The 127,586-nt window shown below is 49.4% G+C and overlaps 2 protein-coding genes and 1 long non-coding RNA gene across 3 annotated transcripts; all 3 read left to right on the top strand.

Moving 5' to 3' along the window:
• The first annotated feature begins 68,207 nt into the window (after positions 1 to 68,207).
• MRPS6 (mitochondrial ribosomal protein S6) lies at positions 68,208 to 116,265 on the top strand. The gene is made up of 3 exons (XM_071431110.1): positions 68,208 to 68,873; positions 100,205 to 100,344; positions 115,631 to 116,265. Exons 1-3 carry the CDS (start codon positions 68,208 to 68,210, stop codon positions 115,812 to 115,814), a joined length of 990 nt encoding a protein of 329 aa, XP_071287211.1. The 3' UTR covers positions 115,815 to 116,265.
• On the top strand, positions 68,736 to 90,398 carry SLC5A3 (solute carrier family 5 member 3). The gene is made up of 2 exons (XM_071430099.1): positions 68,736 to 68,873; positions 82,019 to 90,398. Exon 2 carries the CDS (start codon positions 82,313 to 82,315, stop codon positions 84,458 to 84,460), a length of 2,148 nt encoding a protein of 715 aa, XP_071286200.1. The 5' UTR covers positions 68,736 to 68,873; positions 82,019 to 82,312; the 3' UTR covers positions 84,461 to 90,398.
• Positions 102,491 to 115,619, top strand: LOC139591487 (uncharacterized). Its single transcript, XR_011679655.1, has 3 exons — positions 102,491 to 114,002; positions 114,083 to 114,134; positions 114,243 to 115,619. It is a non-coding gene; the product is annotated as an uncharacterized lncRNA (long non-coding RNA).
• Positions 116,266 to 127,586: the final 11,321 nt, after the last annotated feature.

Here is a 127,586-nt window from a genome sequence, read left to right as displayed (position 1 = left end):
CCTCACCTGCCAGTTTCCATTGCTGTGTTTATGGAGGGATAAAAGCCAGGCCTGTGCCTGGCTGGGGGCAATTCAGGATCCTTTGTGTCCTTCAGGACAGGGCTGTGCCCCTGGAGCTCCAGCAGAGCTGTGTTCCCCCTGTCCCCATAGCCCAGGCAGTGCCACAGGGGTGGCTGGGGTGACAATCAGAGCAGGTCCTGCCACTGCCCTGTGGCCTTCTCATGGGACAGGAGCCCCTCTTGTCTTGCTTGGCCTCTTGGCTGCTCCTCTTGGTGTCCTGCACCGGTTTCAAACAGCTGGGAGGTGAACACTGAAATAAAAGTGTAATAAGGCACCAGGACATCTCTCCTCAGAACGTTTCTCCCTCTTTTCCGTGGCCAGGTGCCCACGTGGTGCTTTTTGGGAGCCCCCAGGCTGTGCCACAGTGACTCCAGCAAGGCCAAACTCACTCTCATTGCAGTCCCCCTGTTGTCCTGCCGATCCCAAAGCTGTGCCACACCCTCTCCCGGGAATCCCCAAACCTGGGCACTTTGGGGGGCAGAAAATCCCACCCCAAAGCAGAGCCCGGGCAAGCAGCCCCGTGCACCTCCTGAGGGATCTCTGACAGATCTATCTTTAGTGCCACAGTGAGTCACACCATTGTGATCTGACTTTAGCCTTTGTCGGAGCTATGAGCCAGGCCATGGGACCGGCTGCGGGCGAGAGCATTATGGGATGGAGCTGTAAAATTCCACTGCTGCCTCCTCTCCCAGCCAGCAGCGAGCGAGCGAGGAGCGGGGGGTGTGAGGCTGGCACAGCATCGCGGGGCATCCTCGGCACGGGGAGGCTGCCGGGCACAGCTGGGCACAGCTGGGCACAGCTGGGCACCCGGGGCCGGCCCGGGGTGCCCGCAGTGGCGGGGTGCTCGCCGCGGATGCTGCCGCGTTGCTAAGCGACAGCGACAGGCAGAGATGCTCCTGCATCCCGCACAGCCGCGGGGTAGCCGGGCTGGGCCGGGCCGTTCTGCTGGAAAAAAATTCATTTTCTGCTGGCCAGATGGGCGCAGGGGTGCTGCTGCCTCCTCCCCGGGTGGGATGGGAGTCACGGGATTGCCGGGATAGCGGCTCCTGCCGTGCCCCGGGGGCTGGGCAGCTCGGGGAAAATGGGAATAAACAACCGGGGGGTGGCGGGGATGTGACAGCCAGAATGGTCCCATTAGCACAGAGCCCCTGCCAATGGTTCTCTCGCGGATTCATGGGGTCACCGAGGGTGGCAAAGCCCTCCCAGACCACCGAGATCCCCCCTTTGTCACCGAGTGCCACCTCCAGCCTTCCTTGGGCACCTCCAGGGCTGGGGACTCCAAACCTCCCCCTGCCAATAAAATCCTCTGTGAGTCCCACGTGTTGGTGGGATGAACACAGACATTGACTGGACATTCTGGGACAGTTTTGAGGCCCTCAGCACCCCAGAACATTGGATGGTCCCACCACAAACCCGTGGGGAGTTTTTAGCCTGATGAGTGCGGTTTTGGCAGAGCCTCCCTGCCGAGCCCCCTCCTTGAAATGATTCCAGGACCAGCTGTTGCACACAGAAAGAGAAGCCCAATCCCATTGTGGAGGAAGATGAGGGGTTGTTCTAGAAGGCAAAGAGCAGCCAGCCTGGTCCCCAGGGCCACAGAGAAGGTGGCACCGCAGTGTCCTGGCCCAGGGCAGCAGAGGCCTCTGCACAGGCCAGGCTTTGAGCACAGCCCAAATGCCCAGGGCTGAAACGTTCATTTTTTGGGCAGATCGTGGCTGGCAGCAGGTGCTGAGAGGGGAGGGATGCAGAGGAGCTGATAAAAGGCAGCAGACAGCTCCTGGCACGTGAGCCTGGCTGGGTTTTTCCGCTGCGCGGGGCGGGAGCCGAGCAGGGAGGGAAGCAGGGCAGGAAAACCACGCTGGCAGCATCGCCAGGGGTCTGGGGACAGAGATCAGCAGCTGCCCTGCCCTTGGCTGGCACCTGAGGACACCCCAGCAGCTGCCAGAGCAGGGCCTTGCTTGGACACATTTTGGGGGAGCAGCAGTTTCGTGGTGGCTGAGCCCCTCCTGTCCCTGCACAGCCTCCTGCTCCGGGGGTGGAACCAGGTAAATCAGGCACAAATCTGAAATGATCTCCCAGTTCAGGCATGGGCTGGGATGAGATAGATCAGAGCAGGCTCTGGAGGAGCCGAGGCACTGCAGCTCGAGGCAGAAACGCTCTCGTGGCGCTCGGTGGCGTCGGGCCAGGAGCAGAACAAAGGCAGCCACAGAACTTCCATTTTTCACCAAATTGCAGCAGACTGAGGCAGATTTGGCACTCGAGGCTCCTCAGCCCCTCCCTTCAGGCTCCTCGGTTTTTGTTTGTACAGAAGGCAAATTTAATAATTTAATTGCAGGAGAAGATGCTCAGAATTTGCACTGAGTGTAGGAAACCCCCTGAGCACTTTGAAGGGAAAACCACTGCTACAGCCACACAAAATTCATCCTTCAGGGATGGCACCTTTTTTTTTTTTGTCAGGTGAGATAAAAAAGAATACAATCTGTCCTTTTATTTATTTTTTTTTAATTTACTTGGAATGGTTGCCCAGATGGATTTTCAGCAAGATATTTCCTCCACAAAACACTTCCACAAAAGCAGCCACAGTAGAACACAAGGGGTAGGAAAAAGGCGCAGAATTTCACCATAAGTTTGCAAATCTTCCTGTCACCTCGTGAAGAACAGAGCTGTGAGTGTGGGGAGGTCCTGGAGTTGGTTATCCAGGAAAATTTTGGACTCCCCATCCCTGGAAGTGTCCAAGACCAGGCTGGACAGGGCTTGGAGCAACCTGGGATTGTGGAAAGTGTCCCTGGCTGTGGCAGGGGCTGGAACTGGATGAGCTTTTAGGTCCCTCCTAACCCAAACCTTGTGTGATTCCATGGTTAATACAAAAGATGACTTATCCCAGCTCTTCCTGAGGGCTGAGAGTCACCACAAGGAAATTTAGAGGATAAATTGCTCCTTGCCCCCAAACGGTGCCAGATTAAGGGCACAGGAAGGAGAGCAGTGTTCAGCTGGGCAGAAGCAAAAACAGAAACAAGACAATCTCTAATGAGATTGGAAATGAAAAACAGCCTGGGGGTGTTTTCTCTGGGAGTTTCAGGGTAAATACCACTGGGTTTTGGGTATCATTAATATCTGATCATTGCAGCTCCTATTTAGCAGTGGCCCCACCCAGCCCTGTCTCTGTTTCACGGGCACGTCCCAGCAATTTGCCAGCTGCAGGTTGTGCTGAGGCTGGAAATAACTGTATCATCATTTCATTAGCACCTGGCTGGGGGAGAGGATCCATTAATGCAGCTCTGGAGGCACCTCCTGTGACAAATGAGGGAGGAGGCCCCACTCCAGCCTCTCCTGTAGCGAAAGGGAAGCTGCAATTATGTCTTGACATTTTTCTACTTCCTCAAACAGATCACCACAGCTTCTTCTACTTCTTCTTCTTCTTATTATTATTTTTCTTTTCCTTTTTCTTTTTTTTATTTTTTTTTTTAATTCTCTTCTCTTTCCTTGCAAGAAATAAGGTTTGATTGTTTGTTTTGTGCTACAAGAGATGGCACAGCCTCCTTTTTGCTCCAAGTGACTCGGGGTCAATGTAATCTGAAAAAACAACTCCAGCAGAACAAACTTGTCTCAGATGAATCCCCAGGGACTGAATCTGCTGCTGCTCTGCCTCAAAAGCCATTTCTATGTTGCATGTTTCCCTTTCCCTTGTGCCCATCCTGGTGGATAAGGGAGAAGTCAGCTCGTCCTTTAGCCCTGCATGTGGGGGGTGTTCCTGGATAAAGGAATTTCTGTGCTGGGAATAAAAGGAGTTGATCATCCAAAAAATCTTCTTGAACCTGTTTGGCCCATCAGGATCATCTCCTCAGCTTTCCTGCAACACTCAGGCCACTGATCCTCAAATCCAGGCCCAAATTCCTCTCCCCAGCCTCTGACAAGTGTTAAAAGGTGCTTTTTGGGTTAATTTGCTTTTTATGTCCATTTCAAATCTGGCCCTTGGATTTTGCCTTTGGGTTTGCTGGTGAGGGGTAGCCAGGTTTGCTTACAAAGACATCTACAAAGATTTATTTTAAATATTGCCAGAAGCAGGATCACATTTATAACTTTTATTAATATATTTATTTGATAGATTTAGAATTACTGGATACATTTGGGATCACAGAATGGTTTGGGTTAAAGACCCTCTGATTCCAACAACCCCTGTCAAGAGCAGGGATGGCATTCACAGATCAGCTTGCTCAGGGCCCCATTTACTGTTATTTATGTTTACTTTGAATTCCACTGAAACATTTATTTATGCCTATGTTTCAAATTGCAGTGAATTGAAAAATGAACCAAAAAAAGGAGTTCATTTTTGTGATCTTTTAATCTTTGTTTGTTTGAAGAAACATTCCCCCTAAGCAGAGAAGAAAAAGAAATCAGGATTTTAATTTTTTTTTGGTAGATGTAGACATTTCAAGATGTTTTTCCCTTTTTTTATTTTTTACAATGAAGGGAAAATGAAAACAAAAATAGTATAACTCCTTCCTTTGTCCAGTCATTTTTAACAGCAGAGCCCTAAAATCTGGTTTGGAAGAGGGAAGATGCGTTACAGAAATATCTCAGCAGGGATTTTTTGCCCTGCTCCTGGCCCAGTGACAGTAACACCCTCCTGAATGTTTTTCCAGCCCAGGGAAAGCTGCTGATGGCTGCTTCAGAGGCCAATCTTTGTTTGTCCCTTGCAGTCGTGTCAGAACCACCTGACAGCACCAAACCGCGAGTGAAGAATGCACCCCAAAATTCAGGGATGGGGGAAAATCCAGGGGAATGTCCCTGCCTGAGGCTTGAGCTGCCACAGGAGCTCCTGGCTGGGCATGGATCTGTGGGGATAACAGGAGCCAGCCCTGGATGCTCCCCTTGTTGTGTAGCTGTGCTCCAGGGACTCCTGCAGCCCTGAAACTGCCCTGCAGCCCAGGCTGTTCCCTCTCTTCTGGCCTGGGGAAAAGGCAGAGCTTGACCCTGAGCTGCTGGGGCTGAGGTGGCCCCAAAGATCACAGGGGATTCTGATCTGTCACAGCTCTGGAGCTGGAGAAGGGCTTGAGGAATTAATTCGTGGCTTAATTCACACAGGAGGTGTTGTCTTGCAGCTCTGGTCCCTGTGTTGGTGTGTGGAGGACAGAAGGACAGACAAGAGGACAGAATTCCCAGCTCCTTGCCCAGGCTCCTGTCACATGAACAAACTGAAATTTGTTCTGGCTCCTTGTCACAGACTCCCCTGGATGAGCTTTGGGCTCCTGCTCACTCCTTGACAGGTCACTAAAATTCCTGTGAGGTCCTGCCTTGAGTCTGGAGGGATCCCCTGCACCTCCCTGGCACAGAATCCCCAAATCCCTGGGGCTGGCCCAGCCCTGCCAGCCCATGCAGTGCCAGCTGTGCCCCATGGGCACCTTGTCCCCAGCCCAGAGCACTCAGTGCCACCTGCAGGGGACACCTGCAAACCCCCAAAGCTCCCTGGGCACCTCTTTCCAAGGCCTGGGCACCTTTTCCATGGGGAAATTCCTGCTGAGCTCCTTCCTCCCAGCTGCTTTCATCTCCTCCCACAGCTTCTGTTTGTATTTGCTGAACCTTTTCAGAGGACTCTCATTTGGTTTCTCTTTAAAACATCTTTCAAACCGCTGCAATGGTATGAAAACCAACAAAAAAATATTAAATAATTAATATTTATGAGTTGCATCTTTTAATTCACTGAGCAGCTCTGAGGAGCAAGTCACAGGAAACGGGGTTGGGAAAATCGATTTGCTCATCAGTGCTGAGCTGCTTCTCCACGGGACATTGTCAAATGCTTTTTCCAGCTCATGTTGGACTGGCCAGATGAAACATTCCCATGTGGGTTCCCATCTGGGGGGAGTGGGTATTGCAGGAAATGCTGAGAATCCCCCCCTCACTGAGCTCTGCTGCCTCGGGGGAAGGTGCCAGCAAAGGAAAACCAACCCAGAGCACAAAAAATCCCTGCCCAGAGGTTTGGAATAGCAGCTGATGGCAAGGAGAGGGACAGAGACACCATTTGTGGGTGACATTTTTCCAGTCTTTAAATTTAAACAGGGTTAATTTAGAAAGTTCTAGAATGGCCATATCTGTTTCCAGGGAAAGAAAAAAAAATAAAGAAAAAAAAGCCTGGATTTCTCAATCAGCTCAAATGTCCCTGGCCATATGTATTGGCATTGGGACTCCTCTTTCCACACAAAACTAACCCCAGGATTAGGAACACCAGTAATTATTTGCTCAAAGTGAAGTCTAGAAATAAACCTCATCAGGATCCAAATCTTGTTAAATATTTTGTGGTGCTGCTGGACAGAAGGAAGGCATTTCAGATTTGTAGTTATAATTAACTATCAGGAGGGAGAAAATGCTCCCAAAGTTTCCTTCTCTTTTTCTCTCATTTTTCAGAGACTTTTATGTGGGCAAATTCTACAGCTGGAGAATTGGAGAAAATATTGGAAGAGGGATGGGAGTTAAGAAATGGAATTGTTCAAGTGCTAATGAGATGTAAATTGATGTATAGGAAAACAGGAAACACTGGCTGCCAGCATATGGCAAAACAAGGAAATCCAGGTTGGACTTTTTGAGATTTAAACAGGATTTTAAGAGAATCTCTTTATTTGCAACAGAATTAGACGAGTTCAAATGTGGCCCAGAAGTTGTTTAATGAAAGTGGGGATGGGATCACCACAGCAGGATCCACAGGAAGTTTTCCAGGGCTACAAAGGGGAAAAGAGAGGTTGGAGAGAGCCAAGGTGGCAGAGTCTGCAGTGCCTGCTTGTAGGATTTGGATTTTGGCAGAATGTTGCATTGTTTGATGGGGTTTTTCTGTTGATTGTGAAGAGGGCTACATCCACATCTATATCTGTATCTATTTATTCCATATCATCTATAACCTCTATGTCTATGCCTGCCTATATATCAGTATCTATATATCTATATAGCTATGTATCTCTGTATCTCTATATCTACATTATTTCTATCTTCTACCTCTATCATCTATATATCTCTATGTCTATGTCTATATCTATATATCAACATCTATATACCTGTATATAGCTATAATCTATATACCTCTATATATCCATATTTATATCTATATTCTATATCCATATTTGTATTGGATATACAATATCCAATACAGATATGGATATAAAATATAGATATAAATATGGATATATAGAGATATTTATATCTGTCTCTCTATCTATAACTATATATCTATATTTAAATCCATATCTATATTGATATACCTGTATCTATATCTCTTTATCTCTATCTCTAGATCTATCTATATACCTATATTTATATATCTATATATCTACATATCCCTATCTCTATATCATCTGTATAGCTCTATGTCTATGTCTACATGTACATATCAATATCTATAACTATATATCTATATCTAAATCCATTTCTATATTGATATACCTGTATCTATATATCTACATATCTACATATCTACATATATCTATATCTATATCATCTATATATATATCTATGCCTATGTCTAGATCTATATATCAATGTCTTTATATCTATATCTAAATCCATGTCTATATTGATATATCTGTGTACATATATATCTTTATACCTCAATATCTCTATCTATATATCTGTATATCTTTATATCTATATATGTATATATCCATTTAGCTATATATCTACATATCTACATATATCTATCTATATTGATCTATATTGATCTATATCTATATCTATATCTATATCTATATCTATATATATCTATATCTTTATATCTATATCTAAATCCATATCTATATTGATATATCTGCATCTATATCTCTTTATACCTTATATCTCTATCTTTATACCTCTATATCTCTATCTTTATATCTATATATGTATATATCCATTTAGCTATATATCTACATATCTACATATATCTATCTATATCTATCTATATTGATCTATATTGATCTATATTGATCTATATTGATCTATATCTATATCTATATCTATATCTTTATATCTAAGTCCATATCTATATTGATATATCTGCATCTATATCTCTTTATACCTCTATATCTCTATCTTTATATCTATATATGTATATATCCATTTAGCTATATATCTACATATCTACATATATCTATCTATATCTATCTATATCGATCTATATCTCTATCTTTGTCTATATCTATATCTATATCTATATCTATATCTATATCTATATCTATATCTATATCTATATCTATATCTATATCTCTATATCTGTATCTAAATCCATATCTATATTGATATATCTGCATCTATAGTCTTTATACCTCTATATCTCTATCTTTATATCTATATATCTATATCTATATCTAGATATCAATATCTATATATCTATATCTAAATCCATACCTATATTGATATATCTGTCTCTATATCTCTTTATACCTCTATATTTCTATGTCTATATCTATATATCTACATATCTATATATCTATATCTATACCTAATCTATCTCTATCTCTATCTCTATCTCTATCTCTATCTCTATCTCTATCATCCATATATCTCTATATCCATATATCCATATATCTATATATCTACATCTCTCCATCTCTGTATATCTCTATCAATATCCCAGTATCTCTATCCATACAATCTCCCCATCCCTCTCCCCAGCAGCAGCAGGCCCTGTGCAGGGAATGCTTTCCAAGCTGTGCCTTTCCCCCTTCTCCAGGTGCTCCCTGATCCCTGTGCACCCCCTGTGTGTGGAGAGACCTTTGGAGTTTCAGAAGGGATGAGCCCCTTTGGGTCACACAGAAACCAGCCCTGCGATTTCAGCCTTTACTCATGACACCCCTGCTTCCCACCTTCTGTCACCTGCCTTTCCCAAATGCCACGAGGAGCAGGGTGAGCCCCTCCAGCTCCTCCTGCCAGGCCAGGAAATCACAGCTGACTCAAATCTCTCTGTCCTTGTCCCCCCTGAGAGCAGCTCTGACAATTGTTTAAATTATTCTTCTGCTTGTTACTTGCCCCAGGCAGTTCTGACATCAAGGCTCTCTTGTGCAGCTTTCCAACACTTCTTGGAGGAAGAGGTTGGAGAACCTGCTGGAATTAACCCAGAGGAGCTCTGGAGCCAGGCTGGGAGAGCTGGCAGTGTTCAACCTGCAGAGAAAAAGCTCCAGGGAGAGCTCAGAAGGGCCTGCAGGGGCTCCAGGAGAGCTGCAGAGGGACTGGGGACAAGGCCTGCAGGGACAGCACCCAGGGAATGGCTGCCAGTGCCAGAGGGCAGGGCTGGGTGGGATCTTGGCAATGAGGAATTGTTCCCTGGCAGGGTGGGCAGGCCCTGGCACAGGGTGCCCAGAGCAGCTGGGGCTGCCCCTGCATCCCTGGAAGAAAATATGAAAGTGCTCATTTCTACAGCTCAGCTACAGAAGTGAAAGAGGAAACAATTGGTTGGTTTGATTTGAATTTCTCTTCTGTTATTCCTTCTGGCTGTTCCAGAACTTTCCTCTGCCCTCACTGGGAGCAGAAAGAGGCCCCTTTCCCCCTCTGCTTTTTTGTTATCATTTTGTCACCTCACCAGTGCGTCCATCAGTTTGTTGGTGATTTTACAGCACAGCTCCAGAGCTGTTTTCTGGAAATGAGTAAAACAAACATCAGGAAGAAAGTTGACACAACATATTTTGGTTGGGTTTTTTTTTTATTATTTCTTTCTTTTAATCACAAAATCTTGCTGGGCATTGATCAATGGTTTTTTTTTTTTAAACAAGAATTGCTCCAGATTAAACAAGAAAAGAGACCAAACCACCCAGGGTTTGCTTGTTTTGGACACTGTTGTTGCAGAGGTGTAGCTGCTGAGCATTGTGCCACTTTGATCAGCTGCACAGAGAAAACACACAGCAAGTTCACAATTTATTCTGCCAGCTGCCCAGGCAATTATTTGAAGCTCCTTAGTTCACCTGACCTTTAAAACTTCTTTTAACACACAATCACATCTGATCAAGTGGAGTGTTAAGGTCAGTTCTTACTCTCAGAGCAGAGCAGAGCAGAGCCAGCCTGTTGTGCAAGCAGAGCTGGACATTTAAAGGATATCATTGTTCTGTGATTGCAAGAGAAGATGACTTCAAAAATCCAAGACTAAAGGTGATGTGGAATTAAATTGTGGTTGAGAGCCAAACAAACTGAGCCAAAACAGGGCCAAAGATAAAAGTGCTGCCATTTGGCCAGGCCATGGCCACTTCAGCTCAGCTCTGGCTGCTCTGTGCTCGGGCCCTGAGGAAATGAAACCTGTAAAAAACACGTGCAGAACCTGCTGGAATGTTCCATGACCCCAGACTGGAACACTCCAGCCCCATGGAGCACCTGAAGCGCTTTTCACACACAACTGAGGTCAGGCCTAATGGCCAGGGGGGAAATGCTCCCCTGTTCCAGCCCTGCTTCCCTCTCAGATTAAACTCCCACTGACTTCACTGGCAGCTTTTCATGGAATAACAATTGGATAAACCCCAAGGTCTGACTCAGACAATGGCCCCAGTGGCTCCTGAGGCTGTTCAGGAAAAAAAAGCCTCTTTGGGGTGATGTTGTCTTTGAGGACAAAGACTTTGTCCTTTGGCAGCTGCTGCTGTGAGAAGGTTCCAGTCCTGTCCATGCTGGTATTCCAGCTCAGGACCTTGGGATGTTCTTCCTTTGGAGATGTGGGAGCTCAAGGTGTGGCAGAGGGACAAGGAAGTGCCTTGGTCTTGGTTTTCCATGGCCCAGTGACAGCAGAGATGTTGGTTTTGACCAGAAGGGAAGCCAAAAATCTGCTGGCTGCAAGGTCTGGGGGTGGATTCCAAAGGCTGGACCAATCTTAAATCTCACCAATCCCCCTTATTCAATTCACCGAGGAGAGAACAACCTGCAGGGAGTAAACAGGGAGTAAACAGGGAGTAAAACATCCTCCATTTGTTTCAACTCCTTGTGCCATGAGACAAATGACACCTGGGATTGAATCTCCTGAGGGATGAGAACTGGACCTGCCCCATCCCATCCTATCCCATCCCATGCCCTGGGCTGAACCCCAGCAGGGATCAAGAGAGGGATTGGGATTGGGATTGGGATTGGGATTGGGATTGGGATTGGGATTGTGCCCCTGTGCCCCTGTCTCAGGTGATTCCCCACCTGCAGAGCTGCCCCAGGCCTGGGCCCAGCGCAGGGAGGAGCTGGAGCTGCTGCAGAGAGCCCAGAGGAGGCTCCAGGATGGGCAGAGGGATGGAGCAGCTCTGCTGGGAGGAAAGGCTGGCACAGCTGGGATTGTTCACCTGCACAGGAGAAGCTTTGGGCTGAGCTCAGGGTGGCCTTGCAGGGCCTGCAGGAGCCCTAGGAAAGCTGGAGAGAGACAATTTCCAGGGGATGCAGGGACAGCACCCAGGGAATGGCTGCCAGTGCCAGAGGGCAGGGCTGGGTGGGATCTTGGCAATGAGGAATTGTTCCCTGGCAGGGTGGGCAGGGCTGGCATGGAATTCCATCCCTGGCAGTGCCCAAGGCCAGGCTGGACACTGGGGACAGTGGGAGGTGTCCCTGCCATGGCAGGGGTGGCACTGGGTGGGCTCTGGGGTCCCTCCCAACCCAAACCCTGCTGGGATTCCATGACCATCAGCCCCAAGGGCAGGCAGGCAGAATTCAGGAATGGCTCAAAGGTGGTGGAAAGGATGGAAATGTGTCCTTGGGGAAGGGCTGGGAGAGCTGGGACTGGGGGAAGGCTCCAGGATCCCATCCATGCCCATGGACACTGCAGGGAGGGGCAAAGGGACAAAAACTGCCCTGGAATTCCCAAGGAATTGTATTTGCTTCCACATGAAACCCAGGGTAATTGATCCCCTTTAATGATGTTCCAAGGAATCCTGGCATGGGGTGAAACACTTCCCTGATCTAGGAGTGGGAGAAAAAGGAAAGAGGCAGGACCAGGCTGTGCACAGTGCCAGAGCTGGGGCACAAAGGGGAGCAGAGGAGGCTCCCTGGAGCATCTGGGAATGCTTTTCCCTGTGGTGGAAAGCCCAGGTTGCCCAGAGGAGCTGTTGGGAGCTTTCCATCCCTGGAGATCCCCAAAACCCAGCTGGACACAATCCTGGGCAAACAGGGGGCCTGGGCCAGGTGCTGGTGCCACCTCAGCCCCTCTGAGCCTGGGACAAACGGCCAGGATTGATTTCCCAGCCCCTGCCTTGCAATAAATGTCCCAGCCCTTGCCAGCCAACAGAGAGTTCCAGAGCCACCCAGCAGTGCCTGAAAACAAGCTGCAATCTCCCAAATTGCCCCAGATAAGAGGCAGGGTTATCTCACAGGTATCAGCACTACCTCACGTGCAGGTACAACGGAACGGGAGCGAATCTATTTCTCCTCCAAAGCAGGAAGGATTACTCAATGAATTAATCTGCAGTGAGTCACAGGGTAAATTTAAGTAGTTGCTCACTGTTTTGTGTCATAAAAGTGGCAAGAAGAGATTTATGGATAACTGAAGATCTGCTGTTTGATAGCAGGGAACAATGGAGCCCTGCCAGGTGCCACCGTTTGTGTCCCCTGGCAAGGAGAGCCCTGGCCAAGGTGTGGCAGTGCCAGGGGACACAAAGGGCTGGAAAAGCTGAGGGTGGGAATGCCCCTGTCCCACTGTGACAGCCCTGAGGGTGCTCAGCCTGGAGCAAAGGAGACTCAGGGCTGCCCTCCTCACTCTGCACAGCTCCTGAAAGGGGCCTGTGCTCAGCTGGCCCTGGGCTCTTTCTCCAGCAGCACTGACACAACCAGAGCACACAGCCTCGAGCTGCACCAAGGGAAATCCAGGCTGGAGAGCAGGGAAAAGGTTTTTCCAGCAAGGGTGAGAAAGTTCTGGAATGGCTGCCCAGGGAGGTGGTGGAGTCCCCATGCCTGGGTGTGTTTAACAAAGCCTGGATGTGGCACTGGGTGCCAGGGTTCAGTTGAGGGGTTGGGGCTGGGCTGGACTCGATGGCCTTGAAGGTCTCTCCCAACCTGGTCACTCTGGGAATTCTGAGAGTTCTGTGTGAACCAGAGGTGACAGCAATCCCAGCTGGTCCCTGAGGTGCTGCTCTGGTGCCATCACAGCCAGAATCCTCTGCCCTTCCCAGCTCTCTGCATCCTCTGATTTCAGCTGCAGGGGACAGCAGGAAAGGGTTTTCAAAGATATGAAATTCCTACCAGGGTCATGAAAATTAGAAACTGGACAGGAGAAGCTTTGGGCTGAGCTCAGGGTGGCCTTGCAGGGCCTGCAGGAGCCCCAGGAAAGCTGGAGAGAGACAATTTCCAGGGCATGCAGGGACAGCACCCAGGGAATGGCTGCCAGTGCCAGAGGGCAGGGCTGGATGGGATCTTGGCAATGAGGAATTGTTCCCTGGCAGGGTGGGCAGGGGCTGGGATGGAATTCCATCCCTGGATCCCTGGCAGTGCCCAAGGCCAGGCTGGACACTGGGGACAGTGGGAGGTGTCCCTGCCATGGCAGGGGTGGCACTGGGTGGGCTTTGGGGTCCCTCCCAACCCAAACCCTGCTGGGATTCCATGACCATCAGCCCCAAGGGCAGGCAGGCAGAATTCAGGGATCTGGTTGTATGATAATGAGCATTTTAAGGCTGATCAACCCCAAGTAGCTCTGGATGAGCTGCATTCCAGGCTGCTTCTTGCTTGACAGGGATCTTAGTGCTGGGAATTGGTTTGGATAGAGGATAAAGGGCAAAAAATGGCAGAACCATTGAATGATTGAATGATGGAATGGTTTGGGTTGGGGGAGACCCTAAAGTCCATCCCATTCCACCCCCTGCCATGGCAGGGACACCTTCCACTGTCCCAGGCTGCTCCATCCTGGCCCTGAGCCCTTCCACAAAACCTGGCTGTGCTCACACCACAGCTGCACAATGACCTGTGGAGTTTCCCCCTGGGATGTTTTCCTTCTCCAAAGTCAATTTTTCTAAACCAGGGATTTACTTCAGGGCTTCAAGGAGCTGAACTTAAGGTCATTCCCTGAATCTGTGCTCAGCCTTTGCTGATATTCACAGGAGAATGGTAGAGGGAACAACAAAACAAAAATCTGGAGCCTTTTGAGAAGTGCTCCTATTTTTCCTCACAAACCTGAGCGCTCCCAAGATCCCAAATCCTGCTTCTGACCTCACTGGCGCCATCATTTTTTTTCCTCTAGGGAATGTTTCCCTCCCAGGCTGGGTGTTGGGGCTTGATGGACACGCTGCCTCATCCGTTGTGGCAGAGCCAGCATCTTCTCCCAGAAACATTCCCCACATCCAGCGTGGCCAGCAGAGCCGAGCTGCGTCAGGGAGGTGACGCAGGGAGAGACGCGCGCAGCCCCCCTGGCTAAGGATGCCTCAATCCCAGCTCCCAAACGCACAGCGACGCGCCCAGGACGCATTTGGAGGTCTATTATCTAAGCCTGCCATGAATAAAGATTTGTTTTTCCCTTCTTGAGCACCGTCCTTCCCATTGGAGGGCAGAGCTTTGGGGCAGTGGAAAATTTTTTCGGCGGCGCAGTGGAAATTTTCTTCCTCTTTTTCTTAGGCTGCTTCAAACAAATCTGCACTTTGGTCTTTCCACACAGATTACTTCAGTTGTTGCCCTCAGGAAGCTTCTTTAAGCAGAAACTTATGTTGTGCTCATGGTTTTTGCAAATTCCAAGGACTTCTGCTGGTTTCCAGCAGGTCAAGGGAGATGATTCCACCCCGGTGCCCCCTCAGGTGATTTCCCACCTGCAGAGCTGCCCCAGGCCTGGGCCCAGCCCAGGGAGGAGCTGGAGCTGCTGCAGAGAGCCCAGAGGAGGCTCCAGGATGGGCAGAGGGATGGAGCAGCTCTGCTGGGAGGAAAGGCTGGCACAGCTGGGATTGTTCACCTGCACAGGAGAAGCTTTGGGCTGAGCTCAGGGTGGCCTTGCAGGGCCTGCAGGAGCCCCAGGAAAGCTGGAGAGAGACAATTTCCAGGGGATGCAGGGACAGCACCCAGGGAATGGCTTCAGACTGAACATTTTCCAGGTTTAGATCAGACATTAGGAACAATTTCCTCCCTGTGAGGATGGGGAGACCCTGGGATGGAATTCCCAGAGCAGCTGGGGCTGCCCCTGGATCCCTGGCAGTGCCCAAGGCCAGGTTGGACCCTGGGGCTGGAGCAGCCTGGGACAGTGGGAGGTGTCCCTGCCATGGCAGGGGTGGACTGAGATGATCTTTAATGTCCCTTCCATCCCCAACCACTCTGGGATTCCATGATCCCCCACCAAAATGAGGGAAGGAGGGAATGGCTTTGTTGCTGTGCCTTTCCCAGAGAACACCCGGTGTTGCTGGTCCCAGTCTCTGGAACTCCCTCACTTTGATTTGCAGGAGTGATAATTTGTGGTGCTTGAAGTTAAGTGCAGAACACCATAGAAAGCAGCTGGAGATGGAGGATTTTGGGTGCTTCATCCAGGACTGAGGATCAAAATTCCCAAGGGAGAGGCTGGGGCAGAGAGAGGAGCCTGGGGAGAGGTTTTGGTGCTGTCCCATGTGCCCAGCAAGGGGAGGATTCGTGGCTCTCACTGAGGACGAGCTGGCAGTGCCAGTTAATTCCTAACAGGAATGAATGAGGGGCTGAAAAAGCAACAAACACAAACGTAAAGAAAGCAATATGAAAGAAATGAAATGTTCCACTTTGTGACTCCCCAAGAGAACCTGGGGGAACTGCAGAAAAGCAGGATTGAAAGGGAAAGGGAGTTTGTAGCAGAGTAAGTACAAATTAACATTAAACTGCTGTGAAATTCCCAAGGAATTATATTTTGCATCCACATGAAAACCAGGGTAATTCATCACCTTTAATGATGTTACAAGGAATCCTGGCATGGCTTGAAATACTTCCCTGCTCTAAGAGTGGGAGAAAAATGTTTACCATGAGCACTAAATATGGACATTCATCATTATGTCTAATGCCAGGGCAAAACCACTTCCATGCTGTGAATGTTCAGCCCAGTATTGTAATATTTAGAGTGAATAGACTGACTGAGACAAGTCTAAAATTCCTAAGGAGCTCATGCAACTGAAGGCAGAGAAAACCTCAGACCTCCTCAAATGTTTGGGCAGTGGCTGCTGCTGCTGCTCAGTTTTTGTGAGGAGGAAAATGCTTGGAGGAGCAAGAAATGGAACATGAGGTGAGCTGAGAGTGATTCCACAAAATCTTTTGGGGCTGAGACAAGGAATGGCAATCCCAGAGTCACATTTGCTGTGTCTGGGAAGGACAGCACAGCCTCTGGGTCAATGGGTGCAATTTTCCCAGCTGGGAGAGAGCTCAGAGCCCTTCCAGGGACTGAAGAGGCTCCAGGAGAGCTGCAGAGGGACTGGGGACAAGGATGGAGGGACAGCACCCAGGGAATGGCTGCCAGTGCCAGAGGGCAGGGCTGGGTGGGACACTGGGAATCAGGAATTGTTCCCTGGCAGGGTGGGCAGGGCTGGCATGGAATTCCACCCCTGGATCCCTGGCAGTGCCCAAGGCCAGGCTGGACACTGGGGACAGTGGGAGGTGTCCCTGCCATGGCAGGATGAGCTTCAAGCTCCCTGCCAAGGCAGGAATTCCCTGATTCTGAGCTCCCTGAGTGCCTCTGTCCCTGTGATCCCCCCGTCCCTGAGCTCAGCTCCCCCAGGGGTGTTGGAGAGGCTCCTCTCCTGCTGGGGTGGTTTTTCTGTTGAGGGGAAATTGCCCTGCCAGGCACATGCCCAGATCTGCCTGTTTACATTTTGAAGATTCTGGGGCTGTGTCCAAAGTCTACTGAAATCATTGGGAGCCTTCCTGTTTGTTCCAATGAACTCAGATCGAGCTGAGCATCAACAAAAATCGAGATTTACCCAGGCCCTTCCTCCTCCTCCTCCTCCTCCTTCCCTTCCCTGGCTTCTCCTCTCCCTCCTCCTCCTCCTCCTCCTCTCCCTGTGACACCATCACCACATAAACCCTGCAAGGCTTAACCAAGATTTGGGATATCAGTGACATTTAAAGCCTCCAGGAATCAGGAGCTGCATTACAACAAGGAGCCTCTCCTAATCCCAGGCTCTGTAATCCCCCTGATTATCCAGGTAATGAGAGGCTGGAGCCAAAATCATCTCAGCCTGCTCAGGGTGTTAATTCATGGACTAGAAAATTAATGATCCCTTTATATCTGCACGTTTACCTGGCTGGAATATCTCAGGGGCTGGAATATTGGGTGTTCTTCACTGGATTTCTTTTATCAGCCTTATTTTTTTTTAATTTTTTTTTTTATTTTAAAGGTAAAAGTGGTGAATTTTTGCAGCATAATTGGCTGAAGTAAAAATTACCAGGCAAATAAATAGAAGTAGGAAAAGGGCAGGGAGGTGAAGCTGCATTTCAACTTTTTTTAATGTTTCAGGTTCCAGGCTCTGGGTTTAACCCAGGCTGTAGAATCATGGAATGATTTTGGTCAGAAAGGACTTTAAAGATCATGGGCAGGGGCACCTTCCACCATCCCAGGCTGCTCCAACCTGGCCTTGGAAACCTCCAGGGATCCAGAGGCAGCCACAGCTTCTCTGGGAAATGTGGAAGTGATTTAGGAACCATGGAGAGGCTGTGGAGAAGGGGACCAGTGAGGCTGGCAGTGCTTCTCTTGCCTCAGCCTGTGGATTTCTCCCCTTTCTTAGCCCTGGGGATCCTTTGGAGCTCCCACGTGTGCTGTTTGTCCTGGCTGGTGATGTCTGGGGATGTTTTATGTGCTGGAACAGGAGTTCTGTCTGCCCCAAGAGGGGCAGAGCAGCAGAAGTGGCCCTGGCAGGGGCTGTAAGACACAACCATGGCTTGGGGCCACCTTTGTCCCTGCCCTGGTGTCCCCTCTGCTGTGCCCAGGAGTGCAGGAGCTCAGGGATTTGGGATGGGAGCTGTGAGTGGCCAGGAATCCCTGGAGACATGGGGACATTGGGGCAGTGATGGTTCTGGTCAGAGCTGGGTGGGTTTGATCCAGTCCTGGCTCTGGTCAGAGCTGGGTGGGTTTGATCCAATCCTGGTTCTGGTCAGAGCTGGGTGGGTTTAACCAAACCGTGGTTCTGGTCAGAGCTGTCTGGGTTTGATCCAGTCCTGGTTCTGGTCAGAGCTGGGTGGGTTTGATCCAATCCTGGCTCTGGTCAGAGCTGGGTGGGTTTAATCCAGTCCTGGTTCTGGTCAGAGCTGGGTGGGTTTGATCAAACCCTGGTTCTGGTCAGAGCTGGGTGGGTTTGATCCAATCCTGGTTCTGCTCAGAGCTGGGTGGGTTTGATCCAATCCTGGTTCTGGTCAGAGCTGGGTGGGTTTGATCCAATCCTGGCTCTGGTCAGAGCTGGGTGGGTTTAATCCAGTCCTGGTTCTGGTCAGAGCTGGGTGGGTTTAATCCAGTCCTGGTTCTGGTCAGAGCTGGGTGGGTTTGATCCAATCCTGGTTCTGCTCAGAGCTGGGTGGGTTTGATCCAATCCTGGCTCTGGTCAGAGCTGGGTGGGTTTAATCCAGTCCTGGTTCTGGTCAGAGCTGGGTGGGTTTGATCAAACCCTGGTTCTGGTCAGAGCTGGGTGGGTTTGATCCAATCCAATCCTTACAAGGCCTTGCAGAGACCAATGGCCTGCGTGGTGTGATCCTGAGCAGAGGATTTTGTTTAATTTAGTGGGGATGCTCAGGGGGCAGGGCTTTGGGAATTGGATAAAATTCAGCAGATCTGGAGCAGCTCTGTTTATGTGTGTGTGTAAATCCTGGAGCTTGGGCTGAGCCAGCTCAGGGCTGCAAAGGCCTCATAAACTGTAGATTATCCTGACTTTATTCCAGCACTTTTTATCCTAGGAGTGGCTTATTTCTGAGTCATTTCTAAACATGATCCAAAATGTTGGTACAAATGTATCCAAATGGTTTTACTTATTTACAATAATCTTCACCCCATGGTTTCAGGCCTGGCTTTCTGGAATTAGGAACCTGAGCCAAGGGAATGCTCCTGTGCCATCTTTGTCTGCTCACATAAAGCTAAGCAGGTTTGCAGGAACAGGCCTGGCAGGGCCCATGGGAAGGGTTAATTACATCCTCCCTATCACCAGGATGTAAAAACTTGATAACCAGGCTTGAAGATGTAAAAGGGGAGAGGTTTTCCTAATTTAAAGCAAGAACTTGTGATTTAGCACAGCTTATTCCCTAAAAAAGCCTTGGGAAAGGGAGTTTCACTGACAGGGTGCCCCCCCTGGGGCACAGCACCACCTCAAACGAGCATTTATGTTTTTCATAAGCAGCTGCCTTAAATTTTTAATCAACCTTTGGCAGCTGCTTTCATGTTGCCGAGCGTTTCATCAATGTTTCAGCAGTGTCACATTTCCCAGGCACTGCTTGGCCACAGGTGGGGCAGCCAGAGCCAGGAGGGTGCCAGGGACGGGGGAGGGATGCAGGGATGCAGGGATTGAGGGGTGCAGGGATGCAGGGATGCAGGGATTGAGGGGTGCAGGGATGCAGGGATTGAGGGGTGCAGGGATTGAGGGGTGCAGGGATACAGGATGCAGGGATACAGGAATGCAGGGTGTGCAGGGATTGAGGGGTGCAGGGATACAGGATGCAGGGATACAGGAATGCAGGGTGTGCAGGGATTGAGGGGTGCTGGGATTGAGGGGTGCAGGGACACAGGGGTGCAGGGATTGAGGGGTGCAGGGATTGAGGGGTGCAGGGATTGAGGAGTGCAGGGATGCTGGGATGCAGGGATGCAGGAATGGGGCAGGGACACAGGGGTGCAGAGATTGAGGGGTGCAGGGGTGCAGGGATTATGGGATGCAGGGATTATGGGATTATGGGATGCAGGGATTGTGGGATGTAGGAATACAGGGATGCAGGGATGCAGGAATGCAGGGATGCAGAGGTGCAGGCATTCAGGGGTGCAGGCATTCAGGGATGCAGGCATGTAGGGATTATGGGATTATGGGATGCAGGAGTGCAGGCATACAGGGATGCAGGGTTGCTGGGATGCAGGGATTGAAGGGTACAGGGATGCAGGGATTGAGGGGTGCAGGGATTGAGGGGTGCTGGGATGCAGGGATACAGGGTTGCTGGGATGCACGGATGCAGGGATTATGGGATGCAGGGGTGCAGGCATACAGGGATGCAGGGATACAGGATGCAGGGATGCAGGGATTGAGGGATGCAGGGATTGAGGGGTGCAGGGATACAGGATGCAGGGATGCAGGGATTATGGGATGTAGGGATGCAGGGATGGAGCACTCAGGGATGCAGGGATACAGAGGTGCAGGCATTCAGGGATGCAGGCATGCAGGGATTATGGGATTATGGGATGCAGGGTTGCAGGCATACAGGGATGCAAGGATACAGGATGCAGGGTTGCTGGGATGCAGGGATTGAGGGGTGCTGGGATGCAGGGATACAGGATGCAGGGATACAGGATGCAGCATTCAGGGATGCAGGGATGCAGGGATACAGGGATTGAAGGGTGCAGGGATGCAGGGAAAGCCACCCTGGGCCAGCCTGCTGGAGGGGAAGCCCCTGAGAGCTGCTGCAGTGGGAACTGAGGAGTTTTCCCTGCTGGAGGGTTATAGGAATGTGCTCCTTGTGGATGGAGGGACAAAATTATCTTTTGTGCCTTTAAAAAGGAAATAAGCTTAGAAGTTTTGGTGGTCTTTTTTTTCAATTAGGTGAAAAGACATCTCATAGGCTTGGGGGACTTCACCTGAAACGTAAGGATGGCCAATTGGACAGGGACCAAAAAGTCCCACCTGAGCAATTTACTAAAAAAGAAGAGAACAAAGAAACCAAAGGCTTTTGTGAGGTGTTTTACCAGGAGCAAGAGCCTCTTGCACCCGGATTGGTTTTTCTCTGTAAAGAGTTTTGTTATTTTGCCTTTATTAAAACTTTTCTGTTTCCAACACTGCCACAGAACCCATCCTGCTGATTTTATGCTTTCTAAGGTAGCTGAGCTATCTTGGGTGTGATATAAATCTCCAAGAGCTTATGAGACCTGGCTTGAGGAGCCCCTTATTTCAGAGGGTGACAGTGGCAGGGATTTTGCAGGAGCACAAAAAGCACAGATAAGACAACAGCAGGGACTGGAGCAGGATGTCCTGGATGTGCTGGGAAGTGGAGGAGCAGCAGAGCAGCAGTGCAGGCACAGAAGATCCCAAAAACCCCCCCAGGGAATGGGGGATCAGCTGCGGCCCGAGGCAGAGCAGCTCCTGCAGGGCTGCGAGGATGAGGTGGGAGTGAGTGATGAGGGATTGTGCTCAGCAGGAGGGAAGCAGTTTGCTTCCCTCATTGCTCATTCCCAAGCACTCGAATGTTTGGGTGGTATTTCAGTGGCAGGGTTTCTGTAAGGGAAGTGTGATGTTGTTTTATGGGGTGCCAGCCAGATCCCACTGAGCCGCGCTCTCGATCCTCAGCCTTCTTAGTCACAGCTTTTTCCAACAGGGAATTCAGCTGCTCAGAAAGTTGCCAGTGTTTCAACATTATCACTGCTGAGGACAGGCCTGCACTTCCATTTTCGTGCCAAAAGGGCTGCCTCAGTCACAAATGTGGGGTTTTATGGGTTGCTATTGCTGTGATAAAGGAGCAGCCCTTCGTGCTGCCCCAAAGCTTTTGTGTTCTACCAGAAGGCACAAATTTTCCAGGCAGTCCACACATTTCATCTGCACTCATTGCTGAGCACTTCAGGACAGCCCAGAGAGGCATTTAGAGCACTTTTCCTCAGCTGCACAGAAGCAGCAGCGCAGAGAGTGGAGTTTGAAAGGAACACTTCATTCCCCCCTCTCCTCGCTGTCCTCGCCCAGCTTGAGGGAGCAGGAGATTGTTCAGCACCATGTCAGCAAAGTCTTCTGGTTATTGCTTCCCCATGAAGAAAAAAACAGTTCTGAGCCCTCAGAAATAGTTTTTCCTCGATGGCCCAGCTTTTAATCCATGATTTCGGGCTCCAGTGGTCGGCCTGAGCCATAATAAACCACACTTGGAACCACAATAAACCACACTTGGAACCACAATAAACCACACTTGGAACCAGATGGCTCCAGGTGGAGGTCCTGAAACCGAACCTGTGTGATTTAAAACCAAAACACCTGCCCAGGACAGAGGCTTTGAGAGCAGCAATAATGACCTGATAGAGGGAAGGAGCTGAAGGCCAAGCAGGTGCCAGCTCTGGGGCAGGATTTGGTTCCATCCCCTCTCAGAGATTTTGGGATGTGCTCTGCATCCCACTCCTGGCTGCAGTGGTCACTCAGGAGTGGTGTTTTCCCTGGGAACAGGGAAACTGTTTCCTGCCCAAGGAGTTCCTTTGCATCCACTGCTGTTTCTGACTGCTGGAAACGAGCGGGTTGGATTTTAGACCTGATTCTGCCAGAGCAGACTTCAGGGCTCTGGAGGAACTGGAATGTGCCATTCTCCGGTGTGGACACCGTGACCCTGCCCAGCTCCCCTGCAGCAGCTGCACTCACACCCTGCGCTGGCAAGGTCCAAAAATGGGTCACATTTCAGACTCTTAATTGTCATTAATTTTTCAGAGGGCTCCATGTGCCAAGGGTCACCTTCCCCAGGCTGCCAGGGGCGCCCAGGGAGGGAATGTTGGGGGGTCTGGGCAGGAACAGGGGCTGGAATTTCATGGAATTTCATAGAATTTCATGAAAATTCACTGAATTTCATAAAATTTCATTGAATTTCATTTCCTTGTGGGTCTCCCTTCCAGCTCTGTGATTCCATGAGCAGTTGGATTCTGAGCAGACCCACCTGGGGATGAACTGGGAGAATTGGGAAAGATCTGTGCAGCATTCTGGAGGCTCTGATCCCTCTGGTTTGCTCTGCAGGTAAATTTCAAGGCCAAGATTTTGACAGTTTCTCTGATTTTGCAAGAAATTCAGTTTCCAGAAATTCAAGAAATTCAAGAAATTTCGTTTCTCTGATTCTGCAAGAAATCCAGTTTCTTTGATTTTGAGGCTAAATTGCAGTGATAAGTGAAGAGGGTGCTGCTTGTCAGGACTAAAGTGACTCTGTGTTCCTTCTAACTGTGGTCATTGCCTGAAGAATGAGCTCCTAATTCTGTTTATAAAATGATGAACAGCCTCCAGCTCCCCTTTGGGACAGGGGCAAGGCTGAGGTGGGATAGTGCAAGAAATCCAATTTCTCTGATTTTGCAAGAAATTCAGTTTCCAGAAATTCAAGAAATTCAAGAAATTCAAGAAATTCAGAAATCCAGTTTCTCTGATTTTGCAAGAAATTCAGAAATCCAGTTTTTCTGATTTTGCAAGAAATCCAGTTTCCAGAAATTCAAGAAATTCAGAAATCCAGTTTCTCTGATTTTGCAAGAAATTAAAGAAATTAAAGAAAGCCTCCAACTCCCCTTTGGGAGAGGGGCAAGGCTGAGGTGGGATACAGCAAGAAATCCAGGGAGTCCCTGGCAGGAGAGAGGGAACCAGGGCCCCAAAATTAACAAACCAGGGCCCCAAAATTATTTAATGCTCACTTTAAATACAGGAGCAAAATATAAAACCAGCAAAAAGCCCCAGTTCCCTGGGGAATGTGGTGAGCTGGAAACCTGGGCTCTGTACCCTGTGGTAGTCTGGACCTGTGTTACACAGTGAAATAAAAGTGACTCAGTGCCAGAATTTATTTTAGAAATGCCATTAAAATGCTCAATAAAAGCAAAATAAAACCAAGAGACACATGATCAGCATGGAGCAGTTATTAGGGAAACAACACCAATCCAGCATAAAATACTTTATTAAAGACAAAGCAAATCAATCTTCCCTGTGAGTAAGAATTCAGTCACCAAATGAATTCCAGCCATAGAAGGCAGAATAGGAAGTTTTGCTCTAAATTTCACCTACATGATTGTAAGTGAGTATTTAAGGATTGGGAACTGCTGGATGTTTAATTCCTGGTTCAAAGGGTTCTTTTGGGTACCCCTTGGCTTTGACGAAAATTCTGTTTTTCAAATCTGTCATGGTTGTACAGGGGTCAAACAAATGGCTCTGCCTTTCATTCTGTACCTTAAAAATTGAGAAAGATTGGGTTGCCCACACAACAACAGGGTAAAACAAAAGGTCACAGAATCCTGGAATGGTTTGGGTTGCAAGGGACCTTAAAGATAATTCAATTCCAACTCTCCACCATGGCAGGGACACCTCCCACTGTCCCCAGGGTCCAGCCTGGCCTTGGGCACTGCCAGGGATCCAGGGATGGAATTCCATGCCAGCCCTGCCCACCCTGCCAGGGAACAATTCCTCATTGCCAAGATCCCACCCAGCCCTGCCCTCTGGCACTGGCAGCCATTCCCTGGGTGCTGTCCCTGCATCCCCTGGAAATTGTCTCTCTCCAGCTTTCCTGGGGCTCCTGCAGGCCCTGCAAGGCCACCCTGAGCTCAGCCCAAAGCTTCTCCTGTGCAGGTGAACAATCCCAGCTGTGCCAGCCTTTCCTCCCAGCAGAGCTGCTCCATCCCTCTAAAGGGATGAAGATTTTATATTTAAGATCCGTTATAGTTGTCCTTGGGTCAAGCAAAGACCTCCACTTTCACTTTTGCACCTTAAAAATCAAGAGATTAAATTGCACACAGGTCTGGTTAAAATAAAATACCAGTGAATCATGAAAGATCACAGAATGATGGAATAGTTTGGGTTGGAAGGGACCTCAGAGCCCACCCAGAGCCACCCCTGCCATGGCAGGGACACCTCCCACTGTCCCAGGCTGCTCCAAATCCCGAGATCCAACCTGGCCTTGGGCACTGCCAGGGATCCAGGGGCAGCCCCAGCCCCCACTGTGCCAGAGCAAGGTGAGAGGAGCAGTTCTATGAAGAAGAAGCAGAAGCAGAAGAAGAAGAAGCAGAAGAAGAAGAAGAAGCAGAAGAAGAAGAAGAAGAAGAAGAAGAAGCAGAAGAAGCAGAAGAAGCAGAAAAAGCAGAAGCAGAAGCAGAAGCAGAAGAAGCAGAAGAAGAAGAAGAAGCAGAAGAAGAAGCAGAAGAAGCAGAAGAAGAAGAAGAAGAAGAAGAAGAAGAAGAAGAAGAAGAAGAAGAAGAAGAAGAAGGAGAAGAAGAAGAAGGAGAAGAAGAAGGAGAAGAAGAAGAAGAAGAAGAAGAAGCCCCACAGCTCTCCCTTGCTATTGGAACCCAGGACATTTCTCTGGCTGCCCTGGAGGACTCAAGACCCTGGCAGGGGGCTCAGAGACCTTGGCACAGAGTCAAAACCACCTGTGCCTTGGATTTTAACCCATGGAAAAAATGACCAGCTTTGTGTGAGGAGTTACAAGCCATGAGAGTTTGAATAGAATGATAGTGAATTTGTCACAGGGTGAAAAAGTAGAATTTTTGGGATTTAGGATGGGAGTTCAAAAACCAAGATGGAGGAATCTGGGAGTGTCCTGTCCTTCTTCTCCTTCTTCTTGTCCTCCATCTTCTGCTGGGATGGTGGCACTTTTGGATTGGTTTAGGGTAGAGACAGACTGTCTAACATAGGTGACAGGTATTGGAAAATGATTGTAAATAAAGTACACACAGTTCTCAGTATAAAAAGCCAACACCACCCTAAGGGCAGTGGCTGTGCCTCAACCCGACCTGCAGGACAGATCTCAGCAGGTCAGAGAAGGAATGGAACAGATAACAGAAAATAAACAGCCTTGAAAAGCAGAGCCAAGGAATCCTGTCTTCTTCTTCAGTCTTGGGGCTGGGATAAAGAGACTTTCCAACACCTCAGGGTCATCTGGACACCAGAGACCTCATCATCACCTGGCCACCAGAAGGAAGCCACAGAAACCTCAGCTCTCACCCTTTGAACTGGGCTCCCTGGCCCAGTTTGAGCAGAACTGGAGCACAGCCTGGCCAGATTTTTGTGAGGATCACTGGGGCACAGCCTGGCCAGATTTTTGTGGGGATCACCAGAGCTGGAGCACAGCTTGGCCAGATTTTTGTGGGGATCACCAGAGCTGGAGGACGAAAATCTGATCCCCAGATTTTTGTGAGGATCACCAGAGCTGGAGCACAGCCTGGCCAGATTTTTGTGGGGATCACTGGAGCACAGCTTGGTAATATTTTTGTGGGGATCTCCAGAACTGGAGCACAGCTTGGCCAGATTTTTGTGGGGATCACTGGAGCACAGCTTGGTAATATTTTTGTGGGGATCAGATGAGCTGGAGCACAGCCTGGCCAGATTTTTGTGGGGATCTCCAGAACTGGAGCACAGCTTGGCCGGATTTTTGTGGGGATCACCAGAGCTTGGTGCTCTCAGGAAAGCAGAATCAGGGAGAGAAAAGGACCCTTAAAATGTGATGGGAGTGCAAACCCTTCAGTGCTCAGTGCCTTCCCTTCACCTCTGGAGCAGGGCTGGCCATGCAGAGCACATGGGGCTGTTTTCCTGGCACCGCTTCCTGGAGTTTTCAGCCTGGAGAAGGCAGGTGATGGATTGCTCAGCTACTGGAAATGTGGAAATGTGTTTGCAGCAAGCTGCTCTTCCCTGAGCAGCCCTGGGATCCCAGAGGAGCAGGAATCCCTGGGGGTGTTTGCTGACCCGAAAGTCTTCCCTGCCTCACCCTTAAATTCGGGGGCTGCTTTGCTCTGTCTCCCTCAGGGCCAGGCATCTTTGGCTTGAATTAGGTCACTCTCAACCAGTGTCAGCTTGGAGGAGCCTTGCTGAAGCTGGCAGTCTAAAAAAACAACATCCAAAAAAAAAAAAAAAGAAAAAAAATTGGAAATATTTTCCATGCCACAGAGACTATTGGTCTGTGACCCACCAAAATATCCAAAATCCAGATGCATCAGACCAATTCTGATGAAGTTGGCATGGTCTTATCTGGGTCAATTGTCTTAACAAGACATTATGTCACCCGTTAGGGGAAAATACAATCTAAACCCCCTAAAAATAACTAATGGGAAAAACCTTGCACAACAAAGCCAGTGGCACATCAGAAAAATAAAAATAAATTCAGACTCATGATATATTTAATCATCTGTATTTATTCCTCTGCTAATCTAAATACAGGCAAATGTTCTTTTTCTTCTTGGAAACGAGGCAATTCTGGAAAATTTCATATTTTAGGCAGTTCTTTGAACAGCTTTTCTCCCCAAACTTCAATTTTGTTATTTGTTAGGAGGAAAGCCATTGGAATGAAAGACATTTGCATTGTATATAAGTTATTTTGCCATAGCAGCTCTGTCCTCTGGGCTCTCAGAACAGGCACCAGAGGAATCTCATTTTTGTTTTTTGCCACAGAAGGAGAATTTGGATTTTAAGCCAATCCCTCTGAAGAAGATGGGAGCAAAGACAAGGAAGGGCCAGGAAGACGGGAAAGGCAGAGGGATCTCCAGGTGTGTGGTGTCCATGCAGAGCATCCTGCACGGAGGTGGATTATCCTGCAGTGGTGATGGATTAAGCCTTCAAAATTGGGAAGTTCTCCAGCCACCAACTCCCAGGGCTTTTGTGTGAAAAATCCAGTGGTGGAAAAACCTGAGGGGGGAAAGCTCCAAAGCAGCATCCTGCAGGTTCCTGCTGAGGGACAACTTCTGCTCTGGGACAGGGAGAGGGACAGGGACAGATCCTGTCTGGGGCTGGGCCAGGAGGGATTTAGGTTGGATTTTAGGGCAAGGTTGTTGCCCAGAGGGTGCTGGCACTGCCCAGGCTGCCCAGGGAATGGGCACGGCCCCGAGGCTGCCACAGCTCCAGGAGCCTTTGGCCAGCGCTGCCAGGGATGCCCAGGCTGGGCTTGCTGGGCTCTGGGACTGGGGGATCCCTGGGGGTTTATTCCCATCAGGATATTCCATCATTCCATGAAACAGGTGTTGAACCCAACCGTGTGGGGAGTTTTTCCAGCCCAGTCTGAATTTGAGAGGAAAAAGGCAAAGCAGTGAGAGCTGCACAGAGGGTTCTGTGTGTGAGACACTGTGGAGACCAAAGGGATCCTGTGGTCCTTCATCCCAGCAGAACCCAGACAAGCCAGGAAGTTTTCCTTGAGGAGATACCTTGGAGCACAGAGATGATGGAATCACAGCAGGGTTTGGGTTGGGAGGGACCTCAGAGCCCACCCAGTGCCACCCCTGCCATGGCAGGGACACCTCCCACTGTCCCCAGTGTCCAGCCTGGCCTTGGGCACTGCCAGGGATCCAGGGCTGGAATTGCATCCCAGCCCCTGCCCACCCTGCCAGGGAACAATTCCTGCCCCAAATCCCATCTAAAGCTCCTGTCAGCTCAAGGCCATTCCCTGTGTCCTATCACTACAAAGATAAAACATTTCAGTTGTCTTGGACTTCTTGAGCCTCCTGAAAATGGTTGTTTGAAGCTTTTTTCTTTTGCTAAATGGATTTGAGATTTAGTTGGATTAGAGCCTTAATAAATACCTACAGTGTTTGCCTTTCATCTGGGAAATGTTTGCCTGCTTTTAAATAGGCTGTTCTTGTTTGCTCCAGTGTTGTCATGTTGATGGGAGCCTTTGGAAACAGGAATCCTGCCCTTGATTCAATGAAAGGATTTGGAAACCTGAGGCTCCAGCTCGCCTCAAATATAACTGGGAGAAATCCAGAGTAGCAGGACTTCATTTCATTGCTGGGGAAGCAGCAGGGGAGCAGCTCCTTGACAATTTCTGATGTCTGGATGACTTCTTTATGTGCCTCAGGACAGTTTGTGGTAGTGTAGCTATTATTTTTAAAGCTCAGCCCTGGCCAGAGGGCAGCTGTGCTGTTCCACGTGGTGGGAAAACCCAGCAGAGCTTCCCTGGGAGGAGAAGATTCCTCCTGGTGCCCCTGTGCTCCATCCTCCTGGGATGCACCTGGAGTGCAGCTTCCAGCCCTGGAACCAGCCCAGGGAGGAGCTGGAGCTGCTGCAGAGAGCCCAGAGGAGGCTCCAGGATGAGCAGAGGGATGGAGCAGCTCTGCTGGGAGGAAAGGCTGGCACAGCTGGGATTGTTCACCTGCACAGGAGAAGCTTTGGGCTGAGCTCAGGGTGGCCTTGCAGGGCCTGCAGGAGCCCCAGGAAAGCTGGAGAGAGACAATTTCCAGGGCATGCAGGGACAGCACCCAGGGAATGGCTCCAAACTGAACATTTTCCAGGTTCAGATCAATATTAGGAACAATTTCATTGCTCTGTGGGTGGGCAGGGCCTGGCACAGGGTGTCCCTGGATCCCTGGCAGTGCCCAAGGCCAGGTTGGACACTGGGGCTGGGAGCACCTGGGACAGTGGGAGGTGTCCCTGCCATGGCAGGGGTGGCACTGGGTGGGCTCTGAGGCCTTCCCAACCCAATCCAACCCATTCTCAAGTCCCCACGTGGGTTTATGGCCTGGCTGTCATGGGGAGGGTTTCTCACAACGAAGCCAAGGTGGAAGCTCCTGGTGGGAATGTCAGGATCTACTGCTGGGAATGCCAAAACGTTGCTGGTGGCACTGTCAGGACCTTCTGGTGGCACTGTCAGGACCTTCTGGTGGCACTGTCAGGAGCTGCTGGTGCGTGGTGGGCTGGAAGGTGCCCAAGGGTGAGCAGAGCTGGGACATTCCCAGCCTGGGGAAGGGACAGGGCCGTGCCAGCCCTGCAGGGAGGTGCCTTTGGCAGGGGCACTGCCTTGGCAGGGCAGGTGAGCCCAACAATGAGATAAATCTATTTATCCTGGGGATAAATCTGTGCTGGGACAGCTCCTGGACCTGGGATTTTCCATCCTGGGCAGCTCCCAGGTGGTCAGCAGCAGGACACAGGGACACAGGGACAGCAGGAACAGCAGGATGGGCTTTCCCTCCCCCTTGGAAAATGCTCATGGAGCCAATTGGGCTCTGCTTCAGCCCAGGACTGTGACCTTTCCCCTCCAAGGGACACTCGGGCAGGCTCTCAGTGTCCTCCAGGGCGGTGGTTCTGCTCCAAGGAGCTGTGAAGGTCGCAGGGCAGCTCAGGTGCCACCCCCTGCCCTCAGCAGTGCCGCCTGTGTCACCCGATCCCCGGGGACTGCGGGACGGGGCTGGGTTTCCTGGGGCCCGATGAAAACAGTTGGCAGAGGAGGGTTTGTTCCTGCTCTCCCCGTCTCATCAAAGACTGCATTGAGCTTTGAAAAGGAGAACCGGGAGGCTGTGACAGGATTTTCACACCGAACTGGGGTGGCTGCAGCCCTTCTGGAGAGGTCAGGGCTGGCAGTGAAGGTGAATTTTGGATCTGGAGTGTGCAAATCTCACGAGATAACGAATAGGAATTAATGAGATTTATTGCTCGCTTTTGAAGAACCCTCTCTCTCTGGTTACAATAATAATAAAAAGAATCCCCTTTGCCCAGCCCTTATCTACTCATATGACCCAAAACCAGATGGAAAAAGCAAGGAGAAAAGAGGGAAACAAGGGACGTGAAAGGATCCTGATCACCAGCAGTCCCTGGTGTTGATGTATTGCCCACCTGCTCCTTCTCAGGTGATTTGCAGGCACAAACAATAGTTCAGCTCCTGTTTTTCCACAAAAATCTCTCTGGTTACAGCCTTCAGTTGCCTTTTTTCCCTCCATTCCCCCCGCCAGAGCAGGAGAGCAGCTGCCAGGTCGGTATCAGGCACACAAAGAAGGATCCAGAAGCTCCATGCCAGAGTGGGAAGCACTCAGGGATCTGTCCTGTGATCCTGAGAGCTGTCAGGTGTGCCAGGCTGAGCACTTTGGGCAAATGGAGGTGTTATTCTCCGTGTCACTTTAATAGCTGATGATTAAATCAGAAGGAAAAGAGGGCAGGCAAGAAGGTTTTGTTATTAAAAGGGATGAGAAGGAAAAAATTGTGTGATCTCCTAGGACAGATCACACACCCAGGGCTAAACTTGTCACAACAGAATCAGGTTGATTCATGGGGCCGTGTGCTGGGTGCAATTAGACCTTAGTTAAAAATGAAACAAAAAAAAAAAGAGAATGGTTTTAAGGTTGAGCCACACCAGAGCTCAATCCTGCCCAAATTAGGGAGGAAGGAGCTCAGCTGAAGGGCCCTGAGTCTCGTGGCCAAACCCAGATTCCTCAGGATGGTCCAGGCAGAACGTTCTGGAAATAAAACACACCCAGAGGCACCAGAGCAGCTACCCCCAGACCACGGGGGCTCTGCAGTGTCCCCAGGACAGGCAGGGATTTGGGATTGCCCAGGAGCTGGGCAGGGCTGGGACAGAGGCCCCTCCATCTGCTGAGCAGCCCTGGGCAGGGTGGAGCCAGGGATGATTTCATTGCTGTGAAAATAACCCAAGATTTTCCACAGTGCCTGAGCATCCCCCTGGGAACAGGGCAGGGGCAATGCCCAGCCCCACTGGGACCCCAAGGGCTGAGCTCTTCCCTGGGCTCAGGAGCTGCTCAACTTCATCCCCAATCCCTGCAAAATCCCAGCTCTTCCCGTGCTCAGGAGCTGCCCTGGGCTGCCAGATCCTGTTCAACTTCATCCCCAATTCCTGCAAAATCCCAGCTCTTCCTGTGCCCAGGAGCTGCTCAACCTTATTCCCAATCCCTGCAAAATCCCAGCTCTTCCTGTGCTCAGGAACTGCTCAACCTCATCCCCAATCCCTGCAAAATCCCAGCTCTTCCTGTGCTCAGGAGCTGGAAAAGACTGCCAGATCCTGCTCAACTTCATCCCCAATCCCTGCAAAATCCCAGCTCTTCCTGTGCTCAGGAGCTGCTCAATTTCATTCCCAATCCCTACAAAATCCCAGCTCTTCCCTGTGCTCAGGAGCTGCTCAATTTCAGTCCCAATCCCTACAAAATCCCAGCTCTTCCCTGTGCTCAGGAGCTGGGAAGGGCTGCCAGGACCTGCTCAGCCTCATTCCCCATCCCAGCAAAATCCTGATCCTGCTCTTCCCTGTGCTCAGGAGCTGGGAAGGGCTGCCAGGACCTGCTCAGCCTCATTCCCCATCCCAGCAAAATCCTGATCCTGCTCTTCCCTGTGCTCAGGAGCTGGAAAAGGCTGCCAGGTCCTGCTCAATCTCATTCCCCATCCCTGCAAAATCCCAGCTCTTCCCTGTGCTCAGAAAGGGCTGCCAGGCCCTGCTCAGCCTCACTCCCCATCCCCATCCCTGAAAGGATGCAGCCAAACCCTTCCTGCAGGCCAGGAACTTCAGCCTGAGCAGAGGATTGCTCCCAAATGTAGGGATGGGGATAATGGGATGGAAACACAGGGCCTGGGGTCTCTGCTGCCCCAGGGGTTTGTGAGCTGGGGTCAGGAGGGGGAGGCAAATGCAGCTGCTGGTGCCTCTGTCCCACCCTCACGTCTGGGTGTGGAATTCCTGAGTTTTCTCCATGGAACAGCAGAAGTTCAGTCCCTTCCACACTGCTAAATCCATGGATTTGTCCCCCTCTGTCCTGTCCTGGGTCAAGTGGTGATTATTGATAATGTGAGAAATGCTGCTCGCTTTCAAAGATTGGAAAGGTTTATTAAAACCTTATCAAAACACAACAGAAGACTGAATAAAATATTATGGGGCAGGGAGCAAAGGATTTTTCCCACCAGGTGCTCACCCACACAATGGAGGTTTCACCTTTTAACCCTTTAATCCCCTCCCAAAGCTCAGCCCATTGACTCCTCCTTCCCTGTCCAGTGATGGAGATCATTTCCTTAAATCTCAATTGGATGCCAGCTCTTGCCATAGCAACAATGCCACCCTCCCAAATGTCCCAAACCCAGGCCATCCCCTGATAACAACACAAGGGGGGTAAAACAGAACTATAAATCTATTAAAAACCCCAGAACTATAAATCTATAAAAAACCAGAACTATAAATCTATGAAAAAATATAACTACAAATCTATGAAACTTCTCCTAACATAAATACATGATATTTGCATTTTCATGGTGAGAGCCAGCCATGGCATTCCCCATTTATCCCACCCCTGGGGCAGCTCCAGCCACCCCTCTGAGGGAGGATTCCAGCTGGGTCACTCCTGCAAAGCTTCTGCTGTTCCCAATCCCATCTGGGAATGCACGGGAGGCACTGGCTGGGAAGGGACATAGACAGCCCTGGCTGCCAGCAGTGTTGGGAAATATCCTGATCCCTTTCCATGCTCACAGATGCCTGGCACAGCCTGGTGAAAATAAAAAACTAATTAAACATTTAAGTTCTATTTCTTTACATTAGCAATAAACAAGCAAACAAACAATTATAAAGAGAAGAAAAATATTCTAAGTGTTTTGTTCTAATTCTTATTACTCTTAATTACTGTTAATACATTTTTCTTTATACCCTTTTAAAGTTTTAAACCTACTTTACCTTTCTCCTAGCTCAGAACAAAAAATAAATACACTAATGATTCACCAAAAAAAAAAATCTAAAAATTAACAAAATCTCAAATTACCCAAACAAAACCACTGCACTGTGTCTTGCTGATGTCACCAGTGAGTGTCTGCAATTCAGGCAGTTGAAAATGTGCAAATCAGAGGTGTTTTCTGTCCCCACAGATCCCCAAATCCCTGGGGCTGGCAAAGCCCTCCCAGCCCATGGAGTCCCAGCTCCAACTGAACAGCCTCCAACTCCACTGTGGGAGAGGGGCAAGGCTGAGGTGGGATAGTGCAAGGAATCCAGTTTCTCTGATTTTGCAAGAAATTCAAGAAATGCAAGAAATTCAGAAATCCAGTTCGTCAGATTTTGCAAGAAATCCAGTTTTCAGAAATTCAAGAAATAATTCAAGAAATTCAAGAAATTCAAGAAATTCAAGAAATTCAAGAAATTCAGAAATCCAGTTTCTGTGATTTTGCAAGAAATCCACTTTCCAGAAATTCAAGACATTCAAGACATTCAAGACATTCAAGACATTCAAGACATTCAAGACATTCAAGAAATTCAGAAATCCAGTTTATCTGATTTTGCAAGAAATTCAAGAAATGCAAGAAATTCAGAAATCTAGTTCGTCAGATATTGCAAGAAATCCAGTTTCCAGATATTCAAGAAATTCAGAAATCCAGTTTCTCTGATTTTTGCAACAAATTCAAGAAATGCAAGAAATTCAAGAAATCCAGAAATTCAGAAGTCCATGGGCACCTTGTCCCCAGCCCAGAGCACTCAGTGCCACCTGCAGGGGACACCTGCAGGGCTGGGCACTGCAAAGCTCCCTGGGCAGCCCCTGCCAAGGCCTGAGCTCCCTTGCCATGGGCAAATTGCTGCTGCTGCTGAAGAAATCCTTCCCCACGAGTGAATTGCACCTTTCAACATCAAACACCTTTTGTCACCATTTTCTTCCAATAGAGAACCTGGTCCAAAAGGGTGTTTTGCCAAATTCTTCCTTCTTTTCTCACCATTTTCCCCTTCCATGTCTTGGCTCTTGCCTGTCTTTGGTGGTGTCATTGTCACAGCCCTGCCCGGGGCACATTTTTGCATGAACATTGTTGTCCCTCAGCCTGGTGACTTCCTGGGGGTGCTGGGCAGCAGAGAACAGAAATTGCTGATAATTCATGGTCTGGTTGTGCCAGTGCCAGCTGATTCTGTGCAGCCAGAATGGATAAAGCAGCAGCAACCTGGTGTTTGTGAGCCTGGAGAGGGATGGAAGGGGAAAGGAGGCTCAGGGGGGACCTCAGTGCTCTGCACAGCTCCTGACAGGAGGGGCAGGGAAAGGGGGAGAGGAAATGGCCTCAAATGGCACCAGGGCAGGCTCAGGTTGGAGACTGGGACAGAAAATTTCCCTGGCAGAGTGGTCAGGCCTTGGGCTGAGCTGCCCAGGGAGGTTTGGAGTCCCTGGAATTGTCCCAGAGCAGTCTGGATGTGGCCCTGGGGACAGGGATTGGGGTGATGCTGGTGGGGCTGGGGTGGCACTGGGTGATCCTGAAGGGTTTTCCCAGCCTTGATCCTGGGATTCTGAGAAGATCCAGCACTTTTTAAACTCCACCTTCAGGGCAGGTTGGATGAGTCAAAGCTCTGTGATGCTGCCCTGGGCCAGGTCTTGCTGCTCCCAGCCCATCAAACTCTCCCTCCATGACCATTCCCTGCTGATGTCCTGCTCTGCCTGGATGTCCTGGTGGTCACACCAGCGACCCTGAGGCCACCCAAGCACAGGAATGGCCACCAGGATGTCAGGGTGGAGGGGAACATCGATGGCAATGTGTGTGTGGGGGAAGAGGAGGAGCCAGGAATGTTCACCAGGGGAAAAGCTTGGTGACAATGTGGTGACAATGTGGTGTTCCCAGAGCCCCTCACACGCAGCTGGAGGGGCTGGTGGCATCTTGGAATCCCCAAATCCACGGGACCTGGGCCCAGCCACCTCTGCCTTGTGCCACACCATGGTTTGTGAGGGCAGTGAAGATGTCCTGGGGGTTTGGTGTCAGGGACAGGATGAATGTGAATGTGACAGGGATATGAGCAGAGGGATGGAGCAGCTCTGCTGGGAGGAAAGGCTGGCACAGCTGGGATTGTTCACCTGCACAGGAGCAGCTCCAGGGAGAGCTCAGAGCCCCTGGCAGGGCCTGCAGGGGCTCCAGGAGAGCTGCAGAGGGACTGGGGACAAGGCCTGCAGGGACAGCACCCAGGGAATGGCTTCAAAGTAGGATTTGATGGGATCTTAGGAATGAGGAATGGTTCCCTGGCAGGGTGGGCAGGGCTGGGATGGAATTCCCAGAGCAGCTGGGGCTGCCCCTGCATCCCTGGCAGTGCCCAAGGCCAGGCTGGGCACTGGGGACAGTGGGAGGTGTCCCTGCCATGGCAGGGGTGGCACTGGGTGGGATTTGGGATCCTTTCCAACCCAGGCCATGCTGTGACTCCAGGGTCCCTCTGGGGTTTTTTCAGTCCTTTTTAACCCCATAAATGCAGGGCTGATGCCAAGCTCTGTGTCCCTGCCCAGAGCTGGCTCTTTGGAAAATCAATGTTTACGCTCCACCAGCAGCACGGAACTGAATCCTGCTTTCTCCTCAGCATTGATCCTTAAATAGGAAAAGCACAAACCAGAAACTCCATATCCATGGAAACATGGTGCTTCAGCTCCTACGAGTCAACAAACACACCAGGAATTATTTTGCTGTCATTCTTACAACTTCATCACTTAATGGTGTTAAGAGACCCTTGGCTGCTCTGGCTGATTGTTATCTGTCATTTCTGGTTAAATCATTCTGTCAGGAGGAGATCACTGCCTGAAATTTCATGTTCTCATTTCCAAAGTAACACCTACCACACGCTGCTGGATTAAGTGTTATTTGAGGTTTAAAATTAGATGGATAGACAGATAAATAGATGGATATTTGGTCTCTTTGTTCCCTCTCAGATATTTGGTCTCTTTTTTTTCCCCTCCTCTCTGTCATTTTTTAGCTGGAGATACAAACGAGTTGTGTGGCTTTATTGTAACCCTGATAAAGCTTTTCACTCTTCTTTACTGTCAGGTTGGTGCTTCACTCTGAGGTGAAAGCAGCTTTTTGGAAATTACAAACAAAACCAGCATTTCAAAATGGAAAAGGCAGCCAGAATCTGGGTCTGGCAGGGTGATTTATACACAAACCTGCTTCTTTTTACTGGTGGAACTGGTCTGAACAGAGAGCAGAACTGCTCCTGGGAATGGTGGCTTTTCTGGTTATCTCAAACTTTTGGGGGACAAATTTGGAGAGGGACTTTGGGCAAGGGCATGGGATAGGATCAGGGGAATGGGTTTAAGGTGGAAGAGCGCAGGGTCAGATGGGATTTTGGGGGTAAATTCTTCCCTGGGAGGGTGGAGAGGCCCTGGCAGAGAGAAGCTGTGGCTGCCCCATCCCTGGAAGTGTCCAAGAACAGCTTGGATGGGGCTTGGAGCAGCCTGGCACAGTGGGAGGTGTCCCTGCCATGGCAGGGGTGGCACTGGGTGGGCTCTGAAGTCCCTTCCAACCCAAACCACTGTGGGATTCCCCCTATGGAACAAACTCGGTTTATCCATCAGCTGATGGCAGCCAAAGAAGTGTTGGAAAAGCCAAATCCCAGGGAGAAGGAATGAGACAGTCTGATGTCCTTAGCAGAGGCTGCAGGAGATTCCTGAGAGCACCGAGTGGTCCCACAAGTGCCACACAAAGGGCTCATAAACAAGGGAACCTTTATTGCAGAAAAGTTTCCACTGCAGCGAGTCCTCCCCTGGTCCATAAAAGGGCATAAATTGGCTCTTTCATTCCAGAAAAATAAAATGCCTTCCCACTTGATAGCACCCAGGGCAGGAGCCAGCTCTGCTTTAAGGTGTTTACAGGATTAGGCACCCGGGGAAGGCAGGGGAGGAGGAGGAGCCCAGGAGGTGCTGCCTCACCTGCCTGGCCCCACGTAATCCACTGTTTTTATTTCCCAAGAACCCCAAACAAAACCACCTTCGTGCTTTAAAAACCACTGGCAAAAGAGCCATGCTGAGAAATCCACTGGGTTTGCTGCAGCCTGACAAGAGGAGAGAAGGTCCTTAATTTTAAGGGTTGTTCTTTTTTTCTCCTTTTTGGTTTTTCGCATGAGAAAATAACTCGGCATTCCAACGGCATCCCTTGGCAGAGGGGGAACGGGAGTGCTCCAATTGGAGGTTCAATAAATCAGGACAAGAATTGGCTCTGTCACTCCATAAACTCTTGGGCATTTGCTTTTCCTACCCTTTGGAAGTGGCTGGCTGCTCTCTCAGGCACGCCGCCGGTGACGCAGCCACGGTTTCATCACGACCAAGGGAAAAGCAGCAGCACATTCTGTGCCACGGACACCCCTGCATTCTGCACAGGTTTCCTCACAGCCCAATGAAAATGGGAGAGTTTGTTTCCCATTTCCAGGATTCCCCTCGCTTCTCCTGCGCTTTAGTTTTTAATTATTTGGAAAAAGCCGGCGGCAATCTGACACCTCGCAGCGAACGTGATCCCTCTGTGCTGGTGTGTGGAAAGAATGCACAACAAAGGAGCTACAAAAGCTTTGTAAATATACATTGCCTGCCCTGACAGAGAATATTCTGTCTGATCAGCTCCCTGCTCCTGCTGTAAATTATATTCTCCTTTTATTGAACAGTTCAAGCCCTCCTGAACCCAATTAAAAGCTTCTCAGGTGTGCCCGGTGGGCAAAATTTGGATGCATGGGTGCATCAGGAATTTCTGTCACTACAGCTCTTAAACCTGACTATAATTCTGTGTCCATGGAGGGCCTGTGTGTTCTCAGAGGCCTGTGTGTCCCCAGCCTCAGAGGCTCTCAGTATATGAAAGCATCATTGTTTCTCCAAATGTTATGGCAAAAGCACGACTGGAATTGCAGCATTTCTAAATATTTTGCCTAATTAGTCTGTTGGGAAGAATTTGAACTCCACTTGTCCTGGATGTGAACGTGGAGTGTTGACCAAACCCCAAACATGTTTGCTGGCCAGCAGGGTCACTATCCCCAGGCAGCTGCAAATCCCAAGGGGTGCTTTTCAGGGATCCTTCCTTCCTTCCCAGCCTTCACATCTTGGGGTTTTGGACTCTGAACCAGGAGTGACTGTCATTCCAAGCCCAGGTCTTCCCCTCTTGGCTTAGAAACCAAACTGAAGGCATTTCCACAGCCAATAGCCCAGGGAAGGATTATAACCTGAAAATTCAGCTCTTTCCCTCTGCTGGGCCTGTCAGAGGAGCATCCCCTGATGTGTTATTCCTCACCTTATGCAACCCAAAATTTACTTTTTGTGGTAGAAAAAGCAGCTGCTTTCCCACAGAAGAGAAGGGCTGGAGCAAGGGGCTCTCCCTGCCCTTCCACAGGAATTCCTGGGAGGCCTGTGAAGCAAGAGGGGATCAAAGGGTTTTTGTGGTGGTCTGTAAGGTCCCCTCCAACCCAAGGCATTCCCCTTCTGCCCAGAATTGTCCTGGTCAGCTGAGACAGGGGCTGTGAGATACCCACAGAGCTCTGGACACCAAAACCTTTCCCAGGTGCCCCTTCTGGGCGGCTTTGGCTGCACACCTGGATCGTGGGCACCTGCAGGGGAATCTCTCTCAGCTGGGGCACTGATCCAGGCACTGATCCCTTCCAGGGGAGGCCCAGGATTCCCCACAATTTCCAGTCCATGGGTTAAATCCCTGTGCAAGCCCAAAGTCCCCGTGCTGAGGTGTGTGGGTGTGCAAGGATGCAGTGAGGGTCATGGAATCATGGAGTGCTTTGGGTGGGAAGGGACCCTAAATCCCACCCAGTGCCACCCCTGCCATGGCAGGGACACCTCCCACTGTCCCAGTGCCCAGCCTGGCCTTGGGCACTGCCAGGGATGCAGGGGCAGCCCCAGCTGCTCTGGGCACCCTGTGCCAGGGCCTGCCCACCCTGCCAGGGAACAATTCCTCATTGCCAAGATCCAGCCCTGCCCTCTTTCAGCTTTAAACCATTCCCTGTGTCCTGTCCCTCCATGCCAAACCCATGGGCTGAGCTGCTGTCACCTGGTGAATGAAGTAACAAATTCCCAATAAATTCTGTTCCCATTAGATTCATTCCTGTCCCCCACTGCTGTTCCCTCCTCCTGCCTGACCCCCCTTTGCCTCTCTCTGTTTTAACCCTTTCCCAGCTGAGGAGCAGAAAATGCCACCTTCCACCTCCTGCTTTCCATTTTCCTCTCCTCCCTCTCCACAAGGATCCTGCTCTGCAGAGGCAGGGCTGGCTGTGGAAAAGCAGGACAGGGCAGTGTTATCTCACTGATAGTGGGGCCAAGGTCAGCTGGGAATCTCAGCTCCAATGTGCACAGGAGACCAAAGGACCTCACTGGGCCCACAGGAAGATTTCCAGCTCCAGGGTTGTTTTCTGCTCCCATTTTCACAGCTGGACATGGATGGACTCGCAGGGCAGTGGTGATTCTCCATCACAGAGTCACAGAGTCACAGAATCACAAAATCATAGAGTGACAGAATCACAGAGTCACAGAATTCACAGAATCACAGTCACAGAATCACACAATCACAGAATTCACAGTCACAGAATCACAGAATTCATAGAATCACAGAATTCACAGTCACAGTCACATAATCACAGAATTCACTGAATTCGCTGAATTCACCAAATCAGAGTCACAGAATCACAAGTCACATAATCACAGAATTCACAGACTCACAAAGTCACAGATTCACAGAGCCACAATTCACAGAATTCATAGAATCACAGAATTCACAGAGTCACAGTCACAGAATCACATAATCACTGAATTCACTGAATTCACCAAATCAGACCAACAGAATCACAGAATTCACAGAGTCACAGAGTCACAGAGTCACAGTCACAGAATTAACTGAATCACAGAGTCACAGAATTCCCAGAATCCCAGAGTGACCAGGTTGGAAGAGACCTTCAAGGCCATCGAGTCCAGCCCAGCCCCAACCCCTCAACTGAACCCTGGCACCCAGTGCCACATCCAGGCTTTGTTAAACACACCCAGGCATGGGGACTCCACCACCTCCCCGGGCAGCCATTCCAGAACTTTCTCACCCTTGCTGGAAAAACCTTTTCCCTGCTCTCCAGCCTGGATTTCCCTTGGCCCAGCTTAAGATTGGGTCCTCTGGTCCTTCCAAGACACCTTTTTATGAGTCTCTGGAACACCTGGGGACAGAGGAAATGGGCCTGCCTGGCTCCCAGCTCAGGAGCCACGACATTTCTTCCTGAACATCCCAGCTCTAATTCCAGTCCCAGAGCCCAGCACTAATTCCAATCCCCCAGCCCAGCTCTAATTTTCCAGTCCCAGAGCCCTGGGGAGGGAAGAGGAGACAATGGAGCTGCTGCTCCAGAGGGGATGAGGAAGAGCTCTCAAGAGCAGGACAGCCTGGTTTGGAATTGCAGCTCTGGACACCCCTCCTGCCCCCAGGGCAAACCAGAGCCATTCCTGACTGCTCTCACCCCTGGGCAGCCTTGGCAGTGACCTGGGGCCACACCAGTGGCTCACAAGTTGTCACCTTGCTCTGGAAAGGTGCAGTCCCAAGCTGCACCAAGGGAAATCCAGGCTGGAGAGCAGGGAAAAGGTTTTTCCAGCAAGGGTGAGAAAGTTCTGGAATGGCTGCCCAGGGAGGTGGTGGAGTCCCCATGCCTGGGTTGTTTAACAAAGCCTGGATGTGGCACTGGGTGCCAGGGTTGAGTTGAGGGGCTGGGGCTGGGTTGGACTTGAAGGTCTCTTCCAACCTGGTCATTCTGGGATTCTGGGAATTCTGTGAGGAATTCTGGGAGGGTCAGGCTGGAAGGGCCCACAGCGCTCACCTGGAGCCACCTCTGGGTCACCCAGAGCAGAGGGCACAGGGTGGGCCCAGGTGGCTCTGGAATGTCCCAGGGAGGAGACTCCAGCCCCTCTCTGGGCTCTGCTCCAGCTCAGGTCCCTGCCCAGGGCAGAAGTTGTGCCTCCTGTGCAGGGGAATTGCTGGGCTCAGGCCCTGCCCGTGGCTCTGGGGCCATTGCTGGGCCTGGAGCAGAGCCTGGGCCTGCTCTGACCTCTGCACACAGGGACAGACACAGGGACAGGCACAGGGACAGACCCAGGGACAGACACAGGGACAGACACAGGGACAGAAACAGGGACAGACAGGGACAGACACAGGGACAGCCAGGGACAGACACAGGGACAGACACAGGGACAGACAGGGACAGACACGGGGACAGACACAGGGACAGACACGGGGACAGACACAGGGACAGACAGGGACAGACACAGGGACAGACAGGGCTGAGGCCCCTCTCTCTCCCTGGGGCTCCTCTCCAGGCTGAGCAGCCCCAGCTCCCTCAGCCTCTCCTGGGCATTCCAAGAGCCAAAACTCCTGTAATCCATGCTGGGGGTGTTGAGAATCCTGTGCACTGTGACAATGGATTGGTCACACACAAATAAATTAATACCTCGGGAATGAGAGTGTGGAAAATCCAGCAAAATGAGCGCCAGGCATCAAAATTAGCAACGAACTAAAATGGGGGGAAATTCCTCCTTAAGGGGAAAAAACAGCCAAGAAATCCTGCATTAGTGCAGCTTGTTAAATCAGCAACCTGTTGTGTCTGATCTTGCAAGGCTGGAGCAGCTCTCCCATTTCCCTGGTCTCCTCTGGGCTTGTTAACACAAGCTCTGCCATTCCTTCTGCAAGGAATTTTAATGCATGAATTTCTTCTTCATTTCCCTGTGGTCAGGGTTAATTCTCTGCAATGAGGGTGCTGCAGGTAAAGCATCCTTTAGCCCCAGCCCCCAGGTAATTTTATCCATCAGACATCCCTGCTTGGAGCAGGGAATAATTCTGAGATCTCTGAGGTCTCTGGGAGGTGCTGCTTAACAAATGCAGGAGAATTTCTGCCTCCAGAATCCCTTCTCCCCTGTCGATAAAGCACTGAGCAGTGTTATTCCTGCATGTAGCTCATGTTTGTGGTCAATTATTCCTTGGTTGTGTTCTCCTGTGCCCCAAGGCTCCTACCCAGGAGCTGCAATGTGCTCTTTTATTTCAGAAGGTTTGCAGAGAGGGCTGCAGCCAATGGCCCATGGCAAACCCTCCTGCTAATCTTTCACACGCTCCAGAACTTTGGGTTCAAGGCAGGACAAATCCCTTCCTCGTGGAATTGATGAGTTCCTCCTTTCACTTCTCCAAATTTGATTCATAAAAAACCAGAATCTGGCCAGAATCTTTGTTACAGCTGCTGGTGGCCCCGCCATGGCCTGTGTGAGTGTCACCCTTAAGGACAGCACTCACCAGCTTCTGCCCCTCGTGTCCCTCAGCATTCCCCAGCCTGGGATTGTCTTCCCAAGAGTCACCTGGGGTTTAGGATGTCTCATTTCTGAGGGGTCCTGTTCACATGGAGGATGGAATGGATGGAGGATGGAAAGTGGGCAGTGTGATGGTGTAGCCATGATATTTTATGAAAAATCCTTTCCTTAGGATTGTTCCTCCTGAGAAGCTGAGAAGCCTCAGGAACAAAATGCAGCCAATGATTATCTGCTGCTGTGGAATGCAACAGGTGCATCTGGGATTGGTCTCATGTGGTTGTTTCTAATTAATGGCCAATCACAGCTCAGCTGTCTGGACTGTGTCAGTCAGTCACAAGCCTTTGTTATTCATTCTTTTTCTATTCTTAGCTGGCCTTCTGCTGAAATCCTTTCTTCTATTCTTTTAGTATAGTCTTAATATAATATATATCATAAAATAATAAATCAGCCTTCTGAAACATGGAGTCAACATCCTCATCTCTTCCCTCATCCTGGGACCCCTGTGACCACCATCACATAATGGGAACAATTCATCCAGTGATTCCTGAGCAGCTCAAACTCCACCACAAATCCTGCAGGGACAGGAGCCAGGGAATGGCTGCCAGTGCCAGAGGGCAGGGCTGGATGGGATCTTGGCAATGGGGAATTGTTCCCTGGCAGGGTGGGCAGGGGCTGGCATGGAATTCCATCCCTGGATCCCTGGCAGTGCCCAAGGCCAGGCTGGACACTGGGGACAGTGGGAGGTGTCCCTGCCATGGCAGGGGTGGCACTGGGTGGGCTGTGAGGTCCCTCCCAGCCCAACCCAGTCTGGAATTCCAGGATTCCATCATTATGGGGTAGGGGCTGGTTTAGGAGTTTGTGATCAGCCTTTTTTCCAACCTTTTCTGGTACAGTTTTTGCCAAGATTCAACTGCTTATGACTGCCAGAGGCCTCAAAGTGGGTGAAACTCTGGAAGACCTCAGGATGGCTTAAAGCCCTGCATTTGTAGGGTGCTCCATGTGATCCATGCAAAACCCTACAAATCCATGTAGGTGTTCCATGGGATCGAGAGCCTTGGGCTTATCAAGCCAAACTTGTCTGTCCCACTGCTCCCTCTCTGTGGGGAGGAGCACAGGCTGCACTGTGCCTGTCAGCTGGGCCCTGGGGAGCTGCTCTTCCCTGGGACTGCCAGCACATCCCTGTTCCCTGCATCCCTGGCAGTGCCCAAGGCCAGGCTGGACACTGGGGCTGGGAGCACCTGGGACAGTGGGAGGTGTCCCTGCCATGGCAGGGGTGGCTCTGGATGGGCTTTGAGGTCCCTTCCCAACCCAAACCATTCCATGGCTCCCTGAGATCTCTGGGATTTCAATTTTGGAGCAAAGGAGTCCTCAGAGTGTCACCCACCCAGCAGAAGGCCAGGCTGCAGTGAGCCCTGCTTGAAGGGCTGCAGAGTGGCTGCTGTTCCTGGAACTTCTCACTTTTCTTCTTGGAAATCACTGCAGATATCAGAAACCCTCATCAGGGAAGTGGCACTTAGGGACAGGCTTTGGGGTGATGCTGGTGGTGCTGGGGTGGGACTGGCTGAGCCTGAAGGGCCCTTCCCACCCTGCTGATTCTGGGGTTGTGTCAGATCATTTGGCTGATCATGGTTTCAGTCTCTCTGGGATGTTTCTGTTTCATAGGCAAGGCGACAGGAAGTGGCAAACTCGAGCAAATTTAAATTTTCTCACTTCATACCAGCCTGGCTGTGAGTTCAAAGAGAGTCTTCCAATCCTTGGGTGTGCACCTGAGCTGTGGAGCACCTGCCTGCAGGCAGGGAATAGGGAACACAAATGGGCAGCAAGGGGAGGCATTGATTCATCTTAATTTGTAAAACTGTAATTTGTAAAAAACTGAGGCTTTGATAGCAGAGATTCCTGGGACTGAGTCCATCTGGGATGATGAACTCATAAATAACATTTGGGGTCTAAATTAAGAGCTGGACTGTGGCGTTGGCTGCCCCCTGAGAAAGAGGGCAGGGCAGCACAGATGGTGGAGATGCTGAGTGAGAAGTGGTGACCCTTCCTGCAGCCTCAGGCCCAGCCAGACTCTGCTCCTCCCTGCAAGGTCCTGCTGGGATCAGCCTGGGCTCTGAGGCTGCTCTTGGCACCTAAAAACCACCCAGTGGGGCATTTCTGGTGTCAGATGTGTGTCCTCAGCAGGGCAGGGATTGTCCCTCTGTGCTGGGACACCTCGAGGGCTGGGCCCAATTCTGCTCCTGCAGGAGAGGCCTGGAGGGGCTGGAGCGTGTCCAGGGCAGGGAACGGAGCTGGGCAGGGGCTGGAGAATCCCTGAGGGAGCTGGGCAGGGGCTGCAGAATCCCTGAGGGAGCTGGGCAGGGGCTGGAGAATCCCTGAGGGAGCTGGGCAGGGGCTGCAGAATCCCTGAGGGAGCTGGGCAGGGGCTGCAGAATCCCTGAGGGAGCTGGGCAGGGGCTGCAGAATCCCTGAGGGAGCTGGGCAGGGGCTGCAGAATCCCTGAGGGAGCTGGGCAGGGGCTGGGGCTGGAGCAAAGGAGGCTCAGGGGCCCTTGTGGCTCTGCACAAGTCCCTGCCAGGAGGGCACAGCCGGGGGGGTCGGGCTCTGCTCCCAGGGCACAGGGACAGGAGCAGAGGGAACGGCCTCAGGCTGGGCCAGGGCAGGCTCAGCTTGGACAGCAGCAGCAATTTGCCCATGGCAAGGGAGCTCAGGCCTTGGCAGGGGCTGCCCAGGGAGCTTTGCAGTGCCCAGCCCTGCAGGTGTCCCCTGCAGGTGGCACTGAGTGCTCTGGGCTGGGGACAAGGTGCCCATGGACTTCTGAATTTCTGGATTTCTTGAATTTCTTGCAAAATCAGAGAAACTGTATTTCTGAATTTCTTGAATTTCTTGAATTTCTGTATTTCTTGCAAAATCTGACAAACTAGATTTCTGAATTTCTTGCATTTCTTGAATTTGGGAAATTGGCTGAGTTTCCACTTCAGCTCCTTCCAGTTTGGAGTCCCCATGGCTGCAGGCACATTGCAGGTGGCTGAGTGTCCTCTCAGGGCTTCCTCAAACTGGGATTTCAATTGGGAATGAACTGGGAATGAAAAACTGGGAATGACCACTGGGGAGGAATCTGTGACCTCCCATCCTGTGGCTCTCCTGCCTTGTGCTGCTGGGAGGCTGCAGTAAAACTCCTCTGCTCGGGGCTCTGGGTGTCTTTAGGAACGCTGGGGACAGAATCCAGAGGCCAGGTTGGCACCAAAGCCCACATGAACACTTCTCAACAGCAGGAAAACCACGGGAAGTGAGCGCCCTGCAGGAGTTCTGTGTGGAAACTGGGCTGGAAGTGGAGGGATTTGGGATTTGGGATTTGGGATTTGGGGCCACGGTGACATAACCCACACCAGGGAGGGGCAGATTTTGCAAGAGCTGCGCATGAGCCAGGCCTGGGTGTGCTTAAGCTTGGCTTAAAGCAAAGCTCCAGATCCTCTCACTCCTTGCTCTGGGAGCAGGAGGAGCAGAGCAGCTCAGAGCAGCCTCAGCTTTGTCCCTGTCCCCTCCTGGCTGCTCCCAGAGTTTGGGGGAGCAGGGCCAGCCTGCTTAGGGCTGGCTTTGCACCTTCCTGGCTGCTGGGGTTCCAGCTGCACCCCAGGACTGCTCCTGGGGGTTCAATCCCTCGTGCTGGGGAAGAGAAAGGTGCATTTATTGATGGCAGGCCTGGATCCAAGCTTGGAATCCTGGAATCTCCTGAGCTGGAGGGACCCAGAGGGATCCCTGATCCAAGGCCTGGCCCTGCACAGACACCCCACCAATCCTCCCTGGGAGTGTTGTCCAAACCAGACCCTTCCCCATCCCCTGTCCCTCCTTTGGACACTCCCCAGGAGCTTCATTTTAACCCATTTTATGTCGAGGTGCCCAAAACTCCAGGCAGCTCTGGGCACTGAATGCAGCAGGGATCTCTCTGGGGGTGTCACAGCCCAGGTGTTCCAGCCCTGGAGGTGGCAGATGCAGAGTGGAAAATCCTTGTGGTGCTCAGCCAGCAGAGCCCCAGCTCCCTCCCCTCTCCCAGTGCCCCCATTCCTTTCCATAGACGAGGCTGGTGGAGAGGAGAAAAAAATAAATATTTTGGGCTAAGCTGCTGAGTCATTAACCATGTGATGGAAACAATGCCTGCAGTTCTCACCTCCTCCTCCTCCTCCTCCTCCTCCTCCTCCTCCTCCTCCTCCTCCTCCCAGGCTTTTGTGTTCCAAGGGCTCTGTCCACAGGCAGCAATGGGAATCTGCTCCATGACTCATCCCCTGGGCACTGCAGCCACTCTGATAATGCTCCCTGCTCAGGCCTTTCACATCTAGCACAGTTGGGAGAGCCTGAAATAAGGGTTTGGGGCAGGGGAGAGAGATTAGCTCCCAATGGCTGCTCTTTGATACATTTAAATCTATAAAAAATATAAATATAAAACGTGTAGTGAAATGAGGAGCTGAAAACTAACTTTGAAAGGGACCTCAGCGTGGCCTCTACAACTGCAAATCTGAATTTTCCATCTCTCCCTGCCCTTGCACCATCCTGGATAGAGGTGTGGACATCCTGCAGAGGTGCTTTGCATAGAGGAAAGCTGTTTGTGCACTTCAGGAGGTGCAGGAAGAGCTTTTGTGCATGCAAACCACCAGCTCCATTTGGCAAATGTGTCATTAAGTGGTGGTTTGTCACAGCTTTTTTGCCTTCCTCCCTTCCAAATGCCTGTGTACACAGGATTGAAATGCTCTGCGAGCTGCTGGGTGGAACAGGATTTTCAGATTCTCCAGTAATTTATATTTACTTCCATCTAACAATCAAAATTGCTTACAGTGCACAACTTCCAGCCTACTATGGATTAAAATGCATTTTGGAAACCTCTCCAGATTCCTGGCACATTTATTGCAGCAACTCCAAAGCACAGAGCATTTGGGATCTTTAATCTTGCCATTCCTGTAATAAGAAAAGTTGTATAATCCATCTCTGAAGGACAAATCCTTCTGAAAATCCTGTGAGTGTATCCTGAGAGCAGGATTTCTCCCTCTGAAACCACTCATCCATATCCAGCCAGGAAAAGCCTCTCATTTTCTCCCATTATCACATTTGTGTGTTTGTTCAAAAGCCCTCACAGAACTCGGCAGTCTCTCCCATTTCCCCTTCCACAGTCCCTTTTTCCTTCCAGCAGCTGCTTCAGGGTGGGCAAAGAGGTGCTGGGAATGAGGAGCTGGGGCTGCCCCGGATGGAATTCCATCCCTGGATCCCTGGCAGGTTGGACACTGGGGCTGGAGCAGCCTGGGACAGTGGGAGGGGTCCCTGCCATGGCAGGGCTGGGATGGGATGAACTTTGAGGTCCCTTCCAACCCAAACAGGCTTGGGATTCCATGATTCTATGAAAATGCCATTAAACTTTAGGAGTTTGGGATGGAAATGGCCCCTGAGGGCTCTGCCAGAGAAAAGTTCCTCCTTTCAGCACCACAATAAGTTCAGCAAACAGGGAAGAGGAGGAAGCTCCATTCTTTAACCCTGCCTTTCCACCTGCTTGTCCATCCCTGGGCTGCAGCTCTCTGCCCTCTGCCAGGTGGCACAGCACAGAATCATGGAATGGTTTGGGTGGGAAGGGACCTTAAAATTCACCCAGTGCCACCCCTGCCATGGCAGGGACACCTCCCACTGTCCCAGGGTGTCCAAGTGTCCAGCCTGGCCTTGGGCACTGCCAGGGATGCAGGGATGGAATTCCATCCCAGCCCCTGCCCACCCTGCCAGGGAACAATTCCTCATTGCCAAGATCCCACCCAGCCCTGCCCTCTGGCACTGGCAGCCATTCCCAGCTGGGTTTGGGCAGGGATCACCTTCCAGGGATGGCTCTGGAAGGAACCTGGACACAGGGAGTGAGTCCTGAGGGGATGGAATTCAAATCACAAGGGGAAAGCAGAGGGAATCAGACCAGGAATGATGAAATCTGGATTTGGGTTGGGAGGGAACTTAAAGCTCATCCCAATCTACCCCAGCCATGGCAGGGACACCTCCCACTGTCCCCAGTGTCCAGCCTGGCCTTGGGCACTGCCAGGGATGCAGGGGCAGCCCCAGCTGCTCTGGGCACCCTGTGCCAGGGCCTGCCCACCCTGCCAGGGAACAATTCCTCATTGCCAAGATCCCACCCAGCCCTGCCCTCTGGCACTGGCAGCCATTCCCTGGGTGCTGTCCCTGCAGGCCTTGTCCCCAGTCCCTCTGCAGCTCTCCTGGAGCCCCTGCAGGCCCTGCCAGGGGCTCTGAGCTCTCCCTGCAGCTTCTCCTCTGCAGGTTGAACATTCCCAGCTCTCCCAGCCTGGCTCCAGCCCTGGGGCAGTCCATGGCTCCTCTGGGCTCTCTCCAGCTGCTCCCTGATTCCCCAGGGCTGGGGCCCCTCTGCAGGTGGGCTCTCACCTGAGCAGGACAAAATCCCCTCCCTTGCCCTGCTGCAGCCCAGGATCCCTTTGCCCTCCAGGGCTGTCAGATTTTATTGTCTCTTTTCCAGCTCAGCCCCAAGAACTTGGCCCCTGCAGATCCAACAAATCCATGGAGGAAAATTCCACTGGGCAAAGGGGTTTTCACTTTCTCCCCGTTCCCAAACACCACTCTCAGGGCAGGTGGTGCCAGGTTACAGAATTGCAGATATTGGTCCTCCTTCTCCCATTCCTGGGTCCTGCACAAAAGGGATTTGGGGTGTGGAAGGGCAGCTGGAGAGCAAGAAACTCATGGATCATTCTGCAGGGGGGGGAACAGCTGGAGCTGGGCTGGGGTTAGAGAAAGACAAAACAGAATTTTCTGGAGAAAACAGAATTTTTTGGAGAGGTGAGTTGTTCCAGGATCATCTGTGGAGGGATCTTTGGATGTGACACAACATAAAAATGTCCAATTTGGATTCTCCCAGGCTTCAGCCATTGTGTGTTGCCCACTAAATTTGAGAAATCAAAGGGAATCTGCTGAAACTGGAACAGTTTCTCCTGAGTGAGGTGACATGATGGAAAAAAAAAACCCCAAAAAAACTGGGACTGAGCCTTGCAGGACTTCAAGACTTGGAGTGCCCTTTGCTGTGTGATATTTGTGTTTGTAATTTTAACTCGAGATAGAGCCAGAGCTGTTTCTCTGCCTGCCAAAGGAAACGATAGATATAAATCATCCACCAAAAAGTGAGGCCTGGGGCCCTTGTTTATGTGATATGGAACAATTTTATTATTGTTAATTATTTATTTTGGTAGGGCTACAAAGTGGTAAAAGCCTTTTTTCTTTTTTTCTTTTTTTTTTTTTTTAGGAAGACAGGATAGAAAGCAAACTTCAAGCATTCCAGTTTCTTTGGCATTTTCACACTGGTCAGTGTTCAGATTTCATGTGACAAGCCCAGGAATGGAAGTTGAAAAAGGCAAATTTTATCTTCCCCCTCTGCTAAAGGGCATTTGTTGCTTCCTGTGGGTTTCTAAGGGCAATTTTCCAGCGTGACTGTCAGAACCCATCCCCAAACAGGGCAGAGCTGCTGCTTCTTGCAGGAAGGGAAATTCTGATTTGTTTTCTTCATTGCTGTTGCATGGTGTGCTCATCCCCAGCCCACACTCACCTGCAGCATCCTGCCCACACCTTGCAGCAGGTGGAACACGGCTCCACCCCAGTTCAAGCCACCAAAATCCAAAATTCCAGCGCTGTTGCAGGTGATGCTGCCACCAAAGCTGTGGGGTGGCTCCTGTGTGTGCTGCTCCTTCACCCTCTGCTCATCCCACCCATCTCTGCTCGCAGTGCCAGCATTGATTGGTCCTGAAAATTAAATAAGGCCCAGAACTCCTCCAGGAGCACAGGATCGTGGAATATCTTGAGGAAATAAGGATGTGAGGATGTCACGATGGCAAATGTTCTCCAGGAGGTGCCACGTGTGACATGGAAACACACCAGGTCTCAACTGTGTTTCCAGGGGAAGCCTGTGGCACAAGAGGGACTCCTCTCCTCTTGATGAACTGAGAATTGATTATCTGAAGGGTGGTGATGGGCTGAGAGTCGGTGATCTGAGGGATGGTAATGAATTGAGGGGCCAAGGTTTTGTCTTACTGTGATGTGTTGGAAATTTGGTGGGGGGAGGAGGAATGTTTGGAAGGTTTTCATTCTGAGTTTTGGGTGTTTCTCTTATGTATTGAAAGTTAATAAAGTTTTTTTTTTCTTTTATTCCTAAGCTAGAGCCTGCTTTGTTCTACTCCTGCTCACATCTCACAGCAGACACCAGGGAGAATGTATTTTCATGGGGGCACTGGCATTGTGCCAGCCTCAAACCATGACAGGAGGAGAGATCAGCTCCGAGTGGCTTCTGTTTAATACATTTAAATCTATAAAATGGCCCCTCCTGCTTAAATCTATAAAAGGGACCCCCAGGATCATCAATCCCAGCCCTGCCCTGCCCAGCCTGGGCATCCCTGGCAGCGCTGGCCAAAGGCTCCTGGAGCTGTGGCAGCCTCGGGGCCGTGCCCATTCCCTGGGCAGCCTGGGCAGTGCCAGCACCCTCTGGGAAGAACCTTGCCCTGAAATCCAACCTAAATCCCTCCAGGTCCAGCTGCTGTCAGCTCCCAGGGAGCAGAGATGGATGCTGGCCCTCAGGAGGAGCTGCAGCCCCTGGTGGGTCTCTCTCAGCCCCCTCTGCCCCAGCTGGACACTCCAAGGTCCCTCAGCTGCTCTTGTTTGGCTCTTCCAGGTCCTTGCCCATCCCTGTGGCCTCTCCCTGTGTGTTACACACACGTGTGCCCACACCTGCCTGGGCATGAGGGCACAGATGCCCCCAGGGGCTGCAGGCCCAGGTCACCCTGCACAAAGGGTCTGGGCTTGGTGTCATTCCCGAGCTGCTGGCACGGGCAGAGCTGCAGACAAACGGCGCCATCGCCATGGAAATCGCTGGCACTCACATCCCCTGACAGCTCCTGCATCCCTGTGCCAGGGTCAGGAAAATTCAGCCACACACACCAGAGCTTTATGGCCAAACAGGAGCCAGAGGAGTCCTTTGGCTTTATTCCAATAAAGGGAGAGGCCATGGGCCATTCCCCTGGGGTCTCTCCAGTTTTTGGAGGATGCAGCCTCCTTTTTATCCCAATTTCCCAGCTGCATTTCCCTTCTCTCTTTCCCCATTTCTTGAGAGGTTCAGACTTCCCAAAACACCCAATACCAGAGATTCCCCTCTAATGTACAACCCTCCCTTTTAATTTTCAATTCTTATGGAATTTAGGTGGTTTTCCCAATTGGCTGAGGCACTTGAGAGGTTCAGACTCCCCAATACACCCGATACCGAAGATTTCCCAAAGATTTCCCTCTAATGTACAAACCTCCCTTTTCATTTTGAATTCTTATGGAATTTAGGGGTTTTTCTTCCCCATTGTTTCTTTCATCTTTCAATGTCTAATTTTGTTTATCAGCAAACCCAAAGTTCATTAGTAAAAGCAAATCTCTTTTTCCATTCATCAATCAGTGGGATCCTTCCCATTGTTTCTTTTATCTCCCAGTACTGGTTTTATCTACCAGCAGACCCAGAGCTGGTTTGTAAAGACATATCTGCCATTTCTCTCATATAAATACATGTATATGTATATATAAATGTATATATACACACACATATGTATGTATGTGTATATATGCCCCATAGCAGTGAAATGAGCTGTTCTAGGGAGGAAAAAAAGATTAAAAAGCATTCAAGGAATAAAAAGATTGATCTGTTAAGTAATCTATAGGATACCTAGTGACAAATGGGAAAATTGCTTTGTTTGGGGTTTGTTTTTTTTTTTTTCAACCTGCACTTTGTTTTCAATACATTCTTGATCTTTGTGTGTGTGTTCTGGGGGGAATTCTGAGGAGAAGAAGTGGGATGAATCCTGCTTTCAGCATTGCCTCAGTTCTCTTAATTTTCAGTGTCAAATATATATATATATATATATATATATATATATATATATATAAAATATATATTTATAATTATATATATAATTAATATAAATTGTACCATTTATATTAATATATATATTAATATATAAATATATATAAAATATATATCAAAACAGACACCTTTACAACGTGAATTCTTCTCTTCTCTTGGCCCCTGCTGACTAGAGAGGGAATTTATTTTTAAATGGTCAAACTTTCTCCCAAGGAATCACGCCTTTAGATTCCTGCCTGGGGGGTTTGGTGTGGCTAAAAATGGGTGAGGAGACAAGGAGAGGGCTCCCTGTGCTCCTTGGACAGGGGGTGGTGGTGCCAAGGGAAAGGGGCCAGCACTGGCAGCTGCTGCAGCACTGTCAGGGGTTAATGCTGGGCCTTGCTGCCCCATGGGAAAAACGCCAATCGCTCGTTTATAAAATTGTAAAAGTTTAATAGTAATAAAATGGTTATAAAAATAGCAATGGAATTAGAGTGAGAATAATTTGGACAATCTGGATTAGGACAGTATGAGACAATAAGAACAAAGAGTTACAGACAATCCAGGTACCTTTTCTGGACAAAATAAGCCCAAAAAAGGCCCCACGTTAACAGAAGATTAACCCTTAACAGCAACAGCCTGTTGCATATTCATACACCTCATCCATGATGCATAAATTCCATTCAAACACGGGATTCTGTCTGCTCATCATCAGCTTCTTCCTCTTGATGCTGTCAGCGTCTTCAGGAAGGAAGAAGTTCGTTTCTTCTGATAATGGAGCAATAAATTCTCTTTCTCTGAAAGATTCAGGTGTCCTGTGGCTGCTATCTGGTGTGAGTCCTTTCTTTAGCACAGTTTCTATTTTAACCTTATGTTATAACCCAAAACCATATTTAACACACTACATAAGAATATTATTACAGCATAACTTTCTAACATAACACAAATAACATTCATTTTAATATCTGCCAAAAGCCAATCATAAAATACACATTTTTTCACACCCAGGAGTGGGAGGGAGGCCTTGGGGACCTTCTGTTTTCTCTGGGATTGCCATGAGAGCTTGGGAACAGGGCACGTGGGGGAGGCATCAGCCAAAGAAGTGGTGCTGGGAATTGCTGATTGTGTGGGATCCTCCATTCTGGGACAGGGAGGGAACTGGGCACTGGGCAGATTCCACTCCCCAAACGCAGTGAAGGAGTTGCTGCTACTCCCTGAGTTCTTCTGCTGAGAAAAGCACGAGTTGTTCTGCCTGGCAGCCTTGGAACCTCTCATTACACAACACAGAGGGTTCCACATCCCATAAAGCAACAGCACAGGTCATTGTTTCACTTTTTGTATCTCATTTCGACATGGGAGTCACTAAAATATTGTCCTTTTTTTGGTGTATCAGCACTCACACCATCTCTGCAAGGGGATCTCTGCCTTCCTGCTTCCCTGCAACTGTTGCTGAAAATACAGCTGTGTTGTATTTTCCACAGGTTGTTTTCCAGATGTATTTGCTGCAGGAATGGTTCTGTGCTTTACCTGATGTAGAATTTGGGAGATAAATCCCCACATTTGGAACACACAGAGTTCTGTTCTGCTTCACCTCACTTTTGGTAGCATGGAGACCGTAACTGCCCTGCACTCATTGCAAGTGCCAGTGTCAGGTGAATCAGCTTCCACTGAAAAAAAAAATGGGTTGGATGTTTTCCAGACATTGTAGCCACTGAAACAAATCAGGAAAAAACCTGTATTTTTAACAGGATGCACTGCACTACTGAAAATCTGTATTTTAACAGGATGATCTGTATTTTAACAGGATCATTGTGGTACCTCATAAAGGGAGTTATGGGGACCCTCAGGATCATCCTGCCCTGCACAGACACCCCAAAACTCCCAGCCTGTGCCTGCTGAGGGACAGCCCTGCCATTGTCCCCTGCTGGGCAGTGCAGTGGCAGTGTTGGGACACAGGGACACACAAGGACACTCCTGGCAGAGCTGGGCTTTGCTGCCAGCCTGGGCCTGCCCTGATTTGCTTCCCTTGGTAAACCAGGCTCAGCACCCCCTGCTCCTGCTGGGCCGGAAAATTGGGTGTGAAATGGCACAGCAGGGCCAGCAGGGCTGCAAATGGAAAGGGAATCCTGATTTTCTTGGAAGTTAAGAAGTGAGAGGTTCTGGACATGGGTTGGTGTCAATAGGAAATGATGTTGGCAATTGATTTCATCTGTGGGAATTGTACAGTCATGGAATGGTTTGGGTTGGAAGGATCCCAAATCCCACCCAGTGCCAGCCCTGCCATGGCAGGGACACCTCCCACTGTCCCAGGTGCTCCCAGCCCCAGTGCCCAGCCTGGCCTTGGGCACTGCCAGGGATGCAGGGGTGGAATTCCATGCCAGCCCTGCCCACCCTGCCAGGGAACAATTCCTGCCCAAGATCCCATCAAATCCTACTTTGAAGCCATTCCCTGGGTGCTGTCCCTGCAGGCCTTGTCCCCAGTCCCTCTGCAGCTCTCCTGGAGCCCCTTCAGGCCCTGCCAGGGGCTCTGAGCTCTCCCATGTTTGCTGTATAATTTTGGATTTGGTTTTTTTTTTGAGGTTGAGATCCTGAGAGAGGTTTCTGAGATTTTATTTGAAGTGTGGCAGGAAGAGCTGAGCCTCTGCCCTGGCACAGGGTGCCCAGAGCAGCTGGGGCTGCCCCTGCATCCCTGGCAGTGCCCAAGGCCAGGCTGGACACTGGGGCTGGGAGCACCTGGGACAGTGGGAGGTGTCCCTGCCATGGCAGGGGTGGCTCTGGGTGGGATTTAAGATCCTTCCCAACCCAAATTGTTCTGTGATTCCCTGATGTTGATTTTTATCCACTCAGATTTTCCTGCCTGCAGAGTTTTCCTCCAAGGCCTTTCCTTTGTTGCTTCCCAGTGAATAAAATCTCCACGCTGAGCTGGAGCTTTCTCCCTGCTCCAGGTGAGCCAGAGCTCTTTCCTGCACTGCCCTGAGGAAAATTCCTGCAAATTCCTGGAAAAGCTCAGGTGCCATCAGGGCACTGAGGCTGGTGAGGCCCCTCTGGAGCAGCTGCAGCCCCTGGTGAGCTCTGACCTCAGTCCTGAACCCCAAAACCCCCAAATCTTTCACATCTGCAGGGATTCAGCAAAATCTCCTGGCTTTTACTTTCAGTTTGGAAGCATGGCTGGGTGAGGGGTTTGAAGCACTCCCAAAAAGATATTTTACTACTGAATTCCCATCCAGGCAGGAGCACAAAATTACCAGAAATTTTGGAGTGGTTTGAGAAAAACTGTGATTGAATTCTTCAAGCCTCCTGAATTCCCAGGTGATTTAATGCCCCAGGTGGATGATATCAGTGACATCCAGCACCTGTGAGCTCCTGATCTTTGTAAAGCAGAGAAACTTTGCACAAATGTTAATTGGAGGAATTAACACCTGCATTAATCACCAGTACAAACCGAATTTGAGGCTTCTGATGATATTCTGTGGTGTCTGCTGCAGGCTGGACATGCAGGAAAAAGGGGATTATCCAAAAGATTTGAAATTATTCACATTGCACCAAACAGTTTCCTTAATGCTTTATTTGATTAAATAATAATAATAATAATAATAATAATAATAATAATAATAATAATAATAATAATAATAATAATAATAATAATAATAATAATAATTATTATTATTATTATTATTATTATTATTATTATTATTATTATTATTATTATTATTATTATTATTATTATATTCTTTTGGAGAGTGACTCCAGTGAGCTCTGTCCACTGACCTGGGGAAAACCATGGGACCATGTTTGCCACTTGAAATTTTAAATTTTGAATTGTCACCATGTAATAAAGAAACCAAGAGTAACAGCAAGGCCTTTTGTTGCCCCCAGGATGATTTTCCTCTGCCTGGCAGCAACAAAGGAGGTGCTTGATGAATCCACTTTGTGTCATTCCAAGAGAGAATTCCTGAATCTTCTGGAATCAGTGATGGGGGATCTGCAGCTCTTCTCCAGGTGGGTGGTGCTGGGTGGACTGGATGATCTTTGTGTTTCCAGGATTTCTCATTTATTATTTCCAATTTCTCTACACTGACCTACAGAGGTTTCTTCTTTTTTGTTTTGTTTTTGTTTGTTTGTTTGTTTTTTTTCCCTGGGGATTTCTTGGACAAAACCCCTTGAGCGTGTTCTGGACCATGGAATCTTTAAATGGAATTGTTCTTCAAATGGAAATCCAAACACTTCCTGTTCCATCCCAAGTCCTGCACAGGGAATGAACTCCTGGAAGCTCCAGGCTCACTGTGCCTGGAGCACAGAGGGACCTGCAGGTGGGTCCACGAGAGCTGGAGCAAAGTCACAACTCCAGATGGATTTTCTGAGGTCTGAAAATGCTGAAGAAATGACTGAAATCTGCATTTTCTGCCCTCACACACCTTCTGAATGTGAAAAGAATTTTTGAATGGGAAAAAAAAAAAGAATTTCCAGGAAAACCTGGTGCAGAAATTGTCTCTGTAAAAAAAAAAAAGGAGAGACAGAGCCTGGCTGAACATTCAGCACTTCAATAAACTCGAATTTGGGAAGAGCCACCATGATCAGGGAAGCAGAAGACAGGTGAGCACCACTGGAACGAGGGAGAAATAATTTTTCTTGATTATTTTTTTTGCTTTTCTCATGTATTTCCCAGATTCTGAGCATTTCTGCTGGATATCAGCACTATGAACAGCAACATGGCTTTGGCATGTGTGATTTCTAAGGGTGAAGGGATCAAACCCCCTCACTTCTCTAATTTAATCAGGGTTAGGGATTCCTCAGTGAAAATGTGGGTTTAAACTTGATTAAATTGGATCAGTTGATTCATGATATTCTATTTGCACAACACAATTTATTAGCAGCAAATTGCTGCCAAGAGAAGAGGACAAACAGCTGGAAAAGCAGAGAGAGGCTTCTGGGGGAGGCGTCATTTTAATTGCACAGAATTCCATGATCACATCCCCAGCACGGGGAGGATTGCTCAGCACGACCTCAGAACCTTCTGGAAGGAGCTGAAGTGGGAACTCAGCCAATTTCCCAGAATCAGAAATCCCTGGGGCTGGCCCAGCCCTGCCAGCCCCTGCAGTGCCAGCTGTGCCCCATGGGCACCTTGTCCCCAGCCCAGAGCACTCAGTGCCACCTGCAGGGGACACCTGCAGGGCTGGGCACTGCAAAGCTCCCTGGGCAGCCCCTGCCAAGGCCTGAGCTCCCTTGCCATGGGCAAATTGCTGCTGCTGCCCAAGCTGAGCCTGCCCTGGCCCAGCCTGAGGCCGTTCCCTCTGCTCCTGTCCCTGTGCCCTGGGAGCAGAGCCCGACCCCCCCGGCTGTGCCCTCCTGGCAGGGACTTGGGGACACTGAGGGTCTCCCTGAGCCTCCTTTGCTCCAGCCCCAGCCCCTGCCCAGCTCCCTGAGCCCCTGCCCAGCTCTTGGTACCTCTGCTGCTTCTCATTTCCTTGCCTGGGCTCTCTTGCCTCCTCAGGGTCTGCAGAGGGATCCAAGCACAGCCACCCCTCAGGTTCCTCTCGTTCCTGGCACAGCAGCAGTGCCAGTCCCTGGTTGTCTCCCAGGTGATGGGACTGCAGGCTGCTCCTGCCAGAAATGCACAGGATGCAGCCTGCCTTGATTTATTTCTTTCCTTCTCTATCTTTATTTATTTATTTTTGCACAAAGACACCAACACAGCCTAACATCCCTTTTCTCACCTGCAGCAGGAAACCACTGAAGCAGAAATTCAGCCATTCTGGCACCGTCTGTGTCTGTTTGCAATCATTGAAAGCACAGAGAGACCTCAAGAAATTATGTGAGACTCAGAAACCTTTCAATGTTTGCATCTTAGAGCTGATTTTTCTCTTTTTTTCCTGCTTTGAGGTTGCTGGAAAGAACTTACTGGGAGCTGAGAGATGCTTTACCCATGGACAGCACCCTCAGGATGTCTCCAGCTCCAGATGTCACCTGAGCCCTTCAAATCCATTGCTGCAGCTTTTCAGGTACATTTGCCTCAAAGCTTCTTCCCTCACCACACCAATAATCTCTGGTGCTTTTTCCAGCTGCATTTAATGCCCTGAATGCCCTTCAAGGCTCCTTTAACTCCCTAACTGGGAAGTTTTCCTTTCAATCCAGCAGGAACTGTAATTCTGGATATTGTTTAAGCTCCCTGCTGCCCTCCAAGCATTGAGAGTTTCCTGCTGCCTTCTACCTGTTACATATTTGAAGACTCTTATCATGTTACTTCTCTGTCCTATTTTCTCTAGATTAAAACCAACAAACCCAGATCTTTGAGGTTTCCCTCCAGAGTCAGCTTTTTTTACAGACTTTCAGCACCTTTTTGTGCTCTCAGGACTTTCCCTAATTGGCCTCGTGAGGAAGCTGGAGACCAGGCTGGGGTTTCTCCAGTTCAGTGACCAAAGGGAATCATTCATTTTTCACTTTCAGGCCTCCCCAGGGCTGAGTGGGAGTGCAGGAATTATTCCATACATCCCAACCAGCCTGTTTAGACATTTCAGGCCAATCTTTGCTTTCCCACACATTTGTTAATTCTCAAGGGAGTTCAAGCTCTTCCAAAATCCCCACAGGTTTTTGTCCAGGTTTTTTGCCTTGTTGGCTGCTTCCACTGGGGGGGTTTATTCTTATGTAAAACTGAGTTTACACTTGCACTGAATCCTGCTGTTTTTACACCATTTCTTCAAGGATCAAGATGTTAATCCTACAAGAACTTTCCCACTCAATCCCTCATCCTCCAAAACACAAGGAAAACAGGGAATGGCACAAACCCCAGGCAGGGCATCTGCAAAAAATGCTTTCCATAATTTTTCTACACCAACAACAATCCCTCTTGGAGGGTTTTTGATGTTTCAAGCAGCTGAGTCCACCTTACAATGGTTTCATTTTAGTTCCCTCAGCGGAGGCTGTGCTGAAAGCCTCGCTCCAGTCAAGATATGCAATATCTATTGTCCATAAGAGCTGCTACTTGTCAGGGGAGGAAATGAGCCTGGCTGGGCAGGATTTGTTCCTGGCAAATCATTCTTGGCCTCCACTTATCATTTCATTATTTCCCATGCACAAAAGAAAACTTTGTTTCATTATTTGTTTCCAGAAATTTCCAGGAATTCAAGCTGGGCTGTTTTCTGCTCTGACATTCCCCAAGCTGTTTTTTTTTTTTAACTCAGGTGACTGCAGCACCTGTCCCTGCTCTTCCCTTTTTCCAGCTGTGGGAAGGGATTCCTTGTGGGTTCCTCTAGGATTCAGCCAGTCCTCCACATCCTCTCAGCTGCATTCTGCCAGGTCTGGCTGGTTGGAAAAAGCCCAACTTGCTGAAATGTTCTGCTCTGTTCTTCGTGGTTACTCAATGGACCATTGTTCATTCTCCTTGCTGAGGAGTCAGGAGAAAAAGCCATCAATCATTTTGGCATTCCCTGTGTCACCTTTTCCCATCCTGCCATCCTGGAGGAAGAGCACATCTGTTTTTCACAGTTTGCTTGTTCTAACTCCTAAAGAACAGCCACACCTACCTGGAATTTTCTCTTCCCTTTGCTAATGACATTGATTTTATTAATTTTCACTCTTACAGGCTTCTGTTCTCATCGCTGTTCCCGGTTTGCTGGAGTGTCTGCTCACACTGGAGGGTTAATGAGCCACTGATTGGGATTTAATTGAGTTGTGGCCTGAAGAAGGGACACAGGAACCAAAGGTGTGCCTGTGGTGGCTCTGCAGCTTCTGCCACCCTCCCTGTGCCTGCTGGTGCATTCAGAGCTGTTCCCTCCTCGGGGAGCAATGGAATGGTTGGGGTTGGAGGGATCCCCAAGCTCATCCAGCCCCATGCCATGGACAGGGAACCTTCCATGAGGTTCCACACCCAACCTGGCCTTGGGCACTGCCAGGGATGCAGGGGCAGCCCCAGCTGCTCTGGGCCCCCTGTGCCAGGGCCTGCCCACCCTGCCAGGGAACAATTCCTGCCCAAAATCCCATCTAATCTCATTTTGTATCTCTCTAACCTTATATTGTACTCCACACAAGCTACACTTTGTCACAGTTACTTCTGGACTCCCTCTCTGCCAGTTCAAAGCTTTTCTCAGCTGAGCCATTTCTCCCCCTTGTTTCCCCAGGCTCTGCTGGCACTCAGCATTCAGGATAACCCAGCTGAGCCCTGGGGGTGGCTGCACCTCCCAAACCACCCCTAAATCCCCTGGTGCCAGAGCTTCCTCTGGAAGGACTGGGCCCTCCCAGAGCCCCAGATCCCTCCACCGTCATTCCCAGCCCCCCTCAGCTGTGTTTCTCAGAACCTTCTGGAACTCCTGGGGCTGGCAAAGCCCTCCCAGCCCATGCAGTGCCAGCTGTGCCCATGGGCACCTTGTCCCCAGCCCAGAGCACTCAGTGCCACCTGCAGGGGACACCTGCAGGGCTGGGCACTGCAAAGCTCCCTGGGCAGCCCCTGCCAAGGCCTGAGCTCCCTTGCCATGGGCAAATTGCTGCTGCTGGCCAAGCTGAGCCTGCCCTGGCCCAGCCTGAGGCCGTTCCCTCTGCTCCTGTCCCTGTGCCCTGGGAGCAGAGCCCAGCCCCACTGTCTGTGTCCTCCTGGCAGGAATTTTGGAGACTCCTGGTCCCACCTGGCAGAGCCATTAACACTCAGGAGGAGGGTGAGAGGGGCAGGGCAGTCACAACAACTTTCCCAGCCACCCTGGGTTTAGGTTTTCTTTGGCCAGGACCCTTCTGGGATATCAGGATAAACAGCAGGAAGGTGCCCCTTCCTCCCCTTTCCATGGAAAAGAACCATCAGCCATGAACAGGTTTTGTTTCCTCCTGGGTGTGATGGGTTTGGGATGGGCTGGAATTACCTGCAGTTCTTTAGATTCTGGTTCCTGAGTTTGAGACAGTGAAGAGTTCAAGTGAATATTTCAAGAATTGCTGCGTTCCTCATTCAGAGCACTTCACATGTGTAGCACCAATTGAATTTATTCCATCTGGGATCATTCAGCACTTCTGCAAATGAGACCACAAAATGTCAATTTAGACACTCAGAAACAGGGAGGGTGAAATTCATGGCCACCTGCAAGAAGTGTGGTTTAACTGACTCGTGCAGCCCCACCCAAGTAAGGAAGGAGGGATTCAATCCCTTCCTAAGGCACATCCCAGCTGGTTGAAACCCAAGAGCTCATCCTTTTCCACATAATCCCCTGCACATTCACTGCTCATCTTCTGTCTGCTGAAACAAATGTGGAAAAAACTTCTGGAGACAGCAGCCTCCTCCACTATGTCATCCTGACACAGCTCCAGAGTGGCTCCACCCTGAAAAATAAATGTGGCACAGAGCCCATGGAAAAGAAAAGTGGGCAATTATCTACTTTGCATATGCAGATGCAAAGGAGAGGAAGGAGAAATAACGCTCCTCATTATGTGGTATTGATTTTGCAACCTAGTCCTCATTTAAAGCAGATTGGATGTGTGCAATTATGCAGCTTTTTAAAAGTAAACAGCAAAAAGGATCTGAACTCCTTCCATCGTGTGCAAGCATCACATTGTGGCAGATGGACACAGAGCTGCTGGAGCAATTCCAGAGGAGGCACCAGGACAAGAACAGGGATGGAGGAGAGGCTGGGAGAGCTGGGATTGTTCACTGGAGAGGAGAAGCTTTGGGGTGACCAAAGGGAAATTCCTGAAAGGAGGTGACAAGAGAGATCCCAGATCAATGGAATGGCTGGGTTGGAGGGACCTCAGAGCCCAGCCAGTGCCACCCCTGCCATGGCAGGGACACCTCCCACTGTCCCCAGTGTCCAGCCTGGCCTTGGGCACTGCCAGGGATCCAGGGGCAGCCCCAGCTGCTCTGGGAATTCCATCCCAGCCCCTCATTTCCATCACAGGAAACAATTCCTTCCTAATATCCAACAGAAGCCTTCCTGCTATCAGTCTGAGGCCATTCCCTGTGTGCTGTCCCTGCATCCCCTGGAAATTGTCTCTCTGCAGCTTTCCTGGGGCTCCTGCAGGCCCTGCAAGGCCACCCTGAGCTCAGCCCAAAGCTTCTCCTGTGCAGGTGAACAATCCCAGCTGTGCCAGCCTTTCCTCCCAGCAGAGCTGCTCCATCCCTCTGCCCATCCTGGAGCCTCCTCTGGACACACAAATCCATGATTCTTCTTCTTCTCTTAGCTCATTCATCTTCCCATCTTTCCCTGTCCTCATCTTCCTCAAATCTAGCCTTTCTTCGTCCCAGTCTTTTTCCATCTATTCTCCTCCCTTTCCTTTTCCCCTCTCTTTCACATCCTCTCTTCAGACCCTTGTCCTAAATCCCAAACCCATGTGAAATGTGGGGTGTTTATGGATAAACCTCCTGGAGAAGTGAGGAAACAGCAGGAGAACAGGCCTGCACCTGCCCTACACCCCTGCCCACAGCAGGCAAACAAACCTCCCCCAGCAGGGCAATTCCTCTTTCCACAGGCAATTCCTGCTTCCTACAGCACCTCCAAACACCTCTCCTGACCTGGGGCTGGAGGGAACCAACATCCCAGTCCTAAAGCTGTGATCAATTTTGATTTTATTTTGATATTGAGTGACGTGCCATAGGTGGAAATTTAAGATTTTATTTACTTTTTTTTATTCATATTTATTTATATTAAGTTTTATTTACTTACAACTCGAGAATTGGCTTTCTGTGGTGCACAGAGGACGTGGTGCAAAAGGAGGTTTAGTGCAGCCTAGTCAGGAGACTGCTAGAACCAAAAATAGCTGTGGTTAGAGAAGTTCTGAATGGTGATTTTGAGCTTCTAGAAAAGTGCCAATTTTTGTTTTTCATTTTCACCCTTAACTGCCATGCTGGGCCAGCTTCTTTGTCAGGAGAATATTGCATATTCAGAATATCCTGAGATATTGCAGGACATTTTTTCATGGAATCCCAGAATTATTGAGGTTGGAAAAGCCCTCCCAGATGATGGAGTCCAAGCTGTGACCCCCTGCCAAGGCCTGAACACCCTTTCCATGAGGAAATTGCTCCTGGTGTCCAAGCTGAGCCTCCCCTGGCCTGGCTTGAGGCTGTTTTCCCTTGTCCTGTCCCTGTTCCCTGGGAGCAGAGCCCCACTTTGCTACAAGCCTCCAACATTCCCAGCATCTTTCCCAGAGAAAACCTTGGCATATGAATATGGAATGCAGGAGGATATCTTTTTATCTGTGCTTTATTACAAAGGGTGATGTATTAAGGGTGGAATTATTCATCCGTGCCCTCTGTGCTGCTCTTTGGGATAGGGATGGATGGGATAGACACCAGGATGAAGAGAGGGTGGCTTTGCCCACACTGCAGCATGAAAAAGTCAGGACATTTTGCATGGCACTTATTACTGAAATAAAGTAAATAAAATCTCTGTTAGGGGAGTTTTTATTTCCTTACTGAGTATTCAGGGCATGGTCACCACTTGCTGTTCAGACCATCCTCTCTAACCTTGTGCTTTTAAATATTAAATATTACATTTCCTACAGTCTTTGGATGTTTTTGGAGGAAAAACCAAACTTGTGAGATTCAAGGGAGTTTGGACATGGTGGACACCTTAGATGGGTGGTGAAAGATCTGGGGATCATCTTGAGCTTCCATAAAGGGATGGACAGGGCAGGGCTGGCACAGCTGGAACGTGTCCAGGGAAGGGAACAGAGCTGGGAAGGGGCTGGAAAACTCCTGAGGGAGCCGGGAAAGGGGCTCAGCCTGGAGCAAAGGAGGCTCAGGGGGCCCTTGTGGCTCTGCACAGCTCCTGACAGGAGGGGCAGGGAAAGGAGGAGAGGAAATGGCCTCAAATGGCACCAGGGCAGGCTCAGGTTGGAGATTGGCAAAGAAAATTTCCCTGGCAGAGTGGTCAGGCCTTGGGCTGAGCTGCCCAGGGAGGTTTGGAGTCCCTGGAATTGTCCCAGAGCAGTCTGGATGTGGCCTTGGGGACAGGGATTGGGGTGATGCTGGTGGGGCTGGATGGTCCTGGGGGGCTCTTCCCACATTCCTGCTGACTCTGGGATTCTGGGATGCCCCATGAGATGCCCACACACGTGTGACAGACAGGTGTAGTCACTACCTGTGTTGCTGATGTGCATGAGAGACCCTCAGGCACCCAGATCTCATCCCAGGGATATCAAACATCCACTGGGAATGGGTTTATGAGGTCTCAGGATCAAATGTTTCTGCTGGGAGCAAATCCCAACATGGACAAAAAGGACTCGGGCTCAGGCTGATGTCTGGGGAGTCTTGAGACAGCTTTAAATGCAGCTGGGGGGAATCCCAAAAAGGGGGCAGTTGGCCACAGGCAGATGTGTATTTAGGGAGATTCCATGTGGAATGGAGTCAGAAGTCAGATTGAACAGAGACTGTAAATTTATACCCTACTGGGAATCTGATACTGGCATTTGAAAGCAGCACTGGGAGGACAACAGGGACAGGGATTGAAAGTTTCCTTTTCTTCTGCCAGAGGAATGTTTGAAGGAGGTAGAGCATTGGAAGAACTGGGAATTAGAGCTCTCCCCACTCCTTTCTTCCCCTGGCCAAAATGTGACAGCTCCAAATGTGACAAAGAGAACATCATGGGTCACCTGTGGCTGCACAAGGAGCACCTGGAGGGTGGGAATGGCTGATGTGGGGATGGCAGGAAATTCCCACCTCACCTGGATTTCCTCCTGAGCTTGCCAGGCACATGTCCAGAATAAGGAAGAAGGTCAGGCCAGACAACACTGTATTAGAAAACAAACAGGGAAGCAAAGTAAAGGGAAGCAAACCCAGGGAGAGTTTGCATTGTGAACACCAACAGGCAGTAAATTCTCCCTGTCAGCTGCCTGGCAATTACTGCCTGAGCACGGAGCGCTGGGAGCCTGGGAATACCTGTAAACACTTCTGCACAGGCAATTTGTCTTGTAGCAGTACCCAAAACAGCTCCCAGGACTCGCACAGCCCTCGTGCCTGGAGGGCACAGGATGCCTTGGGAAGCACGAGGAGCTCACACCTGCCTGGGATGGGGAAGGCCCACAGCAGTACCCGGGGCTGGCTGAGCTGCAAGTCCTGCTGAAAAGCGCTGGGAGGAGTTTTCCACTTCCATTCCTGCCCTCAGGATCCGTGGCAGTGACCGTGGCAGCCTCCCTGTGCAGGCAGAGCAGAAGCAAACGAGCCTGGCTATGGAAAGGAGGTGTTGAGGCCTCTCTGGCTGGGCTGGGGCTGGGATTCCAGGGATATTTCATTAAAGTTGTTTGATCTCAAGATCTGTCACTTTCCCTGCTTCCCCTTGGGCAGAAGAGCCCAAGGGGAGCTGCTCTCTCATCCTTTTCCTGAGGATGGGATCGAGCAATGAGGGCTTCAGCAGCTTGGGCAGAAACTTGATCGTTTCTGAGTATTAATGGCTCTGCCAAAGCCAGCTTGTTGGGCATGGCTGTGAGGGGAGGCAGGGACAAGTCTCTGCTGTGGACAAGACAAAGAGCGTTCAAACAAAGCCCCAGGCCCCTCCAACACCTTCCCTAGTGGGAGCAAGGGGTTGAGCTTCCAGCCCAGCCCGGCTGGGCGCTGGTGTCGGATGTGCTGCAGCTGCGGGGATCTGTGTCACTGACCTTGGTGGCTGCACGTGAGCACCAGGCAGGGGCGCGTGCCAGGCTGGGAAATGCGTGTGCAGAGCCTCCCTCGCGGGGAGGACCCGGCCACCAAGGCCACACACACAGCTCTACCTCCATGCTGCTGCTGTGCTGCTGCTGCTGCTGCTGCTGCTGCTGCTGCTGCTCGGGCCTCCACACCCCGCACAGCCACGAGAGCTGCTCACACCACGACTGCTGGGACTGCTGGGACTGAGGGTGGCGAAGGACATGGGGGTGCTCTGAGAATGGATGGGGAAGGACCTGGGGGTGCCCTGAGGATGAGAAAGGACCTTGGGGTGCCTTTGGAATAGGGAATGTCCTGGCTGTGCATTATGGAGTTCTGAGGATGGGGAAGGACCTGAGTGTGCCCTGAGGATGGGGAAGGACCTGGGGGTGCCCTGAGGATGGATGAGGAAGGGCCTGGGGGTGCCTTTGGAATGGGGAATTCCTGGCTGTGCACTGCGGAGTTCTGAGGATGGGGAAGGACCTGAGTATGCCATGAGGATGGGGAAGGACCTGGGGGTGCTCTGAGAATGGATGAGGAAGGACCTGGGGGTGCCCTGAGGATGGGGAAGGACCTGAGTGTGCCATGAGGATGGATGAGGAAGGATCTGGGGGTGCTCTGAGGATAAGAAAGGACCTTAGGGTGCCTTTGGAATGGGGAATGTCCTGGCTGTACATTGTGGAGTTCTGAGGATGGGGAAGGACCTGAGTGTGCCCTGAGGATGGGGAAGAACATGGGGGTGCCCTGAGGATGGATGGGGAAGGACAGGAGGGTGCCCTGAGGATAACAAAAGGACCTTGGGGTGCCTTTGGAATTGGGAAATGTCCTGGCTGTGCATTGTGGAGTTCTGAGGATGGGGAAGGACCTGAGTGTGCCGTGAAGGTGGGGGAGGACATGGAGGTGCTCTGAGAATGGATAGGGAAGGACCTGGGAGTGCCCTGAGGATGAGAAAGCACCTCGGGGTGCTTTCAGAATGGGGAATGTCCTGACTGAACACTGGGGAGCTCTGACGATGGAGAAGTTCTAAGGGTGCCCTGGGAACAGGGAAAGACCTGGGGGTGCTCTGAGAATGGATGGGGAAGGTCCTGAGTGTGTCCTCAGAATGGGGAAGGGACCTGGGGGTGCCCTGAGGTGCTCTGAGGATGAGAAAGGACCTTGGGGTGCCTTTGGAATGGGGAATGTCCTGACTGAACACTGGGGAGTTCTGAGGATGGAGAAGTTCTGAGGATGCCCTGAGGATGGGGGAGGTCCTGGGGGTGCATTGGGGAGTTCTGAGGATGGAAAAGTTCTGGGGGTGCTCTGAGGATGGGGAAGGTATTGGGCCTGCACTGGGGTGCTCTGAGGATGGAGAAGTTCTGGGGGTGCCCTGAAGGACTCTGCAGATGGACAAGGTCCTGGCTGTGCACTGAGGAGTTCTGACAATGGCCATGTCCTGGGGGTGCAGAGGTGCCCTGAGGATGAGGAAAGTTCTGGAAAGCGCCAGGTTGGCTGTGACTTGAAGCAACCTGGCCCGGTGGAAGGTGTCTGTGGCCACGGCAGCGGTGGAGCGGGACAATTCTGCATGTCCCATCCCACTCGAGCCTTTTGGAGCGCCGGTGACATTGGCAGGGTGTCCCACAGGAGCAGGGTGTCCTGGTGTCACACCCGAGGTGTCCCAGTGTCACACTGGGCTGTCCCACACACCCAGCTGTCCCACAGGAGCAGGGTGTCCCACACGAGCAGGGTGTCCCACTGTCACACCGGGGTGTCCCACAGGAGCAGGGTGTCCTGGTGTCACTCCCAGGGTGTCCCAGTGTCACACCGGCCTGTCCCACAGGAGCAGGGTGTCCCACACGAGCGGGGTGTCCCGGTGTCACACCGGCCTGTCCCACAGGAGCAGGGTGTCCCGGTGTCACTCCCGAGCTGTCCCGCTGTCACTCCCGAGCTGTCCCGCTGTCACACCGGGCTGTCCCACAGGAGCAGGGTGTCCCACAGGAGCAGGGTGTCCCGGTGTCACTCCCGAGCTGTCCCGCTGTCACACCGGCCTGTCCCACAGGAGCACGGTGTCCCGGTGTCACACCCAGGGTGTCCCGGTGTCACTCCCGAGCTGTCCCGCTGTCACACCGGGCTGTCCCACACGAGCAGGGTGTCCCGGTGTCACACCCAGGGTGTCCCGGTGTCACTCCCGAGCTGTCCCGCTGTCACACCGGGCTGTCCCACACATGCAGGGTGTCCCGCTGTCACTCCCGAGCTGTCCCGCTGTCACACCGGGCTGTCCCACACGCGCGGCCCGGCCCGAGCCGCCCCCGCCACGCGCGGCCCCCACGCGGCGCGGCCGCGAGCCCCGGCCCCCCCGCGTCGCTCCGTGCGCGGCCCCGGCCGGGAGTGAGCGCGGCCCGGCGGGGGGAGCGGAGGGGGCGGCGCAGTGGAAATTTCCACTCCCTGCAGCAGCGGCGACGGCGGCGGCTCGGGCGGCTCGGCGGGGCCGGGGGCGGCGCCGGCCGCGGGGGCAGCGCGGGGAGGGCCCGGCCGTGCCCGCGCGGGGGTCCCGGCCCTCAGGCCGCGGTGCGGGGCAGCCCCGGCCCGGCGGGGGCGGCGCTTGGCGCGGGCAGGGCCGGCCCGGTCGAGCGTGCGCAGCTCCTGCGCCCTTTAAGCCGCGCCGCCCCTGTCCGTACGGGCGTCTGAGCCGCGGGAGCCGCGCGGGAAGGAGCCGCCACAGCGCCGGGACGCGCCTTCCTCCACCTCCTCCTCCTCCTGTCCCCCCTGCTCCTCCTCTCCGGCCTCGCCGCAGCCCCCTCCTCCCCACCCCGTGCCCCGCTCCTCCCGCCACTGCCAGCTCTAAGATGCCCCGCTATGAACTGGCTTTGATCCTGAAAGCCATGCAGAGGGTGAGTGAGGGAGAGGAGACGGGAGGGAGGGAGGCAGGTGGGACTGGCAGATCCCCCCACCCCGATCCTTGCCCCGCGGTGTCCCCTCGGTGTCCCCTCGGTGCCCGCTGTCCCCGCCGCACCGCGTGGCCCGGCCGGCCCTGTCGCCCGCAGTGTCGCAGCGTGTCCCGGGCTCCGCGGCGCTTCCCCCGCGCTCCGGCCCCTCGCCCATCGCCCCTTCCCTGCCCGCTGCCCCCGAGCCGCAGTGCCCTCTCCCCCTCCCCTCGGGTCCGCAGGTAAGCAGATCCCACGCTCTCCGAGCGGCAGCGATGCGGTTTTCCCTGCCCATCCCCTCCCTCCGTGCCTGGAGCAGGTGAAGCCGGCCCTTCCCCTGCCCCTGCCGGCGCATCCCCCTCTCCCTCTGCAGCACCAGCGCTTTCCATCCCCCTCCCCGCACCTGCGCTGGCACCGCCGGGCACCTCCTCGGCTCCCCTGGGCTCCGGGGAGCCTCGGGGCGAGGGAGAGAGCGGCGACAGCGGAGGATTCGCTCCGGCCAGCTGCCAACCGCGGGGTGCCACCTTGCCCCCCGTGTGCCAGGGAAGTGCCAGGGATGGGGCTTTGCCCGCAGCGGTTGAGCGGGGCCGATAGGCCGGGCCGTATCGCCCCCGGGAAGGGGCGCTGGGGGTGGCAGCAGCCGTTGCCGCTGTTTTTTGGCAGCGCGGTGATAACAGAGCTCGGTTAAATGATGCTCTTCCCATTCGGCAGGAGCTGAGTCAATACGTGGGGGAAGGGAGGGGGGTGGGAATGGGGGATGTGTGTGCGTAAAAATAATAATAAAATAAGGCCATCTCCGTGTGGATGGGAGGTTTATTTGGTAAATAACAGCTGATACCGGCCCTTCTCTAGTACCTTCTATAGCCTTTGTTTATCTGCTACTTTCCAGCTTAATATGCGGTGCTGGTGTTGGAATGTAGCGGCACTCGCGCTGGGCTGGAGCCCTCCGATCCAGCCCGGCGTGGGTACTGTGGGATTTACCCTTCATTCTCACCAGCACCTTTTCCCACCGAGCAGCAGCAGCTCAGCAGCGTGGCCGTGGTTTTTTGGGAATTACGGGAGCACGTCTGGTGTGCCGCATGCACTAGTACATTTCCATTCATTTTACATTGGACCATCCACATGTCGGGGCTGGCTTTTTTTTTTTTTTTTTTTTTCTTCTCTCTAATATATTTTTCCCCGTGGTTTAGCTGCAGAAGCTGTAGTAGAGACATCTCACCTGGGTCCTCTAGTGGAGAAATGCAGCAGCAGGGAGAACGCCGGGTGACATTGCTGCACCAGCTCACCCGGGCAAAAATTCGCTGCTTTTCCACTTGCTTGTCAACATAGGAATTTTTGTCCGATTTTTTTTTTTGTTCCTTTCCACACCTCTCCCCTCGGGTGGATGAGGCAGAGGTGCTTTTTGTAGCCGTGCTGTGGATGTGGGAGATGCTTTAAGCTGGGTACTCGGCATGCAGGGCAGGACAGCAAGCGTAGCAAATCTGCCATAATACTGAGGCAGGAATAAACTGATTTCTCTGAAAGGATGCCATGGAGTGCTCTCTGCTGGAAAGGCTCTCTGGTTTCTAGGATCTGACCACGGAGATGCAGGGATGAGCTTTTAGCTGTAAGATGCTTCTAATGAACCTCAGTGCACTCAGGATTTAACATCTGCAACCTTTGCCTCTTTGAAGTTGGACTCTCCAGCATGTTCTTTCCACATGGATGTACCTTGAAGGGTTTTTTTTTTAGCTCTGTGATTATGTCCAAACATTTCCGTTTGTGCTGGTGTTTTTAACCCACCCTTGTTGTAAGTCTAAAATTAAGAGCCTGTCTGTAGGTGCTGCTATTTTCGTGCTGTTTTCAGCACACCACATCTGGGTGCTTTTTTCTTTCCCAATATTTTGCTGCTCCTGCCTCTCTTGTGCCATGAGAACTCTTGGAAATATTTTCTCGAGTGGTTTTGTGCTCCGTGGTGCTGCTGGATCTTGGCTGGGGGGTTGTTCTAATGACCCCTGTAAGCTGTGCATAATCCTGGCTGTAATACTGAATTAAGTGAGGCAAAATACGGGCATAATAAGCCAGTCTGAAATAGTGGAACGATTCCAGAACTCCTTCCTGGAGAAGAATAAATAACACTGCTTTTCCACACTGGTGACGGCACCTGGGCAGTTGTTCCCTGTCCTGCCCTGTCAGTCCCTCTGTGGTGTCTGTGTGTCCTGGTGCTGTCTGAGCAAGTGCTGACTCTTCTTTTGGTGTCTGTGATGTCCTTCCTCCCCTGTGGCAGCTCCCCTGTCCCCCTGTCACTTGGCTTTGCTGTGCTTCAGGGCTTGTCCTGAACTTCTTGGAGCTCTCTGGCAGCCTGGTGCACACCTCAGCCTGGAGACTTTGCTGCCTCTCTTCAGAGACAAACTTGGTGCTTCTGTGGGGTTTTCCCCACCCACAACTTTCTTTTAATAGTTCCCTTGGCATTCTCAGGGATCCAGGCAGAATTAAGTCCCTCCAGTTCGTTTTTGTTGCTTTAAGCCCTGTTGCTGTCCAGCCCTGCTCGTGTCCAAGTCAGGAATCCTTTCCTGTTCTTTCCCTGCATGTGGCTTCTGTTGGGAGGGTCCCAGCACACCCCATCCATCCTGCCTGATGCTCTCCTCGGGCTTGGCAGGCTCCAGAGCCTCTCCAGCTCTCCTTTTGTGCCTTAAAAATGCAACACCCAAGAGCTTTGGGAATGGGAAAACTTTCACTTTGCACTGGTGCCACTTATCAGCCTTTGTCTCTGGTTGTCTGCATGTACTTTCCACAAAAAGTCAGGATTTTATTCTGGAGTCAAAGCTGAGCAGCTCTTCTCTGTCCTGATTTGTGAGAGGTAATGGACTTGGACTAAAACCACTGTGTTTTTATATACTAAAACACAGAATATTTTATATACTCTGTATATAGAGAGAGTTTTTCATCAGCAGAGCCTCCAGTTAGTGACTCTTGGGAAAACAATAATAAAAGTACCCCCAAAATTAATAACCCCCCAGTACTCTGTGGTGTATTTGGAGGGTGAGAGGTTTGTGTAGGTGAGTGTGAGTTTATGGAGGAGGTGCTTTGGGCAGAGCAAGGTGTGGGCACACGGAGGTGAAATGATTCATTTTGCCCATTGTGTTGCTTTTCACACTGCAGCATGGAAAGAACAAATGCTGGGGGGAGCTCGGGGGCAGATTTGTTATCAGCAGTGTCCAGGTGCTGGCAAACCAAACCTTACCTGCCCTCAGCAGCCCCAGGCAGGCCCTGCAGCTGTGCTGGAGGGAAAGGTGCAAAGTGAAGACACAGCTGCCCATGCCCTGAATTCCCTGCTCATAATAAAAGCTGAGCTTCTAAGAATTCCTGATTTTTGTCCCATCTGTGGCTCTGAGTGGGGGGATTGTGGTGGAGCAGCACCTTCAGCAGAGAAGGGCGGTGAATCCCCAGGAGTGAATCTGCAGGAATTCTCACTGCCTGGGAGAGCAGGGAGCTCTGAAACTCCCTGGGAAGGAAGGAAGGAAGGAAGGGAGGAAGAGCTGGCAATGGTTTCCTGCTCTGAGGCTGTTTGCCACAGTGACTGTGGGGTGGCAATGCCACATCTCCGAGGGGATTGGGACACACTCCACGGTCCTGGAGCTTGGAGAAGAGCTCCAGGATGGATCCAGCCTCTGACTGATCCCCACCTTGTCACCCAGAGCAGAGTACAGGGACACCCATCCCCACCAGCAACTGATGGGCACTTGGTGAATAACTCGGAGTATTTCACTACAAAGGAGGAAATTCATCAGTATTTTATTAGCACTGTGCTCATCTTCACCTGTGGTGGCAAAGTTCAAACACATAGTGTCAGAATCTAAAACTTAACCACCTTTTTATCAGCAAATACCTGGACTAGGAGAACCATCCACCCAGTTCTGGAATCCCAGAGTGGTTTGGGTTGAAAGGGGTCTTAAAAATCACCTTGTTCCACATGGCAGGGACACCTCCCACTGTCCCAGGTTGCTGCAAGTCCTGTCCAAGCTGGCCTTGGGCACTTCCAAATAATAATAATAATAATAATCCTGCAGTGGATGTGTGCTCTCATTTCCCCAGCCATGTTCTCACAACACAACTTGTCTTCAGCAGCTGTTTGTTGCTTTTGGAGTGGCTTGCTGTGTTTCCAAAACTCCCTACCTGCCGTGTGGGGATTGTTGGCTATTTTGGGAAAGCCAAAGTAAATGGGCAGTGGTGTTGCTTGACATCTTGACTATTCCACTTAATTGCTGTGTAGGCAGCTGCAGCAACTGGGCTTTTGATGTCTCAGTTGCCAGGAAGGAGGGGGAGAGAATGAAGCAGGAAGATATTGGGTTTATTTTATTTTATTTTATTTCCTTTCCTTTCCGGTGAACCACCTGCTCTTCCAATGGAATTGTGCATCTTCCCCACCCCTCTTCCCAGCTGAGCAGGTTAAAAATTGCACACAAGTTTTTTCCTCTGTTCCCACTGGCATTTTCAGTAGGCTGGAACAGGCTCTTGAGCCTGGCAGGGAGGGATGGTGGTGCTGGGATGGAGACCAAAGCCTTGGAACTAAAGACAGGATCAGAAAACAGCAAGATCCAGCCCTGACTCTGCTGCAGGAGTCACCTTTTTGTTTTCTGCCCTGAGCATTCCATAAGGAGAACTGCATTTTGGGGAGCGTGGTGCAGACAGCATTTGGGAACGATACCCTCTTGCCTGATATTTAACATTTGCAGTCTTGGAAGAGCTGGAATTTTTGCCAAGTGTGGCATATGTGCCTGGCTCTGAGGGGACACAGAGGATTATTCTCTACTGCAGAACAGTTTAAGCCTAATTTCAGTTTCTTGCAGGCCCCTGGTGGGATTTCAGTGAGGTTTGGCCAGTCCCTCTTCAGGGGACAGCAGTGGGGTTAAACCTTTGAGTTCAGACTCCTCTGGGCTGCCCCTGGTTCCTCCTCAGCAATGAGCTCTCTGCTCCTGCTTGGGTTTTGTTCCTGCTGTCTTCTGGCTGTGGACAGGGAGCTGTTGGTGTCTTCAGTGGGGAGGAGATTGTGTCCCTAAACTCTTGGGAGACCCCTTTGTGCTGAGCATTAATCCCTGATTGTTGCAAAGCCCTGAAATGTGACTGATTCCTGTAAAAGTTCTCCATTGTAACAATGAGGAGAAGCTGCTCCTTCAGCTCATGTGTGTCTGTGTTTTCTGTCTCCTATTCTTCATCAGTTCCATACTTGGGAATGATGGAAGCTCTGCTTTTCTCCATGTGTTCTTCCAGGAGCTGATTTCTCCAGTTCCCTTGTCCCAGAACCATCATTGCCACACAAAAATTGCTTGGGCAATTAAGTTGTTATCAAGTAATTTATCTTCTTCCCTTTTTTTGTTTTGTTTTGCCCAGAGCAGCTGGGGCTGCCCCTGGATCCCTGGAAGTGTCCAAGTCCAGGTTGGAGCAGCCTGGGAACGGTGGAAGGTGTCCCTGCCCATGGGCTTTAAATTCTTTCCAACCCAAACCATTCCAGGATTTTATGATTTGTCAGGCTCCATCCATGGCAGGTTGATCATTCCTGGAGCCACAGCCACCCTCACCTCCCTGGCTGCAGGTCTGGGCTGAGGGAAGAGCTGTTGATGTGGAAGGAGTTGCTTGGTAGAGCTTTGTGTCCCACCCTCTGTGTCCCTTACCTAAGGGCAGCAGGAACCCCTGGGCACCAGGTGATTCCCTGGAAAAATTCCTGCCCTGTGGAGCAGCAGGGATATCCCCAGTGTGCATGGAAGAGCTGATAAAAAGGTGAAAAGCAGGGAAAAATAAAAACACAGAGATGCAAAATATAACTAATTATACAGGAAAAATTGGAATTAAATATGTGGAAAGTAAGGCGAGATGTGAGGACCTGTCCTGGGGAGCACTGGTGTAAACATTAGTGCTAAAAATGAGATTCTAGAGAAAATTCATCACCCCTGGTGAGGAGGAGGGCAGGAAGGAAGTGGATGGTGTAAAGTGAGGGTTATGAACCCAAGAAACAGCATGGAGGAACTGCAGAAGAACTGTTGTTCTGCTATTTTTTAATCCTGGTTTGTCCACTTGCAAGCCAGTCCTTGTGTTCAGTCCTGCAGATACCTAAGGAATAATAAAAAGCCAGGTCCATGCAGAGGAGGGAATGTGTTCAGTGGAGTTGGTGTTTTAGAAAAAGAAATCAATGTTCAGTAGCTTTTAATAGAGATATTCTGCATCAAGCTTGGTAATTAGCATGAATTGTTTTGGAACCAACAGAATTTTATTGAACTCTGGTTTTGGTGTCTTGAAATCTCCAAGAAGAATCACAAGGCTTGAAACAGCACCCAGCTGACTGGGAAGCTTGGAGAGCCTCAAATTCTTGGATTCTCTATGATCCTGAACTTCTGTCTCACCCATCAATAATCCTGGGGGTGCTTTATATTCTTCCAAAGATTGTGGGCAGCCAGAAATGTGATGGGAATTTGGGGAAGTCCTAAAGAAACTTAATGAGTCTGGTTGGTTTTTTTTTCTTTTCTTTTTTTTTTTTTTTATTTTTTTTTTATTTTTTTTGTTCTTCCTAGAAATTTGAAGAAGAATTTCCTCCTGGTATCTTGCCCAGTTTCATGGAGACTGACACTTCTCCTTTCTCATTTCCCAAGTAATTTGTGCACTCTCACAGCCAAAAGCCTCCTCAAATGGGATGAACCAGCACATTTTTTAGGCTGGGATTATCCAGTTCCTGCTGAGTGCTGATCACCACCAGCTGCATCACAGCATTGAGCCTCCAGCTGAAGGAAAGGGCATCCTCAGCAGCGGCAGAGATTTTGCAGCAGTTCTGATATTTGCTTCTAGAAAAGGTGATAACCTTGTCCAGAGAACTGAGGTGGTCCCAAATCCACTCCAGAAACCCCATTCTTGGCTGCTGAGGTTTGTTTGAGGCTCCTTCTCTTGCTGCTGCTCTGGTGATCAAATCTTCATCTCCTCCATCGCTGCCGTGGCAGTGCAAAGTTTGTGCTGCTGCATTTTGGGGTCCACAAGAAGGGATCTGAGCCCTGGCACTGACTCAGAGTCTTGCTGCACCCTCCAGTGCAGTGTGACCTGGCAGGGAGATCTTGCCTGGTGCTGTGACATGCCAGAACCTTCCAGTTTTTGCCAGCCCCTTGGCAATTTCTGGCTTTTTGCCCTCTGGTGCCCTTGGTGTTGCTGGTTCAGCACGTGGCTTCTGGGTTGTCTCTGCCCCTTTTTCTTTCAGTTCCTGTGGAAAAGAACTGTGTCCTGTGGAGTGGGGAAAGTCACCTCACTGTGGTTTCCTTGCTGGGCTGGGCTTTGTGGTGACAAACTGAGCTCAGGAGGGCCCTGCTGGGGCTGCAGCCCAGGCAGGAAAGGTTCTGCAAGGCCCAATTCCTTGGCAGTTTCTGCTCCCTTCACAGAATTCCAGAGCTTGGAAAAGCCCTCCCAGCCCATGCAGTGCCAGCTGTGCCCCATGGCCACCTTGTCCCCTCAGTGCCACCTCCAGGCCTTCCTTGGGGACTCCAGACCTCCCTGGGCAGCCCCTTCCAGGTCCTTTCCATGAAGAAATTCCTCCAGATAACATTTGTCACCCATGGAAACATAAGCCAATTCTTTGGGCTGACAAGGGGAAAAGGAAGGTTTTAACTCCTTATTTTCTTTAATTTGATAATTGATGGATTCCTCTCCTGGGTATGATGGGTATCTTGTCTAGGTAGACCTGGAGAAGACAGAATTTCTTTCTGGTGTCTCTGTATTTAACAGATAAAAAGAGAATTTCTGTCTCCTTCCCTCTGTCCCCAGCTTACCCCCCTTGCCCTGGAGGTGTTTGGAGTTTTGGGAAGAACAGTGGAAGCAAATCAGTTCCTTATTCCTGCTGGAGTGCTGGGGACTGGCTCTTGGCAAAGGGAACCAGCCAAGTGTGAATGTCACAGGCAGTGGCATGAAGTGCTTGGGGAGGGTGATGCAGATCCTGAAAAAATCCATCTTTTCTTGCTTTGCAAGGCTGGAGCTTCTCTTGTGTCTACTGACTGCTGGAGTGTCCTTCCTGTGCCTTCTGCCCCTCATTTGTCACTTGGTGGGACACTGGAATAGGTGTATTTGCTTGGGATGAGGGGGGAAAATGGTTAAAAAACCCCCAAAAATGACAACCAAATGAGGTCCTGCTCTAACAGTGTCAGTGCCAGTGCCCTTGAGCTCCAGTTGGCCTCACATCACTCCAGTTCCTGCTCTGTAATTGTCCACTGCCCATCCCATTTCTGACTGGCAGGGAGTTCTGTGTCTCTTGTTTTGGGGTTACTTATTTCTCTCATGTCTCCCTCAGCAGTTGTGTAGAAAAGAATGCAGAAGAATTTATGCTGGAACAAGCTGCTTTTTTGTGCTGCTGCAGTAAAATGAAGACTAGAGCTGGCGTGATTCCTGACCAAAACAAAAGTTCCTTACGTGTTCACTTTGAGTGAGTGACTCGTTCCTTGCACCTCAAATTGGATTTTTTTTTGGTAGAGGTGGTTTATAGAGGTGGTTCCTGAGTTCTCCAGCCCAGCAGGAGCTCGATGTGGTGATGATGGAGAGTGTGACCAGCAGGTTCAGCCAGGTGGGCTCAGGTAACCTGGACATGGGGCCCTTTTCTGCTGCAGCCTCTGGAGTTCCCCAGCAGCTCCAGTTATTTATTGGCTGCTCCAGGTCAACTTCTGCCTTCCCTGTGTGCCCCAGGGGGGCTTCCTGGCACATTCCTCTGCCCCAGCTCCTGGTTTTCAGGGAAAAGCCTGGAACTGCTGCCCTGGATGCTGAGGGCTCTGTTGAGCAGCTGCCAAGGATAGCCCCTGCTTCCTCAAGGGCATGTGCTACATAATTTATGTATCACTTACTCCATGAAGAGCTTCAGTGCTCCTTTTTCTGTGTTCTGGAGTGCTGCAGTAAATGGAACAAAGTTTTTCCTCTTTTTTTTTTCCTCTAAGAGGTTTTTTTTCCTTGTGTTTACTGTGGAGCAGTGGACAGGTAGGAGCTCCCTGGTGTGTCTATGGCCAGGAGTGTGAGGGGTTGGAAAACACACTCAGGAGGTGGCACATGGCACAGACCCCACTCAAGGCACAGGACTTGTGGTATTTATGAATTTTTCTGTGGCAGAGTTAATATTTTCCATGATCCTGGCAATCTGGACAGATTTCCTCCACACAACAGAGCTGTTCAGTAGGTGAAGTGCTGCAGATCTGATTTCAAATGCTCCTGCTTGAAGGTGGAGAGGGAAAATGTTCCCAAGAAATAATCTGAAAACTGCTTGGAAATCTGTGAGCAGAGCACCTAATTGGCTAACAGTGGACACTGCTGTGGCATAGGTGGGCATCTGCATCCCCAAATTAACCCTGAAAACATCAGGATTGGTGAGGAGAAAAGGAGAGTCAGCTCAGACATTCCCATCTGCCAAAAAGCCAACGGAGCTGAGAACAAATGGTGGCTTCAGAGCTGGAGCAGTTGGACTCTGGCATGGTTTAAACACTCATTTTATTAGAAAAGCACTGTGGAGAAAGTTTTCCTTTAGAGCAATCCTACAAATTTCTCCTCAAAATCCCACCCTGGGTCTGCTTCACATTATGAAATCTCTCTTCAGGGACTGCTTGGGATTTTTTTTTCCCCTTAAGGAACAGGCTGGGTGTTGGAGAGACATATGCATTGTTTCACCAGAGCTGCAGCCTCTATTTCCAGACAAGAGGGAAGCACATTGTTTTGTGTCTTTGATATGATCCAGCCAGAAAACAGCCTCAGGGAAGAAAATTCCCAGTCCTTGGCAGCAGCACTGTCTTTCTGCCTTTTTTTTTCTTCCCCTCCCTCTGTCAGTGCCACAATGTTCACTGTTCTAATAACTCAGGACTAAACTCACATGGGGCATCTCAAAAGTCCTTTGTAAGACTTGAGGTCAGAACTTGCTGAAAGTTCAGAGGGACGAGTCTCATTTTCCTAATGAAGAAAAGTTCCAGGGTTATTTTGGAATTAGGTCTAAGAAACTGGTACAAGAAGCTACTTCAGTGCTGTAATTTAGTGACAGTGCAGCAAATTTGTGGTGGCTGCTGAAAACTTTCCACCTTCCAGCTCAGGCAGACTGAGCCTTGAAAAAAACCCCTCAGGTGTTGGTGACAGAGGGCAGGGTTCATTCAGCTCTCTGAAATGTGATTATTTCAGGTGCACGGTCTGGCTGTATCTTCCTATGGAAGACGCTGCAGGAAACTTCACTTGTTGTTTATTTTGGTTGGAATGAGCCCCCTGGAGCTGAAGTGACTTAACTGAGGAATGTCACAATTTATTTGAGGGCAGCTGCATCTAATAGTGACACACTTGTCAGAGAGTCTGGATCCTGGAATTACAGGAGGTTTGGATTCCCAGGGACCTCAGAGCCCATCCAGTCCCACCCCCAGGGCAGGGACACCTTCCATTATCCCATCCTGCCTGGCCTTGGACATTCCCAGGGATCCAGGGCAGCCACAGCTTCCCTGTTAATATCCTGTTTGTAGAAACACTCAGAATACTTCTGATATCAAATTGAATTGATTTTAACAAAGATTTTTGTGATTTTTCCATATTGCTCTATTGGGTATTTGTGACAGGTGACTGATGAACCTACAGGGAAGATGGTGGGGGGTGAACTCAAGTTAAAATCAAATATTTTTTGTAATGAGAAGGACAACAGAACATTAAAAATATTAATTATTAGCATTTCCTTATCTGGCTGTTCTCCTGGTTTTCTGTATAGCAGATTTTCTTTTTGTCATATCTCAGTAAAATCTCTTCTTCCCTTTCTCTTCAAATATTTATAATATTGGTATAAACATAACGTAGTTGAAAAATTAGCTGAATATAGCAAAAGACACAACACTATTAAAGTGTTGCTCCAAAGTGCTTAAAACTAAGAATAGTCCATTAAACTTGGCTCTGATTGCGTCATCTGATGTGAAGTGTTTATAATTTTGGGTTGGATTAAGCTATTAGACCATTTAACTACTCCTGTATTTGCGGGTGGGGAGAAATGTGAATTCTTCTGTGGAAGAATTGAAAATACATCTGTGGTTTGAGGCTTCTGAGAAATGATAAATTTAGCCCAGTGCTGTAATCAGTCCGTTTTGTGCCATTCTCCTCAGTCTCTCATTATTGGCTGTAATTCCAGCAGAAGGAATATCTCTATTCTCAAGTGGGTTTGTGGTGCTGGGGGGGAACCCTTATTATTTTTATTTTTTAAATTTTTCTCCTGAAAAACAGCTGGACCATGCAAATGACAGAGTGGTGGATTTCTCCTTAAGGTTAAAGTTGTGGCTTGCTGGGAGCTATTTTAAAAATCTATGAGGAGTTGCACGTTTTTACCTCAGTACCATTGCTGCCTTTAACACAATGTGTGCATTTTCAGCCTTAACTCTCTTGGAATTTCAAATGGTTTTATTGACCCTTTAAACAAACCTGGTATATGGCAGGGATGCTAAACAAAAGAAACCAACCAAATATTAGAATATGCTATCAGGCTGTTTGTATTAATGATTAATTAATGGGGAAATGGGAGCTCCGGCCTTGTGCCAGGGAAAGAACTGGAAGGGGATGCCTGGAGCTGATGCTTGTAGGACTTGTGAGATTTTATGGCCAGAAAAAAGATCCAGTGTTGGTTTTCTTGTGCTTTTGCCAGTGGGTGGGAAAGAGGAGTGGAGTCAGACCCTGTTCCTCACCTTCTGTAATAATCTCATCATTGCTACCAAAGTTTTGTGTCCTGATCTTTAGACTAAACCTGTTCTTTGCTTTGGTCTTCCCTTCCCATGGCCATTGGCTGTAGGAGATGGAAGAATCCTGTGTCCAGCTCTCTCCAAGCCCATTAGAAGCCTTTGGGTTGGTGGAGGGTGGGCAGGCCCTGGCACAGGGTGCCCAGAGCAGCTGGGGCTGCCCCTGCATCCCTGGCAGTGCCCAAGGCCAGGCTGGGCACTGGGGACAGTGGGAGGTGTCCCTGCCATGGCAGGGGTGGCACTGGCTGGGCTCTGAGGTCCCTCCATCCCAAACCATTCCATGATTCTGTGGTGCCTCCCAAGGCATAAGCAGGAGATGGGAGCACATCCCAAATCCATGAGGGAGCCACCATGCAGCTCCTTAGGGCCCCTTCCTCTGCCACCAAGCCTTCATTGTCCCTTCCCTCCACTTCCAACAGGTTTTGTTTGCTGCCGAGTTTGGGAGCTGTCAGGTGGGATTGGGAATTTGGGAAGAGCGTGACAGGGAGAGCTTTGCCTCCATACCTTCCATCTTCTCCATGCTGGGATGGGAATGGATGCTGGAAGGACATTTCCTGGCATCCTTGCAGCTGTGACTGCTGCCAGAACCCACTCAGTGTTCCCTCCCATGCCTCTGGTGCTCCCACAAAACCCCAGGTGTGGGTGTCCAAAGGCACTGGCCCTAAAGTGAGATGGCAGGTGGAGTTTTGCTTCTGCCACTTGCTGGAATGGGATGTTTTCTCCCCTTGGATCACATGGATGTGTATGGAGAGCTTTCCAAGTGAAAAATAACCCTGTGATTATCTGTACCCCAGACAGGAGCAAACTCACCTCAAAACCTGCAGAATAACCTTGATTCTCCAGCTGATTTGAAATGGATGTTGATATTTGACAGTGCTGTGACCTTGCTTTGGTTTTTCTAGCAGCCAGCTGGTGTCTCAGGATCTCCCAGGATTTGGGAGGTGCAGTGCAGGAAATGCTGAGCCAGGTTTGGGCTCCATAGCCGTTGTTATTTGTTGGTCTTTTTAAATTTTATTTTCCTACGATTGCTTGGAAGAGGAAGATCTGGTTAGTGGCTTGAGAAGGAGACTTGTGAGACACCAGAGTAATGAAAAAGACAATGTATTTTTGTTGCTTGCTGTGTTCTGGGGAATTTGGGTCACTCAATCCTCCCGAATCGCTGCGTCTCTGAAGGTACCTGTAACCATTGAAGTTGACTTGTGAAAGGCTTTTACCACTTAGCCCTACAAATATTGAATGATGTCTGTTATGGATTGCAGGAAATATAAAGGGGGAAAAATCTGTGGTGTTCAGTGATTTGTTTTACTACACTTCAAATTTTTTCTCATTACTTCATGAAATTCCTCTCTAATTCAATCTTTGTCTTTTGTCTTTGCTGCCTTGCAGGGTTGGTACAGTAGGCCTCACTAAACTTAGCTGCAACTAAGAATTTCTCCTACATCAACTGAGTTAAGGCTGATGCTCTTGTGGAATGTGGATTAAAAGTGCGTGCTAAGTTCCCAAATTTGAGAAGCGGAGAAAAGTAAATGTACCACTGCCACCAGCATCAGGACAGCAAACCAAGGGACAAAGAATTTGACCCGCTGTGTTGATTTTGGTTAAAACTGGTTCACGTGGTGCTTAAGAGACGTTGGCTGGGGGGCGAGAAGTGGACGTCAGCGAAGGCTTTTTGGTTACAAAATGAGGGCTTCTTTGGAGCCAGCAGACATTGCCATTGTGGCCCTGTACTTCGTGCTTGTAATGTGCATAGGTTTCTTTGCCATGTGGAAAAACAATCGGAGCACCGTGAGTGGCTACTTTTTGGCAGGGCGTTCTATGACCTGGGTAGCTATCGGGGCCTCGTTGTTTGTGAGCAATATTGGAAGTGAACATTTCATTGGGCTCGCAGGATCTGGAGCGGCGAGCGGATTCGCCGTAGGCGCGTGGGAGTTCAACGCCTTAATGCTTTTGCAGCTTTTGGGATGGGTCTTCGTGCCAGTCTACATCCGCTCGGGAGTGTACACCATGCCCGAATACTTGTCCAAGCGGTTCGGAGGGCATAGGATTCAAATCTATTTTGCAGCGTTGTCTCTGCTTCTTTATATCTTCACCAAACTCTCGGTTGACTTGTATTCAGGGGCGCTTTTTATCCAAGAGTCCCTAGGGTGGAACCTCTACCTGTCGGTGATCCTGCTGATCGGAATGACGGCGCTGCTGACCGTGACCGGAGGGCTGGTGGCCGTCATCTACACGGACACCCTCCAGGCGCTGCTTATGATCATCGGGGCCCTCACACTCATGATCATAAGCCTCATGGAGGTCGGTGGGTTTGAAGAAGTGAAAAGGAGGTACATGTTGGCGTCACCAAACATCACCTCCATCCTCCTCACCTACAACATCTCCAACACCAACTCCTGCAACGTCAGCCCGAAGCCCGACTCCCTCAAAATGCTGCGCGAGCCGACGGACGAAGACATTCCCTGGCCCGGGTTTCTGCTGGGACAGACCCCGGCCTCGGTGTGGTACTGGTGCGCCGACCAAGTCATAGTGCAGAGAGTTCTGGCCGCCAAAAACATCGCTCACGCCAAAGGCTCCACCCTCATGGCCGGCTTCTTGAAGCTGCTGCCCATGTTCATCATCGTGGTGCCGGGGATGATCTCCCGCATCCTGTTTGTGGATGACATCGCCTGCATCAACCCCGAGCACTGCTTCCAGGTGTGTGGGAGCAGGGCCGGCTGCTCCAACATCGCCTACCCGCGCCTGGTGATGAACCTGGTGCCCGTGGGGCTGCGCGGGCTCATGATGGCCGTGATGATCGCCGCCCTGATGAGCGACCTGGACTCCATCTTCAACAGCGCCAGCACCATCTTCACGCTCGACGTCTACAAGCTCATCAGGAAGAGCGCGACCTCCCGGGAGCTCATGATCGTGGGCAGGGTGTTCGTGGCCTTCATGGTGGTGATCAGCATCGCCTGGGTGCCCATCATCGTGGAGATGCAGGGCGGGCAGATGTACCTGTACATCCAGGAGGTGGCGGATTACCTGACCCCGCCAGTGGCCGCCCTGTTCCTCATGGCCATCTTCTGGAAGCGCTGCAACGAGCAGGGGGCTTTCTACGGCGGCATGGCCGGGTTCGTCCTGGGCGCCATCCGCCTGATCCTGGCCTTCTTCTACCGCGCTCCCGAGTGCGACCAGCCGGACACCAGGCCCGGCTTCATCAAGAACATCCACTACATGTACGTGGCCACGGCCCTGTTCTGGATCACCGGGGCCGTGACGGTCGTGGTGAGCCTGCTGACGCCGCCGCCCACCAAGGAGCAGGTCCGGACCACCACGTTCTGGGCCCTGTGGAAGCGCGGCGCGCCGGAGAGCGCCGGCAAGGGGGAGCTGTACCAGGGGCAGGAGAAGAGCATCCTCAAGTGCAATGAGAACGCCAACCACATCATTCCCAACGGGAAGTCGGAGGAGAACATTAAGAACGTGAAGCCGGAGGATATCAACCTCCTGGTGACGTGCAGGGATGACAGCAACCCGGTGATCTCGGTGAGCCACTCCGAGGTGGAGACGCCCGTGGATTGTTACTCCAACGGACAGGCCGCCCTGATGGGGGAGAAAAAGCACGAGGAGGAGGAGGGGACTGACAACAGGGCGAGACATTTGAAATTCATAGATTGGTTCTGTGGCTTTAAAAGTAAAAACGTAAACAAGAGAGTGGTTCGGGAGGTCGAGGAGGAGACTGTTTGTTTACAAATGCTGGAAGAGACTCCAAAAGTTAAACTATTACTAAATACTGGACTGGTCTGTGTCTGTTCCCTTGGAATCTTCATGTTTGTCTACTTCTCTTTGTGAGTGAATAGTGAACTTTTAAGGGTATGGCTTAAACATACAGAAGTTGATACAGGTCTCTGGAGATTTTTGGTTTTTCCTTTCTTTTCTTTTCAAACAACATAACCACAACCCAGGCATTGTTTACGCTATAATTGTAAGGTCAACTCAGCTTTAGCCTATTTCGAGACCATTTGAGATGTGTTGTCCTCCCTCTGCTGAAAGCAGAACCTGTCCTGTGGTGGCTTTTTCTTTTCTCCCTTTTGTGTTGGTTTTATTTTTTTTTTTCCATTTGCAGCACTAACCTTTTGTTTTTCTGTGTATAAATATACCAAAGGTAGGCAGGTGGCTGTGTTTGAAGTCAGGCAGTTACAGCTCAGTCAGCATTAAGTGAAGATAACAGGTAATCAGTTACCAGTGTGTAAAATCTGAGTGATTAAAGCTGTGTCAAAAGATTTTTAAACGCAGAGCTGTGATGCACATTTATAAAATAACTGTATTACCTTGGCCAACTTAGCACTTTTTAATTGCACTCACTGCTTTTTTTCTTTTTTCAGTTTCTCATTTTTCTTCTGGCAACAACAGGAAGCTGTTTTGTCTCATTTTATAGCACTTAAAACATGATGGCTCTTAGCAGGTTTCTGCCTTTTTTTTTTTTACTCTTTGTAAGGAAATTTTTGTCTTTTGATTTTTATCCGCTGTAAATTCCATTACTGAAAAGTTTCTGTATTAAAAGAAAAAAAAGAGAAAAACTAAAACAAAAAAAGCCTGGATATGACAAACTGTCACTGGAGGAGGACGAAAAAGAAATATTCTTTCTGTGGGGTTTTGTAGTATATTGAAATTGAAGAATCACAGAATTCTTGGGGTGGGTTTGGGATGTCCCTGGGCAGCTGTTCCAGGGCTCTACCACCTCCATGGAAAGAAATTTTTCCTCAGGTTTGGGTGGAATTTCTTGAGTTTCAGTAAATGGCCAAAAGATTAATTCAGCCTCTCCACCCTCTGAACCTTTAGCACATTGTAAAGATTAGCTTCTTTTTAGGGAAAAATCTGTTTGTAGGTTCTGCCATATGGGAAGAAGAGAACCATGAAGCTTTGCATGTCTTGAAAAACTGTTTTGACCCCGCAGAAGGGTTTTCCTCTGCTGTGTCTGGGAGGAATCCCAGAGGAGGAAGAGGAGGAAGCTCTGATGCTGCAGAGGGAGAACAACTGGGAAGGCGAGGAAGGGGAAATGGGAGGGAGAGGTGAAAGTGCTCCTTGTTTTCCAGAGTCCTTTTGCCCCACGTCTTCTCCCACTTCCCCTTCCACCCTGTCAAAATTCCTTTTTGTATTTTGAGGAATCCCAGAATCCCTGAGCTTGGAAAAGCCCTCCCTGGTCATTGAGTTCCAGCTGTGCCCAATCCCCTCCTCGTCACCCAGCCCAGAGCGCCCCATTCCTTGGACACCTCCAGGGCTGGGCACTGCACCAGCTCCCTGGGCAGCCCCTTCCCCATGAGTGACCTTTGTGTGAAGAAATTCCCTCCTTCCCTCCCTCCTCAGAAGGATCCCGAGGGATTCGGTGTCAGGAGACGGGGAGTGCGTGCAGCCACAAATCTGTGTCGCCAATTGAGGTCTGTCCTGTCCTCAGGATTTTTCCAAAAACCTGAATTCCTCCCAGGCAGTCACAGCTATTTGTAGATCTCCAGATCCAGAGGATGTTTCCTCCTGAAGGATGGATGGAAGGGTGGATGGGTGGATGGATGGATGGATGGATGGATGGATGGATGGATGGAAGGAAGGGATGCCCAGGCAGGGATGAGCAGTTCCCAGGTGTGGAGGATGTGTGTGTAGCAGGTTAGTGCTCTCATCCTTCCCCAAGCCAAGCTGGGTCCTGGTTTTGGGAGCAGATCCCATCAGTGTTAAAACTCCTCTCTCCAGGACAGAGTGGTCATATCCAGGTTTTTCCATGGAAATAATTCCTCCAGTTGTCTTTGCTCCTGAGCTCGTTCAGGAGAGCATGAACTGGCTGGGCCAAAATCGGGCTGAGGGACCACTGTGAGCATTCACCAAAACCATTTCAGGGGTCCAGCACCATTTCCTTGGCACACAAACAAGAACCAATTCCTGTGGGGGAAACCTTTTTGTAGAGATGAGATTTGGGTCAGTCCTGCCTTTTCCTGCTGGAGAAAGTTTGCTTTTCCAGTGGTGCCATCCACACGGCTTCTAGCAGATAATTCCCAATACATCTTTTCAGATAAAATGATTCACTTCTATTTTTGGGGTGGTTTTGTTTGTTTTGACGGTGTTTTAATATCAGCTGAATCTGATTCATTCCAATACTTTGACCAGAGGCTGAGATGCCGCACTTTTCTCCACTTGCTTTAGTTGTTGCTGCTGGGAAGTAGAACTACTCCAAAGTGGAAAACTTGGAGTGTTGTTGCAATATTTGTAAGAGAGGAGCCACCATACGTGGTGCTGATGTTGCTACCAATGGGAAAAGACAGATTTTCTTATGATTTGTGTGTCCACAGCTTGGTTTGGGAAAACATTTTAAATCCTATTTAAGGGTGAAATCCTGGTGTGTGGAATTAATGGCATCTCAAGTTGCTTCATTAGTGGGCTGAGCTGTGAAGGACGGTTTGATGCAAAGACATAGGGAATTGTTTCCATACAGGATAAAATCATTTAGGGCAACATTTGATCATAGTGGGATGAAAAATCTATTGTAGAAGGCAAAGCTAATTCTCAGTCCAACAATATCCTCCTGAGAAGGCTGGGATGTGGCTCCAACACCCGGTTTGGCCCGGGGAAGGAGACTCGCGTCCGTTCAGAGCTCGACTGCTCGGAACAATTTTGGAGCACGATTTTGGAGCAGCTCCTGGCACTGGGGTTTTCCAGGCTGCTCCTCAATGTGCAGCGCTCTGCCACCGCCTGGGAAGCCAGGTTAGCTCAGGGACCCTTTGGCTCGGCTCCATCCCCCTGTGCTGTCCCCAGGGTGCCTTACACGGGCGGGCGGGCGGCCCAAGGCGCGGCTGGAGGAGGCGCTGCCCGCGCTCCTTCCAACGCTTCTCCCTGCTGCTTCCATCCCTCCCCAGCCATGTGCTCCTCCAGGAGGACACTTGGAAGAGCCAACAGGCACAATTCCAGTGTCCTGCTTGGTCACATCCGCGGGGAGCTCTCCTTGGCCGTGGGAGGGAGCTGAGTCCTTCAGGACTGCACTGAGCTGCTCCATCTCCCGCTTCCTTTCTTCTCCCTTTTGCTACACTAACGAGCTGCCACATTAATCACACTGCTAATTGGCAGGCAGGATCATCATGGATTATTAATCTGCCTCCCCAGCCCATCTTCAGACCTGGTATTGTGAAGCTTTTAAGCAAATTCTTTCTCCAGTGCTTTTTCTCTTCAGGTGTTTTGTGTGCTCCTCTTCAGCCTCATTGTGTCGTAGAGATCCTGGAAGTTGCTGATGCTCTTTGCTGCATAAAACCACTTAATAAAAGGCCTTTATTAATAAATAAAGATATTCCTAAGGTTCCAAGCAAGCTGCCTGCTGGTGAGAAGGACCTTGTGTAGGAGAAGGGATTTTTTATAGCGTAAACAAGCCTTTGCTGAAGGGGGAAGTTGGTGAATTTGGGGTTAAACACCCATTTTTTGGTTCAGCAGAACCACAGAGTGTTTCCCACCATGGAATTTTGTTGCCTGGCCCCCTCCCCCTGGGTGGGGCTGGTTGTGCTTCTGTCTTGCAGCAATGGGTTTATTTATTATTGCCTTGAGCTTAGGATGACAAGTCCTGGAAAACTGAGTTTGGAATGACAGCTTTTTTTTCTTCTTGTTATTTTCCTTAACTTATTTTTTCTGGTAAGATATTTGAATTTTGCTCCTGGAAATGGTAGAAGCCTTTTATTTAAAAAAAATAATAAAAAAAAAATTAAAAAAAAAGAAGAGGCTTCTTGAGAGTTTAATAGAACACTTTGGGAGACTGTTTTTATTTAAGTTTTTTTTTTTTAATGGCTGATTTGATGCTATTCTCTGCCAAAGTTTAGAGGCTTTTTCTGTTGTGTAATTTTTTTTAATAATTTTTCCTGTTTAGCTTTTAGGGAAAGGAAACCGTGCGAGATTGTAAGAAATAAAAATGGCCTTCAGTATATTCCTTATATTGTGTATTTTTTACTTCTCCACTTGTGTGTTCCCTGATCCCAGAAGGGCCAGGATGAGACTTCTGATGAGAGTCATGAGCCCTGTAACCAGGAGAGAAAAGGATTTATTTCCATGAGGTTACAGTGGAGGGGGCAGAGCCACCAGGGAGCTCTGCCAGCACTTAAAAGATGCTTACAACTTTAAAACAGCTTTATTTTTTTTATATATCTATTTTTTTAAATCCTGAGATAGAGGAGGTGTTGGGAATTGCTCCCTTTCAGAGAACAGAGACATGGAAGGAGCTGGAGTTGCCAAGCTCCAGCTTTCTCAAGGAAATCTTTGGATTTAGCATGTACAGAGAAGCAAAATTACTCATCTGTTAATTTGGTATTCTGTATGTTCTGTGCCCTTAAATGTAATTGTTTTGAAAATAAAACTAACCTTGTTATGTGATGTTAAAAGCAGACTTCTGTGCAATGTTTTAATTTTTTTTGTTTTTTTTAAAGAAAATGTTTGTATATAATTAAATGGTTTAATGTGCTTTAATTGGCCTAAGGTAAAGAGTAGTCCTAGAATGTAAAACATATATAATTAGAATTTCTGATTTCACTGTGAGATCTCTGAACTCTTGGTTTTTTGGTATTGTTTTGTTTTTTTGGTTTTTTTTTTCCTTTCTTGCAAAGTGGTTTTGTTTTGTTTACAAAACACTTTCTCTTTGATTTCTTTCCTGGTGTTGGTTTCAAGGCATTTGCTTCACTTCTGTTCCAATCTTGAACTCATGGTATAGTGACATCTGGTGACACTTGGCATTCTCAGTTCCACTGTGTAAAGTCAGACACTTTGAGCAAAACTGGCGGTGAAATGACAATTCTGTGTCTAGGGATTCACGCTTTTCAAATGAGGTGGTTATAAAAATAGTTGCTGTGCAAAATGTTAGTAGTCTTCTTCAAGAAGAAAGCAAAATTTTCTAATCTCACTCGAGCAGTCTCTTCATTCATCATCTTCTTTTTTAAAGCACAGTGTCAAAGTGATGCTGCTTTACCTTGTATCTCTGAGAAAAATGTTTTTTTAGATATCTGTGAAGTATTTTTGGGTTTTGTTGCTGTTGTATTTTTCTGCAGATTTTATATAAAATACCAGTTAATGAACTGCCTTTTTTCTGTTGGTTTTTTTTAACTCTCTAAAATACATTTCAGACCAAAACCAAATGATATCATATAACATTTGAAACCTGCCTTTTTCCTTGTCCCTTGGTTGTTTTTTTGGAAATAAGCCAAATGGGCATGTAGATAAGATCACTATAATGGATCCAGGTCTCTTTTGGTAAAGTGTTATTTAAAGGTCTGTTAAGATCTTATAAGACAATATAATGAAAAAAAAAAACTTTACTGTAGTAGGAATATAGATTTAGAAGTGTTAATGAGATTAATACAGCTTAATTATATTGTAAGTTGCTACTGTCCTTAATGACAAGCTTTTTGTCATAGAAACGATGTATGATAAATTAATTTTGGTCTAGTGTATAGAATTATCATATTGCTATCAATCTTTGAAGTAAATCTGATGCAAAATTTTCATAGTTAGCATTGCTGGCCCTGTGTATACTGTTCTTTGTATACTGTATGCATTTTATTTTGCCTCCTGCATTAGTCTTCAAACTAAAACTCTTATTAGAGAGTATTTGGATACTTTCAGACTGTGTTTCTTGCAGTTTACATTCCTTTACCATGGCATTTTGTCCTGTCTCAAAGTATTGTATGGAAATGTTTCAAACTTCTGTACAAAGTTTCAATAAAAATAGAGAAAAAAAAAAACCCAAAAAAAACCCCAACGGACCAACCCACCAGAACAGAGAGTTTTGGAGTATTTTACTCTCAGTAAACCCTCGTCCCTGTAGCTAAAGGTGGTTCCTGCTTCTATTCCTGCTTATTCCAAAGGCAAAGCCAAAGTGGGTTCTTTGAGGCTGCAGGGAGAACTCCAGGATCCCAAATCCTGAGTTTGGGCTCTGGTTTTGGGAGGTGGGGCTGGGCTGGGCTGGGCTCAGGGCACAAAACAGGAGTGAACCCCCCCTTTAGCAGAGGAATCTGCTTGGGTACCGTGCAAAATTCCTTGATTTCTGTTGGTTTATCTTTAAATATCCTCTTCAGCTGCTCCTTAAGCCGTTCTTGGGTGGGACCAGCACCTTCTTGATTCTGGGGTTAAAACATCAGCACATTCTGTGAGCAGAGCCCTGAACCTCCCACTTCCTTCTCCTCATCCCTGTCCCCCCATAAGGACACGATGAACTTGGGAATCATGGATTCCTTGTCCAGTGTTGGTGGTTCAGCAAGGGAGGGGCAGGCCTGGTGTTAAATTAGGGATTCACCTTCCTTTGCAGATGGGAGCTTGGCAAAAACAATGGCAAGGCTGTTAAACCCAGAATTTCAGCTACAGACAAAACAAATTAACCCAAATTTTTCATTTATTCTCTTCTTTTGCTGCTGTGATGTAAAAGAAAAATGGAAATTTTGCTGTTGTTTGTTTCAAGGGGTGGATAAGAAACATTTTTTGAGAGGAAGCTTTGGATTTGGGATGAAAAATAAGCATTTTCCTGCCTTACAAACTTGTTTTGGATTTGTGTATTCCAGGAGGGAGCGTTTTCATGAGTTAACTATTAATTAACCAGTTCCATAATTAGTTTATTAGGTGTTTACCCAGTGAGCAGCTTTCCAGGTCAGTGATTCTCAAAGAGATTCAAGCAGCCTCTTTGTCAGCAGCTGGTTCTGTTTGTGTTGGCCAAGCCTCACTCCCCAGTTTGCCGCTCTTTCTTTGGGGTTTTGGGTTCCCCTGGGTCTGGGGTTCTGGGCAGGATTTGTGTGGAAAATCCCACACAGGTGGTGGCAATGAGGCCTTTTCCTGCAGGGAATTCCCTTCCTGGGATGGGGCTGCCTCAGTTTCCCTGTGGATGTTCTGGTGCTGGGAAAGGGAAGGAGCCAGGAGGTTTCACCTCTGGTCCTTCTCACTTTGATCAGGTTGGACTCAGGGATTTGCTTTTTGGGTGTTTTGGGCTTTATTTTTGAGGTGTTGGTGGAGTGATAAAAGATAATTGAGTTTATGATGTCTCTGACCTTTTGTCAGCAGTGATTTTTAATATTTACCTGACTCCTGTTGTGAGATAGTTTTGTGTATCCCAGGATTTATCTGGGATAAATTCTGAATTTGAGCAAGGGATTGGCAAGATTCCCTCTTCACTTGGTGACAACATTGTGACTTCCACCTTAAACCTTCTTCTGCTCCAGAGCCAAGGATGCTTGTGTTCTGCAAAAGCAGGAGGATTTAAAAACTACAGCTGTGGTCCTCAAAAAGTGCTGTGGAGGGTTTTTTACTCACCATGTTCAGCTTTGTCTTTGTCCTGGGGTAGCAGTGAGGACGTGCAGGGTGGGTGGAAGAGCTGCGTGTCCAGAGCCACCTCTGATCCCTGAAAATGCCTCTTCTGGAAGGGACACGTGGCTTAGGCCAGTCTGGGTGGGACAGGAGGCCCCTGGCAGCTGGGCTGGATGAGGAATTGTGTGTGCAGCAGGAGCAGGGCAGGGATTGTCCCTCTGTGCTGGCTCTGAGAGCCCCTCCAGGGCTGGGCCCAGTTCTGCTCCTGCAGGAGAGCCCTGGAGGGGCTGGAGCGTGTCCAGGGCAGGGAACGGAGCTGGGCAGGGGCTGGAGAATCCCTGAGGGAGCTGGGCAGGGGCTGCAGAATCCCTGAGGGAGCTGGGCAGGGGCTGCAGAATCCCTGAGGGAGCTGGGCAGGGGCTGCAGAATCCCTGAGGGAGCTGGGCAGGGGCTGGGGCTGGAGCAAAGGAGGCTCAGGGGCCCTTGTGGCTCTGCACAAGTCCCTGCCAGGAGGGCACAGCCGGGGGGGTCGGGCTCTGCTCCCAGGGCACAGGGACAGGAGCAGAGGGAACGGCCTCAGGCTGGGCCAGGGCAGGCTCAGCTTGGACAGCAGCAGCAATTTGCCCATGGCAAGGGAGCTCAGGCCTTGGCAGGGGCTGCCCAGGGAGCTTTGCAGTGCCCAGCCCTGCAGGTGTCCCCTGCAGGTGGCACTGAGTGCTCTGGGCTGGGGACAAGGTGCCCATGGGGCACAGCTGGCACTGCATGACCTTGGAAATCTTTTCCAGCCCCAGGGATTTGGGGATTCTCTAATTCTGGGAAGTTGGCTGATTTTCCACTCCAGCTCCTTCCAGAGCTGGGACAGGGACCCCAGCTGACCGTGGGGACATCCCAGCCCCTGTGTTGTGCCCAGTCTGTAAAACTGGGGAAGAATGAGGAAGAAGGGGGAATATTCCCTCCATGTCTTTTTTCCTTTGCATTTCATTATTTTTCCTTTGTACTCTTAATTAAGCTTAATGAATGTACAAAGTAAATTGATGAAATATATTCACATCAGAAAGTCATGGCAGAAACACAACTTGGAGTTCCTGGGGAGCTCTTTCTCAGCAACTTCCTGATAAGGACAATTTTGCAGTGTTACCTTGAAGCCCTTACTAGAATTTGTTGAGGTTGGAAGAAGAGTTGAATTTTCTGGAGTTTCGGGGAAGGTGTTGAATTAATTCTGAGGCTTCACTGATTCTGAATTGACTCTGTCTGGAAAGTTGAGGACTCTCCATCCCTGGCAGTGCCCCAGGCCAGGTTGGACAGGGCTTGGAGCAGCCTGGGACAGTGGAAGCTGTCCCTGCCCATGGCACTGCATGGTCCCTAAATCCCTTCCAACCCAAACCCTTCTGTGATGTTGTGGCCAATTGTTACTTTAACTGTTTCTAGTAATAAACCATTGAAATGACCCTAAATCATGGAGGATTTGGTTGCTGTTTATTTCAGATTTAAAAGACACCTTTTTAGGCTTCTTTTTAGAAATTCTGAAGGCTCTCAGCTCTCTAAAATGAATTAAATTCAGTGTTGGGATTGATGTTTTAATTTAACTGTGGGTCGGTATTTATAGAATACTTGTATTCCTTAGATTTTACTTTAATTTCTTCTACAGTCTCCTTTGATCTTAAAAGATTTGTTAAAAATTTTAAAAAATCCATCATAGAATTTCGATTCTTTGAAGAAGAGAGGTGGATTTGGGAGCAGAAGAGTTCAGGCATCACTTTGAGTTTAAAAGTTGCTGCTTCCTCTGCATCCAGGCCCGTGGGCTTTCTATTCACATCTGGTTCTTTGCCTTACCCACCACCCAATGCTAATTAAAGTCTGCTTTGAGGATGGGGTGCTCATTTTAATTCAGAAGTAATTTTGATCACTTCCCCCAAGTTATTTTTGGTGGTGTGCCTGCTGTAACTTTCTATTTTCCATTTCTGGAATGGTCTCTCCTGCTTCTGTGTTCACCCAGTGTGAGCTGGGAACATGGCAAGGTTGTCATGGTCAGGAGCACCTGGGCTTTCCCATTTATCCTTTATTCTGCTTTTGGGGAAATGGTTCTGTTGCAGATACAGAAACCTCTGTCCCTGCATCCTGCTGTCCCTAAAATCACCCAGGGTTGGGGCTCCAAGAAAGGGCTGGGAATGTTGGGATGAGTCCAGAGGGGCTGGAGCCAGGCTGGGAGAGCTGGGGGTGCTCACCTGGAGAGGAGCAGCTGCAGGGAGAGCTCAGAGCCCCTGGCAGGGCCTGCAGGGGCTCCAGGAGAGCTGCAGAGGGACTGGGGACAAGGCCTGCAGGGACAGCACCCAGGGAATGGCTGCCAGTGCCAGAGGGTGTCAGGACCCAGGACATCCCTCTGTCTGTCCTGAGCAGCCCAGACCCCTGCCAGGGGTCTCAGAGACCCTGGCACAGAGCCCAGAAATGCCCCTGTGGTTTTGATTATGACCCGTGGAGCAAGTTACCAAGCTTAGATGAAGATCTGCAAGCCATGACAAATTAAGTAGAACGATAGTGAGTTTATCACAAGGTGAAAAAGTAGATTTTGGGGTTTTTTAGAATGGAGATTCAGGGGGCAAGATGGAGGGATCTGGGCATGTCCAGTCTTTCTTCTTCTTCTTCTTGGCCTCCATCTTCTGGGTGTTGTTGGCACTTTTAGATTGGTTTAGAGTAGAAGCTCACTGTCTAACATAGGGGATAGGTATTGGGAAGTTATTGTAAATATTGCACAGACAGTTTTTAGTACAAAGACATAACACTGCCCTGGGGCAGGCAGAGTGCCTCTGTCTGACCTGCTGAGTGGACCTTGGCTGGACAGGAGAAAGAATTTTATAGATAAGGAACAATAAACAACCTTGAGTCCAAGGAATGAAGAGCCCTGACTCTTTCTTCAAGCACCGGGCTGGGAAAAGAGACTTTGTGACACATCTCGGGGTCACTGTGAGCAGCAGAGACCCCGACAAGAGGGCAGGGCTGGATGGGATCTTGGCCATGAGGAATTGTTCCCTGGCAGGGTGGGCAGGCCCTGGCAGTGCCCAAGGCCAGGCTGGACACTGGGGACAGTGGGAGGTGTCCCTGCCATGGCAGGGGTGGCACTGGGTGGGCTTTGAGGTCCCTCCAACCCAACCCAGTCTGGGATCCCTCCCCATCCCTGAACTTCCAGGCAGGTTTGGATGTTTTCCCCATTCTCACTTTTCCATTTCCAGCTCCAGCCCAGCCCATTTTCCCCAGGGGTTCAGCCCAGCTCCCACAACTGCTGTTTCCTTGGAATGCTGCATTTATCTGGATTTTGACCTTTCCTGGCTGCCCTGAGTGGTTCTCCCCAACCTGGGGCTGGTGCTCTGGGTTGTTGGTGCTTTTACAATAATTGCAGAGTATTAAAAAATTTTCAGTAATAATTTCTGATGTTTTATTAAGTAGTAAATGACAGCAAGGAAATGGTTTTTCCCCTTAGTTTTGCTGCTTGGAATTGCAGCTTCTTTCTAAACATGGATTTTGCCTTCTTTGATTTCCACCTCAGGAAATAATCCCAGACCAACCTTTTGTAACTGCTGAGCAACCAAAAAAAGACATAATTTTATCCTGCTGTTACTACATTGAAGGGATAATCAAGTAACTGGGATGGAGTTATTCCTGTTTATAATTTGGGATGTGCCCACTGACTTTGAATGCTTCCTGTTGGACTGAGCAAGTGGCCAGAAGAACTTGAGAACTGTCCTAGCCCTAAAGCTACTGAGGGTTTGGTGTTTGCTTCATTTTCTCCCTCCAAAGGCTCTCCTTGGAGGAGGTTTTGGTGGTTGACAAAGTTTTTTTTGTAGCCAGTGCTGGATTTTCTATCCCTTGGACTTTTCTGGGGGAAATGAGGTGGAAAAAGGAGCAGTGGAGCCGAGTCCTTTCACACAGCTCTGCTTCCAGGCGGGTGGCTCCTCGTGTTTTAGGAAGCATCAGCATTCCAAAGGCTTTATTTCCACATTTGGTTTGTCTCCAGGCTGCTCTCTGAGCTTCATGGCTGATGGTCATGCCTGAAGCCACTTTTCCACCAGAGAATTCCCATTTTTCTCCCCAGTTCCCTTTTATTTATACCTTTCCTGATTGCCAGGTGAGTCCTATGGGACTGACAGAACCCATGGAAGCATTTTTGTTCCCTCTTATAAAAAAAATCCCCTGAGGATGAGGTGCTTGGTGCTGCTTTGATGGTTCTTTTGGGGCATTTGTGGCTTTAATCCTGGGGGGAACGGATGGGGCACCCCCAGGTGTGCATGGAACAGCTCCTGCTCTTGGGTGGGATTGTGCTGAGCTGACAGACCTTGAGGAGAGAGGGAGAGGCCAGAATCACTGAATTGCTGAGGTTGGAGAAGACCTTTAAGAAGATCCAGTCCAGCCATGGAGCAGCACCAGTGGTGTGCTCACCTTTAAACCAAATCCTCAGGGGCCACAACCCCACATTCCTGGGACACCTGCAGGGCTGGGCACTGCAAAGCTCCCTGGGCAGCCCCTGCCAAGGCCTGAGCTCCCTTGCCATGGGCAAATTGCTGCTGCTGTCCAAGCTGAGCCTGCCCTGGCCCAGCCTGAGGCCGTTCCCTCTGCTCCTGTCCCTGTGCCCTGGGAGCAGAGCCCGACCCCCCCGGCTGTGCCCTCCTGGCAGGGACTTGTGCAGAGCCACAAGGGCCCCTGAGCCTCCTTTGCTCCAGCCCCAGCCCCTGCCCAGCTCCCTCAGGGATTCTGCAGCCCCTGCCCAGCTCCCTCAGGGATTCTGCAGCCCCTGCCCAGCTCCCTCAGGGATTCTCCAGCCCCTGCCCAGCTCCCTCAGGGATTCTCCAGCCCCTGCCCAGCTCCCTCAGGGATTCTCCAGCCCCTGCCCAGCTCCGTTCCCTGCCCTGGACACGCTCCAGCCCCTCCAGGGCTCTCCTGCAGGGCCAGAACTGGACACAGGTTTTGAGGTGGGGCCAACTGAGGACAAAGTGCTCAGGTTGTCCCCTCACCTGTGGCTGGTGTGACACCTGGGGCTACCTTTGCCTTGGTGGGACCTGTGGAGTTAACAGGTTTCTTCTGGGCAGCTCTGAAACATGTGGCTGTGGAGGAGTGGGGAATTTGGATCTGTAGACAAAAATCCTTTGGTTCTGTCTTCCAGGAGCCTTCACCCCTGTCTATCCCTGTGGCTGTGCCTGTGGCTGTCCCTGGGTGTCCCTGTCTGTCCCTGTCTGTCCCTGTGTCTGTCCCTGTGTGCAGAGGTCAGAGCAGGCCCAGGCTCTGCTCCAGGCCCAGCAATGGCCCCAGAGCCACGGGCAGGGCCTGAGCCCAGCAATTCCCCTGCACAGGAGGCACAACTTCTGCCCTGGGCAGGGACCGAGCTGGAGCAGAGCCCAGAGAGGGGCTGGAGTCTCCTCCCTGGGACATTCCAGAGCCACCTGGGCCCACCCTGTGCCCTCTGCTCTGGGTGACCCAGAGGTGGCTCCAGGTGAGCGCTGTGGGCCCTTCCAGCCTGACCCTCCCAGAATTCTTCACAGAACTCACAGAATCCCAGAATGACCAGGTTGGAAGAGACCTTCAAGTCCAGCCCAGCCCCAACCCCTCAACTCAACCCTGGCACCCAGTGCCACATCCAGGCTTTGTTAAACACACCCAGGCATGGGGACTCCACCACCTCCCCGGGCAGCCATTCCAGAACTTTCTCATCCTTGCTGGAAAAACCTTTTCCCTGCTATCCAACCTGGATTTCCCTTGGTGCAGCTTGGGACTGCACCTTTCCAGAGCAAGGTGACAACTTGTGAGCCACTGGTGTGGCCCCAGGTCACTGCCAAGGCTGCCCAGGGGTGAGAGCAGTCGGGAATGGCTCTGGTTTGTCCTGGGGGCAGGAGGGGTGTCCAGAGCTGCAATTCCAAACCAGGCTGTCCTGCTCTTGAGAGCTCTTCCTCATCCCCTCTGGAGCAGCAGCTCCATTGTCTCCTCTTCCCTCCCCAGGGCTCTGGGACTGGAATTAGAGCTGGGCTGGGGAACTGGAATTAGTGCTGGGCTGGGGGACTGGAATTAGTGCTGGGCTGTGGGACTGGAATTAGAGCTGGGCTCTGGGACTGGAATTAGTGCTGGGCTCTGGGACTGGAATTAGAGCTGGGCTCTGGGACTGGAATTAGTGCTGGGCTGTGGGACTGGAATTAGTGCTGGGCTGTTCAGGAAAAAATGTAGTGGCTCCCGAGCTGGGAGCCAGGCAGGCCCATTTCCTCTGTCGCCAAGTGGGCTGGCTCTGAGGCAAACCAAGGAACCTGTGTCTGTGGATCTCTTGGTTAGCAGAGTTCAGCTTATTTTTAGTTTGGGTGATGGCTTTAGGCAAGCCAGGGTAAACCATGGCAATTTTGGGAGAGGGAGAATGAGAGGGATTATAGTGACAAGCTTTCCAACCCAACAATTAGTTGATGTTTTCAGAGTATGGCCACAAGTGGGGAAGGTTGCAAATTTTACAATCCTGAATGTAGAAATCTGTGGCTTTCTTTTCTTGTTCTTTCTTTCTGGTTTTGTTTGTAAATACATGGGGCTCAAATCTTTGGCTTGGTTGTGTTCAGAAACTGCACCTCACATTGGCCTTGCAGCACTCAGGGAATGTGCTGATCCCTGGCATGTGGAAAAGAGACAAAACCCTCTGTGTCACTTGTGGGGTGAGGGATGGAGGGCAGGGAGTTTACCCCACAATATTTTATTGGATTTCATTGAAATCTGCATGGAGGTTAGAAGGGTTTGTCATTGCTCTCCACAGCTGCCTGAGATGAGGTTGTGGAAGGGCTGCCAGAGCTGCAGGAGCCTTTGGACAACCCTGCAGGGACAGGATGGGATTGTTGGGGTGTGTGCAGGGCCAGGAGCTGGATCAGAGATCCCTGTGGGTCCCTTCCAGCCCAGGATATCCCATGGCTCCCTAATGTTGCACAAGTGCAGTGTACATAAGGATATAAATGACATATATAATTTAGAGATAATGGTGCTAATTGCTGGCTCCATACCAAGCCATGGATTTGTGTTTTCCCCACACTGATCACTTGAAATATTAATGAACAACAACAGTGCAAGGACCCCAAATCTGTTCCCAATCCATCATTTTCCTTTGCTAGGAATATTGCCTTGTGCAAGGCTCAGAACAAGTGATTCCAGGTGAGTCAAATCCATGAACTCATCTTCTTTTTGCTGGGGCCTGACTTGGAAATGGCAGGAAATGTTCCTGGGGAATTGCCTGCTGTCACTGACATATTTTTTGAAAAATACTTTTGCTAAGATTTTTTTTTTTCTTGAGAAGCTGGGAAGCTTCAGCTTCTCCATGTTTTGTTACTTTAGAATGTGATTTAAAGAATTGTTTCCTTAGTATGTGAATTGGTTTTACTTGATGAATAATCACAGGTCTAGCTGTGTTGAGACTTAGTTAATCACAAGATTTTATTATTCATTCTTTTCTTTGCTAGCTTTTTGATGTTTGTTTGCTTTTTCTTTAGGATAGTTTTAGTATATCATAATATAATATAATATAATATAATATAATATAATATAATATAATATAATAATAAAACAATATATAATACAACATATTATAATTATATTATATTATAATTATATATATTATATTAATTATATTACATATAATAATTATATATTATATATATAATTATACTATCATTATATAGTCGCATTATAGATAATTATATATATAATTATTATAAATCATATAATATATATTATAATTATAATTATATAATATTATAATTATTATAAATTATATAATATATATTATATATAATTATATATTAAATATATAATTATACATAGTATAATTATATTATATGTTATTATATATTATTATATATTGTACATAATATTATATATAATAATGTATCTAATGTATAAATATACTATATTGGTATATTGTATATAAATGTTAATATAATATAATATAGTATAGTATAATATAATATAATATAATATAATATAATATAATATAATATAATATAATATAATATAATATATCTGCCTTCTGAAACATTGAGTCAAGATTCTCATCTCTTCCCTGGAGACCCCCAAACATATAATATAAAATGCTTCTTCCCTGGTCCTGGAGACTCAAACACCACCACAGCCTGCTCCTAAAAATTCTCTCCCTCAATGCTTCCACTTTCTCTTCTTGGGTTGCAGCACCCCCTGTCCAAGTGCTGAGCTGTGCAAGTGCAGCTGTCCTTTCCACCACATAAACCACCCAGATTTCCAGCAATTCCTGACTTTTCTTTCTTTCTTTTCCAGCCTGAGACAGCAGCCGTGCTCAAGCGCACCGTGGAGGCTCTGATGGAGAGAGGAGCCATCGTGAGGAGCCTGGAGAACCTGGGGGAGAGGTCCCTGCCCTACAAAATCACCAAGCACAAGGAGCGCCACAAGAGAGGGGGGTACGTGGTGGCACCTCCTCCTTCAGTCCTGTCACTGCTGCTCCTGGAGCAGGGACACCAGGACCAGCCCTTTGGTCTTCTGGGCACGTTTGGGTTGCAGGTGGGACCTGGGAGGGCTCTCAGCAAGGAGCTGGGTGGTTGTTGGGGACTGTGTGTGTTCTGTGTGCTTTATTCTGAGTGCTGTCAGTTTTGTGGTGTTTGCACTGCAGAACTTTCCCCAACATAAACAATATTATTATTTTTTGAATGACTATTTTTAGGCTGTTTTCTGATAAAGCTCAGCCTAATCTCCTAGTTCGCAGAACGGGATCCTTTCCTCCAATGTTAATAATTAACATTAAAGTGCCCTGTAAGACTTGGTTGTGTTCCTGATACAGTTTTGGGGTTTGATAAAGTCCAGAATCATGGAATGGTTTGGGCTGGGAGGGAGTTTAGGGATCATCCCATCCCACCCCTGCCATGGCAGGGACACCTCCCACTGTCCCCAGTGTCCAGCCTGGCCTTGGGCACTGCCAGGGATGCAGGGGCAGCCCCAGCTGCTCTGGGCACCCTGTGCCAGGGCCTGCCCACCCTCAAAAGGGAGAATTTCTTCCCCATATCTCACCTCAATTTCTCCCATTTTAGTGGGAAGCCATTCCCTGGGTGCTGTCCCTGCAGCCTTGTCCCCAGTCCCTCTGCAGCTCTCCTGGAGCCCCTGCAGGCCCTGCCAGGGGCTCTGAGCTCTCCCTGGAGCTTCTCCTCTCCAGGTGAGCACCCCCAGCTCCCCCAGCCCCTCAGTTAAGGGTGTTTAAGGTAATCCTGTGTTTTATGGAAACACAATAAATGAAAATTACCCCACAGTGCAGAGGGAGGTGCTGCAGCTCCCATCCCATGCCCAGGGTGGTTTTGCTCCTTGAGGCCACCCCTGAAATGGCTGCTGCCTCTCCAAGGCCTGGGAGATGTTGCTAAGCAACCCCCACTGCTGGGGCTGCCTAATCCTAATAACAATTAACAATTAACGAGCTGCTCCCGATCCTGCAGCATCCAACAGGAGCTTGGCCAGCCCTGTTCTTCCATGAGGGGCTCTGGGGAAGCTCAGGGCACTCCAGAGCTGCAAAGTCCTCCTTGGATCAGCTCTCATGGGCTCACTCCTGGTTTCATTCCCTCTTCTGAGCACCTTGTGGTGCTCCTGCCAGGTGGGAGTGGTGAGAGGGGAAGGGGGGATCTCCAGCACACTCCTGTTCCATCAGCCTGGGGAAGAGGAACTTCAGGGAGGCCTCAGAGCCCTTCCAGAACCTTAAAGAACACTTTCAAAAGGAGGAAAGAGGACTTTCTGCAAGGCCAGGTAGTGACAGACAGGGGGAATGGCTTCCCAGTGCCAGAGGGCAGGGTTGGATGGGGTGCTGGGGAGGATCCCTCCCTGTGGAGGTGATGAGGCCCTGGCACAGCTCCCCTGGAGAAATGGCTTCTCTTCATCTCTTCTCCAAAGTCCTGGAGATGTTCCTGTCTTCTGTTGGAGAACCCAAAACCTGGCCTGTAGAAGTGCTGCCACCCAAGCCAAAAACTGTCATCCAACCTCTGCACTTTAACCCAAAATCTCTGGAATTCCATCCCTGTGCCTTAGCTCCCCCCTGGCACAAGGAGAGGGACAGCAGCTCCTTGTTCTGCCCTTGGAAAAGGCTTTCATGTTTATAAAATGCTTCTGCTCTGACAGCAGGATGAGGTAATCACTAATTCTGTCCTGAGACAGGAGTTTCTCAGCTCCCATGGGCATGCAACAGGATTTCATCCTCCATTGCAAAACTGCCAGGGTCAAGGCATGGTTTGGAAAAAAACCCACAGGGAGCAGGAGAGCAAAACAGGCACGGGCACAATGGCAGTGCCTGAGGTGGAGTCAGGGATGGTTTGGGTTGGGAGGGACCTCAGAGCCCACCCAGTGCCACCCCTGCCATGGCAGGGACACCTCCCACTGTCCCAGGGTCCAGCCTGGCCTTGGGCACTGCCAGGGATCCAGGGACACCCTGTGCCAGGGCCTGCCCGCCCTGCCAGGGAGGAAATTGTTCCTAATATCTCATCTAAACCTGTGATTTTTCAGTGTGAAGCCATTCCCTGGGTGCTGTCCCTGCTTTCCTGGGGCTCCTGCAGGCCCTGCAAGGCCACCCTGAGCTCAGCCCAAAGCTTCTCCTGTGCAGGTGAACAATCCCAGCTGTGCCAGCCTTTCCTCCCAGCAGAGCTGCTCCATCCCTCTGCTCATCCTGGAGCCTCCTCTGGGCTCTCTGCAGCAGCTCCAGCTCCTCCCTGGGCTGGGCCAGGCCTGGGGCAGCTCTGCAGGTGGGAAATCACCTCAGGGAGCACAATCCCAATCCCAATCTCCATCCCAACCCCAATCCCAACCCCAATCCCTCTCCTGATCCCAGCTGGGCTCAGGGGGCTCTGGGATGGGGCAGATCCATCTCTCCCCACCCCAACACTTCCAAATCCTCCCAGAGAGCTTTGAGCAAACCCCTCCTGCCTGCAGAGCCCTCAGAGCAGGTGGATTTTGTGTGCTGAGTAAAACAAGGCTTTAGTAACCAGTAATTGCAACCTTCAGGCAGGAAACCATAAGATCAAAGCCTCCTCCTCCTCCTCCTCCTCCTCCCAGGTCAGATGTCCCCAAATATTTCTCAGTCCCTGTTCCTGCCCTCCCTGGATGTGGCAGGATCCAGATCCCTGCCTTGCTGAGAGGAGCAGGATGGAGGGAGGTGCTGCAGGACATGGCTTGGGTGCCTCTCTTTGGCATCTCACATCCAGGGCTGGCACTGGCAGCGCTGGGAATTCCTGAGGATTCAATTCCTGGAGATCTTCCTGTGGAATTTGCAGCTCCATGGACTGGCAGGGTGGGCTCCTGCTGGACCATCCAGTATTTTATACTGGAAAATAAAACATTCAGGAAATCAAACATTATCCATTAATAGGAAGTGATAAATCAGTTTTGGAGCCACCTTTTAAAATCAGCCAGTTCTACTTTACAGCAGCTGTAAAAAAAAAAAAAAAAAATTTCAAGAGGATAAAGTTAAAAAGAAAATAAACAACTTTTACAGATACCTTTAATAGGACAAAGTTAAAAAGAAAATAAACAACTTTTCCAGACACCTCCCTAAGCTCCTGGACTTTCCATAAAATCCTGGAATTTTTTCTCCTCCCCAGCCAATTTCTAATTCTCCTGTGTCCCTCCTGGAGCAGGTTGGTGTGGAGTGGGACACTGGATAATCCAGAATATTCCACCTTTCCTTAGTCTTGGTTTATTCTGAATTATCTTAAGAGGCTTCTGTGAGAATTCTCATGAGTGTCTGGGGGGAGCATCTTGAATCTTCCAAAGCTTTTAATTTTTTGCTTGTTTTAGGTTTTTAATATTTTTAAGTTTGGTTTTTTTTTTTTTAATTTTCTTGACTCTAATTTAACTGATTTATTTTAACTGATTTATTTAACAGATTTCTTTTTCTCTAGCATATAGTTAGTTGGAGATTTATTTTCCTATAGCATGATTAACTGATTTATTTTCCTATAGCATGTAGTTAGTTGGAGATTTGGGATGGACACTCAATCCATTATTTCTTGGACCTCCTGGCTGGTGAATTATATGCAAATGAATCTAATGTAATTATCTAAAAATGAATGGAATGGGGCTTGGACTCAGCTGGGCTGCTGGAAGGTTCCCTGCCCATGGAATGACCTTTAACTTCCCTCCAACCCCAACCATTCCCTGATTTTCAGGGCAAAGCTTGTGCAGGTTTTGGTGGTGATTTTAGAGATAGGGAAAGAGTTGAAGTAGAAAATACAAATTGATAAAATCAGCAGGAGGGATGGTTTGTCCTTAAAAAAGGGCTTTTTTTCCCTGAGCTCTGGAGTGCTCCAGCATATCTGGGATATTTGGGATATAAAGTGAATACAGGCTTGTTACAAACTGAACAATATCCAGGAGACTTCAGAGAGAAAAGGCATTTTCTGGCAATTGCTGTGTAAAGGAGATTTCTCCAAGCCTGCCAAGGGGGGTTGTGGCCCTGAGCTGTCACTGGCAGGAGCAGTGACTCTCCTGAAGCCCTCAGATCCTACAAACAATGGGATTATCCTACAAACAATGGGATCATCCTACAAACAATGGGGTTATTCCCTCTCAGGAGATCCTGCTCATTGAGGATGAGGTGTTAAAATTTAGGTTTTTCTCTGAAATGCATCCCTTCGGGCATCCTCCTCCTTTTGTTTTATTTATTTTTTGGAAGACCTAATAGTGACAGGTTTTGCCTGTAGGTCATTATGAAAATTTGGTCGTTTTGAAATGATGAAATGAGTTTTGGGAATTGTGTGGATTCATTAAAGAATCAAACTTTTCAATCCCTGATTTACTGATCTTTAAACTGAATTAGCCACTCATTCACATTCCTTTTATTCATAGTGGAACACGAATAGTTTGGTTTTTAAGTATTTCAGAGAATGATTTGAAATTGTAACAATTCATCTTGTGGCTGGATAAAATGTGCCAAGGACCAGGTTCCAGGTATGGAAATTTAGGTGAGGCTTTGAGCCTGACCAGCCCAGAATGTGCAAAACCAGGGGAAGAATGTATTTCAATAAAGATTCCCAACCTTTCTCTCCTGCTGGGCCACAGATTTGTGCCAAACATTTCTTTTACTCGCCACTCCTTGTTATTAACGAGCTGCATTTTAATTGCTTTTAAGGTGCTTGGTGGTTTGGTGTTTCTTTTGTCCCAGAGGTGTTTCTGGCTGGCACAAACAAAACCAAACTGATTTAAATAAGGTGTGTGGCAGCCTTTTGAATGGAAGGAATGTTGAAGCCAGGCTCTGTTTGCTGTTTGAGATGCTCCAGGAGCTCTGAATCCCTCTCCAGGCTGGGGCAGATTTGCTCAGGGCTGAGCTGGAGCAGATTCCAACAGGTTGTAAAGTGATAGTAGCACTTTAGGGTGGCACTTTGTGGTTCTCTGTTTGCTCTGGCCCTGCCCCAACCCCACCCTTGTGCCTCTCCCGGGCTCAGGGGGTGTTTGGGGTCAGCCTTGGGCTGGGGGGGTTTGACTTTGGACAGGGTCAGTCAAACCTGATCCTTTGGACAGGATCAGTCAAACCTGACCCTTTGGACAGGATCAAAGGCAGCTCCTTGGGCTGGGAGGGTTTGACTTTGGACAGGGTCAGTCAAACCTGACCCTTTGGACAGGATCAGTCAAACCTGACCCTTTGGACAGGATCAGTCAAACCTGATCCTTTGGACAGGATCAGTCAAACCTGACCCTTTGGACAGGATCAGTCAAACCTGACCCTTTGGACAGGATCAGTCAAACCTGATCCTTTGGACAGGGTCAGTCAAACCTGATCCTTTGGACAGGATCAAAGGCAGCTCCTTGGGCTGGGAGGGTTTGACTTTGGACAGGGTCAGTCAAACCTGACCCTTTGGACAGGATCAGTCAAACCTGACCCTTTGGACAGGATCAAAGGCAGCTCCTTGGGCTGGGAGGGTTTGACTTTGGACAGGATCCAAAGGCAGCTCCAGAACAACCAGGAAAAAACCAAAATAGGATCCACACATTCCTCTGGGGAGGTGGTGGCTCCAAGGATTTGCAGGCCAGGGATCTCTGAAGCTGCAGGAGCTGAGATGGGGGATTGAGGTGGACCTTGGAATTCTGGGGGTTGGAATTTCAGAGTTTCTGGTGGTTTTTAGCCCCACTCCAGTGTTTCCATTCTAAACTCTGGAGCAAAGGTGATGGAGCTGAGCCTGCTCAGGGTTTGGGAACTGATGGAGCACCAGGGCCTTCCCTTCTCTTGGTTTTGGGATGTGTGGGATTCCCTCTGTTAAATCTGCCTGGGACACAGGAATGTTTCACACCTTCCTCACCACATTTTTATCATTTAGTTTACTTTATTTTATTGAGTTGCACATTTATTTCAGGTTGGACACTGGGGTTGGAGCAGCCTGGGACAGTGGGAGGTGTCCCTGCCATGGCAGGGGTGACACTGGATGGGTTTCAATTCCCTTCCAACCCAAACCATTCCATGACTTATGACTTCTCCAGCAAAATTCTGATTATTCATAACAATTTCCATGTTCTATTTGCCAGTTTTTCATTGCCTTGTTGTTTCTTTTTTTCTTGCTTTCAAATTTGATTTTGAAAAGATGGCAATTTTCTTTTGTTATTTGCTTGCTTTGCCTCTTCATCTTTTTGTTTTGCTCTTCACTCACAGTTGTCTCCTCAGCCCCCGTGCTCTCTGAAATAGCAAACCCAGGGCTTGCTTTTGTTCTTGCTGAACTGCATTTTGGGAATTGATCAGGAACTATCACCCAGGAACTGCATTTGGGGGGTTTATTAGGAATTATCATGCAGGAATCACATTTTGGGGGATTTATTAGGAATTATCACCCAGGAATTGCATTTGGGGGGTTTATTAGGAATTATCATGCAGGAATCACATTTTGGGGGATTTATTAGGAATTATCACCCAGGAATTGCATTTGGGGAGTTTATTAGGAATTATCATGCAGGAATTACATTTTGGGGAGTTTATCAGGAATTGCATTTTGGGAGTTGATCAGGAATTATCATCCAAAAAATGCATTTTGTGGAGTTCATCAGGAATTCTTATCCAGGAATTGCATTTTGGGGAGTTTATCAGGAATTCTCATGCAGAAATTGCATTTTGGGGGGTTCATAATGAATTAGATTTGTGGAGTTCATCAGGAATTATCATCCAAAAATTGCATAAATTGGGGAGTTATTAGGAATCTTCATCCTTAGGAATTATATTTTGGGAATTTATCAAGAATTACTTCCCAGGAATTGCATTTGGGGAGTTGATCAGGAATTATCATCTAATTTGGGGTGCTCATCAGGAATTATCATCCAGAAATTGCATTTTGGGAGTTGATCATGAATTATCATCCAGGAGTTACATTTTGGGAGTTTATCAGGAATTATCATGCAGGAATTACATTTTGGGAATTGATCAGGAATTCTCATCCAATTTGGGGTGTTCATCATGAATTATCATCCAAAAATTGCATTTTGGGGAGCTGATCAGGAATTATCATCCAATAAAATGATTGTTATATCATTTGGGGAGTTGATCAGGAATTATTATGCAAAAATTGCGTTTTATGGACTTGATCAGGAATTATCAACCTGGAATTGCATTTGGGGAGCTCATCAGGAATTATCATCCAGGAATTTCTGAGTTCATCAGGAATTCTCAGCCAGGAATTGCATTTAGGGGAGTTGATCAGTAATTCTTATCCAGGAATTCCATTTTAGGGAATTGATCAGTAATTATCTTCCAAAAATTGCAATCTGGGGAGTTCATCAGTAATTATCATCCAAAATTTGCATTTTAGGGAGTTGATCAGGAATTCTCACCCAGGAATTGCATTTTAGGGAGCTGATCAGGAATTCTCATGCAGGGATTGCATTTTGAGGAGTTCATCAGGAATTCTTATCCAGAAATTTCATTCTGGGGAGTTGATCAGGAATTGCATTTGGGGAGTTCATCAGGAATTCTCATCCAGGAATTTCTGAGTTGATCAGGAATTCTCAGCCAGGAATTGCACTCTGGGGAGTTTATCAGGAATTGCATTTTGGGAGTTGATCAGGAATTCTCATCCAAAAATTGCATTTTGGGGAGCTGATCAGGAATTCTCACCCAGGAATTGCATTTTGGGAGCTGATCAGGAATTCTCATCCAAAAATTGCATTTTGGGGAGTTGATCAGGGATCCTCACCCAGGAATTGCATTTTGGGGAGCTGATCAGGAATTCTCACCCAGGAATTGCATTTTGGGGAGCTGATCAGGAATTCTCATCCAAAAATTGCATTTTGGGCAGCTGATCAGGAATTCTCACCCAGGAATTGCATTTTGGGGAGCTGATCAGGGATCCTCACCCAGGAATTGCATTTTGGGGAGCTGATCAGGGATCCTCACCCAGGAATTGCATTTTGGGGAGCTGATCAGGAATTCTCACCCAGGAATTGCATTTTGTGGAGCTGATCAAGGATCCTCACCCAGGAATTGCATTTTGGGGAGCTGATCAGGAATTCTCACCCAGGAATTGCATTTTGTGGAGCTGATCAAGGATCCTCACCCAGGAATTGCATTTTGGGGAGTTCACCTTCACATGTGCCTGGGGGATTTTCTGCAGGAGCTGAATTCCAGGGTTCCTGAGGACCAAGGGATACACAACAGCATCCAAGGGGTCAGGAGGCAGAAATTCCAAAATTTGCCAAGGCACCTGCCCAGGAGAGGCTCTTGTTTCCAGAACCTAAACATTCCAGCAGGAATGGATGGTTACTGAGAGGAAGAATTCAATCATTGACCATGGGGCCATGGAATGGGTGGGGCTGGAAGGGATCCTGAAGATCATTCTGCTCCAGCCCAGCACCTTCCACTCTCCCAGGCTGCTCCAAGCCCCATCCACCCTCACATTTCCAGCCATGAGGAATCCACAACCTCTCTGGACACCCCCTTGTTTTTGACTCCTGTGGAAACATTTCCATATAAATTTTCTTACATGTTCAGGCTTTGCCTCTCCCCACAGAGCAGCTGAGCTTTGGAAGTTGCACAATTCATTTTTAAACCTCCTGCTCGTGGCAGGGTGAAATTTTCCACGTGGATGGAGAGGTTGAAGTGCCCTCTGATCATCCCCACCAGCTGGGTACAATTTGATTGCCTCGATTTGTGAGAGTGAAATAATGGTTACCTGTCAGAAATGGGCTCTGGAGCATTCACAGGTTTGAACAACCCTCTCTCCCCACCCTTTATTGAACCCAAATTATGCAGAGTTCATATTTTTTCTTTATTCTCCAAACGTGTTTGGCCTCGCTCAAGTCGAGCCTCTTGATGCTTTTCATGGCTCTTGAAGACCAAAGAGGGCAAAACAAAAACACATGAAAGGAGCTTAATTAATCTTAAAAAGGAGCTTTTTTTCCTTACTTAACCCCCCCCAAAATAAATTTAAACTTAATGCCCAACCCAACTTTTTGTTGCTGTTTGGATTTTAGAACATCTTGAGCTGTTTGGGCAAAAAAGGTGTCCTGGCTGTGCAGTGCACTTGGAGGAGGACAAAGGCAGCTGGAATATTTGTGGATTTAGGCACATTTGGAGTGTTTTCTGCTCAGCTGATAGTCTTCTTCCACTAGATGGGGCTTTCTTCATTGATGAGTTGAACCATTACTTTTCCCCATGTAAGTGTGGCTGTGCCTCAAGGATCAAAGCCCTGAAATGTTTGGGATGTTTTCTCCTTTCCCCCTGAGCTGTGGAAGTGCCCTTTGGAATTTTGGTGCTTTTTAGAGGCCCTGAGCAGAGCTGGTGCTGTGGAGGCACCAGAATCCACCAAATCCTGTGGCACCCCTGTGCAAGCTCCTTGACTGAGTGTGGTGGCCACTGGGCATGCTGGGGTGGCAACCAGCCACCATTTGGGGGGGTTTGACTTCCATTTTAATTTCTTTTGTTCTTAATGATCTTTAAAATGAATGAAACATCTTCCCATGACTCAATCAGCTGAACACCAGGTGCCTGTGGATGGGATTTGAGAAGTGCCATTCCTGGGGCTGTGGATGTATCTCCCCCCAGGCTCTCTGTGGATCATTCCCATCATTGCTGTGGCTCAGTTTTGGTCACTAAAGTCCAGCTTGTGGGTTGGATCTGGTCCTTCCCAGATTTTCAAGGAAATTCCACTGCCATATTTGTACAAGCTAAAGGCAACACTTGTCCTGGTCTTTCTGACAATCCATGAGCTCATGAGCTTGCCCTGCTGAGGAGGGGCAAAGCAAATTCCCCCATTTCCATGGTCCTAAAAATGAACATTCAGGTAGCAAAAAAAAAAAAAAAAAAACCAAAAAAAACCACCCCAAAATTATTTTTGTGGAATTACCTTAATGAGGACAACGTGGAGCTCCTCCTGCTCCTGCTGTGGTTTCCTCCAGGTGTTTTCTGCTCCTTTCACCTCTGCTCTTCCTCAGATCATTTTCTTTCCCTTGGATCTTCCACCTCCACACAAGGGAGACGTTTTGGGGTCAAAACCTTGGGACCCCACAGCCTCTTCCAAGGCCACCACATCTTCACTGTTCCCCTTGGCCCAGAGTTGGACTCCAGGAGGATTTCAAAGGGAATTTCCATCCAGGATCCTTGAAGTCCTGCCCTGCCCATCTGAAAGCAACAGATTTGAGCATCCTTAGGACTCAAGGTTAAAACAATTTCTGGCTTGAATTTGGTAAATTTGAGAAACAAAACCCTGCTTTTTTTTTTTTGTCCTCTTTTTTATTTCCCTCATATCCAAAGGCACATCCTCCTTTATTCGAGACCATCTTACATTTTAATTTTTTTTTGGAGTTAATGCATTGTTTTAATGTGTTCCAGTCTGCTCCCCTGCATTTAAATCATCCTTGTGTTTGCAGTCAAGCAGGAGGACAAAAATAACTGTGGGCTCATGGTGAATCAGTGGAATTTTCCTGCATTTCTCCCCTGGTGACTCCTAGAGAGCACAAATGCTTTTTGCATTTCTCTTTGCATGAACGAGGTGCTTTCCCTGCTGCATTCCTGTATTTTTCCCTGGCTTTGTCTCGCTGGGGTTTGGGGTTGTTTACTCCACAAACAGCAGCCTGGGGGTCACAGATCACTGCCTGCAATGAAGGTTTGAGGCTTTCCAAACCCCCCTGGCCTCCTGGCAGCTGATTTCAGTGTGGAGATTTGAGGGGAAGGGGTTCAGATCTCCTCAGGGATGTCATTGTCCATTGTGCTGCTCATTGTTTTTCCAGCCCTTCTTTCTTTCCTGAAGAAATCCAATTTTTTTAAATTTTTTTTTTTTTTTGCTGCTTCTCTCTCCCTTCTCCCTCTCTCCCCCTTTGTTTTGTTGTGGCAGAGGGAAGCAATCTTGCTCACGTTGGAGAGAGGTGGTTGTTTTTGAAACCCCACGTTTTTCCCAGTGCCTGCAATTTTGATAAAATACCTTTTCCTGAGAGGAGTCAGAAAGATCTGCTGGAACAGCTCATCCTCCCTTCCCCCCCTGCTCTCCTTGGCTTATCAACAGTGCGTCAGTGGAAATTTCCACCCTTTGCTAATGGCAGAGAAAGCACAAAGTTGCAAAGCAGCCTTTGGAGGGGGAAAAAAAAAAGGAAAAAAAAACCAACAAAACAAACCAAAAAACAACCCTCTTGCCGATTTAGGAGCACAATGAAAAGCAGCAGATGAGAGCTGGGCAGAAATGGAGTGAAATTCAGGATGCAGGGCCTGGATGGGATCAGGGGACAGGGGCAGGGATCAGCAGCTGGAATTGCTGCCCCCAGCCAGGTGAGAGGATTTGGGAGGCTGCTTCCCAAGGAAGCAGAGCTCAGGTGGCATCTGCTCAATTCACCAGTGGCTGCACCAGGGAATCAATCCCACATCCCCAGATTTTGGGAGGGTGCATCCTTAGATCCTGCTGGGCTGCACTTCCACAGGATTGGCCAGGCTGGGAAATGGTTCCTGTCCCTAAACTCCAGCCCTGCTGGCATCTCTGCACTCTGGAGCCCACAGAGCACTGCAGCTGCCCAAAAGCCAGATTTTGTTGCTGTGGGGATTTGGGAGGAGGAGGAGGAGGAGGAGGAGGGAGCCCAGCAGAATTCCCCCAAACCCCTGGGCCAATTCCTGCAGCTCAGGCGCCCTGGAATGCTGGGCTGGCATGGGCTGGCACTGCTGCCTTGGCTCCAGGGACAGCCAGGCACAGCCCAGTCCAGCTGGGCACCTCTCCCACCTCAGGATTTGGGGTTTCATGTGGGGTTTTTTACCATCCTACCCCTCCCACAGAGAATTCTGGACTTTCTGGGAAGGGTTTGGGGATGACTTGAGGCTGTGACGTGGCTGCTGGTGTGAGATCAGGGTGGTGGCTGAGGAAAAGTGTTCTTCCCATGTTTTCCAGGGGTGGATTCTGCAATCCTGAGTCACTCCTGGCCCCATGGGGCTCTTGGGGTGCAATATTTGGGATGTGATGCAAAAAAAATGACCCCAGTGCAGCCTGAAGGGCACGAGCAGGGCTTGTTCACAGCCCCACCTCCTGCATCTCCCCTTCAGATTCCCAGTTCCCTTCTGGTCCTGGGGATTTTCCCTCAGGATCACCTTGGTGAACATGGGATGCCCCTGCTGTAGCTGACTTAGGAAGAATCCAAAATTCCTGCAGAGCAAAGTGCTCTCTGTCAGGGGCAGTTTTGGGATGAAATTGGGGTGTCTGGTCCTGCTTGGACAACGTGTCTTCATTTAAGGGATGTCACTTTTGGGTTTGAGGTGCTCCATGGGGAGGTGGGCTGGGAGAATTGGGGGATTCTGGAATGGGTTGGGTTGGAAGGGACCTCAAAACCCACCCATGGAATGGTTTGGGTTGGAAGGGACCTCAAAACCCACCCATGGAATGGTTTGGGTTGGAAGGGACCTCAAAACCCACCCATGGAATGGTTTGGGTTGGAAGGGACCTCAAAACCCACCCATGGAATGGTTTGGGTTGGAAGGGACCTCAAAACCCACCCATGGAATGGTTTGGGTTGGGAGGGACCTCAAAACCCACCCATGTCCCATCTCTAACTTATTCAAAACTCCTTCAAAAATCCCCATCATAAATCTCCTTGGGTCAGCAGTGCTGGACAGAGCTCCAGGAGTGTTGGGACAACATTCCCAGGGAAAAACTGGGAATTTTGGGGGGTCTGAGCAGGGCCTGGATGATCCTGTGGGACATCTTCCAGCTCAGGATATTCCATGATTCCACCAGAGTTCAATTGAACTTCTCATCATTGAAATCAAGCTAACCCTGAGCTTTTGTTTCAAACAATCCAGGGACCAAAATGTGAGAAAAAACTGAGGAATTCTCATTTAAAAAAACCCCCACAGGAACAGAAAAAACTTAATAATTCTCATTTAAGAAACCCCCCAGAAGAATTCCTTGAATTGCAGCCCAGGTATTTTTGTGGATTTGGTTCCAGCCCTGGTATTTTGGTTAATTTTGTTTCAGGCCAGGTATTTTAGTGGATTTGACCCCAGTATTTTGATTTGACCCCAGTATTTTGGTGGATTTTGTTCCAGTCCAGGTATTTTGGTGGACTTGACTCAGGTATTTTGGTTAATTTTGTCCCAGCCCAGGGATTTTGGCTGATTTTGTCCCAGCCCAGGGATTTTGGTGGATTTTGTCCCAGCCCAGGTATTTTGGTGGATTTACTTCCAGCCCAGGTATTTTGGCTGATTTGGTTCCAGCCCTGGTATTGTGGTTAATTTTGTCCCAGCCCAGGCATTTTGGTTAATTTTGTCCAGCCCAGGTATTTTGATGGATTTGGCCCAGGTATTTTGGTTAATTTTGTTCCAGCCCAGGAATTTTGGTTAATTTTGTCCAGACCAGGTATTTTGGTAGATTTGACTCAGGTATTTTGGTTAATTTTGTCCAGCCCAGATATTTTGGCTGATTTTGTCCCAGCCCAGGCATTTTGATTAATTTTGTCCCAGCCCAGATATTTTGGTGGATTTGGCCCAGGTATTTTGGTTAATTTTGTTCCAGTCCAGGTATTTTGGTAGATTTGACTCAGGTATTTTGGTTAATTTTGTCCAGCCCAGATATCTTGGCTGATTTGGTCCCAGCCCAGGGATTTTGGTGGATTTGGCCCAGATATTTTGGTGGATTTACTTCCAGCCCAGGTATTTTGGTGGATTTTATTCCAGCACAGTATTTTGGGGGATTTGGCCCAGGTATTTTGGCTGATTTTGTTCCAGCCCAGGTATTTTGGCGGATCTGCCCCAGGTATTTTGGTGGATTTACTTCCAGCCCAGGTATTTTGGTTAATTTTGTCCCAGCCCAGGCATTTTGGTTAATTTTGTCCAGACCAGGTATTTTGGTAGATTTGACTCAGGTATTTTGGTTAATTTTGTCCAGCCCAGATATTTTGGCTGATTTTGTCCCAGCCCAGGCATTTTGATTAATTTTGTCCCAGCCCAGATATTTTGGTGGATTTGGCCCAGGTATTTTGGTTAATTTTGTTCCAGTCCAGGTATTTTGGTGGATTTGATTCAGGTATTTTGGCTAATTTTGTCCCAGCCCAGGAATTTTGGTTAATTTTGTCCAGACCAGGTATTTTGGTAGATTTGACTCAGGTATTTTGGTTAATTTTGTCCAGCCCAGATATTTTGGCTGATTTTGTCCCAGCCCAGGCATTTTGATTAATTTTGTCCCAGCCCAGATATTTTGGTGGATTTGGCCCAGGTATTTTGGTTAATTTTGTTCCAGTCCAGGTATTTTGGTGGATTTGACTCAGGTATTTTGGTTAATTTTGTCCCAGTCCAGGTATTTTGGTTAATTTTGTCCCAGCCCAGGCATTTTGGTGGATTTTGTCCAGCCCAGATATTTTGGTGGATTTGGCCCAAGTATTTTGGTTAATTTTGTTCCAGTCCAGGTATTTTGGTGGATTTGACTCAGGTATTTTGGTTAATTTTGTTCCAGCCCAGGGATTTTGGCTGATTTTGTCCCAGCCCAGGGATTTTGGTGGATTTTGTCCCAGCCCAGGTATTTTGGTGGATTTACTTCCAGCCCAGGTATTTTGGCTGATTTGGTTCCAGCCCTGGTATTGTGGTTAATTTTGTCCCAGCCCAGGCATTTTGGTTAATTTTGTCCAGCCCAGGTATTTTGATGGATTTGGCCCAGGTATTTTGGTTAATTTTGTTCCAGCCCAGGTATTTTGGTGGATTTATTCCAGCACAGTATTTTGGTGGATTTGGCCCAGATATTTTGGTTAATTTTGTCCCAGCCCAGGCATTTTGGTTAATTTTGTCCAGACCAGGTATTTTGGTAGATTTGACTCAGGTATTTTGGTTAATTTTGTCCAGCCCAGATATTTTGGCTGATTTTGTCCCAGCCCAGGCATTTTGATTAATTTTGTCCCAGCCCAGATATTTTGGTGGATTTGGCCCAGGTATTTTGGTTAATTTTGTTCCAGTCCAGGTATTTTGGTGGATTTGACTCAGGTATTTTGGTTAATTTTGTCCCAGTCCAGGTATTTTGGTTAATTTTGTCCCAGCCCAGGCATTTTGGTGGATTTTGTCCAGCCCAGATATTTTGGTGGATTTGGCCCAAGTATTTTGGTTATTTTTGTCCCAGCCCAAGTATTTTGGTGGATTTGGCCCAGATATTTTGGTTAATTTTGTCCAGCCCAGGTATTTTGGCTGATTTTGTCCCAGCCCAGGTATTTTGGTGGATTTGACTCAGGTATTTTGGTTAATTTTGTCCCAGCCCAGTATTTTGGTGGATTTATTCACTGTGTTTCTCCTTGCAGGTATTTCCTGATAGACCTGGAGGCTCCCCCTTCCCTGGTGTCCCCCATGATGGATCACCTGGGGCGGGACATTGATGTCATCAGAAGAGCTTTCATCAAACGCCCCCTGGCCAAGGCAGAGGAATGCAGTGGCATCCTCCCAGTCAGCCCTGAGCAGAAACTCCTCTCTGCCAAGAAAAACTGAAAATCCCAAACGTTTGAAACCTTTTTTAACCCATTTTTTATTGCTGCTGTGGAAAAGATTTGTGATAACTCCATCCCAAAAAAAAAAAACCAAAACAACAAAACCCAATCACTTTTGGCCATGGGATGTGTGTGGTCTGTCACAGGATCTTCATTACTGTAACAATTGAGGTTTCTTTTTGTTTAGAATAATTGGAATAGTTTTAATCTGGGTGCTTATCTTGCTGTTTGACAGCTCTGCAAATTGATTTGCTTTTCTCTCGGAGCATTACATTGATAATGGAGATTTCTCCAGCAGCAGGATGCTATAAATAGCATTTTTTCCAGAGATTATGGATATTTACATGAGAGATTAAGAAGTCTGCAGTGGAAATATAGAAATCTAGGATGTGATTTGGTGGGGGTTTGTTTGGGGGGAAATAAAAGGCAATAAAAGTGCGGTTAAAAGTAAACCTGACTCTTTTTTTTATTAATTAAATATTTAAAAAATCCCAAAACTTTCACTGCCAAAAGCCACCTCATGGTCCTCAAGGTAAACAATGTTCAAAGCACAGGTAAAAATTCCTTTATAGGTAGGCCAGAAAATTCCAGGTGGGAATTAGAGACTGCCCAAGCTTTTGTAGGAGCAGGAGAATCAAAGATGCTTCATTTTGCCATCAAGTGGGCATTTCAAACTGGGAAAAAACATCAGAATAAAGTGTTCATGTGTCTTTTCTGCCTTTCTTTTGTCGAAAACAGGAGGAAAATCAGTGTTATTATTGTTATATATATAAAGACCTCCTGCTCTCTGATGTAAATCCAGTGGCTGGATCATTCCTAGGGGGGTTTTGTGCTCTTTTTTTTTTCCTTAGATGTGGAATTTTGGAAAGGAAAAGAAACCAGTTCTTCTGAGTATCTGAATTTTTTTAAAATGCATCAGAAAAAGAATAACATTTTCTTTTTCCCTACTTCTTCCTTTAAGAATGTCTGGATTATGTTATAAATGGTTACGAATGTCTGGATTTGTGGGTTTTGTTTGTTTGGGGGTATTTTCATAATTTTTTTTTAATTTAAATTTGATTTTCTTTTTTCTTTTAATTCTCTTTTCTTTCCTATTTGATTTTTTTTTCTCTTTCTTTTATTTTTCTTTTTTTTTTTCTGGAAAAATCTTTGGAAGAACAGAGGGAATACACCACACACTCCCTGAAGCTGAATCTGTATGAGAGGTGCTTTAATTCCTGCCTGCTCCAGGCAGAGCTTTCCTTTTCCATGGTTTTTCCTTGTGGGATAGACCTGGCTCCCAGAAAGGGATGAGCTCAGCCAGGAGGAGCTCTGGATTTGGGAATCTCAGCCCCAGGTTTGGCTCCCTGAGCTGCCCTTGCTGCTGAAAATTCACATTTTGGGTGTAGAAAGTGCCAACTGCAAGAATGTGGCTTACTCAGGGGTTTCTCTGGAGGTTTCCTTAATCACAAAGTGGACAGAAAGTTTAGGGTTTAAAGGGATTTTGCCTCAGACCTGGAATTTGGGCCCTGAATTTGGATTGAGCAGGAAGGGGAATAATTTAAGATTTCAACTCCACTCCATGAAACTCAGCAGATGCTGCAGATGTAAAAATGTTGCTTATTTGTCCTTTTTCAGTTTCTTTGCTGTAGTTTTAAATTTTCCATTTAATTTGTCCCAGTTTCAAGGCTGATCCCCAAATCCCTGGTGCTGGCCCAGCCCTGCCAGCCCATGCAGTGCCAGCTGTGCCCCATGGGCACCTTGTCCCCAGCCCAGAGCACTCAGTGCCACCTGCAGGGGACACCTGCAGGGCTGGGCACTGCAAAGCTCCCTGGGCAGCCCCTGCCAAGGCCTGAGCTCCCTTGCCATGGGCAAATTGCTGCTGCTGGCCAAGCTGAGCCTGCCCTGGCCCAGCCTGAGGCCGTTCCCTCTGCTCCTGTCCCTGTGCCCTGGGAGCAGAGCCCGACCCCCCCGGCTGTGCCCTCCTGGCAGGGACTTGTGCAGAGCCACAAGGGCCCCTGAGCCTCCTTTGCTCCAGCCCCAGCCCCTGCCCAGCTCCCTCAGGGATTCTGCAGCCCCTGCCCAGCTCCCTCAGGGATTCTCCAGCCCCTGCCCAGCTCCCTCAGGGATTCTGCAGCCCCTGCCCAGCTCCCTCAGGGATTCTCCAGCCCCTGCCCAGCTCCCTCAGGGATCTCCAGCCCCTGCCCAGCTCCGTTCCCTGCCCTGGACACGCTCCAGCCCCTCCAGGGCTCTCCTGCAGGAGCAGAACTGGGCCCAGCCCTGGAGGGACCCCAGCACAAGGGGACAATCCCTGCCCTGTTCCTGCTGCACACACAATTCCTCTTGTGCAGAGCCACAAGGGCCCCCTGAGCCTCCTTTGCTCCAGCCTCAGCCCCTTATGCTGGAAGTCAAATATTACACAGAATTTGTACTTTCCTGTTTTATTCAGTAATTGAAATTGTCAGATAGCAAGGAACTCTCCTGCCAAATTGTCTGGGTTTTTCTTTTTAAATTTACCCCAATAACTTCTTGTTTGAGCTATTGGACACCAAAGCAGAATTAATAAGAAGTACTCAATTTCCTCCCAAGAAAAGATTTTGTCACATTCTACATTAACATGGGGCTATTTTCTTTGGAGGAATGCACATTTTTAATATTTTTTTAAAATTCAACTCTGAAATGCAACAAGATTCTCAATGATTATACAAGTAAAAGTCTCACCAAGTCCACAGTACCCTTCAATATGATAAGGCTTAAAAGTTGCTACATTCCAATAATATTTTATGGTGATCTGCCTGTCTGAGATGATTTCTCTGTATGGGAGCACTGGTGGTTCAGAGTCCTCAATTCAATGGTGTGTATCTGCCTGCTCTTAAAATTGAAATATGCACAGCAGCCAGACTTCACACATTTAATGCTCCATTTGTAGGCTCAGTTTGTGACATTACTGATCATATTCCATACATTTTCTATAAATTACTCTCTCCAGGGTTTTTAAATTGTTGTCCCATTTTTTGGGGTGGCAGGAGCAGGACTGCAGCGGGGTTGTCCCAGCACTGGAGCTGCCTCAGCACCCAGATTTATTTATAAACCTCTCAACTGCAGGCACAACTTTCCTCATAATTGATAGTTTCTAATAGAGACTTTTAATTTTTTTTTGTTGTTGTTGTTTTAATAGGAGGTGGAGTGGGGGTTGCAATTTGTTGAGCCCAGTCAGCTCCCAGACCAAGAGTTGGATATTTTGGGACAGCAAACACCAGAATGGAGGTGAGGGGATCAAACTGGAGCGGTCCTGGGCCTGAGCAAACAGTTGTGCCAGAGAAAAAAAAAGGATATTTGTGCCCTGAGGGACCATAAATCCCTGTGGAGGAAGGGAAATCTTGGGATGTGTTCCAGCCTTTGTGGTTGTCCACATCCCAATTTGTCCCATGGGCTCTGAGAGGCTCTGGATGTCCAAGAGTAAAATTTTGGGACAGTGGAGAGCCAGAGGAGTTGTGCAGCCACAGCATGGCCTGAAATGTCCCATTCCATGGCCATGGCCAAGCCCAGAGACCTGAGCAGTTGGAATGCCAGGACTTGGATTTTGTTTCCCAAAGAATCCAATAGTGAAGCTCCTCAGCCCTTCCTCAGGTTTTCTGAGGGGAGGAAATGAGGAAATTCTGCTCCCAAATCCTTCCCAAATTTCTGCTCTGGGTTTCTTGTTTGTGGATTTTGGGAGGGACAGCCTTGGGAAAGGGATTCAAATAACAACTGGCAGCTCTGGCTTGGGAAGGTTTGCTCAGCCAACAAATGGGGAGAGCTTGGGGATGTCTCCATCCCTCCCCTTTCCTGATCTTTTCTCTCCCATGGAGGAATGTGGAACCCTGGAGGTTTCTCCAACAGACTGAGGGCACTGCAGCATCAAAGAATTCACTGCCCTGATCCCAGGAAGTCTGAGCACACAAGGATTTTCTTCCTGAATCCAGGGTGCACCAAAATCCCTTTGCTGGGAGTGTGAGCAGAAAGAATTCCAGGATCTTGTGTTTCAGTGTCCCTCTGGAAATCCTCTCCAGTCTGGGAGCTGCAGGAGGAGCTGGGAATCAGCAGCCAGGGGTGGAAATCATCCAGGGAAGGACTGGGATGGCAAAAATCAGCCTGGGATGGCAAAAATCAGCCTGGGATGGCAAAAATCAACCTGGCTCACGGAGATGGGGTCTGATCTCTGAAAAATGCTGGGAAGGAAGGAAAGGAAGGGAAGGAAAGGAAGGAAGGAAGGAAGGAAGGAAGGAAGGAAGGAAGGAAGGAAGGAAGGAAGGAAGGAAGGAAGGAAGGAAGGAAGGAAGGAAGGAAGGAAGGAAGGAAGGAAGGAAGGAAGGAAGGAAGGAAGGAAGGAAGGAAGGAAGGAAGGAAGGAAGGAAGGAAGGAAGGAAGGAAGGAAGGAAGGAAGGAAGGAAGGAGAGAAAAGAGAGGAGGAAAGAAAAGAAAAAAGAAAAGAAAAGAAAAGAAAAGAAAAGAAAAGAAAAGAAAAGAAAAGAAAAGAAAAGAAAAGAAAAGAAAAGAAAAGAAAAGGCTGGGACTTTGGGATATAAACCAGGGCTGTTGGAGTTAGGAATTTCTCTTAGGATGTGCCCAGGTTATTTCTGCCCAAAGAGTCACCCAGGGTGGATCCAGCACTGCCAGGATCTCCACTCTCCATGGAATCACAAACTGTTTGGGAAGAACTTTAGGGATCATCCCATCCCTGCCACCTCCCACTGTCCCAGGCTGCTCCAGCCCCAGTGTCCAACCTGGCCTTGGGCACTGCCAGGGACCCAGGGGCTCCCTCAGGATAAAGAATTCCCCGTTCCCAAGATCCCATCTGAATCTCCTCCCTGTCAGTTTGAATCCATCCCACTTTCCAGGCTCCTCTCAGCTTCTGGAAAGCTGCAATTTTAAGCAAAACCCCCCTCAGCTATTTTCAACTTACAGCCTGGAAGCACAAGCCTAAAACTCATCAGCATTGTTTAAAATATGAGAGGCTTTAATGTGAGATTTTATGATTCACTCCTCTCCAGCTTGGGTGCTGGCAGGATTTTCCTGCAACATCCCACTGAGGAGCCCTTGGAAAAACAAAACTCCAGCAAAGGAGATGCTTGATAAGGAGGCAGCAGTGCTGGAAGAGGGGGAGCTTGGCTCTGCCAGACCCCACTCCTGCAGAATTCCAGGTTGGAGGATGTTTTCCTGGGAGGGCTCCAATCCCTGCTGGGGCTGCCAAGCTGGGTGTGTGTGGAGGGCGCTGCTGGCTCAGGGAAATCCCGAGGGCAGCTTTGGGGGATGGTGAGATTCCACTGGGTCTGTACGAGGCCCTGGCTGGGCTCTGTAGGAGCAGAGGAGTTCGGGATGCCCAGGGGAGCTGTGGCTGCTCCCTGCAAGTGTCCAAGGTCAGGCTGGATGGGGCTTGGAGCAGCCTGGGGTAGTGGAAGGTGTCAGGGATGGGATGGGATGATTTAAATTCCCTCCCTACCCAGAGCATTCCCTAATTCCGTGTATCCTGACACTTTATGCCAGGAGGAATCCTTCAGCCACCTCAGCAGGGTTTCAGAGCTGGGAATTCTGCTGGTGAATGTCACTGTGATGTTTTCTGAAAAAATCCCTTCGCCAGGATTTCTTCTGCTGGGAAGTTGAGAAGCTTCAGAGAAAAATAATAAAATAATAATAATAATCTGATTGCTCCTCCTTGGGTTTTGCTGCTTTGGAATGTGGTAGGTGATTCTTTCATTGGTTCCATGTGAATTGTGTTTTCTTAATGACTAATCTCAGCCAGCTGTGTTGGACTCTCTGAGGAGTCACAGGCTTTTATTATTCATTCTTGTTAAGTCTTCTAATGTATCCTTTTTCTTTAGTATAGTTTTAGTATGTAATACAATGTAATATAATATAATATAATGTAATGTAATATAATGTAATGTAATGTAATATAATATAATATAATATAATATAATATAATATAATATAATATAATATAATATAATATAATATAATATAATATAATATAATATAATATATCAGCCTTCTGAGAACTTGGAGTCAAATTTTCATCTCTCACCTCATCCTGGGGACCTCACAACGCCACAGGTGAAGACACACGAAGCTTCTCTTGATGGGGACATCCAGCATTCCTTGGGGAATGCCCAACTCCTGCAGGGCTCTCCGGAGCTGCTGCCTGTGCTGATGAGCTGAGCTCAGCTCAGTCTGGTGCTGGGGGCAGATGTGGAGGTCACAGGTAGGGAGGAGAAGGTTCTCAGCTGGGTTTTCCCTCCCCAGTTCCCCTTGGAAGCAGCAGAGGAGGCTCAGGGTCCTTGGAGCCTGGTGGTGCCTTGTGCAGGCTGACCCAGAGCAGAGGCTGGGCAGAGCTACAGAATAAAGCAGGGATTGATTCAAAGCATCTCCTCCATGGATGCACCTTGGGCAGCACCAGAGCCCAGCCAGGGCTGCACCCAAGATGAACCAAAATGGCCCCAAAATGCACGGCCGGGCACGGGCTCTGTCCCTGGGATCAGTTCTGCTCCATTTGCATCTTGCAGTTCATTGTCCCATCCCAGCTTTAGCCCCTGCAGTCCCACCCTGCTTGTTTTTCTCTCTCCAGCCCACGGGGTTTGTGCTCTGGGGCTGAGATTTGGATCATTTGTCCCTGGTGCCCAGCTGGAGCAGGAATTGTTTTGTCTCCCTGCTCTGTGCACAGAGCTCACCATCCCAGAATGTGAACCCAGACCCACACACTAAAGCAGCACAGAATGTGAAAAATAGAAAAGCCAAACCTGAGGCATCATGGCTGTTCCCTGTTTTTGGGGGACAAGCAGGGTGACAATGTCACAGGGTCTGTTCCAGCTGTGGGCACTGCCAGAGACAGGAGGGAGCCAGGAGCAGGAGGTTCATTATCCTAAAGATGCACAGGCAGCATTCCCACTCTTCTGCTCAGGAAATGCCAGGAATGAAATATTCCCATTCCTTAAATATTAAGGGTGAGGGGATTTCAGGAGTGCTCCTGGCATGGGCATGAAGGATCCTCCAAGCTGCTCACTCTGAGGGGAGGATATTCCCAGCTGTCCCAGCCACTGGAAAGAGCAGAGAGTTTGCTTTGATAATCCCTGGAATCCCCTATAAATATTTCCCTGCCCTCTACTGAGAAAAAACAACTCCAGAAGAGCTGCACCCAGCACAAAGGGGAAGAGAAACAAACCCAAAAGTGACCTGGGGCACCTGGTGCTGCTCAGATCAGTTTGGGATTGCTGCCAGGGGAAGCAGGATGATCATCGGGAAGGCAAAGTCGCAGGATCTTGGGCTGGAAAAGGAGTTTTCCAAGAAAGTCCAGAGCCAAAGGCTTTGTTGGCTGTGCAGGCCATGGGCAGGGCTGGGTGTGCTGGGTCATGCTCAGCTCCTCATCCCTGGCAGTGCCCAAGGCCAGGTTGGACACTGGGGCTGGAGCAGCCTGGCACAGTGGGAGGTGTCCCTGCCATGGCAGGGGTGGTGGCACTGGGTGAGTTTGAGGTTCCTCCCACCCCAAACCATTCCATGATTCCATGGCTTTCCCTTCTTTTTTGTGTGCTATCATCTGTCTTCATCCCAAGTTTTCCTTTTTCCAGTTCTCTCCCCATCCCCTGGGGGTGTCCCTGGGCCTGGCTGGGCTTTGGCTGACAGCTTCAACCACCAGGTGCCTTTTGGTGCTCCAAGGGTTGAGATCCCAGAATCCCTGAATGATCAGGTTTGGAAAGACCCTCTGGAGATCCCCCAGTCCAACCCCTTGCACCTGACACAGGGACACATCCAGGTGGGTTTGGGATGGCTCCAGAGAGGGAGAATCCATCACCCCCATGGGCAGCTCTTCCAGGGCTCCATGGAAAGAGGTTCCTCCTCTGTTTGGGGTTGGAATTTGTTGTGTTTTAGTTTCATGGCCACTGCTCCTTGTCCTGTCACTGGCACCACTGAAAATACAACAAAATTCTAGCTGGAATGTGTTAAAACAGATTTATTAAGAGCATTTTTTACATCAGTTTCACAGTCTCAGGTCACAATGGTGATTTATTTGCTCTCAGAGCTGTGGTGTTTATTGGTTGTTGTTTATTTGGTTTATTTGCTCTCAGAGCTGTGGTGTTCCAGAGCTGCTCCAGGTGCAGGTGACACCTTCCTGGCTGTGGTTTCCCCAGTTTGTCCCCTCTGAGGGCTGGGTGCAGGTTCTCCCTTCTCTGGGCTGTGGAACATGGGTTTGTGAGGTGAGGAAATTCCTGGTGGTGGGAATAACCCAGAGCTCTGCCCTGATCTCTGGGTGCTGGGAGCCACCACGTGGGATTACAGAATCCCAGAATCCCAGATTGGTTTGGGTTGGGAGGGATTTTAGGGATCATCTCATCCCTGACACCTCCCACTGTCCCAGGTGCTCCAGCCCCAGTGTCCAGCCTGGCCTTGGGCACTGCCAGGGATCCAGGGGTGGAATTCCATGCCAGCCCTGCCCACCCTGCCAGGGAACAATTCCTCATGGCCAAGATCCCACCCAGCCCTGCCCTCTGGCACTGGCAGCCATTCCCTGGGTGCTGTCCCTGCAGGCCTTGTCCCCAGTCCCTCTGCAGCTCTCCTGGAGCCCTTTAGGTGCTGATTTCCCTGATCTGCCTGTGCTGGGAGGCTGAATCATGGCTGAGAATTCCAGCATTTCTCCCTGTGTAGGATTTTCTGCTCCTCAGCCTCTGCTGACTCTGAGTAATCAGTGACTGGGAGAGGGTTGTATATCCCAGCATCCCAATCCCACTGCCCAGGACATTCCTGCCAACCTCAGGGAGCTCTAAAAACAGCTGTGGTCCAAAACCCTTCCCTAATTGCACAGTGAGGAGCATGAGCCCCCTCCCAGGGTTATTCTGGTGGGAATTGCACAGTCCCTAATGCTGGCATTTGGGGAAGGACAATAGTGGTGTCCCTCATGTGAGAATCCACAGAAATGTGCTGGGTTCCTTCAGGGAGAGCTGTGGCCAAACCACAAAGCCCAGCTGGAGTCCGGTGGCAGGGGGGGTGACCAGAAATATTTGCTGAGGGATTTTTGGGAGGATGAAACCCAGTCCAGGGGTTCACCAAGGTGCCTCTCTCCTGCAGACACGTGCAGTGCCTTGTCTTCACAGAATCCCAAATCCCTGGTGCTGGCCCAGCCCTGGCAGCCCATGCAGTGCCAGCTGTGCCCCATGGGCACCTTGTCCCCAGCCCAGAGCACTCAGTGCCACCTGCAGGGGACACCTGCAGGGCTGGGCACTGCAAAGCTCCCTGGGCAGCCCCTGCCAAGGCCTGAGCTCCCTTGCCATGGGCAAATTGCTGCTGCTGTCCAAGCTGAGCCTGCCCTGGCCCAGCCTGAGGCCGTTCCCTCTGCTCCTGTCCCTGTGCCCTGGGAGCAGAGCCCGACCCCCCCGGCTGTGCCCTCCTGGCAGGGACTTGTGCAGAGCCACAAGGGCCCCTGAGCCTCCTTTGCTCCAGCCCCAGCCCCTGCCCAGCTCCCTCAGGGATTCTGCAGCCCCTGCCCAGCTCCCTCAGGGATTCTGCAGCCCCTGCCCAGCTCCCTCAGGGATTCTGCAGCCCCTGCCCAGCTCCCTCAGGGATTCTCCAGCCCCTGCCCAGCTCCCTCAGGGATTCTGCAGCCCCTGCCCAGCTCCCTCAGGGATTCTGCAGCCCCTGCCCAGCTCCCTCAGGGATTCTGCAGCCCCTGCCCAGCTCCCTCAGGGATTCTCCAGCCCCTGCCCAGCTCCCTCAGGGATTCTCCAGCCCCTGCCCAGCTCCGTTCCCTGCCCTGGACACGCTCCAGCCCCTCCAGGGCTCTCCTGCAGGAGCAGAACTGGGCCCAGCCCTCGAGGTGTCCCAGCACAGAGGGACAATCCCTGCCCTGCTCCTGCTGCACACACAATTCCTCATCCAGCCCAGGATGTTCTTGGCCTTCTTGGCCACCTGGGCACCCCTGGGCTCATCCCCTGCAATCCAGAACATTCCTCCAGCAGCTCCCTGGCCATTGCCAACAATAGAAACACTCCATGAGAATAATTCCAAAGAGCTGCATTTGCCTCAGGAATGCACTGAAGGAGAGATGAGAGAAGTGAAGAAGAATAGGGGGAAATTAATTTAATTATAGGAGACACCTGATGCAGCTTGAAATCAAACAAATTGAAAAAGCCTCCAAAGTGCAGCTTCCTGGCAGAGGCAGAGGATTGGTTTGGTTCCTGACAATGAGGCTCAAATTAAAAACTAAAATTGGACTTCTTTGTACCAATTAAAAAAAAAATAAAGAAAAGGAAAAATAAAAAGAAAGAAAATAAAAGGGGAAAAAAAGAAAAAAGGGGGAAAAAAATCACCAGAGAAAAACCTGACCTGGCCAAAGGACAAAAGAGGATCCAGGCATTTCTTTCTCAGTCCTGTCTGAGCTCCCAGGCAGGGCCAGCATGTTGGAAGATGTCACAAACAGATGGAATCTGTTTATCTGAAGCCAGGGAAAGCCTTCATGTCTCCCTGAGCTTCCCTAAGCCATGGCAGCCCAGCAGCCTTCCCAAAATTCCAGAGGACTCCCAAACAACCCCACCAGGTATTTTCAAATAAGGGACCAAAAAAGAGCAGAAAACTCATTAAAGTTAATTGGCCGCCTGGAAAGTCTTCTCTCTGCCAAGGGTTGCTTTTTTTTATTATTTTCCAAGGAATGTTTGCTTGGAACCTTTCAGGAGAACTCTGCAGAAAGCTCTGATTGTTGGAGCTGGATGGAATCAAGTGAGGTGTTGAGTTGGAGTGAAATCAACTCAGGGAAAATCAGGGAAAGCAGAGTGAGCACAGATTCACCCCCTGATCCACGGAAAAATCAATGACATGGAAATAAAACCTCAACTCCCTGAGAGGAGGGTCCAGTTCTGGCCCTGCAGGAGAGGCCTGGAGGGGCTGGAGCGTGTCCAGGGCAGGGAACGGAGCTGGGCAGGGGCTGCAGAATCCCTGAGGGAGCTGGGCAGGGGCTGCAGAATCCCTGAGGGAGCTGGGCAGGGGCTGCAGAATCCCTGAGGGAGCTGGGCAGGGGCTGCAGAATCCCTGAGGGAGCTGGGCAGGGGCTGCAGAATCCCTGAGGGAGCTGGGCAGGGGCTGCAGAATCCCTGAGGGAGCTGGGCAGGGGCTGGAGCTGGAGCAAAGGAGGCTCAGGGGGGACCTCAGTGCTCTGCACAAGTCCCTGCCAGGAGGGGCAGGGAAAGGAGGAGAGGAAATGGCCTCAAATGGCACCAGGAGAGGCTCAGGTTGGAGATTGGGACAGAAAATTTCCCTGGCAGAGTGGTCAGGCCTTGGGCTGAGCTGCCCAGGGAGGTTTGGAGTCACTGGAATTGTCCCAGAGCAGTCTGGATGTGGCCTTGGGGACAGGGATTGGGGTGATGCTGGTGGTTTTTGGGTGATCCTGAAGGGCTCTCTCACCTCAGTCTTTCAGGGATTCTGGGATGTTCCCTTGCAGAGATTTTTGAGCAGATCAGGTGCCCCTCAGTTCCCAGTAACCACCATTTTTATTGGGATGATTTCCTGTGAAATCAGGGCAATATTAAGATACAAATCAGGCATCCTGCAGCCTCCAACGTTTGTTTCCCTCCTGAGACTCTGTGGGGTTCTGCTGTCACTGTCCCTGATCCCATCCCACCCTGGAATCTGCCAGGAGCAGGTTCTCCAAATGCAGCCTTGACCATGGAGCTGCTCCTGGAGACTGGAGCTTCTCTTCTCTTCTCTTCTCTTCTCTTCTCTTCTCTTCTCTTCTCTTCTCTTCTCTTCTCTTCTCTTCTCTTCTCTTCTCTTCTCT

Source organism: Agelaius tricolor, unplaced genomic scaffold (genome assembly GCF_023055355.1).
Source record: "Agelaius tricolor isolate 1412-34295 unplaced genomic scaffold, bAgeTri1.0.p SCAF_7, whole genome shotgun sequence".
Lineage (NCBI taxonomy): Eukaryota > Metazoa > Chordata > Aves > Passeriformes > Icteridae > Agelaius > Agelaius tricolor.
Note: the sequence above shows the minus strand (reverse complement) of the source record. Positions and strands in the feature narration are given on the sequence as shown.

What these genes read in the sequence shown, in the direction of transcription:
- MRPS6 (XM_071431110.1), top strand. Translation starts at nt 68,208, where the DNA reads ATGCAGGGTGTCCCGCTGTCACTCCCGAGCTGTCCCGCTGTCACACCG. An exon ending in TCCTGAAAGCCATGCAGAGG is followed by an intron (nt 68,874 to 100,204) that starts GTGAGTGAGGGA and finishes TTTCTTTTCCAG; the next exon opens with CCTGAGACAGCAGCCGTGCT. An exon ending in GAGCGCCACAAGAGAGGGGG is followed by an intron (nt 100,345 to 115,630) that starts GTACGTGGTGGC and finishes TTCTCCTTGCAG; the next exon opens with GTATTTCCTGATAGACCTGG.
- SLC5A3 (XM_071430099.1), top strand. Translation starts at nt 82,313, where the DNA reads ATGAGGGCTTCTTTGGAGCCAGCAGACATTGCCATTGTGGCCCTGTAC.